This window comes from Mesocricetus auratus, unplaced genomic scaffold (genome assembly GCF_017639785.1).
Source record: "Mesocricetus auratus isolate SY011 unplaced genomic scaffold, BCM_Maur_2.0 Super-Scaffold_4256, whole genome shotgun sequence".
NCBI classification, from domain to species: Eukaryota; Metazoa; Chordata; class Mammalia; order Rodentia; family Cricetidae; genus Mesocricetus; species Mesocricetus auratus.
The window spans coordinates 14,942,997-15,050,509 of NW_024429182.1; the positions used below are offsets into that span (position 1 = coordinate 14,942,997).

Below are 107,513 nucleotides of genomic sequence, written 5' to 3' on the forward strand. Positions count from 1 at the left end.
CTCCTCAATTCCAGCCTAAGGCAGCACACATCCCATTCTGGGAGACCAGTGGAGCATCAATGCAGGGGGGTGGATTCTTTCCCTTACCAGGGAAAGGAACAACGGTCTCCAGCCATCAGGCAGGTTCCCTTACAATTGCGATATCCTCTGACATGCCCAGCCCAAAGTCAAACCGTAGATCCTGCTTGCCATCAGGAGTTAGTAGCCTGGTTTGCAGACAGTGTTTTATGTTCTTTCAAATCATTTATTCAATTAATAATGACAGCGTTTGAACAGAATCAGCAAACTTTACCACACAAAGCCCATGTACAAACTGACCCCAGGTAAGCTACAGTTCCCGGGGGCTCGAGGAACAAGACAGGCACTAAAGCGAAGCTTTCTGCTCGTTCTCTTTGGGCTCTTTGGCCCCCGTTGCTTTCCTCTCGGGTACCCGAGCCCAGTGCCCTGTCCTACCAGTACTCACCAGTCTTTCTTTAGTATTTGACCTAATGGGCTCGGGAAGGGAGGCCACCAGGGAAATCATTCCCAATACAATGTGTGGCAGGTGCTGTCACTCAGTGAGGGCATTTGTGAAATACAGAAGCCTTCTCTCAGAATAAGGGTCCCAGAAATGGATTTAGACACGATTTTAAGACAGTACAAAGTCATCGGCAAAGGGCTAGAACTTGGTGCCCCACATAACATTGGTGGAATGGCGTTTGGCTGGACACGCTTAAGGTTCTTTGGTCCTGGTTGAATTGTGCTTAGGTGGCCAAGTATAGAGTCCCTTTCCTTTTTTTTTTTTTTTTTTTACGAGACAGGGTTTCTCTGTGGCTTTGGAGGCTGTCCTGGAACTCACTTGGTAGTCCAGGCTGGTCTCGAACTCACAGAGATCCGCCTGCCTCTGCCTCCCGAGTGCTGGGATTAAAGGCGTGCGCCACCAACGCCCGGCTTAGAGTCCCTTTCCTATGAGCACAGACCAGTCTCTGGTATTTGACCTACTGGGCTGTGGAAAGGAACTATTTGTCCAGTTTTTTTTTTTCCTTTTTTTTTTTAAACAAATAACTCTCAGTGACTGAAACACTCAAGTCTAGCAGTATTCCCAAGGAGGCATTCCAGTCAGGGCACAATGGGAAGGGTAGAGATGAGTCCCCAAGGAGATGCCCACTGGTCCCTCTTCTGTTCCTGAACAGGAGAGATGACTCAGTAGGTTAGAGCAGTGGCTGCTCTTACAGAGGACCTGGGTTTGCTCTCCAGCACCCACACGACGGCTCACAGTGGAAACTCCAGTCCCAAGGATCAGACACCCTCTTCTGACCTCTGTGGACACTGTGTGCAGAGACACACACATGAAAGCAAAACACCCATACACATAAAATAAAAATAAAATGATAGCTGGGCAGCGGTGATGCACACCTTTAATCCCAGCACTTGGGAGGCAGAGGCAGGCGGATCTCTGTGAGTTCGAGGCCAGCCTGATCTACAAAGTGAGTTCGAGGATGCCCAGGGCTACACAGAAAAACCCTGTCTAGAAAAACCAAAACAGAAAATATTATTAATAATAATAAAGATAAAATGATGAAAAGCACCGGGCATTGGTGGCGTACGCCTTTAATCCCAGCACTTGGGAGGCAGAGGCAAGTGGATCTCTGTGAGTTCGAGGCCAGCCTGATCTACAAAGCAAGTTTCAGGACAGCCTCTAAAACAATACAGAGAAACCCTGTCTCAAAAAACAAAAACAAAAAAGATGAAAAGCCTTTAATAATAATAATAAAATGATGAAAAGCCTTTTAAGAATCACATGGGTAAATGTTTCCCTTGCTTGGGAAGGAGGAAGTGAGAGGAAGGGAGGAGGGGACTTCATCCATCCATGGTCCTGACTGGAAAAGAATCACAAGTTTCCTAATGACTCCAGATACCAGCAGCTCCTGCTGAGATGGCCTCAGCTTCTGGTCCCGTAGGACAGGGGTCAAGAGCAAAGCAGACAGAATACTTCTGTCCTTGCTCTCCCTACTTTTTTGAGACACTATCTCTAACTCAGGCTAGCCTCAAATTCCCCATGTACCTAAGGCTGACTTGAACTTGCAGCCCTCCTGCCTCCAGCTCCCGGTACAAGGATCACAAGCGTATACAACCATGCCGGAATCACATTATGCTAAGGACTGAACACAGGGCTTTGTGGACACTACCAAATGAGCCACGTCCCCAACTACCTTGATCGACTTTTGAGTTTTTGTCCTCCAGAGTCCACAACAATGGGTGTTTATATGGAAACAGGAGTCACCCACCCTCCCACCCACCCACTCTATTTCCCAATCCAGCCTGGCTTTCAGACCTTGTTGCAAAGAGGAATGTGGACACAAGTATGCACAGCTGCCAGGGAAAAACTGGTCCACACAGGGTATGGATTGGTCCTTGCAGGCACGGAGCACTTAGAGACCCTTATTAAAGTAGGCAAAGAGGACTTGTTCTCCACTCTTGGCCTTGATGGTGTCCTGCAGGTCTGGTTCTAGATAGGAAACTGGTAATTTGCTGAAAAGGAAACCAGAAGGGAGTTATGAGGATGTATTACCCAAGACAACCAGCAATGTGCCCTGAGAAAAAAGCCCACCCAAATTATGTCTCCTCTAGGAAGCTCATCCTAGCTAGTATTAACTGTTAACTTGACACAGCCTACAATCCCCTGAAAAGAGGGTCTCAATGGAGTAACTGTATCAACTTGGTCTGTAATGTCTTGATTGTTGACTGATGTGGGAGCCCCTGGGCCACCGTGGGTGGCGCCATTCCCTGGGCAGTTGGCCTTGGGCTCTATGAGAAAGCTAAGCATGAGCCTGTGTAAACAAGCCAGCAAACACCATGCCCCATGGCCTCTGCTTCAATCTCCTGTTTGATTCCTGGCTGGCCTTGACACAGACACACAAGTCCCCTTTCCTCTCCCAGGGGACTTGTCTCTCTGAAAGAGACCCCACACAGTTCTACATGGTGAAACCAGGACTGCTCGGAGGTCCACATCCTTGGCCCTCTAGACTTTTCTCTCATTTCAGAACCCAGAACCCCACAGACAGACTTGAGGGGTCACTGGATCTCTTTGTCTCTCCTCCGGATGTGACCACAATGAATTTTTTTTTTCTGCTTTCCACCATAAAGGGGGAGGGAGGGCTGGAGAGATGACATCCAGAGGACACTAGTTTAAATCTCAGCACCCATGTAAGGCAGCCTCAATCTGCCCATAACTCCAGCTTCAAGGGATCAAGGTCCTCCTCTGACCCTTGCTAACACTAGCAGACAGAAAGACATATACATGAATAAAAAATAAGGAAACAACTGGGCAGTGGTGGCGCACGCCTTTAATCCCAGCACTCAGGAGGCAGAGGCAGGCGGATCTCTGAGTTCAAAGTCAGCCTGGTCTACAGAGTGAGTTCCAGGACTACACAGAGAAACCCTGTCTTGAAAAACTTCTATAAATAAATAAATCCTCCTTCTCCTAAGTTGCTCTTAGTTGTGGCCTCTTGATCCTCCTGCTTTAACCCCATGCCCTACCCCCAGTGTGGGGTTGTAAGTTCAAACTACACACTCACCTAATTCCTGATTTTTCCAGCCAAAATTATTGTTGGCCTGTGTGTCAGAATAAATGTTCCATTTCACCTCAACATCATTCTACCTAGAGCAAAGTTCTTAGCTCAAACGTCTGTCTTTCCACAAGTTTGGAAGTACAGTGCTCGGGACACAGAAGGTGACTGACTGGCGGGTGGCCAAGGAACCCGTGCAGAGGGCGGAACTGTTACTATCTCAGGTCCCACGCCAGCCACACCTGTTTCCTCCAGCTGACCCCAGGCTGTCCCTTTCCCATCATCTGTACTCCCTTCCAGGAGAACAAGATACGAGTCCGCGCACAGACCTGAACGGGAGCCAGAAGACGCAGAGTAAGCGCCTTGGCCAACCTTAAAGACCAGATCCAGCAAGCAGCGACCTTCCTGACACTCGTCCAGCAGGACAAGAAGTCTCCTGTTGCCCCGCCCCACCATCTCTGGGCACTGGGTAGAAGCAACTCTTAGTCCTGGCTTCTCCCACAACCCCTCAGAGACCTGGCTGGTGTGCCACTCACCCACATTAAAAGACCAGCGTTTAGGCTAGGCACCTGTCCTTAGAAACATCTACTTCCCTGTCCATCCTTCTCGGCAGGTCAGTGAGGGAGCAGTAGCAGAGTGTCTCAGACAACAAATGACTGATACCATTCCTGAGGGAAGAGCCCACAAGCCACTGGCACCATGAAGAGGAGGCTGTAAGGAAGGAGAAGAATGTCAGGGGCATGTCCCCAAGGCCTGGCCACACCCTGTCCCTTCTCTATGCCCTGTTCTGATTTAAGACAGGGTCATATGGCCCTGGGGCAGGCTGAGGCTGATTTTGAACACTGATCTTCCTGGGATGACACTGAACTCAGGGTCTTGTATATACTGGGCAAGCACTCTACCACAGAGCTGTAGTCCAGAAAACTCATCTTGACTTGGTGATAAAAGTCAGCGTCCCTCTCTCACTCCAAAACCCACTTCACAGCCATATTCCAACATGGGAAGAAAATAATGATATAACTGAGAATTGTAAACTGCAGATTCCAAGGTCACAGTCACCGATGCCACACAGGGATAGGTATTATCACCAGGAGAGCAAGGCCACGTCCCTAAAAACACTGGCACGATGTGTCATTTTTCCTGTATTCGAGACTGGGGTCAAACAGCCCCGACCAACCTCTGCCGCCTCATTCTCATTTCTTCTCCAAAACTGCTCTAGACCCGAGGGAGGGGGACCCGGGGAGAACTCCAGATCAGCCATCCGGGTGCTAGGATGTGACCAGCTCTGGGTGCTCCAGCCAGCCAGCAGACCCCAAACCACCAAAGCAGCATACTCACAAGCAGCCGCACAGCAAGACCTGCAGCGGAGCGTGCAGCACTCTGACTTTCTGTACAAAACAAGAAAAAACAAAGGTGACCACTTCAGACCCTGCACCTACCCCCCAGCCAGCAGCCTGAGGCTGGGACCTGCTGCCCTGGCAGGGAGACGGGTTCTCCTGGCTCTGCAGGAAGGTCAGGAAGCCGTTCTCATATCTGAAACAGGGGCTGGTAGAGACTGGTACGGGCTCTACTTGAGTAAGACCCGGGTAGTGGCTGCTGGGAAGGAAGGGAGGGACAGTTTCTGGGGCTCCAGGCAAAGAGAACCCTCCTACCTTCATCAGATGCAGTCTCTCCAGCCGCTCCATGACGACGGGTAACAAGACTGGAAGAGACAGAGCCGCTGAGAGGAGGAATGGCAGACTCTCCCCAAACCCCACCCACTGTGGTCACATCACAGACCTCAGCTCCGGGGGGGGTGCAGAGCCCGCATAGGCACTGCTACCCAGACTCCCCCGAGTCTCAGAGAAAACATGCTTCCCGAAAACGTGTTCGCCGCCCACAGAAGGCAGACACACACACAAGGCCCTGGACCCAAAGCTTCCTTCTCAAAATGAAAACTGGTTTGCAGGCTTCTGCAAACAAACCGAATCCTACTGCAACAGGCCCTGCTGGAAACCAGGGATTGGGGGTTGGGGAAAGAAGATTGCTTTTACCACTCTCTCAGGGACACCCCACTGTTGCTTCGAGAATATTAGCTAAACGACGAAGTGGGGTGTGTGTGTGTGTGTGTGTGTGTGTGTGTGTGTGTGTGTGTATAGGTTTTTCGAGACAGGATTTCTCTGTAGCTTTGGAGCCTATCCTGGAACTTGCTCTGTAGACCAAGCAGGCCTCAAACTCAGAGATCCTCCTGCCTCTGCCTCCCGAGTGCTGGGAATAAACACATGCATCACCACAGCCCGGCAGACTGATATTCTAAGAACATGCTTGTGGGAACACAAGACCTTAGCCTGAGGCCCACTTCCCCATCAGCCTGGAAGCATGTAGCTGTAAGACAATGTTTACTAAAAACATGTTTACTGAAAACAATCCGGTGTTCTTAGGAAATGTTTACTGGAGCAATAAGTTCCTGAAAAGGGCTCGCCCACAGGAACACCATGATCTCGACCTTTTCCAAAGACTAACCGCCTCTTCTGACCCACCCACCACTGCCTCTGGTGTCAGAACAGAACCAACCAGGGTAAGGAAGGGAGCAGAAGCTTTTCTTGAGAGAAGCCTTTCTTGGGAAGTTTTCTTGAGCCTCCTTGGGGCCTGCTTAAAGTTTTCTTTGCATCTCCGACTGGTCTCTGTGTCATCAATCCCAACACCCTCCGCACATTCTCAGACACAGGCTGCGCAGCGGGGCGCGGCACATGCGTGCATCCCTGGGCTCTCAGCTGTCAGCGAAAACAGCTTGAGATGGTGTCCACCTCCCACTTGAAAGCTGAGGTAACTGAGGCTCTACCAGGTACTCAAGGTTCCCCCACAATAGAGGCTGAGGTAACTGAGGCTTCTGCCAGATACTCAAGGTTCCCCACGATAGAACTTGTTTCCCATCTTACTCATGCCAGGAGCTGCCATAGTGATCCGAGAAATAACCACTTGGGTGATGCCCACAGCCGCAGCTCTCTGAGGACAGAGAAGGATGTCAGAACTATACCAAAGAGGTAAGTCAGGGTTCATGGCCAAGTCCGAACAGGTAAAGGGAATGGGATGGTCCTACCAAGAGACGTGTCCTTACCCAACCCTCCCATCTGAAAAGATACAGAAAGCCTATCGTGAACAGACATGTGGGGGGATTTAAGAGGAAATGAGGGTTGGCCCAGGAAAAGTCTTCTTAAACCCATAATGGCACCCAGGTCACATGTGACACCACCTAGAGAGGCAGGGTCTGAAGAGGATGTCCCTCTCTGCTTACATGAGAACGGCTGACACCCAGGTCACATGTGACACCACCTAGAGGGACAGGGTCTGAAGGGGATGTCCCTCTCTGCTTACCCGAGAACAGCCAAGCTCATTTTGGTCCTTGTCCTTCACACAGATGCCCTGGATGAGTTCCCTAAACAAAGAGAAGTTTCTGGACTTTAGGAAGTGATGTTGGCATGTGTCACATCAGGCCACCAGTGCCAAGGGACCGATGCTCTAGGCCCCTTCGGACTCTTCCCTTCGCACGGTACCTCAGAAGTGACCCTGAGCAGCAGCCAAGACAGCCAGCCCCAGGCCCACACTGCCTTGGTGGAGTCCTGAAGCTACAGGTCATATGTATGACCTTGAGGATGGTCTTTTACCCTCCCAAAGCTTCAGTTTTCCTCATATGGAGAATGAGGATAATCCTGGCACCTACTTCATGGAACCTAAAGAGAACTGATGAGCCACTGACCAAGCTCTGAGTCAGGTACCTGACCTAGCATCTATCCACTCCCAAACAGGGGCTGTGCTGTTCTCAGACAAGCTCTTGACTCCCTGGCTGGAGACCAGCCGGGCACTCACACTCATTCACCTGCTGGGAGAGCGAGGCGGAGAAGGGAAAGCGGAGTGGAAGGGTGTGCAAGCTCTCTCCAGGGCTGATGTGGTGACCCTCCATTTGCCAACAAAATGTGGCTGTAGATACAACGATGGCAATGGTGTCGGAGAGAACCAGTTCTTTTGTTACTTATATTCTATAGAAAAATACGAAAAGAAAAACCAAGGAAACAGAAACTGGGCTTGGGGGGCGGACCCATAGTCACCCTTGGCTAATGTGCACGAGTCTGTGGGCTCAATACCCAGGGTGGCAAAGAGAAAGAAGAAGCCATTCCTGTAGTGCACAGTTGTACCCCAGCACCCTAGAGGCAGAGGCAGGAGAGCGATGTAAACTCAAGGACAGACTGGCCTACAAAGAGAGTTCCAGACCAACCAGAACCACATAGTGAGACCCTGTCTCAAAAAACAAAAACAGCACTGGAGAGATGGCCCAGAGGTTAAGAGCAAAGGAGTCAAGTTCAGTTCCCAACACCCACATCAGGCAGTTCACAACTGCCTACAACTCCAGGGGAGTTTGATCCATTGAGTCCAGTCTCAGTGGGCATCTGCACTTACATGCACATACCCACACACACATACACATAATTAAAAATCTTTAGCCAGGTGGTGGCGCACGCCCTTAGTCCCAGAGCTCAGGCGGCAGAGGTAGGTGGATCACTGTAAACTCAAGGCCAGCTTGATTTCCATAGTGAGCTCCCAAGTCAGCCAAGAATACAAAGTGAGTCCTTCTCTGAAAACAAAACAAGCGAAACTCTGAAAGAAGACAAACAAGGGCTGGAGAGATGGCTCAGAGGTTAGGCGCACTGACTGCTCTTCCAGAGGTCCTGAGTTCAATTCCCAGCAACCACATGGTGGCTCACAACCATCTGTAATGAGATATGGTGCTCTCTTCTGGCCTGCAGGGATACATGCAGACAGCACACTGTATACATAATAAATAAGTCTAAAAAAAATAACAAAACCGTAAGATAGAATCAGTTTCTGCATTCCCGTCTGAGGAGTCCTGCCTCCTCCCCGGCTTCTCTGAGCAGCTGGATGCTGCTCTAGCATTGGAAGCTCTGTTCTGTCACTCTCCTTCCACTAAGCCAGTCTTAGTTTGGGAAGTTCACGGCTCTGACAGCATCTAAGCTCGGGATGCAGCTTTGGGGATACATGAGGCACTGGGTTCAAGCCCCAGCACTCCCCCCAAAAAAAGGTCCATATGTCCGTGCTCACTTAACATAAGACACACTCCATTCTTTGGGCCTTCAACAGGAATGGCAGCCCTTGAGGCCCTTCCAGAGGCTGGGCCCATGGGTCTTCTCACTGCCATGGCTGCCTGCGCTTCCCTGCTAACCCTGGGGTGGGGAAGAACAAGGCTGCTTGTACTCACTGCTGTCGCATCATTGGGATATTGACACAGTTAGCTGCAGCCACAGCGGCAAAGGGCACCCATCGGCCCACCAAGGGTGGAGCTCTCTGTTGGAGGCAGGGAACAATGGAAGTTACTCAAGCTCATGCGAAGGTGGGGGTAGAAGAGGCTTTGGATTACACAGGCAAAGAGGCAAGTAAACACGGCTACTGACATGACATGTCCGGACATCCACTCTGGGATCCTTAAACTCAGGGTGAGCCAAGAGAGCTGTTTTCTCTAGATCTTTGCTGCCCTCTGGTGGCCACTGTGTCCACAGCAGGCCCAGCCATACATACCTTTGTCCACATATTCATGCTCACTGCTGTGGCCACCGCAGTGGTAGTAGCTGTGAAGTAGGAGAGAGCCATTTGCCTAGTAGAAGAGAAATGTCAGATGAATGAATGCATAGCCGATGGGATTGGTGTCCACTGTGGCTGAAGCAAGGCCAGGGGCTTCGGGGCCTGTGGCTGGTCTCTAGAACCACCTTGGATTCCCTATTTCCATCACTCACTGCCTTGGTCCTGGTTGTGAGCCACCATATGGTTGCTGGGAATTGAACTCAGGACCCCTGGAAGAGCAGTCAGTGCTCTTAACCTCTGAGCCATCTCTCCAGCCCCCCTTGGTCCTCTTTTGTAAAGGGAAGCCTTTTTCTTTGAGAGAAGCCTTCCTGCCAGCCTGGTTCTAGATCCGCATCAGTCCCAAATAAACACACAGGAGGCTATATTAATTATGAAGCTGTTGGCCTTGCTTGTTTTTTACTGGCTAGCTCTGACTTAAGCAATTACCCCATAATTGTTAATCTAAGTATGTCTCTTACCGAAGAAGTTTCCGGGCTTCCTACCCCATGGCGTTACATCTCGACTCTCTGTGTTTCTCCTTCCCAGAGTCCTCCTGGACTCCTAGTCCCACCTATCTAGATTCCTATTGGCCAGCAGTGCTTTATTGACAAATGCACAGGACTTCCCCCCAACACTCTTTTTTTTTAATATTTTATTTATTTATTGTGTATACAGTCTTCTGCCTGCATGCCAGTGGAGTGCACCAGATCTCATTCAAGGTGGTTGTGAGCCACCGTGTGGTTGCTGGGAATTGAACTCAGGACCTCTGGAAGAACAGTCAGTGTTCTTAATTGCTGAGCCATCTCTCCAGCCCAAAACTCTTTCAATACTGTAAACATATCACATTTCTTCCTGCTTCAGAGCCAATGTCTACAGAACATTTCTGGGCTCCTGCAAGCCCGGATTCTTATGCTGGCTAGTTTCCTGTCAACTTGACACAAGCTAAAGTCATCTGAGAAAAGGGAACCTCGATTAAGAAAATGCCTCCAGCTGGGCAGTGGCAGCGCACGCCTTTAATCCCAGCACTCAGGAGGCAGAAGCAGGCGGATCTCTGAGTTAGAGGCCAGCCTGGTCTACAGAGCGAGTTCCAGGACACCCAGAGCTACACAGGGAAACCCTGTCTCGAAAAACAAAGCAGAGAGGCGGGGGGGGGGGGAATGGGGGATGGGATGGGATGGGATGTCTCTGTAAGTCCAGGCTGTAGGCAGTCCTTAGAGCTTTGTTGTCCTTGTCACGCCTTTTTAGACAGGGTTTCTCTCTGTAGCCCTGGCTGTCCTCAAACTCACTATGTAGACCAGGCTGGCCTCGAACTCAGAGATTTGTCTGCCTCTGCCTCCCTCCTGAGTGGGATTAAAGGCATGTGCCACCATTGCCCAGTTTAGGGCATTTCCTTAGTTAGTGACTGATAGGAGAGGGCATAACCCATTGTGAATGCGGCCATTCCTGGGCTGGCAGTCCCGGGCTCTGTAAGAAAACTGCTGAGCAAGCCATGGGGAGCACCCTCCACAGCTCTCCACCAGCCCCTGCCTCCAGGATCCTGCCCTCCCTTTTTTTTTTTTAATTACATATACAGTGCTCTGCCAGAAGAGGGCACCAGATCTCATTACAGATGGTTGTGAGCCACCATGTGGTTGCTGGGCATTGAACTCAGGACCTCTGGAAGAGCAGTCAGTGCTCTTAACCCCTGAGCCATCTCTCCAGCTCCCCTCCTTGCTTTTGATGATAAACTGTTACATCAAATTGCACATGAAATAAACCCTTTCCTCCCCAAGTTACTTTTCATGATGGTGTTTCACCAAAGCAATAGTAACCCTAACTGAGACACCCTTATCTTTTAGAGCCCAGCCGGACGCCACATCTACAGAAGGGACTTCCCAAGGGGCCATATGAATAGAGCTACAGTGCTATTCCCTGTCCTGTCACGCAGCTCATCACCCTAACAACAGGACGGCATCTGAGGGCACTGTGTTTGTTCTGTTAGAAGACTTCTGCATGCTTGGTTTGGTAGGTTCTGAGGCAGGATCTCAGTATGTAGCCCTGGAACTGTTATACAAAACAAGCTGGCCTTGAACTCAAGAGGTTTTCCTGCCAGGCTGTTTAAAAATCTCAAACAAGACTGCTGTCTTACTCATCAGGTATCTCAAGCTTCTAAAACCTTGCCTGGCACATAAAAGCCACATAGACAGGATGGCTCAGTGATTAAGAGAACCTGATGCTCTTCTACTCAGTTCTCAGCTTGACACGGGACGACTCAACCACTCCTAACTCCAGCACCAGGGTATCTGACTCCCTCTTTTGGCTTCTGCGGGCATCTTCACACATGTGGAGAATCGAAACACAACACACACACAAATAAAAATAAATCCTGGGGCAGAAGAGATGTCTCAGTCGTTAGGAGCACTTTTTTTCTTTTGTTTTAGAGACAGGGCCTCACTCTGTAGCCCAGGCTGGCCTGAAATTCACAGAGATCCCCCTGCCCCTGCCTCCTGAGTGCTGAGATTAAAAGTGTGAGCTACTACTCTCAACTTGGTTTTTGATTTTTATTTTATTCTGTGTGTGCACGTGTGTGTGCATATCCACAGGGACCAGAGGTAGGATGTCCCTGGAGCTAGAGCCCCTGACACAGGTGCTAGGAACTAGACTTGGGGGACCCGGAAGAGCATGCTCTTAACCACTGAGCTGTCTCCAACGCCTGAGAGCACTGGCTACTCTTGCAGTGGACCCAGGTTCGGTTCTGAGCACCCACATGGCAGCTCACAACCATCTATAATTCCAGTTCCAGGGGATCCAATGTCCTCTTCTGAGTTCTGCAGGCGCCAGGTGTGCGTGTGGTACACAAACACACATGCAGACGAAACACAATAACATAATAAAATTTTAAAGTAAAAACAAATAAATCTCTAAAAGAAAAACAAAAGCAGGGCACTGGTAGCACACACCTTTAATCCCAGCACTCAGTAGGCAGAGGCAGAAGCAGGTGGATATCTGTGACTTTAAGGCCAGCCTGGTCTATACAGTGAGTTCCAGGACAGCCAGGACTACACAGAGAAACCCTGTCTCAAAAAACAAAATCAAGGGGCTGGAGAGATGGCTCAGAGGTTAAGAGCACTGACTGTTCTTCCAGAGGTCCTGAGTTTGATTCCCAGCAACCATATGTTGGCTCACAACCATCTATAATGAGATCTGGTGCCCTCTCCTGGCATCCAAGGCTGAATGCTCTATACATAATAAATAAATCTTTAAAAATTTTCTTAAAAAACAAAACAAAACAAAATCAAAACAAGAGAAGAATATATTAGCTAAATGAAGGGACATTTAAAAATAGTCTGGGAAGAAGATACTCTCAGTTAGTCTGAATATTTAAACACCAGGAAGGGTAGTCGGCCACCTTCCAGAGTGGGCCACACCCAGGAAGGAAGGAAGTCCAAGAGCAGAGGGCTGTTCCTGCAGAGGAAGAGGACAGCCTTCGTTTCAGGTCTCCTACCTGACTGATGTGGGGGAAGCCGCATTCCTGTTGGTGTAGTTGACTAAGGCATTGAAGGATTGGTTCACCCACTGCCAGAAGATTACCGCAGGCATTGTCCTACAAGCAAGGAAGACCAGGAGAGATGGAGAGCGGGCCTGGGATATGCTAGGCATCATAGCAGCTGCAGTCCCCAAGCTAGTGCCTCTTTTCATACCCATGGCCTGGAATAGCCTCTCTTCCTTTCACACAGGGACAAAAACCTGCTCTGTTGAGATGTTTTTCTTCTTGGAATTTTTCTGACCCTTCTTCTGCCTCTCCTGAGACAATCATTCCATGTGTCCTGTTCCCATGACTCAAAATTCTTCCCCAACCTAGCACTTCCCAGCCTCCATTCTGTTCTGTGTCTCCAGGAGGGGAGAGCCTAGAGTCCTTCATCCCTGGCACTGTCCAAGCCATAGCTCAACAAGTAACTAAATGAATACATGGGGATGGAGGACCCAGGGAGTGGAGACAGGGAGACAGAGAGTCATACAGCAAAAGCTATTCCCTACCCAACCAAGCAGAGCCAGAAAGGGGCCTTCTCGTTTTTTCATTTGGAGTCACATTCGAAACATAAATCCACTGTGGGAGACTTGCTTTAAGAACTTAGGAGGAGGAGCTGGACAGCACTGACTGCTATTCCAGAGGTCCAGGGTTCAGTTCCCAGCACCCACATGACAGCTCACAACTGTCTGTAACTCCAGTTCTAGGGGACCTGACACCCTCACACAGACGCACATACAAGCAAAACTCCAATGCACATAAAGTAAAAATAAAAATTATATATATATAAAAAAGAACTTAGGAGGAGCCAGCCATGATGGAGCATGCCTTTGATCCCAGCACTTGGGAGACAGAGGCAGGTAGACCTTTCTGAGTTTGAGGTTTGGTCTACATAGCCAGTTCCAGGCCATCCAGAGTTACACATTGGGAGACTGTTTCAAAAACTAAACAAAGCAATAACAACAAGCAACAAAGACTTTAGGAGACTGATGAGATGACAAGGTGAGTGAAAATGTCTGTATTCCATCCCCAGGTCCCACACGGCAGAAACAGAAACCACTTCTGTTAAACTGTCCTTTGACCTTCATATACACAAACAATGGAATGTACCCCCACTACACATACACACACACACACACACACACACACACACACACACACACACACACAAATATTTTTTTAAGTTGTCCTTTTTTGTTTTTGTTTTTTTTGGGTTTTTTTTTGGGGTGGATTGGTTTTTCAAGACAGGATTTCTCTGTGTAGCTTTGAACTCTGTCCTGGAACTCATTCTGTAGACCGGGCTGGCCTCAAACACACAGAGATCCACCTGCCCCTCCCTTCTGAGTGCTGGAATTAAAGGCATATGCCTCCACCACTCAGTTTAAAGTTTTTCTTCTTTTTAAAACTTAATCATGGGGCTGGAGAGATGGCTCAGAGGTTAAGAGCACTGACTGCCCTTCCAGGAGTCCTGAGTTCTATTCCCAGCAACCATATGGTGGCTCACAACCATCTACAATTCAATCTGGTGCCCTCTTCTGACAGAACACTGTATATGTAATAAATTAATTAATTAATTTAAAAAAAAAGACTTAGTCCTAACCCAGGTGGTGGTGGCGCACGCCTTTAATCCTAGCACTCAGGAACAGAGGCAGGTGGATCCCTGTGGGTTTGAGGTCAGCCTGGTCTACAGAGAGTTCTAGGACAGCCTCCATATACAGAGAAATCCTGTCTTGAAAAAAGAAAAAAACTTAATCCTTTAATCCAAGTATCCCAGAGGCTGAGGCAGTTTGAATCTTTGTGAGTTCAAAGTCAGCCTAATCAACATAGAATTCTAGGCCAGCCAGGGCTACATAGTGAGATTCTGCTCAAAATGAAAATAAAAATAAATAATAATATAAAGCTTAGAATGGATAGCCCACTGAGTGCTAGGTCTGTTCCGGCAGCATCCGCCCACACAGTTCTGATTGTGGTCCTGATACACTGTTACTTAGCCGCTAGCATCCCATCTAACAAAGGGAAACAGAAACAGCAGCTAAGAGTAGGGCTGTTGAGAATGAAAAGAACTTGGCACAGTGCCCAGGATATGGTCCGAGACTAACAGAGAGGACTGTTAGCGAATGGTCCCTGCCCGGCCCCTCCCTCCCCGTCCGGGCTCACCTGTAGAACTGCATCATGAAGCCTGTGATAACCATGCCGCCGGGGACCTGGAAGGACATCCGCCCGATGAGGTTCATCTTCTCCCCGGTGTCAGGGTGGAAAGCCGAGTCATACAGCTTCTTAGCGTACAGCAGCCGCTCCACCTGAGTGCCAGGGGGCACAAGACCCCTCCTGTCACCCAATGACAACAGCAGTGACCACGTGACCTGGTGAGCTGCGGTCTCCTGGCTTCCCGGCTCCCCTTCCTTCCTGAGACCTCTGCCAGCCCTGAGAGCCCAGCAGTGCTGCGCCGGCTCCTGCAGCCCCGCCCCTCACCACTCACTCACCTGCTCTTCTCCACCTCCTCCTTGGCCCAGTCCAGCTCCTGCTCTGATACAAAGATGGTGCGAGGGTCCGTGATGTTGAAAAAGTGCTTCACACGCCCCAGGAACGTGCTCTGGTCCCAGCGGGGCGCGTCAATGTTAAAGCCAGACAGGTCAGCCTCCATATTGCTCACACACAACCTGTAGGTTTAAGAACAAAGGGAGAATGAGAGCTGGCCCTAAGTCAGTTTGCCCCAGAGGCCCTGGCAGTCAGAGACTGCCTGCTTTCCCCAGACCCTAGGCATCCGTGTGATGATGATCTAGGGGGTGGGCCCCTATGAGTGGTGTTTCCTGGGTCGGTGTTAGTGGCTGGCCCTAACTTAATCACACTGTGGAGAGACTGACAGGATCTACCTCAGAGGAGCTCAGTCTGACTAGGCAATGAGAGGTCATAGTCTATCTCAATACCCCCGGTTCTCCTAGAAGGGAGAAAGAAAAGTGGCCATTCTGAAATAGAAGCCCTCTGCCCTTCACCAGGCCTGCCTTCAGAGAAAGTCTTTTAACACAGGGATCACATGGTGGCATGGGGGTAGAAGTATGAGGTAGCTGGGTACATCATGTCTGCAGCCAGGAGGCAGAGAGCGATGTCACCTGTGCCTGGTCTCCTATAGCCTTCCCACCTCACCTACAGGGGTGGGGTCCCAGAAACACCTGTGGAAAATGTGGGCGCAAGCTCCCTGGGAGACTCACCAGACACCTGTCTGATCTCAGCTTTGTGACTCGTGCTTGCGGGTGCCCCAAAATGCACAGGGACAACTCTAATTCTGCTAAGAGTTCAAGATGTAGTCCGGCTCCTTCCATCCACAGCGGTGGTGGCCTCTGTGCACCTTGGCAGCCAAACTTGAGAAAACAAGCTCATCAGTGCTTGTTTTAAACAGCAGGGGCTCTTTCCTTTCAAAGGAATTTGCATTTCACCAAGTTGAGCCTTGGGTGGGCAAACTTTCTAATAACCCAGTGAAAAGGAGCAGGGGATTCTCTTTAATGGAACTGTCTCTTTAACAATCCTAGATGCTTCCTCGAGTCTGCCCCGCGTCCCTGCTTCTCATAAGGTCTGCTTTCTCTCACTGTAGCTCTAAGAGCAGTGAGCAGTAACCATGCCACAGCCCAGATGTTATGCTGTCTCGAAATTTCTCCAAATAATTCAGTCCATTACTTTTAATTTGGCCTCACTCAAACTTTCCAGGTATGAGCAGAATTGAACATGAACGGTTTCTAGCCCTGCTCCCAGTGGGGTCTTCGTTCCCTACCGGAAGCTCATGAGACACACTTCCACCGTTTACACTCTCTCTGCTTTCTTATGTGCCAAACTCCAACCAAATGACAGTGGCGAAACCTTGTTTATAATCTAACAAATAAAGCTTGCCTGAAGACCAGAGGGCGGGGCTAGCCACTAGCTGATCATAGAGGTCTGGAGGTCTGTACAGACAGTCAGGAAGTGAGATGGCTGGGCAGAGAGGAATATAGGCAGGAGGAGACAGGAGTTCCGGTGACTGCTGCTCTGCTTCTCTAATCTTTCAGCTCTCACCCCTAATGCCTGACTCGGGGCCTTTATTACTAAGATCTATTAGAACAAACGGCCCACTAGGTTCTAATTATAGCATCTGAGGGCTCTTACAGTCCCTGGCTCCAAACTCATCCACATTACTCTGCAAATCAAAGACCTGTATGTCACGTGATCAGGTCTAACATGACAACAGCGCTTCTCCTTGAATTCTGGGTACTAGATACTTTCTTGTTGCCACGACAAAACAAATTATGAAAGTTGCGGGGACAGGGGAGTTTATTTTGGCTCATGGTTCAACAGAGTGCATCTCGCCATGGCAAGGCAGACATGGTGGTCGGAAAATGAGGTGGCTGGCACACGGTGTTGGCAGACAGGAAACAGGAATACTGTTGCCCAACTTGCTTTCTCCCTTTTCCTTTTCTATTCACTCTAGGACCTATGCCCATGGTACGGTGCCAACCACATTTAAGGCAGGTCTTTCCTACCCAGTTAAAGCGCTCTGGAAACACCCCAGCGGCATATTCCGAAGGATTTCTCCTAAGTGATTTTAAATGCAGGCAAGCTGATAGTCAAGACTGTCACAGGGTCACTGACCTTTTTTTTTTTCTAAGAGCACCACCGTACTTAATTAAATGTTCACCTGTAAATTGGGGAAAGTACTCATTTTGCTCAGTGACTGCCCAGGTACTTAGTGACTGCTGGCTCTCGGATAGGTTAGGGCTTGCGAGTACAGATGTGTGGGCTAGAAGGAAAAGAACAGTGTCAGGAGCACCGATGCCATCTCAGCTAAAGTTCTCTAGCGAGACTGCTCAGAACAGAGAGTGAGGATAACCCCGAAGAACTGATCTATTTAACAGGCAGACTAGGAAAGGCAGTCTCAAAGGATGGGGAAGAATGCACGAGAGAGCGGGTGGGAGCACCGTGTGGGGAAGGGATACGCGGAGGTCGACTGCGAGGCTGCTGATTGGTTCAGGAGGCTGGGAGCCAGGCATCTGCGAGCAGAAAGAAACTGAAGAGAAAAGGCCAGCATGCGCGCCCACAGCGCCTGCGCCTGGCCCTAAAAGCAACGCCGAGTGGCGCTCTCTGGAGAAGGCTGAGGCCAGACTGCAGGTGGGCACTGGCAGAACTGGTCTCTGCCTCTCTCTCTCTATTTGACTCCTGCAGGAGGGAACAATACAAAGGTGTTTCTCTCGATCTAACTGTACTCCCGGCAGAGGAAAAGGGTTCACTTCCTAGACGCCACAGGAAGCGTCTCTTCCCTTGTCCTAGAACCAACCAAAAGAAAGTCCAAACTCTAGTGCCCGCCCTTTCCTTCCTGTGCATCTTCTCTCTCTCCGAACTGCTGGCTTCTCTATGGCTCGTTGCTGGCTCAAAGTAAACTTTATTGGTAGTCTTCAGTGTCACAGGGAGATCAAAATATCCCACAACGATGGGCTTACGGCAGCCAAGCCATTATTCAAAACACTACAGTTCAGTTCCCAGCATCCACATTTCACAATCATCTGTAATTCCAATTCCAGGGAATCCAACACCCTCTGACCTCTATGAGCACCAGACACGCACATATACGCAGGTAAACACATATAAAAGTAAAAAGAGTCGGGGAACAGTGGCACACCCCAGCACGAGGGAGGCAGAGCCAGATGAATCTGTGAGTCCCAGGACAGCCAGAGCTACAGGGTGAGACGCTGTCCCAAACAAGAAAAAACAAACAAACAAACATAAAGACTTGTTTCTTGGTTTTAAAACAAACTCAGGGTGGTGGTTTTGATGGCACACACCTTTAATCCTGGCACCCAGGAGGCAGAGGCAGCCTGATGTCTCTGAGAGGCAGCAGCAGCCAGATCTCTTTGAGTTCGAGACCAGCCTGGTAAACAAAGTGAGTTCCAGAACAGTCATGGCTGTTACACAGAGAAACCCTGTTTCCAGGAAAAAGAAAAAGAGGGAGGGAGGGAGGGAGGGAGGGAGGGAGGGAGGGAGGGAGGGAGGGAGGGAAGACCCACAAGTTCGGACAAGCCTGAGCTACACATTGAAACTGTCTCAAACCAGTTTTTTTTGGGGGGGGGCTGTAGGGTGAGTAGGTGGGCAAAGGTGGCATCCAGTCTAACAACCTGGGCTCATTCTCCAGAACTACATCCTGGAAGGAGGAAACAAACTCTGCCAGTTGTCCTACGAGCTCCACACAGACATGGCGTCAGGTTCAAGAGAAACCCAGGACAAATGGCTACCTGTGGTGTCTAGTAACACCCCAGAGGCTCTCTCAGTACCAGTGGCTCTTCTCAGCCCTCACCCTGCCCCCTGCCCTAAACTCCAGCTCCTGGGCTTTCCCTCCTCAGCTTCCCGTTCCTATGTAGGACTCCCAGCCCCTCTCCTGACCCCTCTCTGTCTTCCTCTCTCAAGCTCCTCTCATGGCCCTGTCCATTCTGTCGGCCATGTTGGCTTTCTCCCCTGCTCTGGACTCTTCCGGATGCCTCTGACTGCACTCTGCCACCGACCTAGGATGAAAACCTTCTCCTCAACCACACCTTGGAGTGGTCATGTCCTCACCTGATACACGTGGCATTTGATCACCACATACACACACAACTAAATAAACTTCCCAGCGCTCGGGAGGCAGAGGTGGCTGGATCTCTGTGAGTTCAAAGCTGGTCTACAGAGCGAGTTCCAGGACAGGCTCCAAAGCTACTGAGAAACCCTGTCTCGAAAAACAAAAATAAATAAACTTTTTTTTAATGAGAGCAGCAGGACAGTGGTGGTGCATGACTTTAATACCAGTACTTGGGAAGCAGAGGCAGGTGGATCTCTGTGAGTTCAAGGCCAGCCTAGTGTACAGAGCGAGTTCTAGGACAGTCAGGGCTACACAAAGAAACCCTGTCTCAAAAAACAGAAAATGGGAGAGCAATTGTGAGAGAAATAGAGGAACAGAGAGAGGAGAAAACAAATGAAGTGCACTAGTACTGATGGTTCCTAGAGAACTCAGATCACATCTAGTGAACGGTACCCAAGTTCAGAACAGGGGCCATAGGCAGAGTTCTGAGCTAGAGTACTTGCCCAGCACGCACTAGGCCTTGGGAGATCTAGGCAGCTCAAAACTCCAGAAGACCAGACCAAAGACCACTAAAATAGTGGAGTACTGTCAAGGTTGCCTGGAGCAAGCTGGAGAACACAGTAATAATTAAACCAGTAGGCCCATCCCATGCTTACAGACATCCATCTGACTCCAGAGCAACTGTGATAACAGATTTCCTTTCTCCAGAAGGAAACCTGAGGTGCCTTTTCCATAGAAGAGCCCACAGTGAGGAAGACAGTAGATCAGTAGGTTTGGGGGGAGGGTCAGGAGGCATGGGCTCTAAACTAACCACCCACCTCGTTCCTCTCTCTCTTTTTTTTAATTTTTCATTTTTCAAGACACTGTTTCTCTGCATAGCCCTGACTGTTCTGGAACCCACTCTTTAGACCAGGCTGCCTGCCTCTGCCTCCCAGGTGCCTATTCCACCACCACCCAGCTCATCACTTTGGTCGAGTTTCAGTATTGACTTTTTTCTCCAAGGACCTGATGTAAATATGCAGGTAGCAGGTGTTCTGACAATTTTAAACTTTGGGGGGCTGAGAGATGGCTCAGCATCAAAGGATGGGGATTCAGTTTCCAGTGCCTCTAGCTCAGGGCACCAAGCACTCACGGTGCACTACATACACAAAGACAAAACACTCTATACATAAGATAAATCGTTTTTTTAAAGGCTTATAAATGAAAGCTAGTAGGGCATAGTGGTTCACACTTTAAACGCAGTACCCAGGAAGCAGGCAGATTTGTGAGTTTAAGGCCAGTGTGGTCTACAGTGAGAGCCAGCCAACCGGAGTTACATAGTAAGACTCTGTCTCAAAACAACAACAAAATAACAAACAAACCAAAAAACCCTGAAAACCCATTCTAGAAAAATCTATCTTTGTTTCAATATTAACCAGGTTGGTAGGAAGAGGGGTAAAGCCTGAAAGCCAGATTAAACTGTTAATAATATGTAGCACTTCCTATGTGACAGGCGATGCTCTCTGTACTTGACATAGATAACAGGTAAACATGCATAAGCGACTTCCGGAGGTACCATCTCTACCTAGATGATCAGCTGTTAGAAAAGCTCTGTTTACTGATATAAACTACTCTGGGGCGAGGAATGCAGTGTAGCTCAGTGGTACAGCGCTTGCCTACCCTGCACAAGCCCGAAGGCAGACGCAATCCTACCTGGGCCACACTGTCTACAAACAACACTGTAAAACAAACTGTTTACAAGTTAGTTCGTGTCCCAACTCTATCACCTACAATAACTGACTTCTAGAATTGTACGGAAATAAATTCTGCATATAAAGATTCCACTAGGAAGAATACAATTTCTACGAAGACAGGTTGTACCAGTGTCGAGAACCTGGCCTGGCACAGAGGCACAGGTAACTTTCCAGAGGTCCTGTGCGTGGGAAGTAGCGCTAGCAGTCCAACGTGGCTTAGCATCCGGGGGATCCCTGACAATCTAACACTCCCGCTGTCAGCTAACCTCGATGTTAGCTAGGGACCGGTCCCCAATCTGCCTATCGCCCCGAACCCAGGAGAAACCGCCTATTCTGCATTCTAAGGAGACTGTGGAGATAGTGGCGAAGCCATAACTCAGGTATCCCGAAAACAACGGGGGTCAGAGGCGAGGAGTCCATTAGAGCCCTGGTCCGTCCCACCCGCCACGCGGCTTCTGCAGAAGCAAGTCCAGCACGCGGTGCCTGGCAGCCCCAACGGAGCAGAGGCAGGTTCCCTTCGCAGACGCGGAGACTGGAAGTAGCTGTGCAACCGGCCTGCGCTTGATGCCCCTTACCTGGTCCCAGAGGGGCGCAGCCTGAGACCCTACCAGGTTGGCTGACTTGGAAGGTTGACCTGGAGTACCGCGGCTAGACAGGGACCTCCCCCTCACACTACGCCCCCTTTCCTGACCTATCACAGGCCACAGGCTCCCGACAGCCACGTGGGCGATCTTGTCCCTCCCTCTGGGTCGCACGCCAGCCCGCCCTGGCGTTCCGCCACTCCCAAGACCGCCTGCGCAGAGGGCGAGTGCTGTGGCGCGCTTGCGCACTTTGGGTAAAGAGGAGCAGAACCCCGCCCCATCCCGCTGCTCTGCTCCTCCGCTGTGCGTGCGAGGGACGTCAGGGGCGGCGCCGCAGCAGTTACCCCTGGTAACGGGGGAGGCAGAAGGAGGAGGAGGCAGAGGAGGAGGAGGAGGGACTCGGCTTGAGGATGGTGAGTGTGGGGGCCCCGATCCCTCTGGAACTGGCCAGTCACCCCTCACCCTACTCCACCCCTGCCTCCTGTCCCCAGGCCCAAGGCAGGTCGCTGCGCTTGGGGGACGTAGGATGGCGCTCGCCTTGCTCTCTAGGGTTCTAGATCGGTTTGGGGGGCAAAAGGGGAGCCCCAAAGGTGGGCCCTGGAGGGAGGCCTAGGCCTGGGAGGAAGGAGGGATTTGCGATGGGCCCGAGACTTGGGGAAGGGACTTGCAAAGTGCTTGGCTGGCGGGGAAGGAGCCTGGACTCCATCATTCTGGGCACTGGGAAGGGATGAAGGCGATTCCGGGGAGCTGAGGAGATCAGGCCAGACACACAGGCTTAGATCTTCCTGTAGAGTCGACATCTCGGCGCCTCGGGACTGTAAGGGTCCGTCTGAAACCCGGACAGAAGTGGGAGAGGCGCGGTGCTGCAGTCTTTGAGATCACCCTGGCGGCACCAAGGGAGATGTAACCTAGCTTTCCTAGATGCTCGCGTCTCCGAGTGAGGTGTGCAGGGACTTAAGTCCCAGGACAAAAAGAGATACCGCTGGGAATGAATGCCTGATTTCACGTCTCTGTGGTGGGTGTGCTCCTGCTGAAAGTTCTGCAAGGTCTAATGGTTGTTGATGAGCGATTTTTCTTTCCATATTATTCCATGTTGATAGAAGCAAATTAGCCTCCCGTGTCTTAACATTTCCTTCAAACTTGTTGCAGTGTCCTTTTGTATGTGGCCGCACAAAAGGTCTACTTTCCAGGAAGGCCCCTCAAACTCAAAAGAATGAGAAATTGTAAAAGAGTGGCATCAGTTTGAAGCAAGCCTTTTCTCCGTTAGCCATAATTAAGGCTTTCCCAAATTGTAAGATTTAACCGGAGACACTCAGTTCCTTGTTAATTTTTGAATTATTATGTATTTAATGTGTATGGATGTTTAGCCTGCATAAATGTTTTTTGCACCACGTGTGTACCTGGAAGAGGGCTTTGGTCGCCTGGAATGGGAGTTACAGATGGCTGTGAGCCAGCCTGTGGATGCTGGGAAGTGAACACCGTTCCTCTGGAAGAGGGTCAGTATTGCTGAGCGTCTATCCAGCCCTCCTTGTTGATTTGTATACGGTAGATAGTGAGTAAAAATAAAATTAAGGGGCAATGAATGCTTTTAGAGTTAGTCAAAGAATTGATTTTAAGGCATTTAGAGCGGGTTGGTTGGCTTACTGACTGCTACGAACCAGTTACTGTTGCTCCCCCACCCCTCATTATTTTTGTGAAAACATTGAACTACTTCTGTTGACTTAAGAAGAACAAGCTAGGATATAGCTCAAGTGGTAGAGGTTTGGAGCTCTGCATAAAATGTAAGGTGATAGTGCCTGCCTATCATCCCAGCACCCCAGAGATAAAAGCAGGAGGATCAAAGTTCCAGGGCTATTAGTAGTGATTTCCAGGCCAGCCAGGGGTACAAGAGACTGAGCCACAAAAGAAGAAGAAAATAGGTGTCCAGGAAGAAAACTACACATCTACTTTTGGTCAGGTTTTGTGTGTGTGTATCTGTGTGTGTGTGTGTGTGTGTGTGTGTGTGTGTGTGTGTGTGTGTTCTGTTTTGTTTTTAGAGACAGGGTTTCTTTGTGTAGCCTTGGCTGTCCTAGAACTAGCTCTGTAGACCAGGCTGGCCTCAAACTCATGGTCAAATTACTAAACAAGCAAATTTTGGCCAAAAAACTAAATAAATTTACATTGTCAAATTGTTAAGTAGAATTATTTCATCTAAGGTTGTCAATCACATTTGACACTTGTTACAGTTACAGTTATTTCTAACCTCAGGCTAAACAGATTTTAACAAGTGTTTTCTTTTTTATTATTTATACATGAGCTGTCCATTTAAAGGCTAAGCTTATCTTAACAAATGAGTACAGATATAAATATTTACACATAAAATAAATGGATTTGAGAAAGTGGCCATGACTGCTCACACCTATATCCTCAGCGCTTGGGAGGTAGGAGGAGGAGGGTCAGGAATTCAGGGCCAGCCTGGGCTACACGAGACTCTGTCTCATAGTAAATAGATAATTTTTAAATTAATGACAATAATTAGAACTGCCATTTAAAAGGCATGCCAGGCTGGGTGTGGTGGCTCATGATTATAATCCCAGGACTCTAGATGCTAAATTAAGAGGATCATCATGAGTTAAGAGGCCATCCTGGGCTACAGTTAGTTCCAGGTCAGCCTCAGCTACAGGGAAGCCCTGTTCCAAATGCCATCCCCTTAAAAGAAAGAGCCACATGCCAAACCAAGAGAAAACAAGATTTGTTATAAATGAGAAACATGAGAGTTGTCTAACTTTCGTCAGTTTATCAATTGAGTGGACTGTTTAATTTCATGGTTGCCTAATTTATAATTATAGGTCATAATAAGTAAACCACTGCTCATGTTTCTAGGTGGAAATTGGCACTCTAAGTAAATATATAATAAATTGACCTTGTGCATATATTGTTGGATACCACTAAAATATTCAATGCTCGAGATTAAATCTAAAAAATTGGCATGTGTTAGTGTTTTGCCTGAGAGCGTGTATGTGCACTCTGGACATACCTGGTTCTCGAGGAGGTCAGAAGAGGGTGATGGATCCCCTGGAGCTACAGTCAGCTGTGAGCCACCGTGGGGGCGTTGAAAACTGAACCCCAGCCCTCTACAAGAACACATGCTTTTTAATTACCTGCTTTATTTTCTATGTGTGAATATTTTGCCCACATGTGTGTATATGTACCACATGACTTAGTGATGCCTTCAGAAGTCAGAAGAAGACTCCGGATCCTCTGGAACTGGAGTTATATAGATGGTTGTGAGCTGCCTTGTGGGTACTGGGAATGTACCCAGGTCCTCCTGAACCTTTAGCCCCCAAAACAGATTTTTTAAAAGTAAAAAATAAGAAACTAGGATTGTGGGATGTGGTGGTCCACACCTTTAGTCCCAGCACTTAGAGACTTAAGAGACAGAAGCAGGTGGCTATCTGAAACAGAGGCCAACCTGGTCTACATGGTGAGTTTCAGGATAGCCAGGGCTGTATTGTAAGACCCCTCCATCTCAGAAAAAAAAGAAGAAGAAGAAGAAGGGGGGGGAGGGAAGGAAGGAGGGGGGTTGAAAGACAGAGGAGAAGAAAGAAACTAGGACAAATTAGTCGAGATTATCTGATTTTACAAATCTTTTTTTTTCTTTCTTCAAAAGTGTAAGTTATTCTTAGAACTGGAAGTAGAACATTGAGTTAAATGGTCAGTGTTATGATTAAGTGTGTCACATATAGTATCCCATGAGTCCTGGTTAACTATGCATTTGAAAAGTGAGCTCTGCCAGGCACGGTGGCGCGCCCCTTTAACCCCAGCACTCAGGAGGCAGGCAGATCTCTGCCAGATTGAAGTCAGCCTGGTCTACTTAACAGGTTGCAGGACAGCCAGGGCTACATAGTGAAACCCTGTTTTCAAAAAAGAAAAAGAAAAAAGAAAGAATAGAAAAAAAAGCTGTGTGTGTGTTTTAAATTTTAGCTGTGACTCATTTTTTTCTCTTTCTAAATTTGAGTGACTGAAACAAAAAGCATTCTGAGCTTCCCTGAACATTTAGGGTCAGCTGGTCAGCTGTTTTACCCTGGCCTTGGAATCACATTCTCTCTCTCTCTCTCTCTCTCTCTCTCTCTCTCTCTCTCTCTCTCTCTCTCTCTCTCAGATTTATTATGTATATTTGTGTGCCTGTGTGTTATTTATATATATTTATACAAATATAAAAATGTGTGTGTTTATTTTGTATATATATGAATGTTTTGCCTGCCAGAAGAAGACATTTGATTCCCTAGAACTGAGTTATGAATGGTTCTTAGTCACCATCTGTCTGCTGGGAATGGAACCCAGGTCCTCTACAAGAAAGAGCAGCAGGGGCTGGAGAGAAGACTCAGAGGTTAAGAGCACTAGCTGCTCTTTCAGAGGTCCTGAGTTCAATTCTTGGCAACCACATGGTGGCTCACAACCATCTATAATAAGATCTGTTGCCCTCTTCTGGCCTGCAGGCATACATGCAGGCAGAACATTCTGGGGGATTCTAGGCTAGTGCTCTTCCATTCTTGTTGAGATACAAGATGATGGTAATTTGACACATACTAATCACTGTTATTTACCATGAATTCAATCCCGCAATTATTTATGGTCTACTTCATACTTACATGTAATTATCATACATGTATGACTTTTGATGAGTGTTAATCATATTTACATTTTTTTGGTGGGCCAGAAAATAGTTAAGTGAAAAAATATAGTTTTCAAAAAATGAGCAGGAAAGATGGTTCAGCAGTTAAATAGCACACCTGCATACATGCAGGCAAAACATTCATACACATAAAATTCAAAAATAATAGCTGGTCAGTGGTGGCGCATACCTTTAATCCCAGCACTCAGGGCAGATGCAGAGGCAGGTTGATCTCTGAGTTCAGCCTAGTCTACAAAGTGAGTTCTAGGATACCCAGAGTTACAGGGAGAAACCCTATCTGGAAAAGCCAATAATCATCATCATCATCATCATCATCATCATCATGAAAAGGAAATAGAAAAATAAGAGAAAATGAGCTAGAGAGATGGCTCAGTAGTTACAGAGCTCAACGTTCTCTCAGAGGACACAGGTTCAGTTCTCAGTACCCAGCAATCCAATAACACCACACAGACACACAACAGCCACACAGCAGCACACAGACACACAACAGCACACAGTCACACAGCACACAGGCACACAACAGCTATACCACACAGCCACCTCTAACTCTAGTCCCAGGGTATCTGACACTCTCTTCTGACCTCTGCAGCTTCATGCGAGTCTATAACTCAGGCTTACAAACACACACATAAAATAAATGTTTTTCTTTTTTTTCTTTTTTTTGGTTTTTCGAGACAGGGTTTCTCTGTATTGTTTTGGAGGCTGTCCTGGAACTAGCTCTTGTAGACCAGGCTGGCCTCGAACTCACAGAGATCCGCCTGCCTCTGCCTCCCAAGTGCTGGGATTAAAGGCGTGCGCCACCAACGCCCAGCCAAATGTTTTTCTTTAAAGAAGGAAAATACACAGTCACCCATAGTGGCTTCACTCCTGAGATGTCAGCTCTCTGAAGCTCGATAAGGCCAACCTGGACAAGTGAGTCCTCCTAAAATGAAAAGGGTTTTTAAGGGGCAGGAGAGATGGCTCAGAGGTTAAGAGCACTAACTGGTCTTCCAGAGGTCCTGAGTTCAATTCCCAGCACCCACATGGTGGCTCACAACAATCTATAATGAGATATGGTGCCCTCTTCTGGCCTGCAGGCATACTTGCAGACAGAATGCTGGTTGTATAATTAATAAAAAAAAATGTTTAAAAAAGAAATTTTTAAAAGGACTGGGTACATAGTTCAATGGCAGGGTTCTCACCTAGGATGTTCAAGGTTCAATCCCTAGTTTTTTATTTTTACTTTTTGTTTTCTTCATTGAGACAGGGTTTCTCTGTGTAGCCCTGACTGTCCTTGAACTTGCTTTGTAACCAAGCTGGCCTCTAACAGAGATCTGCCTGCCTCTGCCTCCTGAGTGCTAGGATCATTAAAGGTGAACAACACCAAACCAAGCTAATCCTTAGTATATTCTCTCCCTCTCTCTCTCTCTCTCTCTCTCTCTCTCTCTCTCTCTCTCTCTCTCTCTCTCTCTCTCTCTCTCTCTCTCTCTCTCACTCTCTCTCCCTCACTCTCTCTCCCTCCCTCCCTCTCTCTCTCTCTCTCTCTCTCTCTCTCTCTCTCTCTCTCTCTCTCTCTCTCTCTCTCCCTCTCTCTCTCTCACTCTCTCTCCCTCACTCTCTCTCCCTCCCTCCCTCTCTCTCTCTCTCTCCCTCATACTCTCTCTCTCCCCTCCCCCTCCCCCTCCTCTCCCTCTCCCTGTCCCACACACACACATGGCATCCCCTCCCACACACAGCCTCAAAAGGAAAGAAAAGAACATACAGGACTGTCTGTGTTTATCTCCAGCTCTATACATTTATTTAAAACAATGTTAACGGTTGTTTTGAGTGGCTTCTGTGTGTCCTGCCTTCCAGCATGACCTCTTGGTGTTTCTCGTCAGATTTGATCGTTGCGCTCATTGTCCACATGAAATCCAGGGCAGGTTTCTCACACAGGGCGGCTGAGTGCATGCAGCCCACAGGCCTCAGCTAGGAGAAAGAAAACAAAGTCTGGGTGCTGAGGAAGTGACTCCGTGAGTGAAGGGGCTGGCCACCACGCCTCAGACCCGTGTAGGGTCCCTAGGACCCCAGGAGAGGAGGACACTGACGCACACTCTGCTGACTTACACTGACGCACACTCTGCTGACTTACACTGACGCACACTCTGCTGACTTACACTGACGCACACTCTGCTGACTTACACTGACGCACACTCTGCTGACTTACACTGACGCACACTCTGCTGACTTACACTGACGCACACTCTGCTGACTTACACTGACGCACACTCTGCTGACTTACACTGATGCACACTCTGCTGACTTACACTGACGCACACTCTGCTGACTTACACTGACGCACACTCTGCTGACTTACACTGACGCACACTCTGCTGACTTACACTGACGCACACTAGCCTCTGCTGACTTACACTGACGCACACTCTGCTGACTTACACTGACGCACACTCTGCTGACTTACACTGACGCACACTCTGCTGACTTACACTGACGCACACTCTGCTGACTTACACTGACGCACACTCTGCTGACTTACACTGACGCACACTCTGCTGACTTACACTGACGCACACTCTGCTGACTTACACTGACGCACACTAGCCTCTGCTGACTTACACTGATGCACACTCTGCTGACTTACACTGACGCACACTCTGCTGACTTACACTGATGCACACTAGCCTCTGCTGACTTACACTGACGCACACTCTGCTGACTTACACTGACGCACACTCTGCTGACTTACACTGATGCACACTAGCCTCTGCTGACTTACACTGACGCACACTCTGCTGACTTACACTGACGCACACTCTACTGACTTACACTGACGCACACTCTGCTGACTTACACTGACGCACACTCTGCTGACTTACACTGACGAACACTCTGCTGACTTACACTGACGAACACTCTGCTGACTTACACTGACGCACACTCTGCTGACTTACACTGACGCACACTCTGCTGACTTACACTGACGCACACTAGCCTCTGCTGACTTACACTGACGCACACTCTGCTGACTTACACTGACGCACACTCTGCTGACTTACACTGACGCACACTCTGCTGACTTACACTGACGCACACTCTGCTGACTTACACTGACGCACACTCTGCTGACTTACACTGACGCACACTCTGCTGACTTACACTGACGCACACTCTGCTGACTTACACTGACGCACACTCTGCTGACTTACACTGACGCACACTCTGCTGACTTACACTGACGCACACTCTGCTGACTTACACTGACGCACACTCTTCTGACTTACACTGACGCACACTCTGCTGACTTACACTGACGCACACTCTGCTGACTTACACTGACGCACACTAGCCTCTGCTGACTTACACAGGCACTTTGCCCTGAGCACACACCCATACACACTCACAAAACAAGTAAACACATACAACTTTTAAAAGTAATTGCAAAGCAGACAGAGTTCAAGGTTCCCTTTTCACGTCAGTAGGACCCTGTGGAGAAGTGAACTGAGATTGAAATCTGTCCCATTCAAGCTAGTTAATAAGGACTTGTGCTCAACAGCTTAGCTGTTCCGGTACTTAAACTTTAGCCGCTCCTCTCGGCTGTACAGATTTTCCGTACTTCAGCACATTCCTCTGACCGCCCCCTCCACTTTGGTCTCTTTGAGTGACCTAGTTTGTGTCTTTTGGGGTCAGAGCACCGTGCCTCTGCCATGAGTTAAGTTTAAACAGACTTTGAGGCAGATAAATTTCCGAGGTCCACGCCAGGTGTGGTGGTACACACAGCAGGCCAGCCTGGTCTACAGCATGAGTTCCAGGACACCCGGGGTTACATGAGAGATCTGCCTCAAAAAAGAACTCTGCAGGGCTGGAGAGATGGCTCAGAGGTTAAGAGCACTGACTGCCCTTCCAGAGGTCCTGAGTTCAATTCCCAGAAACCACATGGTGGCTCACAACCATCTGTAATGAGATCTGGCGCCCTCTTCTGGTGTGCAAACATAATGGAAGCAAGATGTTGTGTTCACAATAAATAAATAAATAAATCTTTAAAAAAAAAAAAAGAACTCTGCAAACAAATACACTCTGTGTTCCCTACCACAGGGTTAGGGTGACCTGCTTGTAGGAAAGTTTGTTTAAATATCTTGTGACTGAGTCAGAGTGCTTATGCGCCTCCAGAGTAGAGATAAGTTGTGCGTGCCAGAGCTGCCAGCATGTGCGCACAGTTGACCGGGGTTCTTGATTCTCATAACTGAAGGCAGTGTCGGGATTATAAATCCTGTGTAGAGGTTCTGTCTCTTTTTCTCACTCTTCTGCTTGCAAAATATTATAGGTGTTAATGACAGTTGAGTGAATGGTTATTTGGGTCAAAATTACCCAGTAAAACTTAATTTCATTGTCTTTATACAGTACAACTCATCTGTATCATAAATTAACTTCTAATGAATGCATCCTTCCGTTTGATGCTCACAGCATGGCGTGGAGACACACGTGCAGGGCGGAGTTACTCTGCTCTCTTTCATCTAGCCTCTTAAATCCGCTTACCCTGTACCTTTCGGGCAGAACCCTGCCAGCTATAAATATCTTCTCCCTACTTAGCAGACCCTGGTAATCCTGTGAACCCTGGGTTCAGCTTGAGGTGCCATTTATTGTTTTATTGGAAGGAAGAAAATGTTAGCTGAACTTTTTCTTTTTGTGTCATTTCACTTATGGGTGAGGCATCTGATATTACTGCCTTATAAGGAAGATTGTTCATTAGAAACTAAAAGTATATGGGGCCGAGAAATGGCTCAGTGGTTAAGAGTAGTGACTGCTCTTTCAGAGGACCTGGGTTCAATTCCCAGCACCCACACGGCAGCTCACAACTGTCTGTAACTCCAGTTCCAGGGGACCTGACATCCATGACAAAACACCAATGCATATAAAATAAAAATAAATTAACTAAAAAAAAAAGTGTGTAGTCTGTCCTGTTAGGTTGAGAAAAAGTGCCCATAGTTAGAAAGACTTCTTTCTTCCCTGTGTCATACTCCTTTAATGAATAGAAAGTAAGAGGGGCAGGGACGGGTGTGGTGGTGGTGCACACTTTTAATCCCAGCAGCACCCAGGAGTGGGGGCAGGATTCCTGTTGAGTCCAGCCAGGGCTACATAGTAAACCCACTCTCAAAGCAAAACAAAATAAATAAATGCTGGACTAGGGTTGAAGCCTGCAGTAGCATGCCCACCTGACACGTACAAAGCCCGGGTTCAGCCCGTCTCCTGAGGAGGGAGTCCTGTCTCTTCAGTGGGATGCTGCAACAAAGAATCTGTGTTCTTCCTTAATTGCTCAGTTTCTGACGTTCTGAGTAGGTAAGAAAAACTTGATCTCCAGGCAGTGGTATATGTATCTAGTGATTTCTTTCCTTGTTGAATATTTAGTTTTTGCTTGTTTAATTGTGTGGGTGTGTGGGTGCCTCCATGTGGTTTTGTGCATGGATGCAGGTGCCCTCAGATCCTGCTGGGACTGGAGTTGCAAGCAGCTTGAAGCCAACCCACATTGGTGCAAAACTCGAACCTGGGTCCCCGCAAGAGCAGTGTATTCTCTCAGCTCTGCCCACCTCTCTGGTCCTATTCAGTGATTTCTTAGTTGAGGAGACACTTGATGAAAACTGAAAATGCTAATTTTAAACTGTGTAAATAATAAATAATATTTATTCTTCCTTGACAGTTTCTACTCTAGGTAGAGTTTTACCTGTGGCATTTAGTATGATAATTTGATTTTTGGGTATATTTTAGTAGCTAATGAGACTCTTCCTGTATCCAGTCAGGGACTCAGGATGAGTAAGTCAATGTTTTCCCCCTTTCTTGGTCCTTTTATATGCCTGGCCTTCGGGGTCTGAGAAGGTGCATTGTAAATGAATGGTTTCAGTATAACTAATAAAAAATGGAGAGACAACTTTGTTGAGATGTTGATTATGAATACTTTGTGTCTAGTTTTTTCTGGAACAGCTAGTCTATACTCTGTAACCCTCCTGTTCAGGTTCCTATAAAAGTTTTTTTTTTTTTTTTTTTCGAGACAGGGTTTCTCTGTGGCTTTGGAGGCTGGCCTTGAACTCGCTCTGTAGACCAGGCTGGCCTCGAACTCACAGAGATCCGCCTGCCTCTGCCTCCCGAGTGCTGGTATTAAAGGTGCGCGCCACCAATGCCCGGCTAGGTTCCTATAAAAGTTAAATGAAGGTCAAGTGTTTCCAGCCAATAGTAACCCAGGAGACTTCTCATAAATACAGCTTGAAGAAGGAATGGAATCGAAGTCTCCAAGGCTAAATGAGATGAAAATAGAAGCAAAACTATGCCCTTCCTTAAATAACAACAAAAAGTACTGTTTGTCTTTTGTTAGTTTCAATTTTATTCGGATTGTGTCCTGTACCTTTGGTATAACATTTGTCTGTCTTAGACTAAATTTTCCATCTTACTGCTGAAAAAACCCGAGGCCTAGAGCAGCCAATGTGGTCCTCAGTGGGCCACAAAGGAGACGGAGCTATCTGCCTGCTTATTTCCATGTCATTGTCCTAATACCTAACTGCTGAGAGTTATTTCACAGAAATATTATTTGATCTTCATCAACAAGATGTCTTGAATCTTTGCCCAGTGAAGTATGAATAGCAAACACAACCTTTTTATGTAATTCTAAATTCTAAGACTCAGCTTGAAGGAACCTCTACTTTGGCTGGGATTAGATTATATGCCCTTAAAACTGTACCATGTTAGCTGGGCGGTGGTGGTGCATGCCTTTAATCCCAGCACTCAGGGGGCAGAAGCAGGTGGGTCTCTGTGAGTTAGAGACCAACCTGGTCTACAAGAGTGAGTTCCAGGACAGCCTCCAAGGCCACAAAGAAACCCTGTCTCAGAAAAAAAAAAAAAAAGCCATGTTTTGATTCTTTGTTTGCTTTTTGAGACAGGATCTCACTATGTAGCCCTGACTGTCCTGGAACTCACTATGAAGACCATGCTGGCCTTGAACTCACCACAATCTGTTGCAGGATTCCTGCCTGGGTCCCATCACAGCTTCAGAGCCCCCAAATAACACACAGAGACTCTACTAGTTACAATGCTGTTGGCCAATGTCTACGACTTCTCATTGGCTAGTTCTGTCTTAAGTATTAACCCATAACTATATATATATATATATGGTCTTTTTTTTGATGTACTTATTTATTACATATATACCAGATTGAATTGTAGATGGTTGTTAGCCACCATGTGGTTGCTGGGAATTGAACTCAAGACCTCTGGAAGAACAGTCAATGCTCTTAACCTCTGAGCCATCTCTCCAGCCCCCTATATATATGGTCTTATCTTACCGAGAACGCCAGACTCATGTGTCCTCTCCTCCTGGGATCACATGGAGAGGCCGCATGAGTCTTGGTTATAGTTTTCCTTAGTGATGATAAAAGATAAGCTACATATAAGACTTTAGACTCACAAATATAGGATAGATGATAGAATACTTCCTTTAAATCCTGCTAAACCTTAATGGACTAAATATTTTAACTATAGTTCTTACTTGATCACTGTCTTGTTAAATATAATTTGAATGTGTTAATGTTGAAACCTTTCTTTTTAGACAGATGATGGGGATGTCATTCTGTAAATATATATGTATATGTATAATATATATATATTAGTAGTAGTTATGACAGGCGGGAATCACACAGCAGCAATCTGCTTGCCTCTGTCTCGTGAATGCTGGAATTATTAAAGATGAGCACCAACATGCCTGGCCCTTGATTCTTTCTGGCCTGTGTCTTGTTGCTCTGGGATCTTCAGCTGCAGGACAGGACAGATAAATAGCACATAAAAGTTTTCTCACCTTTTTGGTAAGAAAACAGGCTTAGGGGCTGAGGAAATACGTCAGTGGCACGGCCACAGCCTTGGGTTCAGTGCTGACGGGTGGCTCAGGGTTTAAGGGCACTCTTGGATCACACACATAAATGACCTGGAAACTCCAGGAGATCTGACTCCTGCTGGCCTCCACAGGTACCTACATTCATGTCCGTATACTCACGCACAGATACACTTGGATGCATATAATTAAAAATATGTGATTCACACCTTTAGCCCCCACATCTGGGAAGCAGAGGCCAGCAGATCTCTGAGTTTGAGGCCAGATTGGTCTACAAAGAGAGTTCTAAGACAGCTAGAAGAACCTATCTTAAACAGCAAAATAAATAATAAAAAATAATAATACTTAAACACTGATTAAATCATGATCACGAATGCCTTTTATAATTAATTCCCTAATGCTTACATCTGATTTTTCATCTGAAAAACAGGGATAACCTATATTACTATCCTGTAAAGATGAAGTCATGAACATAAATTGAAACAAATAGAGCCTAAGTGTAGAGGGCAGCTACCATTTCATGCAGCCTAATTATGTCTTTGCACAATGCCTTAGAAAACACTCTGGAGCCGGGCGGCGGTGGCGTACACCTTTAATCCCAGCACTCCAGAGGCAGAGGCAGATCTATGAATTCAAGACCAGCCTGGTCTACAAGAGCTAGTTCCAGGACAGCTTCCAAAGCCACAGAAAAACCCTGTCTTAATGCTCCCCCCAAAAAAAAAACACTCTGGAGGCTGAGGCAGACAGATCTCTGTGTGTTCGAGACCAGCCTGCTTTACGGAGGTAGTTCCAGGATGGCCAGGGCTACACAGAGAAACCCTGCCTGGAAAACTTGAAAAAACGAGTCTTGTTTTAAGTGACTAACTCTTGTGACCTTAGCATCGTCATAGGAGCTGGGCTTTGGTCTGCATCACTTGGCCCCTTCTCTCTCATCGCCTCCCGGTTCACCATCTTTAATTTCTATTAGTAGCCAGGGTTCTCTCAGACCTACAGTGGAGCTCTGTGAGCTCCAACCTCAGCCGTGTCCTCTGTAGGTGAGCCTTTCTGCTGGGAACAGGCTTGGTGTGCCCACCTTAGTAGTCACTCTGCTTGCTGTCCTGACGTCACTCTCCCTAGCACACAGAATCTTTGCCCTTCTTACACAGAGTCACTTTGGGAGGATGTTGCTTGCCATACCATTCCCAAGAGTCCAGCAGGTTTTAGGAATGCATACAATGTTTGCGTGAGGCCTGTTAGCACAATCACCACCTTAGAGTCCTGTACTAACTTGGGTGGGTAATTCTCGTAACTGCATGGCAAGAGGCTTCGCTCTGGTGATGGGGAAATGTGAGCAGTGACTTAGTCTAAAATGGTAAGCATTCTGGTCTAAGTAAGTGTCCATCAGGGCTTGAGGAAATGGGTGGATGGCACTTCGCACTTGCAGAAGATCTGGGATGACTATAAGCCTTGCTGCTTACCAGATTGCTGCATTTTCCTACACTTGGGCTAGAACCTGGAAGGAAGGAGTAAGCGGGACAAATGGCATGAGAGTGGGAAGTAATAGGCTCTCCATGACCGAGAGCCTTGTTCAGGAAGTCGTTCTGATGTCTGCTGACAGCAGCGTCACCGCCCCCAGTAACCCCTCTCTTTCATGATTGTCCAAGGGCTTGCTCTCTATTTTGCGCAAACTGAAAAGTGCACCAGACCAGGAGGTGCGAATCCTTCTCCTGGGCTTGGACAATGCTGGCAAGACGACTCTGCTGAAGCAGCTTGCATCTGAAGACATCAGCCACATCACACCTACACAGGTGAGCACTCCCTTGGCTCCAGGGGCGGTGTCAGCCAAGGAAGATGGAAATAGCTGGCCCAGTTTCGTGTCTGTTGCTGTGATCAAATGCCCTGACTAAAAGCAACTTGGGAGAGAGAGAGCTTATTTTAGCGCACATTTCCGGGTTGTAGAACATCATCGCAAGGAGGTCAAGGCAGGAACGTGAGGCAGGGAGTCACACATCCACAATGGAGAGCAGAGAGAGAGAGCAGATGCTGCCAAGTGCCTACCTGTACTAAGCCCCTCCCTATAGAACACGTCAGTTAATGTAATTATAACAGACCCTCCTGGATGTGCCCATAGGCCAGCCTGATCAAGACAGTCCCTCAGTGATACTCTTCCTGGGTGTCTTTAGAATATGTCAAGCTGACTGTTAAACCATTACTATGTGTGGGAGGTAGAAATTTATACACTGCTAAGGTTTGCTTTTGAGGAAATTCTATATTGTCTAAGAATAATCAGATTTCACATACATAGACAAGAAAGCCCATGCATGTGAAGTAGTTAGAGTAATCCAACTCAGGCTGGAGAGATGGCTCAGCTGTTAAAAACCAGGCTCACAACCAGAAACAGAATAGTCCAACTCGCAGAGGTAGGAAGGACAGCAGTGGTCATGGAGCAGGGATGGGATAACAGGAAGCTTTGCCCAATGTGTAGAGACAAGTTTTGTGAGAGGAAAACCATTCTGGGGGTAGATGCAAATGGTGTAAATGTACTGAATGCTACCAAACTTTACATTTTAAAATGGTTAATCAAAAAAAGAAGAAGAAAGAGAAGAAATTAAAGGTATATGCCTTTAATCCCAACCCTCAGGAGGAAGAAACAGTGAGTTCTAGGACAGCCCCAGTTCTAGGAGATTAAAAAGCTATTAATATGCCATGTATATCCTACCACAATTTTAAATATACATACACATTTTTTCCAATCATTTTCTGTAGGCCTAAATGATCACTACTTAGACACCCCCACACCAGAGCGTGGTACATGACGTAAATTATGAAGTGTGATATGATGGTAAACACCTGTAATTCCAGCACTAGGAAGACAGAGGTGGAGTGTCAGGAACTTAACAGTCCTTGGCCACATAGTAAATTCTAGGTCGGCATGGACTTCAGAGAATGTCTCAAAAAAAAAAAAAAGAAAAAGAAAAAAAGTAAAGATTTAGCCAGGCACAGTGGCAGACACTTGTAGCTCTGGAGGAGGAAGATCGCTGTAAATTTGTGCCATTCTGGTCTATATAATGAGCTCCAGAGCACTGAGAGCCTGGTTCAAAGAAGCCAAAAAATAGGGCTGGAGAGATGGTTCAGTGTTAGAGCACTTAGGATCTTACTAAGGACCTGGATTCAGTTCCCAGTATCCACATGGCGGCTCACAGCTGCCAGTAACTCCAGTTGCAGGGCATTCGACGCCACCTTCTGGTCTCTGCTGGCACCTACATGTATGTGGTGCACATAAACTCCTGAAGGCACGCAAGTACACGTAAATACATTTCTTTTTTTTTTCTTTTCTTTTTTTTTTTTTTTGGTTTTTCGAGACAGGGTTTCTCTGTGTAGTTTTGGAGGCTGTCCTGGCACTCGCTCTGTAGACCAGGCTGGCCTCGAACTCACAGAGATCCGCCTGCCTCTGCCTCCCGAGTGCTGGGATTAAAGGCGTGCGCCACCAACGCCCGGCACGTAAATACATTCTAAACAAAGGCCCTAGTCAGTTATAGAATTCTTGCCTTGAATGCTTGTGGCCAGCACCAAAATAAAAAAGATTTTATCTTTAGTTATGAAGCAGACACAAGCAAAGTATACAAGAAAACAAAAAGAGGCTGGAGAGATGGGTCATGGCTCAGGCTGCTGTTCCAGAGGTCCCAGCACCCACATGGAAGCTCACAGCCATCTGAAACTCCAGACCCAGGGATTCACTGCCCTCTTCTGGCCTCTTTGGATGCTGCATGCATGGAGTGCAAAGAGATACATGCATTCAAAACGCCCATACACATAAAAATAAAACCTCAGACTAAAGAGATGACTCAGAGGTTAAGAGTACAGGCTGCTCTTCCAGGGGACCTGGGTTCAATTCCCAGCAACAACATGGTGTCTCACAAGCTTCTATAGTGAGATCTGATGCCTTCTTCCAGCATGTAGGCCTACGTGCAGACAAAGCACTCATACTTAAAATAAAAAAAATTTTAAAGAATTCTTAAAAAATCTCAAAAACGAGAAACCCTGTCTCGAAAAACCAAAAAAAAATCTCAAAAACAATTTTTTAAAGGAAGAAAAGTATCCTGAATGAAACACACCAATTTTTTTATTAAAGATTTATTTATTGATTACATATACAGTGTTCTGCCTACATGCCAGAAGAGGGCACCAGATTGAACTGTAGATGGTTGTGAGCCACCATGTGGTTGCTGGGAATTGAACTCAGGACCTCTGGAAGAGCAGTCAGTGCTCTTAACCACTGAGCCATCTCTCCAGCCCTATTCTTTTTTTTTAATGTGGAAAGTTTATTGGGGGGAGGGAGGGGAGGGAGATTTGCTTATTCATTAAGACAAGGCCTCACTATATAGCTCAGCCTGCCCCTGAACTCAAGTATAGCCAAAGCTAGTCTCCAACTGAAGTTCCTTCTATCTTAGCTTCCTTAGTCCCCTGATTATAGGCCTGCAGCATGATGCCCATCTGTATATCAGTTTTTCAAATTAAAAACAAAACCAAAAATGGTTTGTTGGTTTTATTTTTATTTATTTAATTTTTTAAAAAAATTATTTATCATGTATATAGTGTTCTGTCTGCATGTATGCCTACTCACCAGAAGAGGGCACCAGATCTCACTATAGATGGTAGTCAGCTGCCAGGTGGTTGCTAGGAATTGAACTCAGGACCTCTGGAAGAGCAGCCAGTAGCCAGTGCTCTTAACCTCTGAGCCTCTTTCCAGCACCTTCCTTTACTTTTTAAGACAGGGTTTCATTGTGTATCCTTGACTGTCCTGGAACTTGCTCTGTAAATCAGGCTGGCCTCCAACTCTGACCCTCCTGCCTCTGCCTCCCAAGTGCTGGGATTAAAGGCATGCTCCACCAACGCCCGGCTCAGCCTGTTAATCTTAAACAGTATGAGCATTGGAGGTTTCAGCAAACCGGTCTTGGCATTTTCTGTCCATGGCTGTGGTAAGCCCCTGGTGTCAGGGTTGCAGACTGTGCACTTCCCAGCCTGTGAGTCTTAGTGATTCCCAACTCTGCAGAAAAGTCATTTCAACTGCTACCAAATGAGCAATTTTACAGCTTCTGAACAAATTTAATGTATAGCCCAAGGAGGAGCAAATTACAGCACTCTAGCCTACAAGGCTGAAAACACACATTAGTGTGTCGGGATCTCTTCCAGGAAGAGAAGGGCTAGGGGCTGAGGACTAGCAATAGACCGAGTTTGCCGGAGACTGCAGTGGAGGCTGGGACTACGCAGACAGAGTGAGCCTCTCTGGAACTCAGCGCTCTGGAACTCGGCACCCCGCAACGCCCTTCAGCCTCCGTTTGATGTACTGTAGATGGCTGATTTTACTCTCTGAAAGCATACCCTTACTCTATTTTTGTTAAATATTTGAAAAGACACTAGGTGTTTGTTACTATAGTCAGTTTAGAAAGGAAACATAAGAAAAGTTGAGAAACTAGAGAACATAGCAGCCGGTGAAATGCTTCAGTGAATAAGGGTACTTACTGCCAAACCTGGCAACTTGTGTTCAGTCCCTGGGACCTGCGTGCTGAAAGAGAGAACTTGTCCTCCAGGTTTACTCACACTCACTCACACACATGCACACACTCACTCACACACACTGTCTCGAAAAACCAAAAAAAAAAAAATATATATATATATATATAGTATAGATTTTTTTTCCTTTTTGGTTTTTTTGTTTTGTTTTGTTTTTTGCTTTATTTTGTGTTTTGGTTTTTCAAAACAGGGTTTCTCTTGTAAACCAGGCTGGCCTCCTGAACTCACAGAGATTTACCTGCCTCTGCCTCTGGAGTGCTGAGATTAATGGTGTGCGCCACCACTGCCTGGCAAATATATCATCTTTTTTACTCAAAATGAATTATGAACATCTTTCTTTGTTTTTATTTAAATAAGATCAAATGCATCCCAGTATAGCCTCAAACTTGCTATGTGGCTGGAGATGACCCTGAACTGACCCTCCTGTCTTTGTCTTGTGTATGTAGGGATTACAAGTGTACCCCACCACACCTGCCTGTGTGCAATACTGGGGGTCAAACCAGGGCCCCCTGCATATTAAGCAAGTGATCTACCAGCTAAACAGCATCCCAGAGCTTGAGCGCCCTTCTGAGTTGGTGTGCACACACATGCACACTTGCAGACACACTTATCTGTGTATGCATGTTGTACGAATTTGTTATTTCCTTAGAATAAGTTCCTAGAACATTCTGTGAATGTGATTTATAAAAAAAAATTGTTTTTGTCTTCACAATAGGGTTTCTCTTTGGCTGCTGGCTGTCCTGGAACTCATTCTATAAACCATACTATCCTTACCACCTGCCTCCGCCTCCTAAGTGCTGGGATTAAAGACGGGTGCCACCTTCCTTGGCTTGATTTATAGAAATTTAAGAAGGTTTTGTTTATTTTGAGTTAAGCTTCAAGCATGGGCCATGACAGAACATGGGAGAGATCATAGCATATGGAGATTGAAGGACAACTTACAGGAATTGGTCTCTCCATCCACCTGTGGGTCCTTGGGACTGAACTCAGGTGTCCTGCTTGGTGGCAAGCGCCTTTACCTATTGAGCCATCTCACTGGCTTGAGTTTATGTTGAATGTGTTATCTAACTGGTTCCAATCGCTAGCACTGAAGAAACAAAAACTAAAAGGCAGAGGTTTGAAGAATTGATAAATGTGATCACATCACAGAATTTACCACTATTTATTCTCTGCTTCATTCCAGAAAGGGTTTGCTAGAGGAATAGAATTTTCAAATCATAGTTGGTCGTGGTGACACATTCCTATAATTTCAACACTCAAGAAATGGAGGGGTTGCGCTGGAGCGATGGCTCAGAGGTTAAGAGCACTGGCTGCTCTTCCAGAGGTCCTGAGTTCAGTTCCCAGCAACCACATGGTGGCTCACAACCATCTGTAATAAGATCTGGTGCCCTCTTCTGGCCTGCAGACATACATGCAGACAGAATACTGTATGCATAATAAATAAATTAATTAAAAAAAAAAGAAATAGAGGCACGGGCTAGGGAGATGGCAGAAGTTAAGAAATAGAAGCAGGAGAATCAGAAGTTCATGGTCATCCTCAGCCACTATGTAGTAAATTCAAGGCCAGCATGGATTACATAGATCCTGTAGAAGGAGAAGGGGGGGAGAAAGAAAGAAAGGAAAAAGGAAAGAAAGAAAGAAACACACATGTTGTTTTGTCAGCAAGTACCATGAAGACACCTCTGTCACTTTCATGCTAGGTTTAAGCCGTTTCCTTCAGGGTTCTTGAACAGCTGATTCATTCAGTCAAGGGGGATTTGGAAGCATGCTCATCCGCACTGTCCCCAGTTGTCTTTCCTCCATGGGACTGACAGCAGTGTTCCTGGGCCCACTGCCCTAGGCGGGCCTGGTGTGCTAGGCAGCAGTGCTGGCAAGCTGCCAGATGAGGCAGATGTTTTTGGAGGTATCCACAGACCCACATAACTCCAGTTACTCTGGATGAAGTGCACTTACATTGTAGCAAAGTATTGACCGGCTGTTTCAAATCCTGGTTTCCCTTTATCATGTTGCACAAGAATTTTTCCCCTCTTGTTCATGAAGTGCCTTGTTTCTGAACCCCAAAGGTCTTGTTAGTTAGTTTCTCTCCACTAATTCCCTGTTGTCATGACTTGCTTCCCTCAAGTTTTACTCTGAAGAACTGCCCTAAAAACAAAGATCTTTTTCCCTTGCTCCTTTTTCTTTCTTTTTATTTAATTTTATCCATTTTATTTTTTGAGATAGGGTCTTAGTCTGTAGCCCTGGCTACCCTGAAACTCACCAAGTAGCCCACCATACTGGTGTCAAGCTTGTGGCAATGCTCCGTGACCCACTGTGTGAACATTGGGGTTAGAGGCATGCACTACCAAGCCTTGCAGTAGTTTTTCTTTCCGAGTTCATCTGAGGCGCCTACTACAGTAGTTGCAGATGAGCAGGTGTTAGTTTAACGTCAGAGTCTGTGTTTGAGGCCTCTGCTTCCAAGACTGAACATGCCTTCCAGCAGGTCCCGCCTCCTCACTCCATTGGCAGTCCAGCTATGTCCCTGTCCACCCTGACTGACCTTGAACTCACAGAGATCCGCCTGCCTCTGCCTCCCGAGTGCTGGGATTAAAGGCGTGCATCACCATTTCTTTTGACCCTCCAGGCGCTCTGGTCCCTCTCTGAATTTAGCATTTGTTCTCTTATCTTTAGCTTCAGCTTCTGGTTTCTGTCACTTACATGTAGTACCCTGTTACACTTTATCCTGAAGGCCTCATGGGAGGGTCTGTGCTGATCTTAGGTAATCTCATTTTCCTTAGCACAGACACACATTCTGGCAAACACTCAAACATAAAATAAAAAGAAAGCCAGGGGTGGTGGTACACACCTTTAATCTCAGCATTCAAGAGACAGAGACAGGCCGGGCGTTGGTGGCGCACGCCTTTAATCCCAGCACTTGGGAGGCAGAGGCAGGCGGATCTCTGTGAGTTCGAGGCCAGCCTGGTCTACAGAGCTAGTTCCAGGACAGCCTCCAAAACAATACAGAGAAACCCTGTCTCGAAAAAACAACAACAAAAAAAAACAAAAAACAAAAAAAAAAAAAACAAAGAGACAGAGACAGGCAGATCTTTGTGAGTTTGAGACCAGCCTTGTCTAAATAAATGAGTTCTAGGACAGCCAGAGATGCTTAGTGAAATCCTGTCTTAACAACCCAGAAAAATGAAAATAAAATAAGATCTAGCAGTGTAATTTAGTGGTGCATCATGTGTGTTGTATACCTGAAGCCCCAGATTCTCTCCCCAGTTTTTGTGAGCTATTAAATGCAACTCTAGGGCTGGAGAGATGGCTCAGTGGTTAAGAGCACTAACTATCCTTCCAGAGGACCTCGGTTGGATTCCCAGCACCCATATGGCAGACAACAACTGTCTGTAACTCCAAGATCTGACACCCTCACACAGACATACATGCAGGCAAAGTGCCAATGTACATGAAATAAGAAAAAAATAAATTATTTTAAAAAAAAATAAATGCAACTCTAAGAATTGATTGATCTTTTTGTTTTGTTTTATTTTGTTTCTCCTGTTTCAGGGTTTTAACATCAAAAGTGTACAGTCACAAGGTTTCAAGCTGAACGTATGGGACATTGGCGGACAGAGGAAAATCAGGCCATACTGGAGGAGTTATTTTGAAAATACGGATATTCTCGTGAGTAATCCTGATATGCTCATTCCTAACAGTGGGCCACATGAGCAGGGCCAGAGAAGGCAAAGCTTGGGAACAAAACATCTTTATACAAGATGTTTGTCTGTCACTCGGTGACAGTGTTGTGCCCATACTCACCTTGCCACCACAGTGGTAGAGCAAAGGACAAAAGAAGATCTCGCACTGGCTTTGTCACCCCAAATTACATATGTCCAGAAGAGGGGGGCATAGTCTAGGGGTCTTGATTGGGTTCATTTCTCTGTCAGTTACAGAAGTAAAAAGGTGCCAGGTGGTGGTGGCCCACACCTCTAATCCCAGTACTCGGGAGGCACAGGCAGGTGGATCTCTGAGTTCGAGGCCAGCCTGGTCTACAGAGTGAGTTCCAGGAGAGCCAAAGCTGTTACACAGAAATCCTGTCTATAAAAAAACAAAAACAAGGGGCTGGAGAGATGGCTCAGAGGTTAAGAGCACTGACTGCTCTTCCAGGGGTCCTGAGTTCAATTCCCAGCAACCACATGGTGGCTCACAACCATCTACAATTCAGTCTGGTGCCCTCTTCCGGCTTGTAGGCAGAACACTGTATGTAATAAATAAATAAATCTTTAAAAAACAAAACAAAACAAAAAAAAGACAAAGGCTCTGGGGTGGGGCATCCACCCTCCCCCCTCCAAAAGCAGCAAGGAGGCTAATGTGGCTGGAACAAAGGTACGAAGGGGAAGAGGAAGTCGGGGAGGTGACAAGTCAGATTGCATGTTTGAAGGGCTGGCCTTTTACTCTGAAGTGGCATCTTGTGACTTGATGTCGCCACTGCAGTCATAGTCAAAGGCCTCGGGTAAAAGCAGAAACGGGACTGTCGTGCAGAATGCAGATTGGTGTTTGCAATGACTTGAGATGGGCGCTGCCCAGGCTCTCCCCTGGGATGGACAGGGCTCGCTGATGGGTCACAGGTGAGGGACGAGAAGAGAGAAGCCAATGAGAATTCCATTGGTTTTGTTTTGGTGGGTTTTGTTTTCTGACAGGGTCTCATGTTGCCCGAGCTGGCTTCAAACTCACTATGTAGCTGAGGATGACCCTGAACTCCTTCCAGCACCTCATTATTGTGATTACAGATGTGTGCCACCAGTACCCAGCTGGTATTTTGGTGTGCGCACCCCCCTTGAAACAGAGTCTCTCTGCAATTTAGCCTGGCCTGGAACTCACAGAGATCACCTTGCTTTAGCTTCCCAAGTGTTAGGAGTAGTTGCTGTGTCTGGCACGTCTTTGGTTTGGAGCGAGAGGAGCTGCCATACGTTGCGGAGGTTGAAATGGTGTGCCTGAACAGCAGTGGCTGAGGAGAGGAGCATGGTTCTGGACATGTTGGACTTGAGGGCTTCCACTAACAGGGAAGCTTGAAACAGGCCGCTGGCTGCGTGACTGAAGCTTGTGTGAGAGTTCCACGCCAGAAATAACTTGGGACTCATCAGTATGTGCATTGTAACTGAAGTCTTGAAATCAGACAGGCCACAAACGCCGTGACTTAGAGGGGAAACTGGACTGAATTCTGGGGCGTCCTGGCATTTGGAGGGCGGCTGATCTAGGAGCTCTCCATTGCTGTAGCAAGCACATCACTGACATCAACTTAGCAAAGGTTTCCTCTGGCCAGTTTGCATTCCAGCCCATGCTCTGTTGTTCTAGTTTAGAGCAAAGCTGAACCGTGGCAGGCAGGGCACTATGGAGGGAAGCTGCTCTCCAAGTTACCAGATCACAAAAAGGGAAAGTGGGGAAGAGGCCGGGGGTCTCCCAGTTGCTCTGGTGGTCATGCTCTCAGTGACCTACAGCCCTCCCCTTAGGCCACAACGCTTCGAGGCTCCACCCTCCCCTCAGGCTCTGCACCGGGGCCTCAGCCACCCACATGCTTGAGCCACAGCTAGGCTCCACCAGCACTCCCGGCCTTCAGGGTGTCAAAGGTCACCCCTTTCAACTACTGTGCCTTTTGGTGCTACCATTTTCATTGTCTTTGATTTTTTTTCTTGTTCTTTTTTTTTTAAATGCTAAACATTTATCTAGCCTGGGGTCATGTGGTGCCATCACACCTGGGTGTCTCTCCGTGGCTTCCCAAATCTGCAGAACACTCAGAGGCTAGCATTATGTCATCTGTTAACAAAACCTTTTCCAGAGGACGGGCAGGACAAGGAAATATCCATAACAAATAGTGGGTTTACAAAGTTAACCTGAAAGTCGGCTGTCACCCATTCAGCAAGTGTCAGGTGACACCAAAAGTTCACAACTAGACGTAATCACCACTGGAGATTCCATCCATTTGTATCAATCCCTTCCTCCAAAGATCAAAGCTGGGTACAAAGCTCAAATAGGAGGTGCTAACGTAATTAGTGCCAGTATCCTTAGCCATTCCCATGCCCTGCAGCTCTCCACACCTAATGAACTCAGTAGCTTGACTTAATCTGCTCAGACCTACTCATGGCCTCGTGTGAGTGTGGCTCTGCTGTCCCCGCTGCCTCTGAGGGCTCTCTGGGTCAGAGTGGCCCTGGGCTGGCACTGTAGCTCTTGGCACCTCCCCTCCCCCACTTTCCATACCTGACTGTTGGGAGAATTCCTGGCTGGACAAATCACCTCTATCCTTGGTGGGGATGGGGGGTCCCCTCCCTCCCTCCTTCCTCTGGGGATATCAGCCACCCCGGGGGACAGGCTTGAGTGTCTTCTTCTGTGTTCTATTGAACTGGTGAAGAGCCTGTGTGAACTTTGCTTTGGACACATTGACTCTGTCAGTTTTTTTCCTTAGGAACTCCAGTTTGACACAACTCATGCCACATTTGTCTTTGAGTAACCCAGACAGATTTCTTTCTTTAGGTTCTTCTCAAATGGTGGTCTGTCATTTAGACCTGTCAACGCCTTTTACTTATAAAAGTCAGGTGTGATGGTCCATTTTAATCCCAGCACCTGGAAGACTGAGGCAGGAGGCTCTCTGAGTTTGAGGACAGCCAGGGCTACACAGAGAAATCCTGTCTAAAAAAAAAACAAAACAAAACTTTGCCCACTAAAGGCCACCCTAGCCTTGAGGTCCCTGCTGGATCAATCTTTTAACTCCTGTTAAAGTTCTGTCTGGTCCAGTGAACTGGGCTTCAAACAGTTCTTGTTCCTAGTTCCCTTGCTAGCATCTGCCTCTCCTCTGTGGTGAATTTGAGGGGGCCGCAGACAGAGATAATCAAGTGTTCCTAGGGGCTTTCCTAAGCCATCGTCCCTCACACCATCTCAGATTCTGTAGCATTTACCTAAGAAGGATGGGAATTACCTCACTCCGGTTTCCTGACTGGTCCTGTCCGCTCCCATGTCCCAAGGCCTCTCAAGCATGCTGAGACAGGCTCTCTCATCGTTCCTTTAAACCTCCCTAACCCAGCAGTTCAAGCGCTGAGCATGTTCTGATGATCCTGATTTCTTCTACCAGATCATTGCTAGCCGCCCCTGCAGGGTGGATCACAGGTCTCTCTCTGTCTCTGTCTGTCTCTGTCTCTTTCTGTCTCTGTCTCTCTGTCTCTGTCTCTGTCTCTCTGTCTCTCGCTCTCAATCTCGCTCTCCTAAGATTGGCTCCTTTTATTGCTTTTATCTTGGGTTTAGTTTTGGTTTTTTGCACTCTCTGAATCTTTCCATGGGTTCTGAGTTTCTGAGTTCTTGGGTCCCAGGAAGGGCTTTTGAGCATGGATCTAACTTGCATTCTCTTTTCCTTCCAGCCCCCAAACCTTATCCGTCTCATCCTCTTCCTTATCTAATTCACTTACCAAGCCAGAGGCTAGCACGGAGGATGCCAGCCTCATCTCCTTTCTAGTTGCTCCTTTACATAAGTTTCTGCTTGGCCACCATCTCAGCCTCGGATGCATTTCTGTATGCACACCTCCATGGCCAAGCAACCTCTGCCACTGATTGTGTGTTAATCTCCCGGACTATAAAGTCTCTAAAGCTTCTGCTGTTTTTAGGAGTCTCTGTATTCATCTGTCACCCCTTACCCTATAGATGGAGACTGCCATCCCGGGACTCCTCCCACAGACACTCCTCATCCTGATGGCTCAGGGTTAGTTACACGTCTCACTGCGCAAGAACCATGCAACTTCGGGCGTAGCACAAAGACACACTAACACACACCATACAGGAAACAACAACTGTATCGGAATTTCCTCCACAGATTCTCCCCACTCAGGCTCCTCAGCCTCAGCTTCACGTCTTGCTACACAGTCAGGACCATGCATTCATTCCTCCCCAACTCATCTTTGGTTCTGTCATGTCCCTGTTCATGCCAATTATGTTGTGTGACGAAACTGTTTTAGGGAGATGCAACACACACATCTGCTCACCCCAGATAGAAAGCCCATGACTGACCAGAGTATGAATACCCCCAATGTCAAAGCAATGAGTTTTAATGAAGTTACTGGCAGGGGTTACTTGAAAGGATTGGTATCGGCTCAGGACACTCCAAGACCAAGTTCTCAGCACAAAGGAGATTCATTTGCCACAGAGGGCAGAAAATAAGAAACAAAGACAGGGAGTAGAGGATGAGGGAGAGGGGAGATTTGCCCCACAGGGACAGAGGACTGCCTCTGGATAGAGAGGAGACAGACATGACACACAGGCAAATGACAGTTTATAAAGGCAAAAGGGGAAGGTGTTTAACTTTAATTAGGCATGTTAATTAGGTGAGCCAAAGGGGGCTTTGATTGCTGGACTTCAATGCTTTGATAATTGGACCTTGGTAGTCAGCCTCAGGAGGAGGAAGTGGCCAAATAAGGGAGTAGACCTTGGTGGCTAGCATTAGGAATGTCATCTAATGGGTTTATTTTTCCATCTTTTTTTTTCATCTAATGGTTTTTGCTTTTTGTTTTTTTGTTTTTTTGTTTTTTCTTTTGAAGGTAGAGGGAATGGAGAGAAGGGCAAGACCTGCCAGAGCTATGTTTTCCAGGCCGGGGCTGGCTAGAGTCCCTTCACTTAGCGGAACAGCCTCACAAATACAATGTAACAACGAAGTATCCAAATTCATTGAAAACTTACATCCTGCCCCCAAACGCTACTCAGTTTGTAGCAATGTTGTCCCTAATTGTCAAACCTAAAAGCACCCAAGAAGCCCTTTAATAGGTGGCTGGGTAGCGAACATGATACATCATTTTTTGGATATTATTCAGGGATAAAGAGATGGTTCAACAGGAAAAGGAGCATGCTTGCCAAACCTGACCACACCCAAGTTCCATCATGAGGATCCACATGGTGGAGAGAATCAGCTCCCGCAGTTGTCCTCTGGCCTACATATGCACTAGGTAGCACGTGCATAATTTTAGATACAGAAAATGTAAAAATAAATTTGGGTGGTGGTGCTTTAATCTCAGCACTCAGGAGTTCAAGGCCAGCTGCTCTACAGGTCGTGTTCCTGGACAGCCAGCGATACACAGAGAAATCCTGTCTCAAAACAAAAAAGTATGGATTTAATCCTAGTAGTCTGGGAGGTAAACAAATCTCTGTGAGTTCAAGACCAACCTGGTTTGCTTAGCAGTTCCAGGCCAGTCAGAGCTATATAGTGACACACTGTCTTTAAAAAAATGAACTAGCAGGCCGGGCGTTGGTGGCTCACGCCTTTAATCCCAGCACTTGGGAGGCAGAGGCAGGTGGATCTCTGTGAGTTCGAGGCCAGCCTGGTCTACAAGAGCTAGTTCCAGGACAGCCTCCAAAGCCACAGAGAAACCCTGTCTCGAAAAACCAAAAAAAAAAAAAAAAAAAAAAAAAAAAAAAGAACTAGCCAGGTGTGGTGGTGCACAACCTTGATCCATCACTCCGGAGGCAGAGAGGGAGGAGGATCTCTGTGAGTTCAAGGCCAGTCTGGTCTACAAAGCGAGTTCCAGGACAGCCAGGGCTATTACACAAAAAAACCCTCTCTCAAAAAACCAAACTAGCCGGGCAGTGGTGGTGCACTTGGGAGGCAGAGGCAGGTGGGTCTCTATGAGTTTGAGACTAGCCTGGTCTACAAGAGCTAGTTCCAGGACAGCCTCCAAAGTCACAGAGAAACCCTGTCTCAGATAAAAAAAAAAATGGAAAAAAAGGTATAGGAGCTTTAGATGAGACACCCGGAGAGGAACCGAGCATGTGAATATTGCTGATTGACCAGGACTTCCTGGTCTAGGCATCAGCTCCACCCTCCTGGAGGTGGACTGCAAGCAGGACCCTGAATCCCATGTTGTCAGTAGCTGTGAGTGCCCAGGAATAACGTGCCACCCAGCAAACATCAGAACGACTTTTGGCAATGGTATGTACTAGTACAGGATAATATTTAGGTTGAGAGTCAGCCTCATTATTTTCCAGTGCCATTTGAGATTAAGCAGGTTTGGGAAGCAGCTGTGCCTTGCCCCCTCCCCTCCCCCCCCTCACCCCCGGGTTCTGAGTCTATAGCATTGAGACCCAGCTCTGCTTGCCTGCCCGTTTCATAGCAGCCTGAGCAGGCTGATGGATTCTGTGTTTGTCTGGGTTTAATAATCTTCCATTGTTAGTTGAAAGAGACCTATTACACTGGATGCCGTGCCTCTTGCAGGAGTAGGATTGAGGGTTGACACATTTCGTTGCCTGGTTAAATCTTTGCAATTCTCTCTGGAGTACCATAGTAAAATCTAGCTTTGGAGTAGAGGTGGACAGATTGATCCAGCCTGCCTCCTCTTTCGTAGCCTGTGAGCTAGAATGTTTTTTGTATTTTTAAGAGGTTGCAAAAGGAAAATATTGTCTTGTGACACATGAGAATGATGTGAAATTTAAATTCCAGTGTCCATAATGAAGTTCTGTTGGAACCTAGCCACCTGCGTTTGTTCTCGGATTTCCCATAGTCACTTTCTTGTGGCAGCAGCCTGGCTCCATGGTTGTGAATGAGACTGCATGGGCCACAAAACGATTTCCTACCGGCTGCTCACACAAGTTTGCCTACCCTCACTTTGGAACATGAAATGACTCTCTTGGGGTTCGAAAAGTCCAGGGCATTGGTGCTGAGAACATTTGACTTCTGCTGAGGGATTTAGGGAAGCAACTAAAAAAGAAAAATTGGGGGCTAGAGAGATGGCTCAGAGGTTAAGAGCACTGACTGCTCTTCCAGAGGTCCTGAGTTCAATTCCCAGCAACCACATGGTGGCTCACAACCATCTGTAATGAGATCTGGTGCCCTCTTCTGGCTTGCAGACAGACATGGAGGCAGGATGTTGTGTTCATAATAAATAAATAAATAAATCTTTAGAAAAGAAAGAAAAATTGAAGATGGGAGGACTATGAGGGAGGGCAGTCTCCCAGTTCTCTCTGATAACCAGGTGTGGTAGTGCACCACCAGCAGGCAGAGGCAGATGGATGCTCTCTAGGAACCCAGGCCACCCAGGGTTATGTAGTGAGACACTGTCTCAGAGAAGAGGGAGAGAGAAGAAGAGAGATGGAGACAGAGACAGAGGACCCCGAGAAGAATGGCTGCCAAGCGTTTCCGGATAGCTCTTTCCTCCTTCCATATTGGTGTACATGAAAACAAAAGGTACCAGTGACTGAAGACCCTGAGTTACACGGACTCCTAATTTCCTAATTTATCAGTTTCATTGTCCTCTTAAACATCAGCTCCAGCTATGAGCAAAGCCACACTCTTCCCTTGTCACCTCTTTGCTGCCTACCCTGTGGTGAAGTACCAGAAGCAATAAAATGGCCAAAAGGTGGCAGCAGCAGGAGGAGGAGCACAGGGAGTAAGGAGAGCAAAGGTGCTCCCTCTGTTCAGTCTCTCCCTAACTTTGATAAAGGAACCTTCTCCTCCCGAAACCAAATAAGCATTCAAAAGCAACTGCCAAAAACCTAAATCAGAGCACCTGTGGCTTGATGTCACTTAAGCCTCCCACTGAGGGCTTGAATTATAACCTTGCTGTAGACTAGGTTTTATGACTTGCTGTTTGAATGTCTCTGTCTTTTTAAAGTCAGAAACACAAGTACTTCACTCTAATGCTTCCTGGCTAGAGACCAGAAAAAAATTATTAATGATCAGTTTGTTCTGAATTAAAACAAAAAACTTAAGTAAATTAAAAAAAAAAAAGGAACCATTGCATGACAACACAGGAGCATACCCATGGCACTGGACAGACAAAAAGCTCCAAGAGGAAGCAGCCCTGCTGGGAGAAGGCGAGCATCAGAAAGCAGCTTGGAGGGAGGGGTCTTTGAGGCCACTTAATGCCTGTGGCTCTTACGAAGCAGGGTACTTACTTTCTGGACTTGATCTTAAGGATTTTTTTTTTGGTAGCAGTGTTCAAAATGTATACAGACAAAAGCTAAATACAGAAAAAAAAAATGGTGTGTGGTTAGAGCCATCCTTTGGAAGCTGGTACCTAAGACACTAAGTGAAATTTCATGTTCAGTAAAGAATGGCAAATATTTGGTGAATGGAAACTGTTCTTTGGGCTCAGCCCCTGGACTCGCTGGTGCTTGGATGGTTGGCTCGTTAAAATTCTTCCACTCTGTGCTTTCCTGTCTCAGCAGTATCTATCTTTTTCTTTCCTTTCTATTTATTTGTTGGGTACAGCTTGCCGTGACATGCCTGTGGGGTCCCTTTCCTCCCGCCAACAAGCAGAGCTCCAACTCCATCATGCGGGCTCGGCTTCTTCCTCTTCGCCATCCCAGATGGTCCTCAGCTGCGCTCAGAGCCGTGGCCCTAGCACACACACCTCCCCCTACTCTGTAACCCGTGCTTTGCTCGTGTCGTGCACACACCCTTCAGGCTGCTCTCTGACTGCAGAGCATCCTCCCAGCAATCACCTGGCTTTGCTTCTCTCCCTCCTGTTCCGAGCTGTGGCTTCGATCACTCTTGTCCTAGTTAAACTGTAGACTTGCAGGTAGGTCTAATGGAATTGTATTTAGGCTCCTCCCATCACATTCATTCTTTGTAAACCTGTATCTATAGTATGCATGAGCCCAGTTAAGAGCATATATTATCCTTCCTAAAGGACCTGAGTTCAATTCCCAGCACCCAAGTCAGCAGGCTCGACAACTGCCTGTAACTCCAGCTCCAGGGGATATGACGCCTGCGGCCTCCTTGGACACCCCACATGTGTCCTGCAGTCACACATATACATATGATTAAAAACTTTTGTAATAAAAAAAAGGCCTGGGGAAAAAAAAAATCCTGGTGGAACCTGGTATTGTGCCCGGTCCTCCAGCAGTGTAGACGACCCAAACCCCCCTCCTAGTTACCAGAGAGAACCACACTGAGTCGGGAGACTCGTGGAAGCAGGATCTCTCTTTATTGCATCACCGGCCAGGTACTTATTATATAGGGTTGAGGAAGTAGGTGGGGACTTCAGGATGGGGCGATGTGTCAGAGCCAATAGTATTTCACTACGTTAGCAGTAGCTGGGCAAAAGCAGGTTTTTGCTGAGTCACTCCTATGCAGAAGTGATAGGCCAGAGACAGGTAGCCAAACTCTGGCCAGGCTCAGGAAGTTCCGCTAGGCCTTGTGTCCCGGCCTTTTTAGGCCCAACATTGTTGCACACTTTTATTCCCAGCACTCAGGAGGCAGAGGCAGGCAGATCTCTGTGAATTTGAGGCCAGCTTGGTCTACATAGTGAGTTCTAGAAAAGCTAGGACTATAGAGAGAGGCGCTGTCTCAAAAACAAAACAACAACAAAGCCTAAGCCCCCAACATACATAACGAAATAAATTTAAATTTCATTTAATTTAAAAATAAACAGTCGGGTGCTGGTAGCTCAAGCCTTTAATCCCAGCACTTGGGAGACAGAGGCAGGTGGATCTCTGTGAGTTTGAGGCCAGCCTGGTCTACAGAGCGAGTTCCGGGACAGCTAGAACTGTTACATAGAGAAACCCTGTCTTGAAAAACCCAAAGTACGTGAAAATAGCGTGTGCACCACGAGTGCCTGCATAGTGACTTATTGTCAGTGTCAGGTGGCACAGGATGTCTGCGGCATGTGCACACCCACTGATCATTCACTGAGTCAGTACCAATCAACTAAATATTGAAATCTCATCCTCCCACCCCCGCCCCTGCTTCATGATTCTCCAAGTGGAAGTAGGGGCCATTCTTTCGAGGAAATGTAAACTTGGAATCCGCTATAATAGTAAGCACTAGTGACTAAATGACCGTTTTCTTTTCCCAAAGAATGCTGTGTGACAGAATTTGATTCAGCAGCAGTGCTGTGAGCGTTGCAGAATCCATTGTTGTGATTTAGGTTACGTGATGGAGAGAGCTGAAGGCTGGTTTCTGTTTTTAACTGAATGTGCTTTTTGAGAGAGAGTGTTCCATTATGCTCAATAATAATAGTAAGTTCTTTTTCTTTTTTCTTTTTTTGAGACAAAACGAAGTCTTATATAACTAGGCTGGCCTCAGACTTAATACTTAATGTGCATGCTGCTCAGGCTGCTCAAATTCTTGATCCTCCTGCCTCAGCCTCCCAAATGGTGAGACTGCAGGTTTGTTATCACCAACCTCACCAAGTAACAGTGCTCTGTTTTGTTTGTTTTTTGTTTTTCGAGACAGGGTTTCTCTGTGGCTTTTGGAGGCTGTCCTGGAACTTGCTCTGTAGACCAGGCTGGCCTTGAACTCACAGAGATCCACCTGCCTCTGCCTCCCGAGTGCTGGGATTAAAGGCGTGCGCCACCAACGCCCGGCAACAATGTTCATTTTTAAAAGAATTTTAAAAATATGCCTGGTGATGGTGATGCACACCTTTAGTCCCAGTACTCAAGAGGCAGAGACAGGCAGGTCTCTGAGTTCAAGGACAGCCTGCTCTACAGAGTGAGTTCCAGGACAGTCAGAGCTACACAGAGAAAAAAAAAGAAAAAAAAATGGAGGGGTGCTAGAGAGATGGCTCAGTGGTTGAAAGCATTGACTGCTCTTCCAGGCGACTTACCAGAACCCACATGGTGCCTCACAACCATCTTCAACTCCAGTCCTAGGAGATCCACCACCTTCTTCTGGTCTCTGTGGGTGTTAGATGATAGACAGACAAACATACAGACTAAACACCCACACATATAAAATAAATAAAATGTTTTAAAGGTACATAATCTTATTTCTCATATTCTTTTTAAATTTGCATATGAAGACTTAGGAAAGAACTCTTCAAGACAGTGTCTCACTACAGAGTGAGTTTGAGATTAGCCTAGACTGGCCTCATCCTCATAGCAGTCCTCCTGCCTCAGCCTCTCAAGGGCTGAAATTGCAAACGTGTGCCCCTACACCTGTCTGGGCGGAGCCTTCTGTAGGAAATATAAGTAGCTGATGTGTTTAGAAACTGTAGCCATGGTGATTCTTCCTTCTGTCTTTTAGACTTTATCTTCCTCATTGTTGTGCAGTTTCTTTGTACTAAAACCTGTGGATAGAGGGGGAAGCTTCAGATTTGTAACTTACAATGAGTCTCAGGTTTCTTTCTGCTGGGGATGTAACTGAGGTAGTAGAAAGCCTGCCTCACATTCATGCGAGGCCCCGAGTTCATCTCCAGGACCCCAGAAAACACACGTGTACCCAGCAAGTTCATCCCCAGGACCCCAGAAAACACGCGTGTACCCACAAGTCAGACAGGATCAAAATTTCAGAGTCAGCATGGGTCACATGACTCCCTGTCTCAAAACAAAGAAAGGAAAACAACAACATTACCTTCTAGCCTGGCTTGCCCATCTGTTGCTAGTCTTCAGTCTTGATCCCCAGCAGCCTGGGGAGGCGGTAATGAAAGAGAGGGAGAGAGCTGTCTCTTGTCTCAGCCCCAAAGTCAGCACAGAAGGAATGCTGGTACTTTCAGAGAAATGATGTCTGGGAGTATAGGACTGAAGTTGCCTGCAAACACTGTCCCCTTTAGTCCCTCCCATCCATCCAGTCTGAGGACAAGGAGCATCCTGGAAGCATGGTAGAGAACAGCTGTGGAGGTCATTGCCAGGTGTGCCTGAGTCTGAGTCCCAGCTTTGTCACATACTGGGTGGAACTTGGGCAGGTTATTGTTTAGACTTTATGTTTCGTTGTGTGTCAAATAGGAAAACAGTGAGAGTCTGTCTCGTGGAACTGTAGGAAGAACTAGCTAGCGGACTAGGAAGCCTCACTTGGAAAGACCAGGGGTCCACTGAATGCACTTATTTTGCCCTCTTTGTTTTGGGAGTTTCCCTGGGTGTGTTTTGTGGGCACCCTTAGCTCATTCATTGGCTTATTTTGCTTCCACAGATGGGCTGAGAATAGCCAAGCCGTTTCTATAGGTTGGGCTAATCTGAACTCAGACCCCATTCTGTTCCTTTGGTAAAACTGTATCCGTTTATTGAAGTAGCTTTCTTGTTTTTCTTTGCAGATATATGTAATTGACAGTGCGGACAGAAAAAGGTTTGAAGAGACGGGTCAGGTAAATGATTTTTATGTGGAACTCTTCCCCAAAGCACCAGGTATCCATTAATCTCCTTGAAGTATGTGTGAGGGAGGGGGGGGAACTTCTTGTTACACTTCAAGGAAGAGGCTCATTCTGGCAAGCAGGCAAAATACCAGCTGTCCAAAAAGAAGTGAGTTTTGAGTCTTTTGCAGTATCTTTTGATAAAAGTATTTTGACTTAACCAAATTTAATATATAAGATATAAGCAAATGGGATTTGGAGAAATGATTCAGAGGTTAAGAGTGCTGTGTGCTCTTCCAGAGGTCCTGAGTTCAATTCCTAGCAACCACATGATGGCTCACAACCATCCATAGTGGGATCTGGTGCCCTCTTCTGGCATACAGGCATATATGCAGGCAGAACACTGAGTGCATTATATATATGCGAAAATAGGACTTTACCATATCCCAAAGTCCTTCTGGGTTTTTCACGGACCTTGTAGAAATGTACTCATAAACACTACAATTAGCTTTTCTGTTTACACTTTTCAATACTTAATTGACCAAGAGTAACTTTGGCAAATTCAGAAGGATAAGAAACATTCAAGCCAAAACCAAGCTACTCATTTTCAAACCAGGAGACAAGGTCAACTTTGAACACAAGCATAGCTTCAATGGCAGGGTACATGTTAACATGGTTTTAGATACACGTACATACATGGTTTGTATACATAGTCTGGACCACTGAGGCCAGAGTGAGGTCATCAGCAGGAGCAGCAAGGGGGAGGGGAGTCCCTAGAGAGCCATGCTTGGATCTTAGTGCAGACTTTATGGCCTGTTTCCAAAGGCAGAAGTGCCCATGTTTCAGTCCATTTTTCTTGCAAAGTGGGCTGAGGAGTCTTGCCCCTTCCATGCTCAGTGCTTTCTGGGCCATCGCTGCCGTGAGCCAGCGCTGTACTTGAGTTTGGGGCAGGGGTGTCCTAGGAGTTAGCTGCCTCCTGAGCTCTCTACTTCCTTTTTGTCTTTTTGTTTTTGTTTCTGGAGACAGGGTCTCACTGTGAGCCCTGGCTGTTCTGAAACTCACTCTGTAGACCAGGCTGGCCTCAAACACACAGAGATCCACCAGCCTCTGCCTCCTAAGGGCTGGGATCACAGGTGTACGCCACCATGCCCAAAGCTTTCCAGTTTTTCTTGTTTAGCTGAATTTGTTTTGTTTTGTTTTTTGAGACAGGGCTTCTCCGTATTGTTTTGGAGGCTGTCCTGGAAATCGCTCTGTAGAACCAGGCTGGCCTGGAACTCACAGAGATCCGCCTGCCTCTGCCTCCCGAGTGCTGGGATTAAAGGCATGCGCCACCAACACGAGGCTTAGTTGAATGTTTAAAGTAGCTAAAATGTGAGCTTAGAGGGAAAGAGGCAGAGTCTGTCCATTAGGTAAGTGTATCTACGCAATTGAAATTACTAGAGACAGAGTTAACATGCAGTTTAGAGTTCTGCCTGTGACCTGGAGGACCAGTAAAGGCGTGGTCCCTTCCAGTGCTTTCTGGATGTGAGTTTGATGAATATTGATGCATGGGTCATGTTTTGGAGATAGAGACTAATAGACACAATGATTTCTAGTTGTCATTTTCATTTCTATGCATAAATGCATATGCACAATGCACTAAGTTATTTGTGGGGGTGTGGTCTAGCCCAGTGAGGGACACTTGCTTAGCACATATAAGGTCCTTGGTTCAATTCCTAGCACCTGAAGAACAATGAAAAAGATATTCTTGGGGGATAAGCTTGAATAAGTCTGAATGAAGTCTCCAGCCACCATCTGTGTTCTGCCTTAAACAGTGGCTCAGGGTGTTTCTCAGTGTGGCCTGAGTCACGTAGAACAGAAACACCTGGGGAGCCTGTTACTAGTGCTTCCTAGACGCTGGCGCTGACTTTCTGTAGTCAGCATCCCTAGCTTGAGCCCAGAAACTGGCTAGGGAATCTTGCACAGGTACAGCCTGCAGGTCTCTGCCTTGAAAGCTGCTGCTGATCAGCTTAACTACGTAATGGGTTATAATTCCAAATGCATGCTTAAAAGTCAGAGTTCTCAAGCTTCTCTCCTCTTTCCTTCCCAAAAACTGGTCCAGGAACTAACGGAACTGCTGGAGGAAGAAAAGCTAAGTTGTGTGCCCGTGCTCATCTTTGCTAACAAGCAGGACCTGCTGACCGCAGCCCCTGCCTCTGAGATTGCCGAAGGGCTGAACCTGCACACCATCAGAGACCGAGTCTGGCAGATCCAGTCCTGCTCAGCTCTCACAGGCGAGGGCGTCCAGGTGAGACCCTGGCAAGGGTCCTTCTCTGTCAACTTGGCAACTCACTACAGCAGTCTGCCTCGCTGGTAGGGTTGAGCTAGACCAATGGTTCTCAACCTTTGGGTCCCATTCATAGGGGTTACCTAAGATCATCAGAAAAAAAAACATATTTACATTATGATTCATAACAGTAGCAAAACTACAGCCATGAAGTAGCAACAAATGATTTTACGTTTGGGGGTCACCACAGCATGAGGAACTGTATTAAAGGGTCGCAGCATTAGGCAGGGTGAGAACCACTGATCCAGGCAGAAGAAGATTTGATGCAAATGGCCTTTGATTGGCAGATGGCGGATGAACCATTGTAGACAGTGAAGGACACAGAAGGAGGTTGATTCTCTGCTGCTTAGAAACCAGCCAGATCCCATGACGGGTTCCAAGGAGGGGGTAGCCCAGCCCCTCAGCATGTGCCCCTCGCTTGGAGGATGGCTGAAGAGGTGACTTGGAGACTGTTTGACAGTTATGTTGGCATTCCATGTTAGGTCTGGTACTATGGATGCTAAAAGCCTGTGTTCCCAGGGTGATTGTCATCGCCACCATACACATGCTAGTTGGCCTCCCCCGGAATACCTGTTTCTTCTCTTAGTTCTCTCCCTGCCCTCGAGCTTAGGGTCTGCTTCCAGCTACTGGTGTTGATTTCCCACTGGGAGTCTTCTGTGGACACAAAGCCCTATGCTTTCTACTGAGGAACCGTGCACCAGGAAACTGAATACCCCTTGTTTAATATTAATTTAGGGCAGAACACAGCCCTGTCCCAGTCATCCAAGGGGCTTTATTCTCAAAAGAAGCCACTCACTTCCAACTCAGGTGCTTCCTACCAAGCTCCCTCAGCTTAGTGACACTCCACAGTCAGTCAGCCCTCCCAGGTGACCCAGAATCCTCCACGTTCCTCTTTTTGAGCATCCAGTATACCAGCCAGGAAGTTGAGCGGTGCTGTGAGGACATACGGTATGTGGATAATGGCATGACAGTTTGCTTTTCTCTTAACGTAGCGTGTTGGGTTGCAGACCTGAGGTTTGAGTCTCGACCACTGCCTGTACATAGCCTCTTCCATTTGCTTTTCTAAAGTCTCCTCGCCTCAGACGTGTGGCACTGATGGTATGATTGCTTTTATCCCAAGCAAATGACCACAACCTAGAATCATGTTAGTCCTAACATGTGTGCTACATGGTTTTTGTTGTTTTTTCTTTTATGACAAAAATGGCCATGGCTGACTTCTGTGTGTGCCTTCTAGAGTTGAGTGCAGTTAGTGCCAGACGAGTGTCCCTCCTCAGCTGCTTATACATGCACTCCAGAAGCTCTGCATGAATATGTGTGGGTTAGAGTTCCTTAGAACCCAGGGGTTACCCCAGTTAAGTACTCAAAATACATTTTGGAACAATCTGTGAGGTTTAAGTTTGGGGGGGTTGGTGTTTGGGAGTTTTAAGACAGGGTCTCTATCAATTTTTTTTTAAATTAAAGTTAGGTAATGGTGGCACACGCCTTTAGTCCCAGCACTTGGAAGGCAGAGGCAGTCGGATCTCTGTGAGTCTGAGGCCAGCCTGGTTTACAGAGCGAGTGCCAGGAGAGGCTCCAAAGCTACACAGAGAAACCGTGTCTCAGATAATAATAATAATAATAATTTTAGATTTTATTTTATGGGTGTAGTTGTCTGTGCATGTGTCTGTACACCCTTCATGTGTGCTATGCACATGAAGGTCAGAAGAGGGCGATAGATCCCTTAGAATTAGAGTCACAAATGGTGATGAGCCACCATATAGAGAGGTAGGTGCTGGCACTCAACAGCCAATGCCCTTAACTACAGACACATCTCTCCAACCCCAAGATAAGGGGTTTTGTAGGCAAGCTGGCCTGAGATTCTCCATAGCTGAAGCTCATCTCCTGACCTTCCTCCCTCAGCATCCAGAGTGTTGGGACTATGGGAATGAGCCACCACACCCAGCTGCTTCCTGGATTCTGACTCTAAACTGGGCATTGTGCCCTGTATATGGTCTGGAGGATCCCCTGAGCCCCGGAGTTGTAGGCTAGTCCTACAAGAGCCTATCCCATACATGCTTCTTCCCCTCTTTTTTTTTTTTTTTTAAAGACAGGGTTTCTCTGTGACTTTGGAGCCTATCCTAGAACTTGCTCTGTAGACCAGGCTGGTCTTGAACTCACAGAGATCCACCTGCCTCTGCCTCCCAAGTGCTGGGACTACAGGCATACACCACCAACACTTAGCATTCTCCCTCATTTTTAAATGTATAAAAGTTTGTAGCCGGGCGTTGGTGGCGCACACCTTTAATCCCAGCACTCGGGAGGCAGAGACAGGCGGATCTCTGTGAGTTGGAGGCCAGCCTGCTCTACAGAGCGAGTTCCCAGACAGCCTCCAAAACAATACAGAGAAACCCTGTCTCGAAAAACCAAAAAAAAAGTTTGTAAAGTTGAAAAGAAGTGTGGGCTAAGGGCATGGCTCACTGGTAGGATGGTTCGCTGCATGAGCAGGGTTCTGGGTTAATTCCAGCAGCACAAAAATGTGCAGAGAAAGTGGTCACCACAGCACAAGCCTTCTGTCCCAGCACCTGGGGGTAAAAGACAAGGGTTCAAAGTCAATCTCAGCCAGCCCAGGCTATGTGAGATTGTCCCAGAAGTAAAAAATTATTTTCTCTCTCCTAAGTCCTACTCTACAAAGGGACTAACTACCATTTTTCCAGATTCTTCCTTATGAAATTGCTACCACATAGGTGATTATATATACACAAGCTTGTCTGTCAGGCCTTTGATTTAACTGCATTTTTCATGGTAATTTACAACCCAGTCCAAGTGTACTGAGACATGGAGTGTTGGTAATAGGTAAATGCTGATTTTTTTTTTTTTTTTGGTTTTTCGAGACAGGGTTTCTCTGTGGCTTTGGAGGCTGTCCTGGAACTCAATTGGTAGTCCAGGCTGGTCTCGAACTCACAGAGATCCGCCTGCCTCTGCCTCCCGAGTGCTGGGATTAAAGGTGTGCGCCACCAACGCCCGGCAATGCTGATTTTTTTTTAACCTTGTCCAATCACAACCCTCTTTAAAAATGAAAAGATCTAATGCCACACGTGCCCTAACCCCACATCCTTGCAACTGTGTACAGGGTCACTTGGTGAGACACACGTTGAGAAATGGCAGTTTGCTTTCTTGGTTTTCTGTTACTGAGGCCGAAACCCAGGTCATTATGAGTAGCAGGCAAGCCTCTGCCCACTGAGCTACAGCCCTTGCCCAGGAGACGCCTTCCCGTGTTATAAAACACGCGAGCATGTGGATGGACTCTGCCCCTCTACGTGGCTCGGAACACAGATGTTAGAAGGTCAGGGGCATCCTGGTGTTGGGGGCTGTGAAGGCGGGCAGAAGAGAAGAAGTAGATTGCATGTGCTCACTCATCAGAATGTGGGCTCGTGGTACTGTGACCTCTCTTGGCCAGAGTGGAGAAAGCATGCAGAAGCAAGGCCGGAGTTAACAGTGAGGCTCTTGTCTCCTTAGCCTGCCTGGGGATAGGAGCAACCGGAGTGAATGATCTAGAGCCATTGCCTAGAGCCACTGCTGAGCCCCGTGGCATTGAAGTCCAGGGCACTTCGCCATAGGACTGAGGGTAACCAGGGAGCTCCTGTGTGGGTAAGAGCTGTGTTCTCTGGCTGTGTAATCAACACAGGTACACAGCGCCCCCTACAGGACCTCTTCCCTTCCTTTCTCATTCCCTCTCATTTTTTAAAAATTATTTATTTGTATTTTTATGTACATTGGTGTTTTGCCAGTATATATGTCTGTGTGAGGGTGTTGGATCCCTTAGGAGTTACAGACAGTTATGGGCTGCCATGTGGGTACTAGGAACTGAACCCAGGTTCTCTAGAAGAGCAGTCAGTGCTCTTAACCCCTGAGCCATCTCTCCAGCCCCTCCCTCTCTCCTGTTATCCAAACTGAAAATCAAACCCAGGGTGGGAAATATGCTTTACCAGTGAACTCCATCCCCAGCCTCCTTTGTAGAACCCTTAGACTGAGACAGCAAGCCACTAGGCAGTTAGACAGTGTGGGTGGGAATAGCAAGGGAGTCTGTAAATAATAGGCTATTTTGAATAAAGTGAGATTACAGTAATGTGACTATTGGTGGAAACATGCTTCTTTAATCAGGGACCTGCAGTAGCTATGGGCACAGGAAGTGACATCAAGAGATCCAGGGTCAGCAAGATGGCTCAGTGGATAAAGGTGATGGCTTCTAACTGATGGATAACCTGAGTTTGATCCCCAGGACCACAGGGCAGGAGGGGAGAACTGACTCCCAGAAGTTGTCCACTGGCTTACACACAACAGATAAACAAATTAATGAATCAAAATGTAATCATACGAATGAGAGAGAGACATGGAGCAAAGAACTCAGAGCAATGAAAATGATTTTGTACGGAGGACAAATAGTTTGAAGGTCACTTAATTAGTTTGTAGATAGTACCAGGGTGGATAGAATTGGATAGTTAAGACTGGGATTTCAAGGTTAATGAGATTAGATTATGGTTAATAGAATGATATAAATTTAGAGAATTTAACCATTATTTGAAATGGGTTATTTAATAAAAATGTTAATTAAGAAGGGAATCTGCTGTCTATTGTCCTTTCATGGTAACCTTTGGGGACCAGAGAAAGGTCATAGAACCTTCTGTAAAGTCCTTTCCCTGTCAGTAGCCACTGACATTCCTCCCCAGGTGATGCTGCTGACCTACACTCCTCTCCACTCAGCCAACTTCTTGATTTTTACCTTTAAAAGAATCCCTTCACTGTAATTCCTTTCCAGGATTGTGTGGCTAAAGTACAGGCCTTTCATGGCTCTTAATTAAGACTTAAAATATCCCTAGAAATGAAAGGCTTTGCTAGGAAATTGACTGTATGATCTGGTTATTTGGGGTTCACTTTCAGATATAACTTAAGTATCATAATGACTAAAACTCCCTAAATTCCGATTGTGTTTTCCTCAAATCTGCCCAGTTGGTTGAGCTACTAACATCTGGTATCACCTCTTTAGCAACCCAGAAAGAAAACATAGGGAAATATGAAAAACGGCCCAGGATTTGTGTTTTGTCTGTGTGTGTGTGTGTGTGTGTGTGTGTGTGTGTGTGTGTGTGTGTGTGTGTGCAGGTGTTTAATCAAAACACACCTGGTGGCCTGCAAGAATGCTCAGCACACTTAACCCCTAAGCTTGATGACCCACGTTCAAGCCCTGGAACCTACATGGTGTAAGGAGAGAGCCAGCAGGTGGTTCTCTGTGCTCCATACACACGCCAGGGCTTGCCTGGCCACCCCACTACATACAAATACACATGCACACAATGGCTGAAAGACTGAATGAATAAGAGGCCAGAGAGATGGCTCAGCAGTTAAGAGCACTGACTGCTCTTCCAGAGGACCCAGGTTCAATTCCCATCACCCACATGGCAGCTTACAACTGTAACTCCAAAATCTGACACCCTACATAGGCATACACGCAGGCAAAAACACCAATGCACATAAATAAAAGTAAATTATTTTTAAAAAGAAAATCAGAAAGATTTTTAAAAACTGAATGAATGAAATGTAAAACATTTATAAACAAAAACACAGATAGAGGAGAGGTGTGTCATACTAACCAAAACTAGGACCTTCAAGTGGTCTAGCTCAGAGAACAGCCACAGTCCAGCAGGGAATGTGCTGTACCCTCTGCTGCCAAGCAGGGCAGGCACACTACTTTCCACCAGTTAAGTGGCTTGAAGACCTGATCTGAGATTGTGGGAGCTGGTGATCCAGGGATTGAAATTCCTGGGGTGAGTTAGTACCTGATATTCTCAAGGCCCACGAAACCTCGTGTTCAGCTGTCTGCTGGGAATGGAAATAATGTTGAAGGCAGCAACAGGATTTGGAACGTATCTTTCCTTGCTGACTGGTGGCAACTAGGCGGCCATCCCGTCATGTGACTAAAGTGGGTTTTCATGGGAAACTGTCAGGAGCAGAGAATAGGGAAGCATCGATCTTGGCAGCTCCATCCTGCTGAGAGGACTGTGGTCCACAGGAGCCACCAGAAGAGACCCGGTTAGATGAGCAGGGGAAAGCAGAAAAGAGGGAGAGTGAAAAATGTGTGGGCAGGGTTTCCTGAACTCCCTCGGTCAGACCACTCTCCCCACCATGCCCTCGAGGCTAGGCTGCTTGCTGGGCTTCCTAGACATGTCATTTAGCACCCTCATTTAGCACCGGTCTCTTGTCCTTTTTCTTCCAAAAGGGCATCTAAGAAATGGTGCACAACAGACCCGGCTTAGATAAAAAACAAAATTAGGGAGGAAGCCACCCTGCTCCCGCCTGCAGCCGAGTCTCCACCCAGAGCTTGCACTGCTGTTGTACTTTCGGGGTTTGGAGACATTTTTCTGGATTTCCTCTTAAAGCAGAGGTCAGCAGTTTGAACTTGACCTCTAGACTTTGTCCCAGTCACCTGCCTGCACCAAAGGCTTTGAACGGGCAGAATGTTCCTCTTCACGTGGAGTCTACCCCCATTCCTTCCTTTGCCGGTCCCCCAGACAGGAAGGTTGGTCAGGTCACTGTCTCCCACCATTGATTCCTTAGGAGGGTCAGCAGTTGGCGTGTGTCAGAGGCGCTGAACCAGCTTTGGGCCTCTGCTTCCTTTTCCTTGATCTAGGGGAGTTTTTCCTAGTCTGATAGCAGAGTTTGATTTGTTTTTCTTTGTGGGGTACAAGCTGAACCCATTACCCTTGTTTATGCTAAGCCCTTATTCTGCAGTGCAGCTACTGCTCTTCCCAGCATTAAAAACAGTGATGCCCAGTCCTTCTCTCTGGGCCCGGGATCAGTTGGTACTTACTCCAGGTATACATGGACCTGCGTATCTGTCCGTTGGACCTCAGGTTGATTTATATCTGCAGACCTCTCCATGAACTGAGAGAGTAACCCTGTGGCATGTGGTTTGCACCCTCCCTGGTGGACTGCCCTTTGTCACCAGAAAAATATGAGCAGCAAGCAGTATTTTATGTATGCTGCGTTCATCTGTCCTTGACCCCAGGCACCTAAATGCACAGTGGGAGGGACAGGCTGCCCTGCTCAGCAACGGTCTGGGCACCTTGTCAGCCTAAAGCAATTACTGAAGTGACCACATAGTCAGCCTACTTTAAAAACCAATCCATCCAACCATGGCCACCACAGCTTCCTTCCAGCCACCCAGCGGTGATGGATGTACTGGACTGGTACCAAATTAAAGAGCAGTGCAGCCAGAGACCAATTCTGCCATGGGGTGTGATTGGTGGGTTCCCTTGCCCCACCCCCACCCCCCACGGTCACGGTGGGGATGTTTCTGTGACCCAGAGGTATTCATTTCCTCTCCAGGAAGCCACACGAAGCCAGTGTTTGAGGTGTCCTGTCTCTCTTTAGTCTCTATTATTGAATTGAAACTGATCAATTCAAATTCAGTTTCAGCAAGATTGGTCCGGAAAGGAAAGGGGAGACTGTTCACACCAAAGATGGTCATGCCCATAATGATGATCAAATGCGCAGGAAATCGATCAAGCCAGTTTTTAACAATAAAAAGGGTTCAAGCAGTAAACAAACCTATGAGCTCATTTCCTTCTTCAGGGACAGCAGTCACCTCCTTCAAGTAAGCAATCACCTTTTCTCAGCAAAACCCAGCATTCACTTGAACACACTGCAGCCCACCGTTCCCTGGAACAGATTCAGAAGGCTCCCGTACCCACTGGAAGAAGCAGCCCAGGTCACAAATGTCCAGCCTCCTGCAGGCCCAGATCCTGGCAGACTAGGACTCCTCTGGTTCTGTTAGAGCTGTGGTAAGGCAGGCGGGGCTCCTGGTTCCTCCAGTATTCCTCCCTGTATTCAGCTGAAGGAAGTCCTGAGGAAAAAACCCAGTAGAATGGCCTTTCACGCCTGCCTTCAAAGGGCCTCCCAGCCCCTCTGTGAATTAGAGGCTGAGCTCTTCTTCCTCCACCCTCAGTCACAGAGAAATGGTGACAAGTGTCTGGTTTCAGTGGGAAGATGCGTGTATCTCAAGACCCACCTCTGCCCCAGATTATTCATTCTTGGTTTCCCTATTTGCAATATGGGAATAATAGTATATTCCTGGATGGTTATGAGAATTTTTAAAGACTATAAGTTATAAGTATGGACTATATTAAGCCAGACAGCATGCCCGTCCCTTGCTTATTAGACCCTCCCATCTTGGTTTTGGATAACACTATTATCTCTCCTTTCCAGTGGGCTACTCGACAACGCTTGCCCTCACTTGATTGATGAAGCATTGTCACAGAGGATTGTGGCTTCCCCCTCTCTTACCCTCTCCCCTCCAGCCCCCAAAAGCTGTAACTCAAAGGGGCCTCTTCCTCAAGCCCAGCAGAGACCCAGGATGACACCAGGGGTTGGGCAGCCATGGGTGCTGGGCTCTGAGCGCCCTCTGTTGACAAGACTTGGTGGGCAGGCCTCCCCTATAGATGCTCAGACATCTGCAGGACGGACCCCTCAGCAGGCCATGCCCTTAAGTCCCTTTCAGCCTCCACAGCTATGGCTCCCTCCAGCTTCCGCTTTGAGTGCCTGCAGCTGAGTAAATATTTTCCCTATCTCTTTGCCTGTACTTATACATTCAGTGAGATATAATAAAAGAAACCCCTTCTTCACCAGCCATAAACCAAGAAAAAAAAACAAAACAGTATTGGCGTTGTGGGGGCACTGTTGGCTTCCAGGGAAGCTGGTCTGAGGAAGGGTTGCATCTGTAGAGAGGAGACCGTCACTGAGATGGTACCTCTGGGTATTTGCAGCACTTGAAGATGGTAGTGCCCTTGCTTTGGAGCAAGAGAAGATACTATGGTATCCGTCCCTCTTGTATGTGTAAAAATCTTTTTGTCTCCTGGCAGGTGATCATTTCTTTTTTCCTAGAAACCAATTAGCTACTAAAATTAAACATGCTCTCTTTAAATGAATCCTTTCTATACAAATCGGTTTTAAAATTGCTTGTCTTTTTTTTTTTTTTTTTTTTTTTTTTTTTTTGGTTTTATCGAGACAGGGTTTCTCTGTGGCTTTGGAGGCTGTCCTGGAACTCACTTGGTAGTCCAGGCTGGTCTCGAACTCACAGAGATCCGCCTGCCTCTGCCTCCCAAGTGCTGGGATTAAAGGCGTGCGCTACCAACACCCAGCAATTGCTTGGCTTTTCAGGGTGTGCAGCTGTCCCAATTGTAGTCAGATACACTGGGGTCCCCACACCTGCTGTCCAGCTGCAGCCAGATGCTCTCCACCTGAAGGCTCTTTGCCAAGGCCAGGCCTCAGCTTGGCAAAGCAGAGGGTCCCTCAGATCATCAGGTTCTCCTGCCCAAGAGTCGTGACCAGCAGATTAGCCAGGAGACAGGTACCTGCTGGTTGTTTTGCAGTGATGTATTGTTTACGAGATTAATGTCCCAGTAGCCAAGGGTGTCAGCTGACATCTATTGCTATAAGCTGTTTTAGCTATTCAGGCTTAGCAGCCAGATCCACAGCCACCAGAAACGTGAGCTTTGGAGTGTGGGGTGTCACGTGTGTCTGATAGCACACATATGTGAGACCCAGACTCTGGGCAAGATGCCCTGCAGAGTCTGCCTTGAGTTCCTGTCTGTGCTTCTGAGGGAACTTGCACATGCCTGGAGGTCGGGAGTCCTTGGGGAGGGGTGTGTCCAGGTATGCTCTTAGAGGGGGTTGAAAAGGAGTCGTGTCTGACAGGCATGGCATCTGTGAGGAATGTGCTGCCTGCCGGGTGGCTGTAGGCTGTGTGTGTGTGAGTGTATGTGTGTGTGTGTGTGTGTGTGTGTGTGTGTGTGTGTGTGTGTGTAAGAGTGTGCATGTGAGAGGTGTGAGAGAGAGTACTTGTGCATGTGAGTATGTGTGTGTGTGAGAGTGTGTGTGTCCCTCTCCAGTCTTCTAAAAGAGGACACTTTCAAGGTTGCTGTGCCTTTAAGGGCACCTTCTCTCCTTCCCTCTGTCCCTCTGCATAGTAGGGCTTAAAGCAACAAGAAGCCACTTTTTAAGGCCTCCAGTGTGTGGAGTAACACCCACTGCAGAGGGTTGTTTTTCCAAAATGAAATTTAATTTAACCCAAGTATACACGTCACACAGTAAACACGCCGGGCACCAGAAGGGTGGCTCATTGAATTAGTTCCCTAGCAAAGGTCAGCTTTTAAAAAAGCCAAAAATGGCTGGAATCTTCCCTGATAGCTCCCAGGGCAGGTGTGTTTATTTTTTCAGAGGGAGTTCCTGAGAATGAATCTCAAGTTCAGGTGCTGGCTCCCTCTGGCTCCCTCCAGTGCTCAGAAACCCCCTCTGCCCTGCCAAGAGGTCACTGGCCCAGGTCAGCCAGGTGGGCCCCTGGGGCAACACACTCTCCAGAGTTGGTGGCTGCAGTCCCCTCTAACCTGAGCTCTTGGGCCTTTCTTGCAACTAATATTGCCTCTCTCTGCCCATTTCCCTCAAAGGATGGCATGAATTGGGTCTGTAAAAATGTCAATGCGAAGAAGAAATAAGTCTGGACCAGTGGAGCCGCAGGAGCTGTGGGAGCCGAACCCGGCCCTGAAAAATCACTGGTTTGCTGTTTCTCATCTGTGCTCAGCCACTGCTGTGTGACCAGGGGACAACAGCTTCAGAAGAACCCTTTCGAGCCGTAGATTTTAACTGATCTCCAAGGTTCAGTATCTTTTTTCAAATAAAGGAATTATATTATTTCCTCTGCATAATTGGAATAGTATTAAATGTCTCAGAGCACATGGTCAGAGATGAGCAAGAGCTGCAGGTTAGGTAATTCCAGTGGGCTTTTTGTAAAAAAAGAAAGAAGAAAGAGGAAGAAGAAGCCATGAGTGCTGAGTCCCTTTACTTACTGACCTGTCCCTTCACTCCCTTGGTGGTTAAACCACGTGCTTGGTGGTGCTAGGCAGAGATCTGATTTTTTTTTTGTCCTCATCCCCAACTGAGCCTGGGCTTTAGTCTGTCCAGCAGGAGGCTTCTGGGGAGGCAAGGACAGCAGATGACTAAACCATCTTGTCAGGTAGGTAAGACGCTGTATGTAATCCCCACTTTGGGGTGGGGAGAAATCCTTGCAAACAAGTCACTACAGAAACATCCCCTCTCCAGCCCCCCCCCCACTTCCCACCCCCTCACCCCTGCCAGCCATGCAAGGAAGCAGATTCTTATGACTTTTGACTGTAATGACATCTGGAATGTAAGAAGAGGTGGGAGGTTTAATTCCAGAAAAATTACAAGGTCCTTAAAAAGCCCTCACATCGAGAGCTCAGGCTAGCGTAAACAGACTTTCTCCAGCTCAGTGCTTACTCCAGGTTGGCCGACTTCTCCACTGCAGTCCCATAGAGGGGACTTCTAAAGCTCAGAGAATTCTGTCTTTAAATGATCACAATAGGCCGATGCTATCAGATTTTAAAAGTAAATGCAGCTTTGCCATGAACCTGCTCCACTGAGAAAAGCCAGGCGGATCGATTTTGAGAAGAGATCAATTTTTACAGTGCTGGCAACTAGGTGGTGTGGGAAGCTCGTGGCTGGGAAGCGTCTGCTGCCGCTGACCATGGGATGTGATCGCAGGGGTTGTGCCCAGGGAAGCCACTAACCCCACGCTGGTCTCCTCTCCTTTCCAGCAAATGTGTTGTTGACTCTCGGGAGGGGTGCAGAAGCCCTCCCCTTCCCCCACTGCAAAAGGAGGATGTTTCCCTGAGCCCTCAGAAATCTCAGCCTCAAACCCCAAAAGCAGGCAGAACATCGCCTGCTCCTGACTTAAACTGTGTTCTGGGCATGAGCTCAGGGCTTTTCAGAGAATAAATAAGAGGCTCCCCAAGACCTGGTAGGTAGGTCCAAGGAGGCCAGCTACCTTCTCATCCTGGGGGTGAAGCCCACCGCGGTGTGTAGGCTGTCAGAAACTGCCACAGAAGCCCCTGGTCCATGGTCCCCAACTTATTCTGGACTCTGGAGGGGGAGAAGCCTGGGCAGATTGAAAGGTGGTCTGTGATGAAAACCATTAACCGCCTAGGGGAGAGGTGGCTGTGTGCCGTGGACAGGCCTGTAAGGGCCTGCGAGACAAAAGGTGAGGTTTTTAACCCTCTCAGCTAGCTTTCCCCGGCCACCTCTTCCACTGACTTCTCCAGCTCTGACCGGTGGCAGACAGAGCTAGGAGACAGAAAAGCCCTTCTCCAGCTACAGATGGAGCTTTGGCCTTGAGGCTCTCTCTCCCTTCCAAGTAGTGCAAAGGGGAGTTACCTGAAGGGCTGATGCCTGCTCCCAGGTCTAGTTTTGGAATGCTGCGGCGGGGGCTTTGACCCTGGAAGGGCATGAGCTGTAAAATATTTTTGGTCTCTTCCCACCCACCAAAGGGACTGTTCTAAAGAGTCCTCCCCGGGCTCCAGCCAGCAGGCAGAACCACTTGCCCTGCTCTGATTGAAGCTTCTGTAAATGGCCACATGGCTTCTCAGCTAGAGACACCAGAGACAACTGTGGTTGTCACAGGCTTTTATCTTCCCTGTGAGCCCTGTTGAACCCTCCGGGGGCTCCCAGGATAGATGAGAGGAGCTTGGAAAACGCAGAGTTTGAAAGCTCCCATTTGTGAAAACAAAATGTTTGTAAAGTCCCCTTTCCTCTCCAATGCCACCCCTGCCCCCTGTGGCCATGACCAGAGAACAGGGTCTGAAGCCCTGTGCCTTCCCCCATCCCAGTGAGCAAAGACTTTTGCTCTGCGCACCATTGCATCTGAATGTGCAAGGGCGAGGGCGGAGGCCAGAGGGCAGGCAAAGTCCACACTGTATCCTCAAACCAGCTGTGGGAAAACTGAGCCTTCCTCCCACCCTCCCTGTGTGACTGCTTTTGGCTGGATTCCCTTCGCCCAGTGCAATACACCCTTTCCCCTTCGCTCTCCCTTGGTTGCTATGGAAACAAGGGTGTCATTGATGTGGGCTGAGCTGGGGAACATGTCGGCGCACAGCTGAAAGTCAGCGATTATGCCGGCGGTTAGCTCTGCCCGGTAGAAAAGTCCACAGCCTAAGATGCCGCAGAAGGACGGTCTTGCCATCGTCACTGTCCTCCTCCTCTTCTGTCCCCTAGCTTTGACGATTCCTTCATTCCCCTCCGGACTAAAGTGGTGGCTATTTTTAATGCCACTCTATGCCCCACCCTCACTGCTGGCCGCTGCTTTTCCGGCCTGGCCTGGAGGGTGACACCATGTCACCCTCGACAGGACCCGTGCCTCCATCCCCATCTGTAGTGTGCTTTGATTTCTCCTTCCTCTCCTTCTCGGGACGCTTCTCCCTTTATTTTTAGCTCTGCTCTCCATGTGGTTTCAGGGTTCAGTGTGATCCATCGAAAGGTTCTTTTTTTATAGTCCCTTTTGAAAATGATAATCAAAGGAAGGGATGTGGTGTTTGGTCATGTGGAAAGCTCAATGTATAATTTAGACGTCTGTCAAAAATGCGACAAATAAAATGTAGCTGAAATGAAGGCAGTCTGGAGTGGGTCGTGTTGTTTGCTGAGCTCCAACGGGACCCCAGTGGGTTTGCCCTTACGGAGGTCAGCTTTCCTCATGGGAAGGCTTTGCCCTTCCGGAGGTCAGCTTTCCTCATGGGAAGGCTGTTTTCAGACAGATGCCCGAGTGCCATCACCAGGTAGTGTGGTCACCGCCACAGCAGCTGCAGCAGCGGCAGCGGCAAACCTCTATTATGCACCTCCTGCATAACTAGGCGGCACTAGCCCCACTTTGCAGTTGAAGAAGCAGAGGAATTTGCCAGGATCACAGCTCCTTTAAGGGTTGTTGGAGCCTGAAACCTGGGTCCCCTGCTGTCCCTGAAGGACAAAAAACAGCAGAACAGCTCTCTTCCCAGCATCCCAGCATATCAGCAGCCGCCTCCTCTGAGCCAGGTGTCTCCCCTGAATTCTCCGTCCCCAGGGCTGCAAGTCCTCTGTCACAGCAGCACAGCTGCAGGATTCTTACCTTCCTTGGCTTAGGTCCAGCCCTGTGGACAGCAAACAGGAGAGACCTCAAGAATGTTAGGGCTACTGGGGACACTTGCAGTCACTTACTGCCTGCTACTGAGTCTCTTGCAGGAAGCCTCCGAAAGAAGAGAAGAATGCCAGCCTTTGGAAGTTCAGGGCTCAAGGCAGCCTAGGCTACCTGAAACCCTACCTCAAAAACTCAGACGTGTGATGGAGACACTCGTGAAAAGTCATGTTAGGCGGAGGCTCAGGGCTCTATGTTCTGGAGCCAAAGATCTTGTCCTCCCCTTTGTCAACATACTCTTAGGGTCCTTTCTACCCCACAGGACCCAGAACCTACTTACTGCGTGAGCTGCCAACAGGAGGGGACCAGAGGTAGGAGGGGAGAAGAGGCCTAGGATGCTATTGTGTTACAGGACATTCAGTTCAAGACTAGTTTTAATTCACATATACTCCACACTATATTTGGAACATTGCTATATTACTCATGAAGATTTAACTGTCATTCTGTTGTTTTATTTGTCCTTTAGTAAACCTAATATTCTTACCAAGAACTAGTAAGGTACAATGCATGAACATGTATCCTCAGCCAGGGGGGGGCAGGCCTGTAATCCCAGCACTCAGGAGGCAGAGGCAGAAAGATCTCTGTGAGTTCAAGGCCAGCCTGGGTTACATAGTGAGACTGTCTCAAAAAAGAAAAAAAAAGTGCCTTGCCATCCAAGTCTGGCAACCTGAGTTCATCCCACAGAGCTCACAAGTTACAGAGTTAGAAGGAAAAAAATTGACTCTGCAGATAGTAGGCACTTTGTGCCTCAGTTTCTTCTGTGTGAAAGAGGGGATCCTCCCCAGGAGGATGAGTACACTAGAGACTGTGTGTGCATGGTGTGTGACATATGTGAAATCTCTGTAGCTATCACAAAAAATGGCAGACTTTCCCAGGCCTCCAAGACCTTTGCCCAACCTCCATTCCTTCTCCTGTGTGGCTCTGTGGCTCTCAAAGCTACACACCAGCAGGTCTGCCAGCAGCCCCCGCCCCCCAGCTCCAGGGCCACCCCAGCCACACCTCCTGCAATTAGATTTGTAAGTGGGAACAGGCTCTTGTCAGAGGCTCCTGATTGGCTCCAGGCAAAAACACAGTTTAGCTCTCAGTCAAGCTGCATTTTTAGGGCCTCTGTGCCCCCCCATCCCCCTTAATTGCAATCTGTTCTGTAATTTCTTCTTCCAACACTGCAGAACACAGAGAAGCTGCAGCCACCACCAGCAGGCCAGGGAGGAGGGAAAGAGCTCCTGTTCCCTGCAGAGCATCTGCTGGTCCGGCACTTGCTGGATACAGATATGTGTGAGCAGTGTGTGTGTATGTGCAGTGTGTGTGTGTGCAGAGTGTGTGTGTGTGTGTGGTCCAGCACTTGGTGGATACAGATATGTGTGTAGTATGTGTGTGAGCAGTGAGTGTGTATGTGCAGTGTGTGTGTGTGCAGTATGTGTGTGTGTGTGGTCCAGCACTTGGTGGATATAGATATGTGTGCAGTATGTGTGTGAGCAGTGTGTGTGTATGTGCATTGTGTGTGTGTGCAGAGAGTGTGTGTGTGTGTGGTCCAGCACTTGGTGGATACAGATATGTGTGCAGTATGTGTGTGAGCAGTGTGTGTGTGCAGTGTGTGTGTGTGTGTGTATCCCAGCACTTGGCAGATACAGATATGTGTGCAGTGTGTGTGTGTATGTGCAGTGTGTGTGTATGTGTGTGTGTGCTGTGTGTGTATATGTGTGTATGTGAGTGTATGTGTCTGTGATCCAGCAGTTGGTGGAGACAGATGTGTGTTGTGTGTTGTGTGTGTGTGTGTTGTGTGTATGTTGTATGCGTATGTAGTCCAGCACTTAGTGGCTACAGATATGTGTGCTGTATGTGTGGGTTTAACCACTTGGTGATTATAAATAGAAGTACAGTGTATGTGGAGGGGATCCTGCACTTGTTCGATACAGATATGTGCATGTTGTGTGTGTGTGTGTGTAAAGCATGGACTCGTGGAGGTAACAGTCTGCAAACAGTAACTAGACCTCCATGTGTCAGGGTCAGCTGAGGAAAAAATGGTTAAGCTGTATTCTCTTGTCCCAAAAGTATCTCATTTACTAATCTTATTTAACCCTTGCAAGGACACTATTAACCGGAGATACTGAGTCACTTGTCCAAGATTTCACAAGAAGATGACATAGGTAGAATTTGAACCCAGGCCTGTTGGACTGCTAATCCCCAAATACTTTTTTTTACTTTTTGACTTTCTCTCTTTTTTTTTTTTTTAAAGACAGGCTCTCAGCTGGGTGGTGGTGGTGGTGTATGCCTTTTTTTTTTTTTTTAAAGACAGGCTCTCAGCTGGATGGTGGTGGTGGCGCACGCCTTTAGTCCCAGCACTCGGGAGGCAGAGGCAGGTGGATCTCTGTGAGTTCGAGGCCGGGCTGGTCCAACAGCCTCCAAAACAATACAGAGAAACCCTGTCTCGTAAAACCAAAAAAAAAAAAAAAAAAAAAAAAAAGGACAGGCTCTCACTATGTTATCCTGGCTGGCCTGAAACCCATAGACCAGAAAGAGTAACCTCAAACTCACAGAGATCCTCCTGCCTCTGCCTCCTGAGTGCTGGGGTTAAAGGCGTGCACCACACCTTTTTTACTTCTAAAGCTGTGATCTTAGAAGCACGGAATGGGGACAGGAAAGCTGGCTTTGGCTGAGAGCACCTGCTGGGCTTGCAGAGAACCCAGGTGCACATGGTGCACAGACATACATTCAGGAAAAACATTAACATATGCAAAATAAAAACAGTAATTTAAAAAATATTGCTGGGCAGTGGTGAGGTATGCCTTTATTTCCAGCTCTTGAGAAGCAAAGCCAGGTGAATCTCCAAGTTCGAGACCAGCCACAATCAGGACTACATAGAGAAACCCTATCTCAAAAAAAAAAAGTTTCACAGCCCTCAGGAGGCAGAGGCGGGCGGATCTCTGTGAGTTCGAGACCAGCCTGGTCTACAAAGCGAGTTCCAGGACAGCCTCCAAAGCCACAGAGAAACCCTGTCTCAAAAAAAAACCAAAAAAAAAAAGTTTCAAAAGAAACACAGGAATCTCCTACACAAAGAAAAAGGGAGCTATTTCTTTTCTTAGTGTGAAGAGCCATGTTCCAGGGACAAAAAGCCCTTGCTAAAGAAATTAAATATTAATGACAGAATTTCAGAGAGCAAATGGGGTGCAGGAGGGGGCAGAAACCTTGGCTGGGGTACCCGAAGCTGGGGGCTGCTTAGCTAAGCAGACCCTGCTAAGTAGCATCAATTGCCATCATTGTCCCGAGTTCCCGATGAGGAGAGCGAAGTTCACGGAGACACATGCTTGAATTCCTGCTGCTCCCAGATTGGAAGCCCCTGTTCTCCACCAGGACCATCAGTGGCTAGGTGCAGATGGACAACAGACCTCCAAGGCACAACAAGATGGGCCAGAGGTGACCTCACCCTGCCTTTGGACTTCCCCTGACTGCTGCTCTCGAGGCCACCTGCACAGACGTCAAACAGGACCCAGCTCCACCCTTAAAACAAAAGAGAGCAGTTGGGGGCACCTGTGAGTGGGACTTGACCTAAATCTGTTGCCTCCCTTCTCTCTTTGGAGCAGAGTCTGCTCTAACTGCCTGAGGGGAGGGGAGAGGAAGAGCAGCCTGCAGGACAGATACACTCCCTCCATACACATACACGCGTAGCAGAAGCCTTGTGAGCAGTTTTTGAAAGCTGAAGCCCAAGAGACCAGTGATCTGTTCCCATCTTCCTCTTATCACCTTTGGACCCACATTAGACAGCTTTCACACTGGCTAGGATGAAGTCATCCACAAGTCACAAACTGAACATTCACCCTTGGTCATGGCCCAATAGATGTCATTAATCCTCCCACCCCACCTCTCCAGTCCCACCTCCATACGCTCCCCAGGGCCGGAGCCCACCGGCCTCCCTTCCTCAGCCTGACTTGTGCCGAAAGGGTCAGAGTCATCAAACCACACCAGCACCCACTCACAGAGCAAGCAAGCGGGACTGAGCTGGGGCTTTCCGGTATGGATGGGACTTCCCTTAAGCTCCCGGATGACAGGGCTAAAGCAGTTTTCCTGCCACAGATGGCTCCTGGGAAGGAGGGGCTCGGCTTTGCGTGCCGCCAGTAGCCCATCCTGAAGCCAAAAGACAATGCAGCCCAACGCTTCCCCTAGTTTCACCGAGCTCCCACAACGGCTGCCTACATTTCCTCCTGACTCACGCACGGGCCCCTTTCCCACCCTGAGACCTCCAAGAACTGGCAGGGCAGTGAGCTGGGGGAAGAGCCAGTGGGAGGGAGCAGCATTCATTCGACGGCTGGGATGCTGCTCCGGGCAGGAGGCGGTGCTTGCGCAGCTGCAAGGCAGCCCCCTGCCCTGAGTCTGTGAATGGGCGCAACACCCTCCCGCCTGCCCGAACTGCTCCTGAGACAGTTGGTTCTAATGAACACTGAGCAGGCAGGGCAGCTGTGTGCATTATCCATATGCATGGGGAGGTGTATATTTATCTTCACATCCCACCCCACCCTGCAGCTGCTGCCATCTCCTACGCCAGGAGAACGAGTGGGCTCCAGAGCCCAGGCTCCTCCGTCCCCCCCCCCACTTCCTAGCCTTCCCTCTCCAACCCACACCCACAGCCTTCACTTGACCCATTTAGAGGCTGAAGTGTGTGTGTGTGTGTGAGAGAGAGAGAGAGAGAGAGAGAGAGAGAGAGAGAGAGAGAGAGAGAGAGAGAGAGAGAGAGAATGCACACATCGTTTCCCAGTTGGCGCTTTGATTTCCTGTGAAGCCTCTCGATTGCAGGCACACAATGGCATCTCGCTGGCCTGCTCCCTCAGCAGCTTGGGGCTCTGCTGCCTCCTCCCTAGAGCTGAGATTTTTCTGCTGACTCTGGGCCCAGGGTTGGCAAGCGAGGATGAGAAAGCCTGATCCAGGGTTCCCCCTTGACCTGGTCCTCTCCCAGTCCCCACATGCGCACGGGCTTGGACTTCCTTCTGCCTCCCCACTGGCCACCTTCTCCCTGCTGCCTGGCCCCTCTTCCCGATGGAGGTCAGAGCTATTGTGCAAAAGGCAGTCCCCTGCTGCAAAGCCTGCTCTCCAGGCCTTGCTTAGGACTTTCAACTCAAAACAAACCTTTATCTTTCTTCCTTTCTTTCTTTCTTTCTTTTTTTTTTTTTTTTTTTTTTGAGGCAGGGTCTGCCTATATAGCCCAGACTGGCTTCAAGCTCCCAATTCTCCTGTTGTCAATATGGAAAGCATTGGATTTATAGGAACGCACCATCACCGCTGTGTCACTTACTCTTTTATAGACTTTTGACTATGGACTTCATACAGCCCTTCGGTACTAAACGAGCTCTCCCTGCCCCCACTAGGGCTCCCACACCTGCTCAGAGCGAACCCCTCCAGAGGCTGCCGCCCTCTTCCTCTTATCTCTGCTTTGGGACTGGACTAAGGCCCACCTCTTAGGAGGTGAGGCCCGTACTGGCTGAGTGGAAACTTGGCTTTCGTGCCCTTGTTCATTGAGCCAGTGTCTCATGAGCAGACAGACACAAAGCTCTTATGGTGGCCTCTACTCCTGGTGCTGTCCCCCACTGCCTGGGTGACCTCCTCACCCACGACCCCGTCCCTCCCCCACTCTTTCCAACCACAGTCACCCCAACCCCAACTCTTCCTGAAAGGAGCATCTTCTGCCTGAAAGCCTGAGCTCATGTCTTCTGTCTGTACCGTCAATGCTCCAAATATCTCCGGGTCTTGCCCCCTCACGTTCTTGAAGTTTTCTGCTCAGTATTTACCCTCACAGAAAAGCTTACCAATCTCCCTCCGTAAGAACTTCCCGGCCCCTGCCCCTTCTCACATTCCCTACCCCCTACTTGCTTTTGTTTTCCTTTGTGGTATTTGTCACCAGTCCATGGTTATTTATTGCTTGACATCCGTCCTTTCTCATTAGGCTAGCGACTCTAAGATGGACAGAGTTCATGTTCAGTTGAATTGTTCTAACACTGCAGTGATGCCCAGCACCAAAAGGATCTCAGTGGATATTTGCTGCATGACTGAATGAATGAATGAATTAAAAGGCACAGTGCTAGACTCTGAAGCATCAAAGATGACTAATATTGCATATTTCCACAGAGAGTCATATCCTATGTTGGAAATGTAAACCCTGCAGCCTGTACCCTGACATGTAAACCACTTTTTTTTTTTTTTTTTTGGTTTTTGGAGACAAGGTTTCTCTGTACAGCCCTGGTTGTCCTGGAACTCAGTTTGTAGACCAGGCTGGCCTGGAACTCACAACCCCCCATTCCCCCCACACCTCTGCCTACCTTATTGAGGAGTACTGAGATTAAAGGCATGTGCCACCACTACCCAGCTTTGTTGTTTGTTTGTTTTTAATTATGCATAAGTATGTGCAGAGGCTCCGGCCTGGAGTTAGAGGTACAGATACCTGACATGGTTGTTGGGACTTGAACTTGGGTCCTCTGAAAGAGCTTATGTCTTACCCACTGAGCCATCTTACCCCTGTGAATCACAATTAGAATACCAAGGAAGACAACCACATGCATGGCTAGCCCAAAGGAACACACACCTGTAATTGTTTCCAGTGCTTGAAAGCTGGCTAGGCCAGCACCGGCTCTGGGAAGTCAAAGGCACCATCTCATTACTCCTCCGTCCCCCTCTTGTGGAAATGGGGCTGGTGAGGCTTCACAGAGGAAAGGAAAGAAAGGAAACTTTGATGCTACACAGAAGGAACTGAAGTCTAAAGCCACTGGGACATGGAACTATGTGGACTGTTGGAAGACTGATCCTAAGTTTAGCGGGTAGAACCTAGGCAGATATAGCTGGCAGGGATGGTTAACTGGTAAATCCCCATTAGGTCACAAGCTGTGATTTACATTCATGCCTACTCCTGTTTGATGCCCTGAAGCAGGGACACATATGGACAGTGTTTGATACCAACATCCAGTTGACAACCAGGACATCCAATGACTCTTTGCCATTTTTTTCCCCTAGGTAGACCAGAAGTCCACTCTTAACACTCAGTTCTTGGAAAACCATTCCCTTAATCCAGTTCTGACCTGTAATTTGAGATGGCATCTATGTTACCCCTCACCTCCATTCTATAAGTGGCTCATCATACTACATACCATCCCTGTCTTGCCTCAATGTAAATAATGAAAAGTAACCCAGGGCACAGAGCAGATGGGTTCCCTTTCGAGAAGGACCCAATTACTGAAGATCTAAGGCAAGGAGGAGAAGTCATAAATATCCCAGTTTGCTGCAGCTAAAAGAAATTAAGTACAAGCATTTAAAGAAAACTGGTCTCCCTCGGAGGACACATGCCAAGACCCTCAGCACAGAACTCGGGTGAGTCTACTGCCTGGCCGAAAAGGCTTCCCTGACTCAGGGAGTTCGATGCTCACAGGTCTACTCTCCAGATTTCTACTTTCACTGTGAACTGTAGGTCTTGGGGCTGCCAGCTGTCTGTCTGCCGAGGTGAGCACTTCAGAGATCCCTGGAATACACCTTGCCCTGAAGGAGAAGAAAGGCTCATGGGTGCAGCTTGAAGGGAAGGGAGACGTAAGGAAGAAATGAATGTTCTTGGGGTCAGGCCTTTCTGGTTTGGTGTTTTCCTCTCTTCTCACCTTTCAACCCTAACTACCCCTACACCACTTCCTGATTTGTTTCCCATTTCCTCTTGCCTCTAAAGAAAATTCTAGAATAATGGCTTTGGGGGGGATGCAGTTGGAGTCAGAGTTTCTCTGTGTAGCCCTGGCTGCCCTGAAACTCTCTCTGTAGACCAGACTGGCCTTGAACTCAGAAATCCTCCTGCCTCTACCCGGGACTAACAGCTGTGCCAACATGCCCTGCCAGTTGGCCCTCTTTAAAGGAACCTTTGAAGGCCCTGTGAGGTCTTGAATAACTGTCCTGTCAGCATTTGGGAGGCTGTGGCAAGGGGAGCTAGAGTTTAAGGAGAGCCTAGATTGTACACAGTGAGGCCCAGTCTCTGGATAAACAAGGGTTAGGCATGGTGACAGACACCTGTGACCCTAGCTTGAGACTAATCTGGTCTATGTAGTGACTTCCAGGCCAGGGCAATAGAGATTTTGTCTCAAATAAATGAAAAGAAAATAAATGAAAAGAATAAATGAAAAGAAAAGAAGACGGGCGTGGTGGCTCACTAGGGAGGTAGAGGCAGGAGGATCTCTGGAATTCAAGGGTAGCCAGAGAATTTCTGGGCAGCCAGAGCTACATAGAGAAGTCCTGTCTCAAAAAACTCAAAATTAAATAAATAATTAATAGAATACAATAGGAAAGAAAAGTAAAGAATCAGAAGATTCTAGAACCAGGGTCAGGATTCTAGGGTTTCTCCTCCTTATCCTGTTGGCCTTCCTCTTCCTCCTTTTTCTTCACTTCCTTTTTTCTTCCTTTCTTCCTTCCTTTCTTTCTTTCTTTTTCTGATATAGGATTTCTCTGTGTAACCCTGGTTATCCTGAATTCGATACGTAGACCAGGATAGCCTCCAACTCAGAGATCTGCCTGCCTCTGCCTCCAAAGTGCCGGCACTAAAGGCAAGCGTCACCACACTGGACCTTCCTTCTGTACGTTTTGTCCTGTTTGGTTCTGAGACAATCCCACTAGGTAGATCCTGTTTGTCCTCAGTCCTGTGCTGAGATTATAGGCAAACTCCTCCCTCCCTCCTTCCCTCCCTCCTTCCCTCCCTCCTTCCCTCCCTCCCTCTCTCCTTTCTTTCTGTTTTTTTCCAGACAGGTTTTCTCATTGGAACTCACTCTGTAGACCAGGCTGGCGTGGAACTCACAGAGATTTGCCCGCCTCTGCTTTCCAAGTGCTGGGTTTAAAGGCTTGCGCCAGTGCTCAACTAGAGGCAACTAGAAGCAACTCTCTCCCTCTCTCTGCAACTTTTTTTTTTTTTTTTTTTTTTTTTTTTTTTGGTTTTTCGAGACAGGGTTTCTCTGTTGCTTTGGAGGCTGTCCTGGAACTAGCTCTTGTAGACCAGACTGGTCTCGAACTCACAGAGATCCACCTGCCTCTCTCTCTGCCTCCCAAGTGCTGGGATTAAAGGTATACGCCACCAACGCGCGGCTCGAGGCAACTTTCTAAAGCATTCCAGGGGACAGCTCTCCAAACCTACGCGGGGACACCCTCCAAGTGGGGACACCCTCTTCAGGACTGGCTACCCAAGAGCCCCTGGGCATACTGACTCCACCTCCTGCACTCTGAGTTCCTGGTGACTTTTATTGATAAAGGAGAGTGTCAACGGTACTCTCCCTGCTGGCTCCCCTCCCCTGGAATTTACGGGGTGCAGAGGTCGGGTAGGGGATCTCCCGGCGACTAAGTGCCCTCCTAAATTGCTAACCAATACCCTTCCACCCTCAGTCGAGATCCGGTTTGATGACTGGACTCTGAGTGGGAAGGTGAGATCTGGGCTTGAGAGGAAGTGAAGTTACAACGGCGGGGTCTCACCGTGGGAAAGATGCTGAGATGGCAGGGACAGTCCTTCGCAGGGTGCCCTGGGCTCCCAGGTGCCTTTTGAAGCTGGGAGAGTTTTGTTTGGCCTTTTTTTTTTTTTTAGATCTTGAGTCTGGGGGTCAAACGCTCTGGAAGAGGCAGAGCAGCCGACTGCCCCCCCCCCAGTCCAGCTCCCTCCTAGGCGAAGAGATGCTTCCGGCAGTTGCAAGCCCCCTCCCTGCTCTGCAGCTGTTCTCCAGCTGCCCGCCCCACCCCAAAGACAGCTGGGAGAGGCTGCAGGAGGGGGCGGGAGCCCGCCCAGCTGCTGGCTTTGGCTGGGTCGGAGGAGGGTTGTGACATGAAAGAGCCCCGGCAGGACAGGGTGGCGAGGAATCTCCCCTCACCCCAGCCCCCCTCCCGGCGGGCTCTGCACATCTGGGCCACAGGAGCCACCGCCCCCGGTTTGTGGGGTGGCGGGGGGGGTGGAGGGGAGGGGGAGGAGGCTTTCGCTTCTCATCCCTTCCTGGAAAGGGGAGGTATGGTGCCCTCTGAGTAGGAGTGAGGGTCACAGGAGACTGCCTGGGGGGCAGTGCGCCAGTGGGGACCCGAGGACTCTGTCTGTTCCTGCAGGTAACCGTAGGAAAGGCTCCTCCCTGTTTCCTGAGTAGGCCCGCACTGGAGGGAGGTGGGTGCCTAAGCCCTTCCTGGGCCCCCTCTGCCCCTCACTCTGCTGGGAGGTGGTGACAGCTGCTCCTACAAAGCCAGGACAGCTGGGTAGCTAGGGACAGCTGGATGGCGTTTTTTCCCTTGCTTCTCTGGCTGCCCAAACAGGCTCTTGGCCTACAGCTGTGTAGCTGGTTGTTGGGGTGGGCTTCAAACGGGGGTGGGGTGGGGTTGGTATTCCAGTCTACCTCACCCTCAGTGATGTCCCCTCCGTGTCTGAATCTGATTAATGCACCTGGAGAAAGGCCCCTCCCATTAGCCCAAACTGACTGGGCCAAGGGGGAAAGACATCAGGCAGCTTTGTGTCTTGGCTTCCAGCTCTTGGCACCCAGGGTGCACTAGGGCTCCCAACTAACCAGACGCTGAGACAGGAGCAGATGTGCACAGAGTCTATCTGCCCACCAGTATCCTCCTGCCTCAGACATCTGTCCCCTTCCTTCAGCCCAAACAGGTGCAGGAACCTGGGCAGCTCCTGACTCTGGCTTCTAGCCAGCCTTGGGAGGGAGAAGCCATGAGGTAAGCTTCTAAACTACTGCCTCCACTTCAGCAGCGCACCAGGCTAGGAATGGCCTGATTCTTTGTCTCACTTGGGCCTTCTTTTTTCTGAGGTGGAGCGGCAGGGGTCAGCATGGTCTGGATAGTTCACAAGGAGCCTACTTTAAGGCTCCCTACTCACTTTGTACCAGGCTTCCTGACTCCACCCAGACTAGTGTGGGTGTGTGTGTGGGTACCAGGTACCAGCAAAGGTCTGCCTCCTACTAGTGCGGGGGGGGGGAGGTTGCTTTAAGGGATACATGCAAAATAGGCAGCTGAGCAAGGCTTGGTGGCACACACTTTAATGCCAGCACTCCAGAGACAGAGGCAGGCAGATCTCTGATCGAGTTCCAGGCCAGCCAGCGCTACACAGAGATCCTGTTCCCAAGGAAGCAGATGAGCAGAGACACTTTCTAAGAGGGACAGCCAGCAATCCTGGCACCCAGGACTTAGGGGAGGAATCTCCAGTTCAGGCCGGGCAGTCTCCAAAACAGACATCAGGACACTTTGGTGTGGCCTCAAGGGAATACTGGGCAGTCAAGAGCCCAAACCCTGGGGTCTGTAATGACCACCAGTTTTAGGAATGCAAAGTGAGTTTTTTAGATCCAGGTGCCCCCTCCTTTTAAGTATTACCCCTTCAGCCCCAAGTCATCAAAGGAGCCCAATGTTCCCTCTCCCCAGAACAGGGCCTGTTTTGTCTCTGAGCCTGCAGCCCTGTACATGCCTGGCATATAGGATGTGTTCAATATTCGTGGCTAGCAGGCAGGTAAACTTTGCAAGACTCAAGGGTGTTTCTCCTTCACCTATCTTAGCTAGTGGCAGAACCTCAAAGAGGCGCCAGGGGTTGTGTGGCATGGGAGGCCCTCAGCAAATATTTGTCAAATGAGCCCAAGCTGAAGAACAGATGCACTTGGTGCCTGAGGAAGTGATATTTACAGGTCTGGAATCGTGTCTAGACCCAGGAGAGCAGAATCAAGAAAGGGAGAGCTGAGGCAGCAGCCTTGGACTCCCCCCACTCATGCCAAAGCCTAAAGATCCTAGGCCTGCGGGTGCCAGCGGGGTACGAGGCCAGGCCAGGCAGGGCTGCGCCATCATGTTTATTAGAAGGCTGGATTTCAGTGTGTGCGCTCTAGACAGATTACAGAATACCTGTGTCTTGAGAACAGGAAGTCCACGATTCATACAAAGTGCTCACTATAGGAAGTAGCTGTTTCAAAACCCAGGCACGGACCCAAATCTGGGTAGCCCCTTTCCACTGACCTCAACAAGGGCTGTGCTATTGTTTTTATTTATTATTTCTTTTATTTCTCTTTATTATTATTAATATTATTATTATTTGCTTTTGCTGTGGTCACTATCATTGGCAAAGTTCTCTTTTCGACCTTCCTGGACTTGGGGCTCCTGGCTTTGAAAGGGTTCCACTCAGGCTGAAGGTGCCAAAAGCTGCTTGAGATGTGGGTTTGAGCTCCGTCTGGGAAGATGGTGAGGAGGAGGAGGCAGAAGAAATCATTCTTGGTTTTAAAAAAATTAAAAAACAAAACAAAACAAAAAACTCCACAATCTATAGGTCAATCTTTACTCCATCAGTGATCAAACTGCCCAGAAGAAAAACTGGAGGGGGGAGAAATAGGCCAGTGGGCACCAGGCCATCTCCCAAGGGAAGTGAGGAGAGTTGGCGACCCGAGGCTTCTTCCAGCCATGGGAGGTATGAAGGGGAGGGAGTGGGATTAAAAAAGAAAGAAAGAAAGAGAGCTCAGTGCCTTGAGATAGACACTGTCCCAACTCCAGGGCCACCTGCAGCCCCTACCCAGGCCAGCCCCACTATCACCTCCTCATCCAGGAGATGCACAATTAAAAAAAAAAAAAAACAAGGCCCTAAATAAAACAAAATCCAAAAGGAAAAGACCTGGAGGAATGGAGGAAGAAGGGGCCAGAAAGAGGGTAGAAAGAGGGCAGGTCTCTGGATGCAGAACTCTCGAGCCGCCGGGGCTAGGGGGAAGGGTCCCCAGCGTCCTCTGCCTGCTTGGCGTTAGCTCGTCACATAGTGTTTAGTGGACGGCTGCCCATACACCCTGTAGAAATCCTGGTGGCCAGGCTGCTGGGAAGCGTCGAGCCAGTCTCTGACTGCCAAGCCAGGAAGGGACTGCGGGACGGAGGGTGTGGGTGGAAGAGGGTGTGAGTACTCCTGTGAGGGCACTGTCCAAGGGAAGTGGCCGGATCGGGGGTACGGCTGGTGGCCACCATGGTTGGCCACGGAAGAACAGTAACAGTTGTCCACGGAACAGACGAGAATCTTGCGGCCGCCATACTGGGGAAGCATGGGCTGCTGGGTGGCAGAGCCATTGGGGTACTGCGATGGGGGAAACACAGGACTCGAGTGTACTGGCTGGGCACCACCTGGCAGGGCCACCAAGTGCTGCGTGGAGCTGCATGGCCCCAGGGGCTGCCCAGACTGGCCCTCGCCGCTGGCTGTGCCTGCTGCCCCGTACTGGCTGCCCACGGGACCGGATGATGTCTCAAGAAAGCTGGCCTCTGGGAAGGCTGTCGAGTGCTTGCGCTTTTCTGCCCCCGAGCTGTTCATACCACAGGGGTACAGGGGGACGCTCTGTAGGAAGGGCACCGGTGTGCTGAAGGGACCTGTGGAGAGTTGGCAGTGAATGTTGCTGAAGCCCCAGCCCAATCAACCCCAGTTTCCTTTCCCATGCAGGCTTGGAACCTCTATGGGTCCAAATATGTGACATTTTGGTTGTCATTTACTATTTTCATTTTCTAGCTGAGAACAAAACAAAACAAGAGTAAGAACAAACAATTGACACTCAAGGAGGTAATGAAATGTCACTTGCCCAAGGTCCCACACTAAAAGTGTTTTTGCAAAGCAGGGATGTGCACACAGGTCTACCTGTGTTAAGCTACGTGCCTCTTGGAGATAGCACTGGCATTTTTACCCCTGCACAAAGGCTTCACCCTCACCTTCTAGCATCTTCCGCAACTGCTTCTCCTTCTTGGCCACCTCGTTCAGGAAGAGCTTGGAGTTCAGGTGGCCGATCTTAGGGGGAGAAAGGCTGCTGCCCGTGCAGGTCTGGGTCCTGGGGGCAGTGGACGGGGCGGCCGCTGTGAGGAGGCATCACCAGCGAGCCCACCCTACCTCCCCACCGATGGGCATGGCCCTCCCTCTCTGCCCTCCCTCACACAGGTTCTGGAGGAGTGGGGGCTGTCACTCACCTGTCCATTAGGATCTTCACAGACTTGGTGTTCTGCAAGGGAAGGAGAGCACAGGCAGTCAGTGGGAAAGGCAAGGCAGAACAGCCCCATCATGAGCACGAGCTAGGTTGCCATCTGTGGCATGGCTTCTGTTGTTTGCTTGAAACAGGGTCTCACGCACCCCAGGCTGGCCTAGAACAAAGGACTGGGATGACCTTGAACTATCCTCCTGCCTTCCCATGCAGAATTGCAGGAGAGTGTGACAACGAGCCTAGCATATGGTACTGAAGCTCGAACCGTGCAATCTGAGCCACAGTCCCACAGGCGCTGTCTCTTCTTTATCCCATTATATCTGGAGGGGGCTCCATAGGCCCTTCCTTTCCATTTTTAGAGACAGGGTCTCTCTGTTACATAGTCCCAGTTGTCCTAGAATTCACTCCGTAGACCTGTAGGCTGCTCTGGAACTCAGAGAGTCACCTGCCTGTGCCTTCTGAGTGCTGAGATTAAAGGACCACCAAGTGCCATGTCAGTTCCAGCCAGTGTTTGCCAGACTTTGTGAATCTGGACTAATAGATAAAGGATGGTGAACTGGTATCTACCAAGGCTCAGGAATTATCTATGACTTGCCCAAGGTTCCAAAACTAGGAAGAGCAGATGGACAGACTCTGGCTCCAAAGGCAAAGCCAGGTGAGCACCCTGGACACAGCTGGGGAACCGAGCTGTGCAGAGCCCCCAGCCCCACCTTCATGAAGCTGACGTCCTCTGTCTTATCGAAGAGAAGCTGCAGGGAACCCAGCAGCTTCTTGGCCTCCTGCATGCGTTCTCCGAGGTGCAGCGCCTGCGCCGCGTTCTCGCTGCAGAACTTGGCCTGCGCCTTGTCCAGGACCTCTACCGTTTGCCGCAAGTCCTCATCCAGCAGCTGGTGAAGCTTCTCGTACTGCAGCCTCACCTCTTCCTTTAGCTGGCTCACCTTCTCCTGCAGAGAGGACGAGGGTGGGTAGCCAGGTGAGCACGGAGTGGTCTCAGGCTGACGGCACTATTATCCCAACCCCATTTCCAGTGCTAGGGTCTGGGATCCCAGGGTACACACACACCCCACCCCAGCTTCTGAGGGTAACATGTAACCTACCAATTCCCCATAAGTAGTACTGGGCTCTGTGCCAGCCACTCCTAAAACCAGTGGGACTCCTATCCAGTTCACCTAAGACCCTGCATCCCCGTTACCCTGGCATGGGCTCAGGGTTTACCACCTCTACCAGGCGCTTGTCTGACTCGAGCTTGTAGAGCTGGTCCTCAATGTCCTGTTCGCGCTCCTCCAGCCGCTCCTGCTGCTTCATCAGCATCTTCTGCAGAGACAGTTGGGGTAACAGTGTCAGAGTGGGGTGCTACTCCAGCCTTAGCAGCCAGGCACCATACTTCCCTCTTGGTAACAGACTTTTCCCAAGATGACCTAAAACCTCCAGCAACCAGCCTCCTCTGGTCCTCACACAGCCCCACGACCAGCAACTGTCAGTGCAGACAAAGAAGCAGAACAGCTTCCCATGTTATATCCAAACCTAAGCTTTCCAAGGGCCGCGCTGACAGCTCACACACGAAGCACTTGTAGCTCAGTTTTCTATACATCTATCTAGAAGAGGTTCACCTAATCACCCCAGCAGTGCTAGGCGGCAAGAACGGTTACGATCCTCATTCACAGAGGAAGAAACTGAGGCCCAGAGAACTTACACGGTCCAGCGGCTGGACTGAAGAGAGATGACTCTCTGGTTGGCACACCTATGGCTCTCACAGTAGACCCAGAGTATGGTTCCCAGCGCCCATGGCAGGCAGCTCACAGGTGACTCAGGAATCTGACTCTTCTGGCCTTTGCAGGTGCACGCACGCGCATGTGCACACACACATACACACTTTTTCCCTGGGGGCACCATCTTGAGCAGAGCACCCTAAGATGCAGAGGTCTGACAGCCTTCCAAGGTGGCACAGGCCTCACCTTATATTTACCTTTTTCTTGGGTGCAGCAACACAGTCACCCCTTTCTTATTCCTGAGAATGAGCGCTGGCCTTGGGTCAAGTCCTTGCTAGCTATGTCCTTCAGTCCCTCAGTAAGACCAGGAAGTAGCAACCCCAATACTACCAAGCATGATCTAATGCCAGACCAAGCTGCTTTTCCGGCTCGGTCCTTAAAAAGGTAATTCATTAATTATATTTATCTGTGTATGAGGGTTTCATTAATTATATTTATTTGTGTATGAGGGTTTCACTTGCATGTATTTATGAGCACAAGGTCCGTGTCTGGTGCTGGCAGAGGTCACAGGGGTTGGATCCCCTGGAAATGGAATTATGGACAGTTTAAATCACCATGTGGTACTGGAATTGAATGCAGGTCCTCTTCAAGAGTGACAAATGCTCTTAATTTCCTATTTCTTTTTTTTGAGACAGGGTTTCTCTGTATTGTTTCGGAGGCTATCGGTCCAGCCCAGCCTCGAACTCATAGAGATCCGTCTTCCTCTGCCTCCTGAGTGCTGGGATTAAAGGTGTGTGCCACCAACGCCCGGCTCTTAATTTCCTATTTCTAAGACCCTCCCTTTCTCTATCACTAAACACGCCTTTTCAAACAAGGTGTCTCTTGCTCAAGGTGACTGCACTTTCAAGTGTTTCGGCATGGAAGGCTCTTTCACACGTGACTCCCAGCCTCTTGGTGGTGAGACTTTTGTCTGGGCAGGGTCTCCACATGCCCTCAGCAGGTTCTGTGACCCTTGCGTCTCAGGGATCTTGCCTCTAGGACTGTGCTCACCAGGTCACTTCAGTTCTGTCATTTTCTGGGAGCCAATACTGCCTCATCTCCTTTGTCTGCCTTCTGAGGAACTTTCCATGACCCCTGTTTGTTCTGAGTTGCTGCAGGTCCCTTCCTATCCTGGTCACATGATGGGCTGTCACATCCTGCCCTACTCAGTAGCTGTGTTCTTTAGTGGCCACTTTATATACTGAACTTCGTACAAAATAAAGTAAACCAGATATGAATATGGACCTGCGGTCCCAGCACATGGAGCTGAGACAGGAGCTTTGGGAGCTGGAGCCAACATGGGCTACACAGAAAGAGAGAGACAGAGAGACAGAAACACAGAGAGAGACAGACAGAGAGAAAGACAGAGACAGAAACACAGAGAGAGAACACACACACACACACACACACACACACGCCCAGAGAGAGAGAGAGAGAGAGAGAGAGAGAGAGAGAGAGAGAGAGAGAGAGAGAGAGAGAGAGAGAGATTTAGGTTTTCAGTTGCACCAGCCTCATTTCCAGTGATTAACAACAGCTACATGTAGCTAGCAATGGACACAAAATGTTGCCACTCTCAGGAAGTTATGTGACAGCTCTATCCTAGAATCTCCTTAGGATGCCTGCTAGGCAAGTGCTCTACCACTAAACTAGATATTCAGCTCACATACCAACACTAGGAAGGCTGAGGCAGGAGGACAACTGTAAGTTCAAGGCCAGTCTGGACTACAAGGGGGAAAAGGTAGGGGGAAGGCGCTGGTAGAAAATAAGAACCGGGAGCCAGTCAGGCATGATGGTGCAAGCCTTAGTTTCTGTACTGGGGAGAATGGGGGAAGGTCACAAGTTTGAGGTCATCCTTGGCTACAAAGGGAGACCCTATCTCAATAAATAAATAAATAAATAAATAAATAAATAGCAAAAGGCTGTCCTCCACTTCCCTTCATAGTTGGCTTCTCAAAGACCTGAGACCTGGTTGTTGACACATTTCCAGAAACATCCAGGAGTTGAGCACAAAGCTCTACAAAACAGCTCTCAGATACTCAAGAAAGTGTCCAGCAGTGAGGGGTCCTCTCTTGCTCTGTGGGGGCCTTGGGTCTCACCACATAACTCCTGCTCACACCACACCCAAAGCTAAGCTCCTACAATTCCTTCCTCAACCCCATCCTTTTATATATATATAGGGAAACCAAGACTAGCCAGAATTCAGGCAAACCTGTTCTATTGCTAGCCTAGAAACAAAGAATCAAGACCTTGGGGGTGAGGGTAAGGCTCTCCTAAGCTAAGAAAGCCTGGAGTTTGTCCTAGTAGGCTCTTCCCCTTCAGTGATCCAGCAGACCTTGCCCTTGTCAGCCAAAGGGATTAGACTGACAATAAGCACAGCTTGTATGTAGGCAAAAACAGGTGTTCTCTCTCTCTCTCTCTCTCTCTCTCTCTCTCTCTCTCTCTCTCTCTCTCTCTCTCTCTCTCTCTCTCTCTCTCTCTCTCTCTCTCTCTCTCTCTCCCTCCCTCCCTCCCTCCCTCTCTCTCTCTCTCTCTCTCTCTCTCTCTCTCTCTCTCTCTCTCTCTCTCCAATCTAGGCCCTGAGACCCCTACATGTACATATGCTTGCATCCAGTGCCTTGTACAAGTAAGGCTGAATCTCTGGAGACCCCAGACAAACCCCAGACAAATGAACGGGCTCTAATAAAAAGGTTTCCTGGGGACTGAAGAGGTGGTTCAGGGGTTAGGAGTACTAGCTGCTTGGGCAGAGAGGACCCAGGTTTGATTTTCAGCACTAGCAGGTGCTCACAGTCATCTGTAACCCAGGTTCCTGGGGTTCCAACACCTTCTGGCATCTGCAGGTACTGCACACACACAGAGTATGCCTACATATAGGCAGGCAAAACACACACATTAATAACAAAAACTTCACTGTGAACCAGAGGCCTCCTTCATCTGCTATACAACAAATGGGGCTCAAACAGCACACTGGTGGCCTCTAATGTATGGGCTGAGAGAGGTGTGACCCATGTGGAACAAAGCACCTCAGGTAGAAACCGAGTCCAGGCCATTACCACTGCACACAGGCCTGGATGAACAGGGCCATGAACAGATTAGGGAGAGGCCAGGTTGAGTCCCGGGGAAAGAGACTACAGACAGCCAAAGGAGCCCCTGGCCAAGAAATATTCTTACCCTGCCAGCCAGTAAGGGTTCCTCTCCCATCTCAACTGAGGCCCCCCAGTTTATGATGGCCCCCAACTCCTGCCTAGTCCTGGTGCGCTTCAGCCTCCTGGTCTCGTAGGCGTTCCCAGGAAGCACCCCTATTCTGGGATGCTAGTGTCCTGTCCTCAGCTTCAGGATTCTAGAATCCTTAGCAGGAGGTGTTTGATCCAGTCACTGCCCAGTGAACAGTAGCCCCACATGAAAGTGGGTCTAATTTCCCCTCCACCACCTCAGAGAGAGGGCAGGAAGGGGAAGGAAGCTCACCAGTGAGGCCTCAGGGCAGGCAGAGCTGGGAAACCCCCAGCCCCCAGCTTCCCTGCAGCCAAGGGACAGGGAGAGGTGCTACTTCAAGCATTGAGACTGGTGGGAGGAAAATATCCACCCACCACACCCACACCCATTCTACCAAATCAGAAAGTCAGATGGGATGGGCATGGTGTTGCACACATTCAACCCCAGCACTTGAAAGGCAGTGACAGGCATCTCTGAGTTCGAGGCTGGCCTGATCTATAGAGTAGGTTCCAGGACAGTCAGAGCTACACAGTGAGACCTGTCTCAAAACACAAAACCAAAAAACAACCAGGAAGATGCTGGAGGCCCAGGAGCTGAGGGAGCAAGAGCAGCACCGTCCTCACTTCCAGCTCTAGCCCAGTTTCTTATTTTTAATTTATTTTTATTTTATGTGCATTAGTGTTTGACCTGCATATTTATCTGTGTGAGGTTACCTGACCTTAGAGTCACAAACAGTTGTGAGCTGCTTTGTGGGTGCTGGGAATTGAACCTAGATCCCCTCGAAGAGCAGTCTGTGCATTTAACCACTGAACCATCTCTCCAACCCCATCTGGTCCAGTTTCTATGTGCATTCTGAGGGCATCACATCTCCCATTTGGGAAAGACGCACAGCTGAGGCTGGATGCCATTTCCCGGCTTGATTCCCTGCAAGGCCTCCCAAAACAGGGGAGCAGTGGCTTTCTAAACTGACTCTGGCCCACCATAAGTTTCCTGGACTGTGGCCCACTTCAAGTGTGAGGGAGGGGAACCATGTCTTCTCTGGAAGCAATGGAGGGAGCCAAGACTCTAGGGAAGCCCCAGAATAAGCCCCCGTAGAATACTGGGCCTCAGGCATTCTGGGATCTACTGGGCCCATGAAAAATTCTCATGCCCTCCACGGTTCCCTGCCTCCGTGCCTTGGGCCCACCCAACAAAGAGGTGTTATTCACAGGGCCTGTCTTCTGCCCTGTCATTTCAGGTGCCTCAGGAGCCTGACCAGCTAGGCCCTGTTGGTATTTTGCTGCCAGACCAGAAGTGGCAGACAGGTGAGGTTTGGAGAGTAAGGGCTGTGTGAAAGTTAATAAATAATAATAAACCCTCAAGTCAACCTTGAAGAAAAGAAAGGTCGGGGGAGAACGGGCTGAGAGCCAGGGCAGAGGCAGGTGCGAGCGAGCTTTGCAGGCCAGGCCAGGGTTGGCTCCAGCCGCCCCTATAGCAGTGGTGAGTAGGGTGGGGGACAGGAACGGGGCTGGGCTCTTAGGATACAGCTGGCTTAGGTCAGGCCAGGTTAGAGCCTTGTGGGAATTTCTTCCTAAGCTTTTGTGACTGCCCCTACTTCCTCACCTAAGTCCCTATCCCAGGATCAGATCTGACAGGGCTCCATGGGCACAAGCACCCTCCTCTCCCCTCCAAAAAAAACATCCCCCTGCCCTGCCACAGTGCCTGCATTGGACTACCACATGAACTCCACCTGGGGAAAGCGGGGATAAGGGGTGCTGGGCACAGAACGCTGGAGCCTCTGCGATCCCCACAGGCCATCAGTATGAGGGCTTCCCAGCTGCAGAGCCGAATTAGCTTTTGCTGTGCACAGAGCAGCCTCTGGGGCAGCAGAACAAAGAGGCGAGAGAGAAAGCCCCCCTTTGTCTAGGTTTGAATGCCAGGCCGGCCAGGGAGGAAGGCTTTCCCAGAGCCAGGGGTGAGGCTGGCCAGGAGGGCTTGCTCAGCCCAGGGCAGAGGCCCAAGTGGGGCTGCCCACTCAGACTCTCCCCACTCGTCAGCCATGCAGCACCCACTGGGCTCTCTCTTACCTCCAACACCGCCACAGGCAAGAGCTAACCCTAAAGTAAATACCTTCCCGGAGATCCCAGGTGAGAAAGTCACCAGGCCCCTGGAAGGTCCCCAGCCCACCTAGTACCTGAGCAAGCACTTAGTAAGTGGCGTTCTGAACAGCAAAGTACCGGAAATCCACGAACACCCCACACTGCACCCCCTCCCAGCTCACCTGACATCCACTCTCAGCCATAAACACATGAGCATACTTCTGTCCCCAACTCCACAGCCACACAGCAAAGTATGCTAATGAAGTCAGCCATGCACACATCCTTTCTTGGAGACACTCAGTGGGAAAAATAGAACAGTTGCAATAGACAGACAGACAGACAGACACACAGAGTCCAGAACTGCAGGCAGGCAGAGTTCAACAGGGGTGAACGGCAGGCTCCTGGCAGGGGGTTGGGCCTCTACCTGAACTTTCTCTTAGGACCCAGGGAGGAGGCCAAAGCAGGCTCCTTCTCCAAGGATTCAGGATGATCTTGGAAAGGACACTACATGGCCCCCACCCCACACACCCCAACACACACAGCTTCCCCACCCTGTCTGCTATTGGCAGAGGGAACAGTGGATCTGAATGCGGCTGTAAACCCAGCATAGCAGAGACCTCTCTCTAGACCTCCCTCTCACAAGCAGACTCCCTCCAGGGTTTCAATGTATCCTCTCCTGCACAGGCACAGGGCACTCTCGGTCCAAGTCATATAGGACTCCATTTCCTAGAGAGCACCTCTCCTTGCATGAGGGTCCAGGCCAACACCTCCAGCCTGTTTCCAGGGTCCAGGGGAGGACAGAGAAGCAAGCATCCACACACGCCCGCACACGCACGCCATGACATCTCTTGGGTTCTGTTGAGAGAGGTCCTAAGAGTGCTACCAACTCCCATCAGCCCCCTATTACTCAGATGGACCCCTAAACTTAGAGGCTGGGAGGGATTATGTCCACTCAGAATTGCTAGGCCTGTGCCCACCTGGATGTCTCAATCCTGGGTCCATAGCCCAAAGGGAAAACACTTCTAAGTTATAGGTATGTCCCAGAGAGTGATCTTGAGGCCCATCTGGTTGGCATCTAGCCCTCTCAAAGACAGAGTGGGGCAATGTCCTGGCCTGGACAGGCCTAACTCTTAAGTACCACCCCTACCTAACGCCTCACCCAAGCCACTGGCTCAAGTACATAATGTAGGTGCTTGTGATCATTGGGGGATGGGGCTACCAGGAAGGGTTAAGCAGTGGTTGTGGTGGCCGGTTTCTGTTGTTGGTGTTGGATTTGTTTGTTTGTATGAGATAAGGTCTCACTATGTAGTGCTAGCTGGCCTGGAATTCTCTGCGTAGACCATACTGACCTTGAGCCCAGAGATCCTCCTGCCTCTGCCTCCCCAGCGCTGGGATTAAAGTTGTGGGTCATCACTCTGGGCACACAAAACCCTCAGCAGTGTTAGCTATTTCCAGCCAACTGATCTAGACCACATGGGGGAGGGCAAGAGAGGAAACATAACAGCAGAACCTAGATCATCTTATGGTTCTTTGTGCCTCTGCTCCTGTACCTTGGAAAATCTAGATGCCCTTTTCCACAGCACTAGCAAAGGCCCTTGAAATAGGACTACTGCTAGCAAGAAAAAACTGAAGTAAAGACCCTTCCTCCTGGATAGCCTAAAGAGAGGGCAGGGCTCTTTCATTTAGCTTCCTCAGGACTCAGCCCCTCCCCAAGGGCAGGATCCCCTATCTCTGCATTCAATAAGTCAGACTCAAACTTGAGTGATACTGGGCTATTGAAGGGTTTCCAAGCCTAGTGCCCTAGGGCACCAGAGAGAATGGACAAGGAGGATGGAGGAGGATGAGCCTGGGGCACAGATGCTGACCTCACAGGATTGCACATCTGGCTCTAATGCAATGCACTACTTCTGAGCTGCCCCTATAGGCACTAGATCACAGAAGCAGACAGACAGACACACCATGGAGCGGCTGACAAAGTTCAGTGACTGATGAAAGGAACCCCACAGTACACTCTGTAAGCTAATGCTGCCCTTTCTTCCCCAATCCTACAAGCAAGACATATCCATTTGCCAGTAAAGGTAGACACACCTAAAGATACCCTAATACTAAGCCAGGTATAATTAGGTTTTCTTCCCTTCCCCAAGACATCCCCAGCACTTAAGGAGTGCAAGCAGATGGCCCATCCAACAGCCTGTCCACTCATCTTTTTCTTTGCCTTCTACCGACTTTCTCCAGCCAATCTCAGACAGAACTGGACAGCCAGCCAGCCGTCCATTCCCAGCCTCTCCCTGCACTCTCCCAGCCTCCACCCGACCATCTTTATTAATGGCAGCAGAAGCTTCAGTACTGGGTAAAGTGTGGGCTATGCTTGCCCTGGGTCTGGGGGGGGGGGGAGGACCACAGGGCTCCTCCACTTCCCCAGGCTTTGGCCTTTTCCAACACTAGTGGGGAGGGGTGACTCCTCTTCTCCATCCCCCCACACTTCCTTTAAGAAACCAGAGGCCTCTGCTGGCACAAAACCCCGAGCTGGCCCATGCAATTGCAAACTAATTATACAGCAAATTTTGTTATCCCCGCCCTCAGCCTGCGGTGGCCCTTCTGCCTTTTGTTGGTTGTATATGTATGGTTTTTAATTGCTAAACAGTGACTCATTTAAATGGGTCCCCTCCTTGTCTATGTCCCTCCCTTCCTACCGCCAAGGAAACAACCCCCATCACATTCTGGACAGGCCCGGCTTCCTCATACTGCAGAGGCCCCACTAGCCTCCAGGGGCCCCCACTCTACACATACACACCCAGTCCTACCAAGCCTAACCTTGCTCCCTTATCATAAGACCCCTAGCCCGAGCTTTCAAGATTGCCCAGACCGTAGATCAACTCCTTCCTTCCGTGTGACTCAACCCCAAGAGGCAGGGGACCCAGGGAGAGGAACCTGGGAGGAGCCCCCTTCCAGTGAAAGGGACGGAAGTATGCCCTAGTCCGGTTCCCTAGCCAGGCCCAGAGGCCTAAGAGGGGGAAGGCGGTTTTGACATTGGCTGCTGCAGCAGGGCGTATACAATGGAGGGGGTGCGGTTCCGTAATCACCCAGCCGGCAGCCCAGGGGAGCCAGCTGCCTGAAACCAGATTTCAAGGCGGCTCAACCTTAAACCCACAGGATTCTTTTTCCGTCTTCCACCTCCCCTCCCCAAATGTGGGAGGGCTGTGTAAGAGGGCAGGGCTGGGAGGAAAGGGTTAGACACATACTTTAAGGTTTGTTCATGCAGGCGCAGGCAGCATACAACTACATAGAGAGCAGCCTCGGCCTGGGGAGCGTCGGCTGGGACGGATCTGAGGACAGATCCGAAGAGCTGACAGTCGGGGACTCCAGGACAGCCAGTCAGGCCTAGCCCAGCTAGATACCAGAGTTCTGCTCTACCTCCGGAAGCTTCCCCCCACCCCCAATGTGTTTCCAATAGAGCTTAAAACTAACATGGCTGCTTTTGTTTACTTCCTCATTGGTATGCCAGCATCATGGATCATGTCAGCCACGGCAGCGGCACCAGGACACTCATTACATAAACAGCAGCTGGAGAAGCAGGACCGGGGTCACTGCCTTGGTGACTTCCCGTAGAGCTTACAGAAACAATGCTGGGGGAGGGAGCTGCGCAAAACAGAACAGCAACATCCAAACTACTTCTAACAGCCTCCCTCAATTCCACAAATGACTTGCAAAAGGGACCCTAAGGGCACAGGTGAGAGAATGCACCCAGCCGCCAGGCCCTTCTTCTCAGGACCTTGTCCCCCAAACTTTCACCGAAAAGAGTTTGGAACAGGGCCTGGAGGCTAATGCCACACGAGTCAGGGTGCATGGGGATGGGTGGCCCCTAGGCGGGATGTGAGTGTTTGTGCGCGCGCGCGCGGGCGCGCGAAGTGTACTTGCCCGTATCTCATTCCTCCGGATCTCCACGTCGCACACCGAGTGTCCCTGATGCGCGCCGCTGTAGTAGCAGCAGTACTGGCACACCGCCACCTGCTCGGCCTCGCAGTGGTACAGGCGGTAGGCGTTGTGCTGCGGGCAGCTCCAGGCCCGCACGTCGTCCGCCTCCACCAGGAGGTGCCCGCGGGCGGTGGAGGGCTGCTGCAGGTGCGTCTGCACGTGGGACTGGCAGCAGGGAGCCTCGCAGCGCAGGCAGACCTTCTGCGCCGGCAGCGGGGGGCCGCGGCGACAGAACACGCAGTGCAGCGCCGTCGGCGGCTTCTCCACGTGCAGGGCGTTGAACTTCTCCACGATGTTGGTGAGCTTCAGGTTCTTCTCCAGACCCGGCTTCTGATTGTAGGCCTGGTTGCACTCCGGGCAGCGCACCAGGCCACTGTCCTTGGCCCAAGCCTCGCCGATGCAGCCCCGGCAGAAGTTATGTTTGCACGGCAGCTGCACCGGTTCCACGAAGACGTGCAGGCAGATGGGGCAGATGAGCTCCTCCTCAAAGCAGTTCTTCCAATTCTCCGCCATGGCGGCTGCGGGCAGGGGGCCTGAGGAGACCTCCCTAGTTCCCCAACCGTGGGGGTCCGTCTGATGCAGCTGGGGACCCACCGAGCCCGGAGCTCCGGTCCCCGCCGGCCCCACCAGTCGCTCAGTCACCAGCGCCTTCCGCGTGCCCGCCCCCCAGAGGAGGGAGCCTGGGTCCTCGCGCCGCGCGCGCCGCCGGCTGCGTCTCCTCCTCCTGGCGAGTGCCTAGCGGGAGGCGGCGGGCTGCGCCAGGGCCGCGGCCGGGCCACCAGCCCTGGAGGGGAGAGCCGTGGTCCAAATTCCATATAACAGGCCGCCTCCCCGTCGGCGCGGCTAGGGCAGGGACGACCCGCGGCCTGCGCTCGGCCCCGCGGCTGACATCGGGGCGCGCCCCGCGGCGCACGGAGCGGGGGGAGCCGCACTCTTCCTTTGGTGGCGGTCGCGGCGACGGTGGCTGCCTCTCGGCTGGTCCGAGCCGCGCCTTCCTTGCCTGGCTCCCGGCCGAGGTCCGAGGGGCACGGAAAGCTAGTTCGGCCCCGCCGAAGCTGGCTCTATCCGGAGCCCGCGAGCAAGGCGCGCCGGCGGTCCCCGGGCCGTGGCGCGGGCGTCCCCCAGCTGGCCGGCCGGCTGCGGGTTGCGGGGCGCGGGCGGTCCGACTCCGGGGCGCTGCGTGCGCGCTGGGGCAGTCATTCAGATGAAATTCCAGTCCCCGGCCAGAGACACCAGCCCGCCTCTGCCTTCCTCCTCCCTTCACAAATAGAAACGGAAGGGGGAGGGAGAGAAGTGGAAAAAAAAAAAAGCCACCAGAGAGGGAGGGAGGGAGGGAGAAGCCCGGGAGGTGCTCCGGCCTGACCCCCTTGTCGCTACTTCTGCGCTCCCCGGAGGCCCCGCGCAGGGCGCCCCCGCCGCGGAGAGACCCCACTCCCTGTCCCCGCGCTGGGCGGGCGGCTCGCCTGCGCTGGGGAAAACAAGGATTGATCAAACTAGAAAGGAATTTTTCTCAACTGCTAATGAACAGGAGGCTCGGCTCCCGGCCCTCCCCTCCCCCCGCCCGGCCCTCCCCCTTCGCCCCCCCACCCCTCCCCCCCCACTTTCTTTTCTTCTCGGCCTCTGCTCCGGCCTGGAAGGCTCGGGGCTGCGGTCGGAGCCAGCCTGCGGCGGCGGGGCCGGGCCGAGCCAGCCGGGCCGGGTGCGTCTTCAGCGCCCAGCCATCTTGGGCTCCCCGCGGCCGCGGTGGGGCCGGGGTCCGGGCGCGCGCTCGAGGGTCCTGCGGCTCGCTTTTTTTCCCCTCCCTTTGGTGGGATTTTTTTTCCTCCAAGGGGAGGGCTGGCGGCCTCCAGCAAATTAGGAGAGAGGGAAGGAGGAAAATGCCAAGTCTTGATTTCTCTCCACCTCTGCTCCACCCATCCCGGTCCTTTCCAAAAAAAAAATCTTTTTAAAAGATTAGAATTGGAAGAAGTCGGCAGAACGGCGAGCGCCGGCGGCCCCCAGCGCTGCCCGGGAGACGCGTCCGGGGCGGGCCCGCGCCCGTCGCTCCCTCCGTCCGTGGGTCCGTTTGTCCTCGCCCGCAGCTTCTCAAGTGTGGGGAGGGCGGGCGCTCCGGGCAGGGTCTCCGCTGCGGCTGTCGCTTCAGAGCTTTATCCTCAGATCAAAAAAGGGAAGAGAGGAAGAAAAAGGAAAACGGGGGGAAGAGATAGAAGCCACCCCCCGCGAGCCCGAACACTGTCATCACAGCCACCTTCAGCCATCTTGCGTGTATTATTTCAAGAATAATCTGTTTAATAGAAATAGCTGCGTCTCGGGCCCCCGTCTCCGCATCCCGGGGTCCCGCCCCCTTTTAATAATAATCTCGATAATAAAGATGCTCAGCGGGCCGGGCGGCTGGAGGACGCTCGCCCCTGCCCCGGGTCTCTCCGGCTCTCCTCCCTCTGGGACGGGGTCCCGGGGGGCCCGCTGGGGCTGGGGGTGCGGCCCACCGGCCCCCACCGCCCCGCGGCGAGGGGAGGGCGCTCTCCGCCCGCCTGGAGCAGCTCGGGCGGGACCCACGGAGGGGGCAGGCACGCTGGGGCCCCCGCCTCGGGCCGGGTTCGCAGCCGCCCCGTATACAATGGGTTCGAAGCAGAGTGAGGCCCGCAAGACGGGGGCGCGAGAGGGCAGGAGGATTGCAGAGCCCAGGGCTCGCGCGTCGGGGGGACGGGAGCGCGGGGTGGGGGCCCTACATCAAGGCCGGTCCCGCTACTCGGGAAGGGGGCGGGGAGACGGGGGGTGAAGGGAAAACGGCCGGCGGCGCCTTTAATCAGCACCCGCTGGCTCGGCCCACCCGGTACCAGCGGAATAAACGGGGAGGGGGCGGGGCGGGGCGTATTTTCCGGAAGTGCTCTTGCAGCGGCTTAGGGTCTCGGCCCCGCCCCTTTCCCCTGTCTGGAATTAGGGCTGTTCCTGAAGCGGCTTATGCTATTGGTCCTCAAGGCGAGACTCCTCCTCCTTGAGGCGTGGTGAACCGTCGCGATCTCACGTGACTTGCACTAACTTCGGTACGTTAAACACTGGGTGGCGAAGGCGGGGCTCTGTCCGAGCTTCTTAAAACGGCAATGATACCTACTGGCTGTGGGACCGTTTTTCCCTGGGCCACTTCAGCTGTAGCTCTTTTTACTTGAGAGGAAAGAAGGGTTGTCAGTCTGCTCAAGTGTCTAGAGGAATTGAGCAGGGAATTGCAAAGGTTCACCGTGGAGCAATTGCCCAATCTCCTCGGTACATTCACCCCACATCTCTGAAGCTTAAAAGCTAGTAATCCCTTTTCCTATTGATAAGGACGCCGATGCTTAAAGAACTGTAGACATATCCCTGAATTAGTTGGGTTAGTCAATGAATATACAGTATAACAAAGACCTCTTACACCGGTGACATTTTTGCAGGTTCAGGGAGTTTCTTGGAAAACGTACATTAAAAACGTACATTGAGTATATGTAGGATAATTTCTGAGAGTAAGAGGCACACACAAAGGCTCTAGGTAAAAGTGACAATTGAACCCAGACTGAATGCGCTGCAAGAAACAGGCTAGTGACAACCTGAGAAGCAGAACTCTCATCAAAAGGCAAAACAAATGCCCAAGCTTGTTCCTGGGCAGAGAGAAGGCATCATGGGAGGGAGAGAAATAGGTAGGGGCCAGAACACACAGGGTATCGCCAGTGACTGACACCGGAAGGGATTTGGACTCTAAGCTGGTTGTGAGCCTCTGGGCTTGGTATATATATTGGAAGGAGAACCAACAGGACTTACTGTTGGATTAGCTATGGGGCAGCGGAGAATCCACATAACAATAGGAGCCAGGAATAGGAGCCAGCTGTACTTACCGTTATTGTATAGCCTGCTAAGCATACACACGCATGTTTATTTTCTCCAATTATCTTACAGGATGTTTTGTCCAGTGTGTGGTGGAGGCGATTGAACCCATAGCTTTGTACATGTTAGGGAAACCTTGGCCAAGCTACATCGCCAGGCAGCCCGATGTGTGTGCACCCAGGCCAGAGCATAGGGTTGGTTGGTATTGCTCCTCAGGTAGGTCTGGTTTTGTTTGTTTGCTGTTTTTGAGACAGGGGCTCTCACTTGTCTGGAGATCACCAGATAGACTTGGTTAGCTGTCCCCACTTCCCAGCACAGGGCTCACGAGTACGGGCACCACGGCTGCTCACAAGTATGGGCACCACAGCCATGTCTGGCTTTTTCACGAGTACAGCGCATCACGGCCATGTCTGGCTTTTTCACGAGTACAGGGCACCACAGCCATGCCTGGCTTTTTCACGAGTACAGCGCACCACGGCCATGTCTGGCTTTTTCACGAGTACAGCGCACCACGGCCATGCCTGGCTTTTTCACGAGTACAGCGCACCACGGCCATGCCTGGCTTTTTACATGGCTCTAGGGATCCATTCACTCTAACTCTCATGCCTGCAAGCTTGAGCTATCTTGCAAGTCCCTGGTCCTTTTTAAAATTCTTTTTGTTTTATGGTTGTTTTTGTTTGTTTGTTGTTTCTTAGACAGGGTTTCTCTGTGTAGTTCTGGCTGTCCTGGAATGCACTCTGTTGACCAGGATGGCCTTGAACTCACAGAGATCCTCCTGCCTCTGCATCCCAAGTGCTGAGACTAAAGGTATACACAACCACCGCCTGGCTTTTTTTTTTAATTTCTTAATTAAAATCTATAATACTTGCACATCGTCATGCTGACTAGTTTTATGTCAACTTGACGTAAGCTAGAGTCATATTATTTTTAAATTTTTAAAATTATTACTTATTTGTCAGGGGGTGGGTCAGAGAGGTATCAGATCACCTGGAGCTGGAGTTACAGGCAGTTGTGAGCTGTCTGATATGGGTGCTGGGAACTGAACTCAGGTCCTCTGCAAGAACGGTATGTTCTCTTAGTCACTGAGCCATCTCTCCAGCCCAGCTAGTGTCATTTTAAAAGAAGAAATCTCAGTTGAGAGAATGCTCCGCCCAAGGCTGGTCTGTAGGCAAGCCTGTGAGGCATTTTCTTGATTGATAATGATTTATATGGGAGGTGTTATCCTCGGGCTGATGATCCTGGGTTCTATAAGCAAACAAGCCAGTTGGTAGTGGTGCATGCCTTTAATCCCAGCACTCGGGAGACAGAGGCAAGCGGATCTCTGTGAGTTCAAGACCAGCCTGGTCTACAAGAGCTAGAGTTCCAGGACAGCCTCCAAAGCCACAGAGAAACCCTGTCTCGGAAAAAAAAAAAAAACAAAAAAGAAACAAACAAAAAACCAAAAGAAAAAGAAAAGAAAACAGACTGAGAGGGCTGGAGAGATGGCTCAGTGGTTAAAAGCACTGTCTGCTCTTCCAGAGGACCCTGGTTCAATTCTCAGCACCCACATGGCAGCTCACAACTGTCTGTAACTCAGTTCCAGGGGATCCACCCTCACACAGACATACATGCAGGCAAAACAACAATGCACATAAAATAAAAACAAATAAATCATTAAAAACAAGAAAGAAAGAAAGCAGGCTGAGCAAGTCATTAAGCAGCACTGTTCCGTGGCTTCTGCATTTGTTCCAATCGAGTTCCTGCCCTGAATTCCCTGGATGATGGACTACAAGATGTAAGATGAAATAAACCCTTTCTTCCCCAAGTTGCTTTTGGTTAGGGTATTTCATCACAGCAATAGAAACCGGAGCCAAGACAATTCTCATGATGTCAAATATGATAGCTCATCGACACAAACATACAATATGTAATGACGTTTGTTTTCTGGGACTAGGTATGGATTAAATCCAAGGGCCTACTCATACCAGGGTGTTAGGTAAGTGCTCTGTCACTGAGCTCTATCCATAGATGTCTAGTTTTTTAAACAGGGTGCAGGGGTGGACAGGGTTTTATTAAGTTGCCCAATCTAATCTGGCTTTAAACTTGATTTGTAGCCCTATGAGAACTTGTAATCCTCCTGCCTCAGCTTCCTGGACAGCAGAGATAATAGGCTTATGCCCCAAAACTTGGCTTGAAATTGTTTTAAATGACTCCCCGAAGTTTCTTGTTGGGCCTCAAAAAGAGGCTACTTACCAAGAATGTGGAGAACCAAAGAGCACTCAGTCTCCACATTATATTGGGTTGGCTCAGAATGGTGATGTTGAGGGACACATCTATGAACAGCCACAGCGGGAAGTATGCACTAGACGTATGAATTTCAGAGACTTTCTTGTTTGTTCATTTGTTTGAAACAGGGTTTCTCTGTGTAGCCCTGGCTGTCCTGGAACTCACTTTATAGAGTAGGCCGGCCTCTAATTCACAGAGATCCTTCTGCCTCTGTCTCCCAAGTGCTAGAATTAAAGGCATGTGTCATCATGCCCAGCTTAGACTATTCTAAATTGTACAAATCCAGTTCATCATGGCTTCTGGGTCCCTGATCCTCTGAGGGTGGCAGACAGCCCATGTCTTTATTGTTTTGCTGCCTTCAAGTCATGTGATAGACAAAGTCATACATGAGTTAATGCATATGCATGTCTGATTGAACAGTGAAAAAATGGCTTCTGAGTCATGCTTGTTAGAAGCAGGTGGAGGGCTTATCTCTGCTTCCTTATTGGTGGTCCATGTATAATCAATCTAAAGGATTTTTCTCATTTCCCATTTACTCAAATGTAACTTGGAAGACACCAGATTTCTCTGGTTTCTTCCTCTTCCAGTTTGGAGATGTTGACAGTTCTGAGAGTCCATCCTCCTTTTCCCAGTCACATGTCTCCTTTACTCCTGAGCCTTGCTGTCCCTCTGTACAATGATGACTCAGTGTGTCTTTCCAGACCGTTAACTAGTGACCTACTGCTTGAGAGATCCACACAGCTCACCACAGATTTCTCACAGGCACTTGAGTGCCATGTGTTACACACTAAGCTTCTCATTCTTTCCCTGCTACAACCCATCCTGTGTGCTCCACAGAGAAGTAACCACCCAGCTGGGTATGAGAGAAATAATCAGGATGTCTATCTTTCACTACCCCATCCGTTCAATCAGCATCAGGAACTGTAGTCAGATCCATCTCTTCAGGCTCAGATTACCCTTAAGTACACCAGGTTTTCACATGCCTTTTTTTTTTCAGGACAGGAGTTCTCTGTGTAGCCATGGCTGTCCTGGAACTCACTTTGTAGACCAGGTTGGCCTTGAACTCACAGAGATCCTCCTGCCTCTGTCTTGTGCCTTCATTAGTGGGAGCTGCAACAAAGATCTCAAACCTAACACATCCAAAATATTCTTATTTCTGTGCTGTCCTAAACCTGTCCCTGCCATAGGCTTCCACTTCTCAGAAGCCAGCCTCAGAAAATCCATTATTTATTTACTTATTTTTTTTTTAGAGACATGGTCTTATATAACCAGGCTGTCCTCAAACTCTATATATAGCCCAAGCTAATTTTTTTTCTCCCCCAGTTTTGGAGGCAGGGTTTCTCTGTGTAGCTTTTGAGGCCTATCCTGTCACTCACTCTGTAGACCAGGCTGGCTTTGAACTCACAGAGATCTTCCTGCCTCTGCCTCTTGAGTGCTGGGGTTAAAGGCATATGCCCAGGCTAATCTTGAACTCCTGACTATCCTGATTTCATTTCCCAAGTGGTGAGATTACAAGCCTGTGCCACCATGCCTGATTTTTTATATATTGTGCTGGGGATCAAATCCAGGGCTCTGTGTACACTAAGCATGTACTCTATTAACTGAGCTACAGGCCCAGCCTCACTCAGCAAAGCCTCGGTTGTTTTTATTTTTATTGTTCGTGGTGTTAGTTATCAAACCCTGCCTGACTCCTACAGTACACTACCACAGAGCTATGCCTCCCAGTCTGCAACTGCTTGAGATATTCATTATTTCATTATAATCTCTTGCCTGGATTATTTCAGTGGGTCCTGTTTCTACTTCTGGTCTTACCTCCTGGAATCAATTTATAACATAATTTGTAACAGAATATTTGTAACCAAGTATTCTTTTGTTGTTGTTTTTGAAACTGTATGTCTTTATGTAACCCTGGCTATTGTGATATTTACTATGTAGACCAGGCTGACCTCAAACCCACAGTGATTGGTTTACCTTTGCCTCCTGAGTGCTGGGATTAAAGGTGTGTGCCAGCACACTAGACTGAGTATATTCTTTGTAAAATCTAAATCAGGGACAAAGGATAGTTTAAACTGTCTGAACTCCAGCTACAGCTGCTCCAATGCCCTACTCTGAACACACACACACACACACACACACACACACACACACACACACACACACACACACGGCTTGTAAGTAAAAATAAAGGGCTGGAGAAATGGGCCAGCAGTTAAGAGCACTGGCGGTTCTTCCAGAAGACCTGGGTTCAATTCCCAGCACCCATGTGATGGATCACAACCAACTGGAATTCTAGTTCCAGGGGACCCAGCACTCTCTTCTGACTTCCAAGGACACCAGGCAAGCATGTGGTACACATACATACAACACAGGCCAAGCACTCATACACACAAAAATAAATCTTGAAGGAAAACAAAGAACTTGGCAGTCACGGTTGTGACACATCCTTGTGGTCCCACTCCTGAGGTTGAGGTAAGAGGAGCACTTGAGCTCTGAGCTTGGAGACCAGCCTGGGAATCATAGACCAGCCTTCCTTGCTCTTGTTGCTGGGATCAGACGCCTGGCTTAAGAGGTTTAAAGAAGCAAGGGTTCATTTTGACTCACAGTTCAATGGATATAGTCCATTGTAGTGAGGAAGTCATGGTAGCCTGAGCTTGAGGAGGCGGCTGGTTCACATTGCACCCAGTCAGGAAGCAGAGGGAGACAATTACTACATTCAACTCAATTCCTTTCAGTCTAGGACCCCAGATCTTGAAACGGAGCTGCCTATAGTTAGGTGGGACTTGTCCTCTCAGTTGACCCTATTTTGATAATCCCCGACTGTCAGATTAACCTAGTCTAGATGACCCCTCCTAGGTGTGCCCAGAGGTTAACCTAGTCTAGATGACCCCTCCTGGGTGTGCCCAGAGGTTTATCTACCAGGAGATTCCAGATCCTGTCAAGCTGATAATGTTAAACATGACAAACTGTTTCTCAAAATTAAAACAAGGCAGGGGGTTGGTGGCACATGACTTTAATCCCAGCACTCAGGAGGCAGAGGCAGGTGGATCTCTGTGAGTTCGAGACCAGCCTGGGGTCTACAAGAGTGAGTTCCAGGACAGCTTCCAAAGCCACAGAGAAACCCTGTCTCGGAAAAAAAAAAAACAAACCACCACAGTGGTACCCACCTGTAATCCTAGCAAATGGGAAACTGAGGCAAGTGGATTCTGAGTCAAAAGTTTCCCAGATTACATTAGCTCCACCTTGTCTCTAAATAAAATGAACAAGTGAGGCTGGAGAGATGGCTCAGTAGTTAAGAGCACTGTCTGCTCTTCCCAAAGACCTGGGTTCAAATCCCAGTACCCACAGGGTAAATCACAACTGTCTGTAACTCCAGTTCCAAGGGATCCCACATATAGACATCCATGCAGGCAAAACACCAACACACATAAAGTAAAAATAAATAAGTCATAAAAATGAAGTGAGCCGGGCGGTGGTGGTGTATGCCTTTAATCCCAGCACTTGGGAGGCAGAGACTTGAAGGCCAGCGTGAGTTCCAGGACAGCCAAAACTGTTACACAGAGAAACCTTGTCTCAAAAAACCAAAAATTCAATAAAATAAGATGAACAAGAACTATAAATATGTGACCATCACTTCTCTGCTCAAACTCTTTGGTGGCTGCCTAGATAAAAACCAGGGTATCACAGCTGCCTAGAAGACCCCAAACAACCTGGCCTCTGTGTAACTGGCCCCGTCCCTCCCTCAGCCCTAGCACTGGCTTCCCTGTGGTTCCCCAAATGTGCTTGTGGGTCACTGTCAAGTCTGCTGCTGCTCCTCTCCTGCCTGAGCCACTCTTCTCCCTGAGGATCTGCAGATCACTTCCTTATCAAACACACCTATGCCTCGGGCCTTCCCTGACCTACAGGAAGCGCACCCCTCACTCCCTCTTTTATCTTCACAGCAAGTATCTCCAAGAACAACTTTGTTGGCTTGCTTGCTTGAAACAGGGCTTCATGTAGCCCAGGCTGGCCTCAAACTCCTAACTCTCCTCCTTTCACCGAGTAATAGGATTGATCGTATGTAGCAAGGCACTCAGTCTATATATTCTAACTTTAAAAATTGTTGGGAGCTGGGCAGTGGTGGTCCATGCCTTAAGTCACAGCACTTGTGAGGCAGAGGTAGGGGGAATCTCTGAGTTCAATACCAGCCTGGTCTATAGCATGAGTTCCTGACAGCCACGGCTGTTACATAGAGAAATCTGAGGTCTTTTCTAACCTCTGTGAGCATCAGGCACATATGTGGTCCACATACAGAAATATAGGCAAGCCGGGCGTTGGTGGCGCACGCCTTTAATCCCAGCACTCGGGAGGCAGAGGCAGGCGGATCTCTGTAAATTCGAGACCAGCCTGGACTACCAAGAGAGTTCCAGGACAGCCTCCAAAGCCACAGAGAAACCCTGTCTC

At 49.0% G+C, this 107,513-nt stretch overlaps 3 protein-coding genes across 7 annotated transcripts; 1 reads left to right on the forward strand and 2 right to left on the reverse strand.

The window, feature by feature from the left end:
• Positions 1-2,283: 2,283 nt before the first annotated feature.
• On the reverse strand, positions 2,284-21,692 carry Sfxn2 (sideroflexin 2). 5 transcript variants are annotated; one of them, XM_040743413.1, is made up of 12 exons: positions 21,546-21,685; positions 15,150-15,326; positions 14,824-14,994; positions 12,643-12,741; positions 9,117-9,192; positions 7,405-7,505; positions 6,903-6,963; positions 6,467-6,533; positions 5,201-5,250; positions 4,887-4,936; positions 4,212-4,259; positions 2,284-2,511 (listed from the first exon to the last, which is right to left on the reverse strand). In XM_040743413.1, exons 2-12 carry the CDS (start codon positions 15,308-15,310, stop codon positions 2,412-2,414), a joined length of 984 nt encoding a protein of 327 aa, XP_040599347.1. In that variant the 5' UTR covers positions 15,311-15,326; positions 21,546-21,685; the 3' UTR covers positions 2,284-2,411. The 5 variants fall into 5 exon arrangements, 3 of the variants coding, with proteins under 3 accessions (XP_040599347.1, XP_012971418.1, XP_040599349.1); XM_013115964.3 differs by lacking the exon at positions 7,405-7,505 and adding an exon at positions 8,800-8,885 and having other exon boundaries at positions 21,546-21,679; XR_005876536.1 differs by having other exon boundaries at positions 2,375-2,511; positions 4,085-4,259; positions 21,546-21,692.
• A 118-nt stretch (positions 21,693-21,810) lies between these two features.
• Positions 21,811-68,691, forward strand: Arl3 (ADP ribosylation factor like GTPase 3). The gene is made up of 6 exons (XM_040743416.1): positions 21,811-21,964; positions 35,716-35,859; positions 43,169-43,285; positions 55,600-55,650; positions 57,737-57,922; positions 68,437-68,691. Exons 1-6 carry the CDS (start codon positions 21,962-21,964, stop codon positions 68,482-68,484), a joined length of 549 nt encoding a protein of 182 aa, XP_040599350.1. The 5' UTR covers positions 21,811-21,961; the 3' UTR covers positions 68,485-68,691.
• A 15,583-nt stretch (positions 68,692-84,274) lies between these two features.
• On the reverse strand, positions 84,275-98,032 carry Trim8 (tripartite motif containing 8). Its single transcript, XM_005063497.4, has 6 exons — positions 96,900-98,032; positions 87,164-87,259; positions 86,656-86,889; positions 85,935-85,966; positions 85,683-85,798; positions 84,275-85,349 (listed from the first exon to the last, which is right to left on the reverse strand). The coding sequence occupies exons 1-6, from the start codon at positions 97,467-97,469 to the stop codon at positions 84,742-84,744; spliced, it is 1,656 nt and encodes a 551-aa protein (XP_005063554.1). The 5' UTR covers positions 97,470-98,032; the 3' UTR covers positions 84,275-84,741.
• Between the last annotated feature and the right edge of the window lie 9,481 nt (positions 98,033-107,513).

Excerpts from the sequence above, each read along its gene's own strand:
- Arl3 (XM_040743416.1), top strand. Across the intron at positions 43,286-55,599 it reads TTGAAAATACGGATATTCTC|ATATATGTAATTGACAGTGC; the intron begins GTGAGTAATCCT and ends TTTTCTTTGCAG. Across the intron at positions 57,923-68,436 it reads TCACAGGCGAGGGCGTCCAG|GATGGCATGAATTGGGTCTG; the intron begins GTGAGACCCTGG and ends TTTCCCTCAAAG.
- Trim8 (XM_005063497.4), bottom strand. The coding sequence starts at position 97,469 with ATGGCGGAGAATTGGAAGAACTGCTTTGAGGAGGAGCTCATCTGCCCC. Across the intron at positions 85,799-85,934 it reads GTGAAGATCCTAATGGACAG|GACCCAGACCTGCACGGGCA; the intron begins GTGAGTGACAGC and ends CACTGCCCCCAG. Across the intron at positions 85,350-85,682 it reads GTTGCGGAAGATGCTAGAAG|GTCCCTTCAGCACACCGGTG; the intron begins GTGAGGGTGAAG and ends AACTCTCCACAG.
- Sfxn2 (XM_040743413.1), bottom strand. The coding sequence starts at position 15,310 with ATGGAGGCTGACCTGTCTGGCTTTAACATTGACGCGCCCCGCTGGGAC. Across the intron at positions 12,742-14,823 it reads TTCATGATGCAGTTCTACAG|GACAATGCCTGCGGTAATCT; the intron begins GTGAGCCCGGAC and ends CCTTGCTTGTAG. Across the intron at positions 7,506-9,116 it reads GCATGAATATGTGGACAAAG|CCACATTTTGTTGGCAAATG; the intron begins GTATGTATGGCT and ends TTGTATCTACAG.